This window comes from Achroia grisella, unplaced genomic scaffold (genome assembly GCF_030625045.1).
Source record: "Achroia grisella isolate CSIRO2021 unplaced genomic scaffold, CSIRO_AGI_Agris_v1 utg2716, whole genome shotgun sequence".
In the NCBI taxonomy this organism is placed as follows: Eukaryota; Metazoa; Arthropoda; class Insecta; order Lepidoptera; family Pyralidae; genus Achroia; species Achroia grisella.
The window spans coordinates 67032-171764 of record NW_026712761.1 but is presented as its reverse complement, the minus strand read 5'-3'; the positions used below and the strand labels follow the sequence as shown (position 1 = coordinate 171764).

Sequence of the window (104733 nt, the reverse complement as noted above, 5' to 3'; positions counted from 1 at the left end):
GAGTAACTTAGGCTGCTTTTATTTTATAAAAAGAAAGCTAAATTCCACGCGGACAAAGCCGCGGGTGCAGCTAGTTGTTATTAAAAAAACAAAGTCGAATGCTAATTCAAAATATCTTTATTCATATAGGTCTATTACAGACTCTTATGATATGTCATATCTACCGTCAGTTCGGAATGATTTCGAGATTAGAAGAACTGACCAGAAACTCAGCTCGTATTCTTTTCAAATAAACATTATTTTAATAACTCTAAATCCTGGTGATTTTTATGAAACAATATTGCAATATAAACCATGCTATTATGTAATAAAGTTGCTGACAAATGTTATTAGAAACTGAAACTAAATCTTTAAATGAAACTTACAAATTGTAAATGAAATTTTATATGAAAGAAAAAAATATTTATAAATTGTGAAAATAGATATACTGAGTTAAAATTATGTATCCGATACAAATGTCATGGTCTAGTGGTTTAGTAACTGGTCCGGAAGATCGTGACTTCAATCCTACTCTATTTTACTACATACGGAGGGAAGAAGTGGCGCTCCTAGGATTTTGCTTTATAACCAATCCCTTGACCATTAACTTAGAAAATATAATAAAATTATATTAAAAAGTGCTTAAATTAAGTTTATTTAGATAAATTATTTTCTATTCTAATAACCCACGACAATTTATCCATTACAGACTCTTATATGTGAAATCTCCCGTCAGTTCGAAGTGCTTTAGAACTGACAAGAAACTCAGCTCTTATTCTTTTCAAATGAGCTTGTACATCTCTACAATACTAGATTCAGTTTAACATTTAAATCCAAAACTAAGCAAAGCTTGTACTATGGATACTAAACGACACAGAAATATTTAAAGTTTTTTTATATATACATATAAAACTCTTAGACCGATACAAACAATCATACTCATGAATACAAATGTATGTACCTTGTGAGGAATCGAATCAGCTAGTATCAGTAGTAAGGCTAAACCGCTAGACCACTAAGGCAGTCAATATAATTTGTATATATTTATTTGGAAATGTAAAAAATGTATGTATGTACGTCACTATAAATATATAGTACATAACTTCATTATATTAATGATAATATGTAGAATGTATAGAAATATATAATATAAGGCTGAAATTACATAATGTATTATAAATATTTTAATAATTAAATAAAACTAAATATGATATTTTCACTGTTGTTTATTTTTTTTATAAATTTCACCGCACAGCGCGAATTATATTCATTCTTAATTTAAAAGTCACGGTCTTGTCGGTGGCGGTTTTGCCACTTTTCGCGATCTTTTATCATCCTTTAATTAACTAACTCTGGCAATTCTTAAAGGTATAAAATTCAAGTATTATTGGACAATTTTTCCATAGAAGCAAAGTAGAAAATAGAAAATAACGTCTATGTTCATACAAACTGTTCAGTCACAAGATCCAGTTTAGTATGCAACATATAAAATTTAACAGTGGTATATTTTGTGTACATAATTTATCCTATATTGTGCTTGGGTAGCTAAGTCTCACTCATTTCAGCCAGCCGCATTACAAGTTACATTATGTTTTTCTAATGGATGATAATTTAATGGTACACTCGCCTGTGCTAACGGTAGCGGGGCCTCAGTGGAGGATGATAAGATGGCCATCAGGTCAGATTCGTTAGCACATCGTGACCAATTTACCAGGAATATATCATGATGGTTTCCAGGGCAACCACATCAACCCGACGCGAAATGTTACCATGGGGTCAACAATCCACATACCCCTTCCCCCGCTATTTTAGTTAAAGGGTGAGATACGGCAGTGATATAACAGGTAACGGAGACGTAATATGTTAATCACAGGACGTATAGTTTATCACATGATGACGTGATATCACGATGCTATTCATGTATATGACGATAGGTGACGATTGCCACATACCAATAAATGGCCTAAAGGCATGACTGCCAGTACCGTTAATTTAATAAGCCACTATGTTATCTTACCTTTAGTATTTTTGTATAATTATTACAACATCATCAAGTATTTATATTACTTTATTACATAATAAAATAATACAGTATAACAATTAAAATTAAATAAATTTCATTTATAGGTACATTCTGTGACCCTAAGCTGCTTATAACTACTTTATAAAAATATCTGTGCCCAACGGTCATTATTAAAAAGTAAACAATCATTGTCTGTTTCATACACTGCGCACAGAGCAATGAATACTCATCTGCCACTTCCGTATCAAGGTTCAATTTCAAGGTGTTCAAGGTTCTTTGCTCGTACAAGGGACTTGTACGAGCAAAGAACCTTGAACAATATTTGCAAAAATATACAGTGCTAATAAAAGTACTTTACATGGTTATTGGTCGCGCCGCCAAGACTTTAAAAAATAAAAAACAAACATTTCGGTATTTTCTATGGGAAGGGTCTCAGCCCATACAGCTTTATCTTTTTTTTATTCAGCTTTTATTATCTTCGGTAAAATTCTGATATTATATTTTCATCAATCATATTTCTTTAGACATTATATACATATAAATGTTTATAAATTTCTCTAGCACTGGATCACCATGTTATCCTTAACAAATTTCCTTTCATATTTACTACTAGTTCCCGCCAAAATTCATAATGGCGTCCGTCGAGCATAAACAAAACGTTTTTTTGTGCTCCTAAGGCATAGGGCGTATAGGATTAAGTCCTTAAGATGCGGTATAGACTAGATTTTTGTGCTGAGTCTTTTCATGGGTCTTCATAGCTGTCCGTTGTGCGAATGTGGCTGGGCAGTATGTACATTTGTAGGGACGCTCGCCTGTGTGAGTTCTTCGATGGTTTGTAAGGATCCGATTTGTCTGTAGATATATTATTTTTTAATTATTAGATATAGAAAAATATATAAAATGAAAAGACAAACTAGATATACTTATTTTTCAACTATTACAGTTGTAATCATGAGTATGATTGTATCGGTCTGGGTATTTTCTAGGTTTATTATATATGTATTTACAAAAAAAATCTAAGTACTTATGTCAGTTGTCTAATATGTAATCCCATAATACAAGCACGCGGTTTCACCTGCTTGAAATTTATAGCCTATGCGTATTTATAATATGTACATACATTCCGATGTATAAGACATATTATTGTAAAGTTTCATTAAAATCCGTTCAGTAGTTTTTACTGTTATTAGAAGTTACAAACAATCCATCCATACTCACATACTTTTGCGTTTATAACATTAGTAAGATATTGATTTAATTTCTTGTTAACAAGAAAATTAAAGAGATATATATATAAAGATTCATAAACTCACACTGAAACCCCGTCCACATATGTCGCACATCTTGTTCTTCGGCATCGGTATCTTCTCATGCACGTACTGCCGGTGCGTCCGTGCCGAGTACGCCGAACAGAACGTCTGTTGGACCATCAAGAATACAATATAGTACTAAACACCGTACAATAATCTATACATATAAATAAAATTGGAGTGTCTGTTTGTAATATTGAAGTAACCGTTTTTTACTACATGCATATGAATATAAATACGGTACATACACCAATATAACATTTTTTTAAATTTTTGTCTGTCTGTTTGTTCCGGATAATTTCTGAAATGGCTGGATCCATTTTGACGGGATTTTAATTGGCAGGTAGCTGATGTAACAAGGAGTAACTTAGACTACTTTTATTTTAGAAAGATAAAGTTAAATTCCACGCGGACGAAGTCGCGGGTACAGCTAGTAATCATATAAACTATTTACGCAGCATGTATCATTTTACTACATCGTGACTAGGGCCCTCAAAGGACATTGCAAAGTGAACAAACATATCAAACCTAGGCCTATGCACAACAAAAGTCTGTAGATTTTGCAAAATTGAAGAGTGAAGAAAAAAATGTGTAGTTACATAATTTGTCTAGTACCCATGACTCAGGTCTGCTTAGATTGGGAGTAGATGGCGCTGGTGAATTGTCTATAGTTCTTATTATCACAATTCTACTATTTCTACTAATTTCTAAGTACCCATAACACAGCTCTGATTAGATCGGGAGTAGATGGCGCTGGTGAATTGTCTATAGTTCTTATTATCACAATTCTACTATTTCTAAGTACCCATAACACAGCTCTGATTAGATCGGGAGTAGATGGCGCTGGTGAATAGTCTATAGTTATTATTATCACAATTCTACTATTTCTACTAATTTCTAAGTACCCATAACACAGCTCTGGTTAGATTGGGACTAGATGGCGCTGTGTGGATTGCCCTGTGATTATTTAAGGTCCATGATTATTATTGATAGCCTCGGTGGTCTAGTGGTTTGGCATATCGTTTTCCTATTAGATAGTCGCGGATTCGATTCCTCGCACGGTACAAACATTTGTTGTAGTCTGGGTGTTTTCTATGTACAATATGTATTTATTAATAAAAAAAATGCAGCCATTTATTTATATCAGTTGTTTAGTACCCATAGCACAAGCTCTGCTTAGCTTGGGACTAGATGGTGCTGTGTGAATTGTCATGAGATATTATTATTGTTATTAAAAAAAACACTTACTTTATTACATATATCACATCTGTGCTTCGTGTTGTTCATATGCACCGACCTATAATGGTTGGTCATGCGGATTTTGCGTGCGAATACCTTGCCACACTCCGGACATGGAATCCTGAAGTAAATTAATACATTTTCATCCATTAGTAAGTACCATATATACTTTCATATAGTGAAAAGCTGTTAATTTGAAATTACAATCTTACTCTTCAATTTAATTTCTACCAGCTACCCACCCCGGCTTCGCACGGGTGTACATGTATTATACATAAAAACCTTCCTCTTGAATCACTCTATCTATTAAAAATAACTGCTTCAAACTTTGTTTTACAAATATTTGTATTCATGACCATGATTGTTTGTTTTTTTATGATGATAATGTAATTGTGCACGCACCTGTGCATATACATATATGTTATATGTATGTTTTATTCTTAATGTATATATAAAAGATGACGATGAACTTTATCTCAGTTCTCTGAGAGACGACTTATTAAAAAAGACTCACCTGACAGGTTTGGGCGGTGTATGTTTAGCGGCCGTCGCCAGGTGCCGCCTATACTTGTATACCGTGGGAAACTGTTTGTCACACTCGACGCAGTACGCCAGCTCTGTCCTCGTGTCGCCGCGGATTAGCTCCGGATGGTGCATCCTGTAGTGGTTCTCTAGGACGTGGTAATGAGCGTACGTTCTGCCGCAGGTGTGGCAGGTTGCTGGTAAGTGGTTACGTCTGGAAGAGAGAAAGAAAGAGAGCGAGAATAATTATATTGAACAGAGATTAAGAGCGTAGCGGTTTCTATGTTGATTTTCGCATACCTAATCCTTGTTAATGTAAATATAACTAAAACAATATTTATTTAAAAGAGCAACACACAAGTTTCTTGCTCATTCTTCTTGTGATGAGTCTGAATTCCGAATGAGCGCTAGAATAAAAAAACTTGACTATTCAAAAGTGCTTACATTAAGTTTATAATAAAGATTATTTCATGAAAAATTTAAAGGTAATTAAACTCACTTTATATGTTTCTCCAGAGTTCGTTTCTTCATGAAGCTCTTACCGCAGTGGTCACAAATGATCCGCTCGTGGACTTCCTTGTAATGATTGCTAAACTCCCTCAAAGTACTGAAATAGGTATATTATTTTTCTTTTTAAAAACAAGACAACTTTCTATTGCGGCGCAGTAAATAAATCTATTAAATAAATAAATAACTTTGGACAATTAACACAGGGCCATCTAGTCCTACGATAAGCAGAGCCTGTGTTATGGGCACTAGACAACTGAAAAATCCCATCAAAAATATAAATGTGAAATGAGAGCCAAGTTCAATATTATGATATATGCCTTGGTTGCTGACTTCAACGACAAAAAAAGTGAGATCTAAATGGGTGCCGAATTCAATGGTCTGTCCTGAAATTTATTTATAACAACATAAAAGATTCTGATATATTCCTTCGTATTCACCTAATTACCTATCTGCATGCTAAATTTGAACTTTCTAGGTCATCTGGAACTGGGTTAAAGTTTTGATCTATAGTTGAGTCAGTGATGAAAATGACGAATTTCGCAGATTAATATCTAAATAACAGTTTGTTTATAAAATTTGAAGCACATTCGTATCTTGCAAGTCTAAATATACGAGTCAAATTTATATGAAACAGTTCTTGAGTTATGAGGGGTTTTAAAGTAGCTCCAAATGGTTCGTGTAATATTACACATTGTGCTGCTCGCCAGTTCCGTTACTTGAACTTGGCTTGATATGCTACCGCGTGTGTAGATACTTCCATACTATCTATTATGAATTAAGTCAGTCTCTAATTAATCACGTGTTTACTACGAGATAGCCAAAACAATACAGAGTAGATTACTATACTACACTACGTTCATTACACTACACTATCTATTTTTCATACTCCTAAGTGATAAAGATTGTCCTGTCCACTCCTAACATACATATTTTTATTTTTTTATAATGTGGCATTAAAAAATATATAACTTTAAATTTTCAGCATTTTATCATCAACCCTTATTTATATAAGAAAACACAGTTAGCGAGGTCAGCTAATTATAAAACAGTCGCCGGCACCTGGCATCACAAGTATTACAAACATACACCACCGAGTGCACTTGTCTATTATGTGCGGTTTTTTTTTTTCGGACTACTCTAATGTTGTTTGTCGCAGCTGGCCTTCACAGCTTCACCGGATGATGGCGAGTACAGATGGCACTCCAAACTAAAGAAAAGACTTATGGAGCGGCTGAACGTTCAGTCGACTTCAGTCTGAGGACACCGCTAGGGGTTCGAGCCTCGGCTCAGGCCGTCGTAATTTCGATCCCCGTTTGAATTGGACGGGGCATCGATCAGAGGGGGCCTTGTGTGCTGTTATTGCCGTCCTGTTTATATAGCAAACAACGTTTACAAGGTCAGCTAGTGATAACACTCACCGGCACCTGGCATCACAAGTATTACAAACATACACCATCGAGTGCACTCGTCTGTTGTGTGCGGTTATAGCCGTCGGCCTGCGGGACAGCCAGCCGCATAGTACGCAGCGGTAGTGCACGTTGTGGCGCCTCCAGTGGTGCTCCAGTGACGGCCACGACGTGAACTTTACTTTACACATTGTACACTTGAGGGCCGATTGCTGGAAGGAAACAATTTAATTTACTTTACTTACTAAATAAATAAAATAAAGACTTATTATTATAGACTAGCTGTTCCCGCGACTTCGTACGCGTGGAATTTAATTTTATTTTTCTAAAATAAAAGAGTTTTTCTAAAATAAATGTAGCCTAAGTTACTCCTTATTACAAAAAAAGTCCCGTCAAAATCGGTCCAGCCAGATTTCTGACATTTCAGAGATTAGCCGGAGCAAACAGACAGACAGACAAAAATTGTAAAATTGTTATTTAGGTGTATGTACAGTATTTATATTCGTATGCATATACTAAAAAAGGTTATTTCAATATTACAAACAGACACTACATTTTTATTTATATGTATAGAGTATAGATATGTACAAAAAAAATATACAGAATAACCATTACTTACGTCCCGATGAGAAAATGTAATGTGCCTCTTAAAATCTACCTCTCTCTTGTATGCCTTATTGCAATCTTCACACTTATAAGGCTTCTTCTTGTAACTGCTAGTAATGTTGTCTCTTTCTAATAATTCTTCTATTTCTGTCTCATTCAAGTACACTCTAACCCAGTACTTTTTTGAATCACTTAAATCTATATCACTTTTGATCACACGCGCTTTACTCTCATACCTTTTTATAGAGTGTTTCTTTATACTCTCTTTTTTTATCTGTGGCACTATATTGTCTATGAATTCCGGTGGGTCGTCTTCAGCTTTAAAATCCTGAAAGGAATCATCAACGTCGTCTATCTCTTGTTTAATTAAATTGTCTACTTCTTCTTCTAGGTTGTTCTCCTGTATTGGTTTTGGTTCATCCTCATCTATAATGACATCGTAGAAATCTTTTTGTATTTTTGATAAATTTGATAGACTTGATAGTGATATGTTTCCCTGAAAATAATTTAAAAGCAAAATTATTGTAGTTTTTTTTAAACTTTCATGTTTAAGACATTTTTATGTTGTTAAATCTTAAATACTTTATCTGACTTACTATTATATACACCTAAGTTTGTGAGATGTTTGTTACTCTTTCACACTAAAACTAGTGAACTGATTTTGATGAAACTTTACAGTAACATAACTTACACATTAGAATAACACATAGGCTATAATTTAAAAATATATTATGTAAATTGGGTGAAATATTATATTTCGCCCAATTTATGTGTCTATATTACACGTTGTCTATATTACAGTTACATGACATTTATCATGTAACTGTAATATAGACAAAGTTGCGCGGGACAGCTAGTATACCATAAAACTATAAATAAAATTATTGTAGTAGTATCAATTAATTAATCAGGGGTAAATGATACAAATAAAGAATATAGCACGAGGATGATGGTCTAACAGTTTAGCACACTGCCTAACTTCTAATGGTCGCAGGTTTTATTCCTTACACAATGGCAACATTTGTATTCATCAATAGTGATTTTGAATAATTTCTAGATATATAATGTGTGTATTTATAAAAAGAAAATTATATAGCATGAGAATGATGGTCTAGCAGTTTAGCACATTGCCTATCTTCTGATGGTCATTGGTTCTATTCCTTGCGAATATTTGTCTTATATTTATTCATCAATTTAAGTGATTATATTGGTCCAAATGATTTCTATGTACAAAAAGAAAATAATTTAAGTATTTGTATCAGATGTCTAGTAGCCATAACAACACAAGCTCTACTTAGTTGGGTCTTGATGTCACAATGTGAATTGTCCTGAGTTTATATTATTTTTCTTCTTTTTGTCTATATGTTACTGATTTTGTCTATAATTTATTCTATAGCCTATTAGGTTGATTTTAATTTTTTTCTATTTTTTTAAACTTACCAGTGCAAAAAGTGATTCTTGCAGTATAAACTGTGCATGTTGAATACGATCCTGGAATTTCTGGATCCCTTTCAGAAGCGCTCTGCATTCCCAACATAAATATAATTTTGCATCCTGCAAATGAACAATTCAAACATTGATGATTTGGTTTATAATACTGAAATAGCAAACATGAACAACACTACAGACAGTACATATTCATGTGCTGTTTGTAATATATACATATTTACTGAGCGAAGCCTATTACTAACGAAATGATTGCTTGAATGATGGTGTGCATGGCAACAGTTGATCATGCACCGGACTTTCATTTAAGGACAGATATCATCAAGTACAAAATGTAAATAAACTGTCTTTAAAAAAAAATAAGAAATTCAGTCGTGTTTCTTGCTAGTTCTTCTCAATTCAATCTGTATACTGAACTGAATAAGAATTTAATTATTCAATATTATTAATATACATTCTGAGATAAACAAGAATTTTATATATTTTTCGAAAATTGCAATCACAGAGCAATTTTTATTTTCGAAATAATCAATTTAATCTGTATACTGAACTGGATGGTAGGAAAAATTTACTGCTCATAAGTGGCTCAAATGTTCTACATGAATAAATTATTTTTGATTTTATTTAGGAAAAAAATAAGTAATTTTTTTATTTATTTTGAAAACCAACAGCGATATACAAATAATATGTACTTAAAAATAAGGCCAATTAAAGAAATATTCAGTATTACAACACTAAAGTATTACTGACGACCTTGGTGGTCCAGCGGTCTAGTACACCAATTTACGACTGATGGTCGCTGGTTCGATTCCTCGCACGGCATAAACATTTATATTCATGAGTATGATTGTCTGTATCGGTCTGGGTGTTTTCTATGTATAATATGTATGTATTTACAAAATAAAAACTATGTATATGTATCACTTATCTAGTACCCATAACACAAGCTTTAGCTAGCTTAACTTGGGTCTAGATGGCGCTGTGTGAATTGTCCTGAGATTATTATTATTATTAACATATTATTGTTCTGTTTATCCACAAGTCTAATTTATAATAATGTAATTTAAAGTAATGACAATATACTCACTGAATACTGTTGCTGATCTCCTAACAAGCTGAAGAATAAATCCGCATACTTTTTTATTAAAGCTGTTTGCCTGTCTGTACTGAGGCAGCCGCGACAAATGTCTTTTCTATCTAACTCCACTTTTACTGAATACATTATCACTTCATTTAATTTCCTATACCTTAATTCTGCAAATAGTCAGAAGTTTCTTAATTTTTTTTAGCTAGTCTTTACTTGATGCTAAGGGCAGTATATACAGCTTAAAATATAACTGAGTTTTCACTTTAATTTGTTTATTATTTCGTGTAAATTTCATATCGTAGAATGCAATTGATATTTAAAATTAGGTAGATGTACAATATTATATCTTTATGAGAGTATAATGTTCATAAAATAGAAAAAATATTGTTTGTAGATAAAAGTTATTTGCCGTTTCTCAAATAAGAATTGAATTATTCAATATTACTAATATGAAATTCTAAGATAAACAAGAATTCTATATATTTTTCGAAAATTGCAGTCACAGAGCAATTTTTATTTTCGAAATAATCTGAATTCCTGTAACTTGTCGATTGACAGCTTGACTGATAGATTTGTATTGCTGAACCACAGAATACATTCAATAATTTTGTTATATATAATCTGTGTATTAAACTCAGCTGTTAAAATTGGCGTCGCACTAGCCTCTTGTAAATAAAAAAAAAAGAATTGGCGCCATCTACAAATCCACATGTATTTAGTTCAAGGTACAAATTATAACCATCTGATATATTTATTTTTCAACACACTTGCTCGTAAATTGGATCAAATTTCACCGGTTTTTTATATATAAAAGCTTATAATGCACGTTTGTGCATAACAAATATTTTTATGTTTTTAATCAAATTCGAAGTGACCGCTGCACGGCTCCAGCCAGTAGGCAGCGCGCTGATTTAAAAAAGTAAAACAGCAGAAAAGTAACAGTAAGTAAAGCAAAATTGAATATATCGTGATTTTTTTATTATATTCTCGCAACTTTGTTGAAAATTATAATAATCTAATTTTAGGAAATATTATAAATAAGTACTTATATTGTTTTATTGAATTTAACATATTAAATCAATCACATCACTTGTCATTTTAGTGGGTATATGTGTACAAGGAACATAATACTCTAAAGAGGTGTCTATTTCGACAAATTTTGATGTCAATATCAAAAGAAATAGTTTGGTAGTAAAAATAATAAAAACATTTAAATTTACTGTCTTCCATTTTTATTTTTTCGAACTATTCTAATGGAGCTGGCATCTGGCCTTTACAGCTTCACCGTCTTTTTACATAGATTACATCGGTAAACTCGTGTTTACTGGTCTGTCCGGGTCTGTACCGGTTTCCGTCGCTTGTGCCTGTCGTGCAGCAGCTTGCGGTGCGTGTAGAGAGCGCCCGACTGCGCGAACGTGGCCGCGCACTCCGAGCACGAGAACGGACGCGCGCCCGTGTGCGCGTTCATGTGCTGCTGCAGCCCGGACTTCGTCTGGAAACAGACCATTGTCAACTTTATGACAATGCACTTAGGTGCCCTTTACGACAGAAAAAAATAAATTACCATTTTTGTGAATTGATGTAATGAAAGAGGGGCTAATTTGTTTTTTTATACTACTATCACCATAAATGGTCTAAAATAGTGTAAAAATAACAATATGCAAACAAGCATACGTCCCATCTAATGTGCTGGGACTGGCACTCTACACCTCGTCTGTTTATAGTTTATGCGACTGATAAATGAAATCAAGATAAATGAAAGTAAAAAAAAAATGGTACAGCAACAAGTCATAATCTGTAGGTAACATCGAGTAAGATATATTAGCTGTTAGTATACTAGCTGACCCCCGCAATTTCGTTTGCATTGCATTCTTGACATTTATACACATTATACATTACATTTCGCCCAATTTACAAAATTTCTTGTTAAATTGCCTATGTTTTTTTCCGACCTATAAACTAAACTACTGTAAAGTTTCATCAAAATTGCCTAGTACTTTATGCATGAAAGAGTAACAAACATCCATCCATACTAACAAACTTTCGCATTTATAAAGTTAATAAAATACATTAAGAAACAAAACAATACTTACTTCAAACGCCTTAGAACAGATGGTGCAAATTTTGTTCTTCGGTCTTGATTAGTCATCGCCTGTGCTTCAACCGGACGTAGAACACGCAGTCGCCGACGTATGAACGCCTGCAACGATATACAGTTACTGAAGATGTACCAGATGTAACTTACAAAGTAAGCTACTTGACGACTGAAATAGGTCACAAAGTCAAATAAAACTTTGTACGAATTCAACTGTGTACCTGTCTATTTCAACAGCTCGAACATTTATAAATTTGTAAGCTGTGTACATTAAGAAACACAAAAGAAAATTACACGATAACAGTTATCGTGGAAATTTACCTGCCGAGGTTTTTTCGGGAGACTATAGCGTGGGGCTTTTCAAACGCCATGTGGAAACCATAGTAACAAATTCACCAGATTCTATCACGGTGGTTTCCAGGGGAACCGTGTGGTCAACCTGACAGGGTACACATTATAATAATCCCTTTTCCCCCTATAGGCGTCAGTTTGCGGTACACCTGATGGTAAGTGATTACTAGCGCATATGAGCCGATCGACCTTTTAAGAAGGAATAAGCTCTTTTCTTGAAGGTTTTAATATCGATACATAGAAAAACCGTTTTAGTTAAAAAAAGTTGATAAGTTCATTAAGGCGTTTAGAATACTAAGTTACAATTCAAATTGACCAAACCATTGATTAATTTTAAAATACATATTCAGACATTGACATCCAAAGCAGACCTGGATTGGGACCTCTTAGGCCATCGAATTTAGTTGGTAAGTTTATTATTGAGTTTAAGATGCTTAGAATACTAAAAGATAATTTATACTGAACAAGCAGTTGATTAATTTTAAAATAAATTTTCAGACATTGACATCCAAAGCGGACCTGTATTGGGTTTTAATATCGATACATCGAAAAACCGTTTTAGTTAAAAAAAGTTTATAAGTTCATTAAGATGCTTAGAATACTAAAAGATAATTTATACTGAACAAATTAATCAACTGAATTTTAAAATACATTTTCAGACATTGACATCCAAAGCGGACCTGTATTGGGACCCCTCAGGTCATCTAATTTAGTTGGTAAGTTGAAGGATATTAGTGGTCTTACTTGGTCGCACAGTTGGCATGAGTAGATCATTTCCTTCGTGTGTACCGACTCTATGTGATGTTTGAGTAGAGAAGCAAACTTGCATCTCTTGTCACAGTGGGGACATTTGTGTCTGCAAACAAAACATAAATACAATCTATACATATAAATAAAATTGGAGTGTCTGTTTGTAATATTGAAGTAACTGTTTTTTACTACATGCATATGAATATAAATATTTTTTTTTACAATTTTTGTCTGTCTGCCTGTGTGTTTGTTCCGGTTAGTCTCTGAAATGGCTGGACCGATTTTGACAATAATGTAATAAGGAGTAACTTAGGCTACTTTTATTTTAGAAAAATAAAAGTAGCCTAAGTTACTCCTTATAACTATTTATGGTGGACGACTGAGGCTTTGAAGCCGGCTACCGCAAGGGAAACCCCAAGTAGCGCCCGTGGCTTGTGACACGGGTGTAGGTTTAAAAGGCCCTTTTAGAATGCATTAACACTCACCTTCACTACTTGCAGTTACCCCCCAGGCCCAACTAAGACCGGAATAAACCCATTTCTAATACAATTCACTTTAGTATCCAAAACACAACTGGCACGCTCTGCGCTAGTCGACTGAATGCCGCGGCTCACGCAACGAAAGAGGAGTATTGAACTACCGACCTCCGTATTTATAGACCAAAGTCAGTGTAGTAGGTCGGTCTATAAATACTAGATGGCGCTATTTACAATATTTGTAATAATCTTTACATTGGGTACTTCATTAGTACTAAAAACAAACTACCTTCTTTTAATATATTTTTAAAATATCTGATTTTTTCTACAATAATGATGTGAATTCTAACACTTATAACGCGTTACTTATAAATTATTTAACTTTACTCGCTGAAGGAGCTATTACTTTATATATAGCTATTTACTATACATATTATAAACGAAATATGTATGTACGTCTCATTAAAATTAAACTAAACTAAGAACACTTTAAATAAAAAACGTATGCACAGTAAGAACATGAACTAAAAAAGTAATGAACTAAGAATCGAACCCGCTACCACCGGATGTAAAGCGGTGTGTTAAACCGCTAGACCACCTAGGTTGTCAGTTGTTCTTATTCTTATAAGTAATTGTCGGCCTTACTTGAGGTCTTCGTCGGTGTTATGTTTGAGACTAGTGCGTAGATGCATCCTATATATATATTCAGCCTTAAACTGTACATCACACTCCGCGCAGTATGCGTCTTCTTCTTTCTGAAATAGAAAAAAAAACAATATTTTTTTAATGCTATGTAGTACCAAGTTAAGCAGAGCGTCTTTTATGGGTACTAGACAACTGATATAAATATACAGGTTAATTCTAGAAAACTTAGGGCAATTATGTTATTATTTTTTATTGTGGTTCTAGAAATATTATTTAGGGTTACGGTTCCAAAGTTTAAATGAACAAAAATAATAAAAATTAACCACAACAACCGAAAAATGGTTACATTTTGACCAAATTTCTAGGTTTTTCTTAAATGCCCATAATTTTCAAATTGCATGGGATAAATTTGTTTCTGATTTTTCACGTGATGGTTACAATCAATACTGTTACCCCGTTTCTGCTTGATGTTGAGTTCTGGAACACCCTGTATAATGTAGATATTTATAAAACTTTATAAGAATATTAAATTAACTTCACTTATTAGACGAAATCAGTTGAGAAACTACTCAATGGATGTCTATAGAAAGAACGCCACTCCTTTGAACTGGGGACTTGATTTTGAAATGTGAACGAAGTGGTTAGTTTTCGTTTTTTTTTACTTAAAAATAAACCCTTGACAACACAACCGAAGTTTCATTTTTAAGATCTTTAACTCTAACACTTGCCTGTTCGCGGTGCGCCGTCCGTCTATGGAATCGAATCCCCGATTCGCTTCTGTATTTCTTGTTGCATATATTACATTCGAACACTACCGACGTGTGGATACTGTAATAGAAATAATCATAAAATAATTTAAAAGAGCAACACACAAGTTTCTTGCTCGTTCTTCTTGTGATGAGACAGCTTTCCGAACGAGTGGTAGATAAAAAACAAATTGTTATGACTATTCAAAAGTGCTTAAATTAAGTTTATTTGAATAAATGATTTTCTATTTCTATTTCTAATCCTTATTCGCTTACCTTTCAGGGTAGAGTCAAAAAGCTAAATTATTTTTGACGAGTATTTTTCTCGAAGTTTCCTATGTATTCTAAATTGCAATTAAATACATTTTTTGGTATGTGAATAACAACAAAAAATGTATTTAATTGCATATACATCTATACATATAAATAAAATTGGAGTGTCTGTTTGTAATATTGAAATAACCGTTTTTTACTACATGCATACGAATATAAATACGGTACATACACTAATATAACATTTTTTACAATTTTTGTCTGTCTGTTTGTTCCAGCTAATCTCTGAAATGGCTCGACGTTTTTTGGCTTAGGCTACTTTTATTTTAGAAAAATAAAGTTAAATTCCACGCGGACGAAGTCTCGGGCTTATTACATCAGATAGATGCCAATAAAAGTCCCGTCAAAATCGGTCCAGAGATTAGCCGGAACAAACAGACAGACAGACAAAAAAATTTTAAAATGTTATTTTGGTGTATGTAGGGTATTTATATTAATATGCATGTGGGAAAAACCGATTATTTCAATATTACAAACAGACACTCCAATATTATTTATATGTATATATTATTAGCAATTACGATACTCACAGCATATGTTTCTTCAGGTCTGCGTTGGGTCCTAACACCTTCTTACAAATGGGGCACTTTTTACGAGCCTTGTGACTGTTACGCCGATGTAACTGATACAGTTTCTTCGTTCTGTGAACAGATAGGTATTTGGATGATGATGGCGTGATGGCGTGATGGCGCACCATTCCATCTGTACATGGAACCGAGGATGATAACATGATAATAATAATGTACTCTTCATTTAAGAAATATAATAAGTAGTGGTTTCAGACGAGCTTCCTCCTTCGTACACTAAGGTTGAAGAATGAACTACCTGCCGAGGTTTCTCGAGAGACAACATCATGGGGTTATCACGAAGGGTATAGGTAAGGTTAAGGTTTCTTAAAAGTCAGCAACGCGCACGTGAAACCCCTGGAGTTTCAGGCGTCCATAGGCTACGGTAACCGTTTATCATCAGATTGGCCGTATGCTAGTTTGCCACCAACGTGGTATAAAAAAAAACTTTCATACGTAGATTGTCATCTACGTAGTATAAATAAAAAACCACTATATTTTTGTCACATTTGTATTTAATCCGATAGTCGCGGGTTCGATTTCTTGCAGGGTGCAAACATTTGATTCATGGATATGATTGTAGGTATTGACTGGAACCGCCGCTGGCACACGTGGCATCGTATAGTGCTGTTCATGTATACGGGCGATGTCTCTTTCCATCTGGTGGGTCGTCCACATGGAAAGTGTTAGAGTAACAATAGAACCGAGGTAGTTACGGACTGGAACCGGCGCTGGCACACGTGGCAGGTGTGTCCGTGCTGGCTGTGGTCGTCGCGGTGGTGCCGCACCACCAGCTCCTCGCTGTGGAACTCCAGCTCGCACACGACACACCGGTAGCTCCTGTTATATATAAACTAACTTAGTTGGACCACTACAAAACCCTCAACCACACCATACCGCTCCAAAGCAACGTCCCCAGTCGCCCCTCCAATTGATGGCCAGTCCAATTCAAACGGGGATCGAAATTACGAAGCCTGAGCCGAGGTTCGAAGCAGTGCCCTCAGACTAAAGTCGTATCTGTCAGGCGGTAGTTAGCTTTCAGCCGCTCCATAAGTCCTTCCTTTGGTTTGGAGTGGCATCTGCATTCGCCCCCTATCGTCCGGTGAAGGTGTAAATCCTAGCTATGGTTAACAGCATTCACGAAGTTCGAAAAAAAAAGTAAAAAACAAAATAAAATATTAAATCGAATCTATATACTTATATAACACTACTTCTTAAGTAAGGATAAGTTAATTCAATTGTAAACTGTTCAATTGTAAATTGTAAGTGATCATGTATATTTACTATTTTGTTTTCTGTTAATTAAAAAGTATAATTGACAGCCTCGGTGGTCTAGTGGTTTAGCGCACCGCTTTACTATCCGATGGTCGTGGGTTCGGTTCCTCGCACGGTATAAACATTTGTATTCATGAGTATAATTGTTTGTATCGGTCTGGGTGTTTTCTATGTATAATATGTATTTATTTACAAAAAAAAATATCCAGTATCCATGTATTTACATCTAATACCCATAACACAAGCTCTGCTTAGCTTGGGACTAGATGGCGCTGTGTGAATTGTCCTGAGATATTATTATTAAATTAAATATAGGCATAGGTATAAAAAATATGACAACTATAAGAGACAGAAAAGTTCTATATATGAAGAAATCCTTACTAATACTACTATTAATGTGAAAGTAGGGATGTTTGTTACGCTTTCACGCAAAAACTACTGAACCGATCATCATGAAATTTTGTACTCACGTTCTTGGAGGCATTAGAATAAACATAAGATACTTATTATTAAAAAAAAAGTGTCTTTTTATAGAAAGAAAAAAATAAAATATCAACATTTTGCTACTTCAGCGCCATCTAGCAGCCAGTAATGAAGTTATTTAATAGATTCAATGCAAGCGAAGCCGCGGGTAAAAGCTAGTATTTTTATATTTATAATTTTCTCTTACCTATAATGTGTCGTATAATGTTCCTCTAATTCAGATTGAACGAGAAACCTTTGGGTACAGATGGGGCAAACAAATTTACCGGCAGTCTGAAAAAAAAAAATATTGGAGTGGCAAAAAAAATCACTACTCACTTAATGGTAAATGGTAACAGTCGCTATTGATTATTATTCTCTCTCATGATGCTTTCAATGGTGTCAATTTCTTGGACCGTTATGGTTAACATTGTAGCACACCACTTTACGTCCGATGGTTGCGGATCCGATTCCTCGCACGGTACAATCATTTCTATTCATGAGTATAACTGTTTGCATCAGTCTGCGTATTTTCTATATATATTAAGTATGTATTTACAAAAAAAAAGTATATTTATCAGTTGTCTAGTACTCATAACACTGCTTAGCTTGGGACTAGATGGCGTTGTGTGAATTGTCTTGAAATATTATTATTATTGTAATGCTGGTTGTTAAAATGTTATGTGCTGTGTAAAACTAAGTGTTATCTAAGATTTCATTTATTCAGTATATAGTGACAGTTATTAAGATAATTCTCTTTATTTTCTTCTGTCTCTGTTATTCTTCTGTTTTTCTGTTCACAATATACAGAAACTTCTTTTCAATTTTTCTAACATTCTTTTCTATTGGTGAATAAAGTTATTAAAGAAAATTACATACTTAGTATACCTTTTCATGTTTCTTCATATGGTGATTGAGGCACTTCTTATTGGAATATATTTCAACACACTCCTCACACTTTAATGTGCATTTAATAAATCTGCTGCTCTTTCTTCTACTCTCTCTGTCATTTATCATTTCTTCTTCACCCATAATTCTTACTCTGTATATATTCCGATGTTCATTTTCATTGGAATTATTATTTTCACCTGTAAAATATTTATGTATTTTTAAAACACAGAACGTAAAGTAATTTACAAGCTAAATTTGGAGTAGTTTGGTCATCTGTTGTACAACAAATTAGCTGAAGACTTGCAGAGAAGGTTGTTGACCCTAAATAGGTAAGTGCTGTGTGGTCCGCCTGCAGTTAAGTGGAGTGACGACGTATATAGCATAGGTTGCCGGTAACAACTGGGAGAGAAGGGCTGAAGATCGTCCCTTGAGGGACACCTTTACTTAAGTTGGGGACAACCATAAAAGTCATGTGTGGGTAACAACTGGGAGAGAAGGGCTAAAGTTCGTACGTTGAAGGACACCATTGCTTAAGTTGGGGACAACCATGAAAGTCATGTGTGGGTAACAACTGGGAGAGAAGGCCTAAAGTTCGTACCTTGAAGGACACCATTGCTTAAGTTGGGGACAACCATGAAAGTCATGTGTGGGTAACAACTGGGAGAGAAGGCCTAAAGTTCGTACCTTGAAGGACACCATTGCTTAAGTTGGGGACAACCATGAAAGTCATGTGTGGGTAACAACTGGGAGAGAAGGGCTAAAGTTCGTACCTTGAAGGACACCATTGCTTAAGTTGGGGACAACCATGAAAGTCATGTGCGGGTAACTACTGGGAGAGAAGGGCTAAAGTTCGTGCCTTGAAGAACACCTTTGCTTAAGTTGGGGGCATCCAAGAACGTCATGTGCGGCTAACAACTGAGAGAGAAGGGCTAAAGTTCGTGCCTTGAAGAACACCTTTGCTTAAGTTGGGGACAACCAAGAAAGTCATGTGCGGGTAACAACTGGGAGAGAAGGGCTAAAGTTCGTACCTTGAGGGACACCTTTGTTTAAGTTGGGGAGAACCATGAATGTCATGATAGTAAGTTGTAACATTGTCATGAGACATCCGTGGTACCTATTTGCAGCCATTCCTCATAACTAAATTGTCATGCCTCTATAATTTCACTCATATCTCACCTCAAACCGAAAAAGTTTTGAAAGCAAGCTGTTTGGCGGCTGAAATAGGCAAGACATATCCATAGACAAGACATAGGTGACTTTAACAGCTTCGATAGTCACACCATTTCCATAGATCGCAGGTTCGATTCGATCCTATTGTGCAAATATTTGTATGTTTTTACAAAACAAATCCAAGTATTTATATCAGTTGTTTAATACCCATAACAGAAGCTTTGCTAAGCTTGGGACTGGATAGTGTTGTGTGAATTGTCCAAGGATATTGTTGTACATATTATATATTATACAATCTACCTTTGTAAACCTTACAGCTATAGTTTACCCATACCTTCATTATCTACATATACAACATATATTTCATCATCATCAGGAATATCAATTCCATTGATCTCCACTCCATGAGACGACACCTCTTCTGCTATACATGACTCTGTTCTTTCTTCAATACCAGGTAATGTTAGATTTGACTGATGAAAGGTAGAAATGAAATCTGGAACCGCAGCATCTAGTGGCTTTATTCCAACATTTTCAATGTTTCTTTGCTGCAGCTGTGACAGACTCGGTATAAGAGTCTCACCCTGAAATTTGATTTTTTAATCTATTATAATTGAAACTGCTGATAAACCAATATCCCTGATAATAATAATAAATTTTACTGTGCATAAAACAAACAAATTATAATATTTGTTTGTTTTTATGCAATAAAGAGAACTTAATATAAAAGTATGGTAACAAAAAACAGCCTTATCGCTCAAAGCATTCTCTTACAGACACTCTGGTGCAGAAGTTTTCAGTAAGTCTGTTGCTCTTTTGACTAAATATTGTACAACTTTACATGTTGAAGTTAAACTTGTCATGAATACAATTTACCAAATAGCATGTATTCTTAATACTAAATATGTTGAGTATGAAAATAAAACATTTATAGTGAACAGAGCAGACCACTTCCAACATGTAGAAACTGTTCATCAATGAATCTGTTCAGTAATTCCATGTTGAGATCGGAATCTAAACTGGTGTTCTGGTATGATCTACTGTTCTTCTAAAGTTGGTGTAATCCGCTTATAGATTATCTTTTCAAATAGTTTGGATAGCAGCGGTAGTAGACTAATTGGCCTGTATGATGTTATATAGGTAGGTGGTTTAATCTGGCTTGGCTATCATGTTTACTATAGAGACCTTCCAGAGCATTGGGAAATACTTTAGGCGAAGCAGAGCATTAAATAATATTGTCAGCAGAACTATTGCTTTCCTTGACACTTGTCTTAGGACCTCTACTGTTATGAGGTCATATGATATGAATATATATTGACACTGACAATTTGTACTCATAACCTTTGAGATTGAACTTCGGTAATAATCTTATGGGGTATGTATGACCCTTAAAGATGATGATAAATTCTCCCTAAATGAAATTTAAAAAAATTTAAAACAAGTACAAGGTCATTTGAAAAAAATTAGAACTGAAATTCTTATCAGTTCTTCTCAGATCGTAAATTTGACATATATTAAGAGTCTGTAATAGACCTACCTGAGAAAAAATGCATAGTAAACATATGCCGGGTTGCGGGTGGTACTGGATGAGATGGGCTGAAGATCGTGCCCAGTGGTATGCCTTGGGCCTATATCCAGTAGTGGACTGCAGTGGGCTGATGATAATGATGAGTAAAGATATTTTGATTTGATTTTATTGATAATGTACTAACCATTCTAGTTTTAAACAGACTTTTGATGATTGACTGAGCCTTCAGTACTTTATTTCTAAATGATACAATACTTCTCACATTAGCATTGCACTCCCAGCACACATTACAGGTGTCTGAAAACTGTAAACAGAGAAATTAACAACAATAATAAATAAATAACCCTGGATTGTCCAGAGTTATTTATTTGACTTGAATCCCTATGTATCATTTGAAAAGCCCTTGGGTAGATCCGCCCCTGTATTTTGTTATCTGCTGCTACTACTATAAAAAATATAATTTAAAGAAAATAGCAAATACCTTTATTTTTGAAATATTTGTTATAATTTTTGTGTCCACAGCAGGACGAAGCTTACGATCTGTACTCAAGCATATAACGCATATATTATATTTATTACAAAATGAGTTAATTTCCATCATAATTGTAGCAGCAATGCAAAACTTTGCAAAACAATAACAAACATGAAAATGAAAATAATAACAGAATAAAAATAATGTTAAAGATAAAAATAATAGTCCGTTTACATTGTCATAACTCATAACCAAAGAGCAAGTAATCACTACGCCCATCGCATCTTGTAATGTGGATGTAAGTTGGATCTCTAAATTAATCTGTGGCATTCTGAATAATTATATATTTTTTTATTATCATTTACATATAAATTCGTCGTTTCTCACTAATAAATTAATAATAATTTAGTGTGTATGTGCCTTTAACGTGAATAAAAATTTTATCTATCTATCTAGTTATATAGCTGAAAGAGTTATTAAAGTTGATACTATACAAATCTAAATATCTCTACCTTCTAAGCAAGGGAAACTCTGTTATGGTAGAATAAATTTTATTGTAATACTAAAATTATGGAGGAAATTAACTCATTTTGTAGCAGATATAATATGTGTACTATATGCCTCAGTACGGAGCGCAAGCTTCACCCCGCTATCGACACAACAATTATTACAGATATTATAAAAGTGAAGGTACGTACAAGAAATTTACGACCGTTAAATTTTGGTTATTAAACTGGTTATCAACAATTGGAACGTGTGATCATATTGCCGGCAACTTAACCATGGAAATTATTGTGGTTAAACCAAGTTATTTACGGAACTTTGTCCTTATAGTAACATCCTCTACTGGTGCCTCGCAATTGTACCATTCCATTATCGCCTCTTAAAAATATAACCTAATACTCAGTGCATGTAATAATAATAACCCGGAACACTTCAAACAGCGCCATTTAGTCCCAAGCTAAGCAGAGCTTGTATTATTTGCCACTGTTTTCTGTGTTAAGATGTTCCCAAACCCTGTGGTCATTGTCCCATCTTTAGACCTACCTTACTCTCTTTCTTTTCTCTGTTAATATCTCTGTTTGCAGTTTTCAGACACCCATAATGTATGCTGGGAATGCAATGCAAATGTAAGGAGTATTGTCTCATTTAGAAATAAAGTATTGAAAGCTCAGGCAATCATCAGAGACCTACTTAAGACAAGTATGGTTAGTATTTTTATTATATTTCATAGTTCATTATATATAGTTCATTTTGTTGTTTATATGTGTCAGGTGTGACCGGAAAGTAATGTAGTTTTGTGCATATCAATGCTTGATTGTCATTTATCAGCTCATTGTTGTGTTTAGAGGTGTGCAAAGACATTGTGAGGTTATAGTGAGATTGTTACTTATGGAAAATTGAATATTAATTTATTTTTTTTAATTTCGCAAACACATTGACACATGCAGAAACTACATTATTGAAACTACATTCTGGTCTCCCTAATATGTATGTATAGATATAAATATACAAGGCTACTTTCTAATTTTTAATAAATAATTTTGAGGGTTGGTATGATTTTATTAATACATATTTATCCATCTCTACTATTGTTAAATGTTGAAGTAGGGCTCAGACAACTGCTGCATTGCATATTAGTGCCCCTTTTAATAGTGCAAAAACAAGTACTTACTTTGGTTTTACTGTTCCATCCTTTATACTATTCTATTCTATAACCAAAGAGCAAGTAATCACTACGCCCATCGCATCTTGTAATGTGGCTACGCTAGTAAGTTGTGTCTCTCTCATGTGTGTTCCGTCCTTTATACATAGAATGATATATCACTTTCTTATTTCAGTGTAAGACATCTATACAAAGTCTTTCTCGGCTACAGCAAAACAAAACTGAAAATATCAATATAATGACACCAGAAACTGAAGTAACTAACATTCCAACTCTAGATAGCTCAACACAATCCTATGGGCATACTGAACAAGAAATAAAACCTTCAATAGAAGAAGTAACTCTTAGAATGGAACTAGACATTGATACTCCAGATGATAGAGAAATTAAGGTTTTACATATAAAAAATGAGAGTTATGGTGAAGAAATAGAGTTGAATGATATTAAAAGTGAAAACCTTCATGATGAAGATATTAAGTTAGAGGATGGCACAGTCGAAGATCATTATGGTTACAATGAAGTTAAGACAGGTATTGATACTTTTACTGTTATAAGTTATGTGGAAGCGTGATACAAATTGTGCATAATATAGCGTGTTCAGGTGTAGTGTAGTGAGTTCACGAAATGAAAACGCAGGAGTCGTTATCACAGATGTAATATGTTATTCCTACATTACATGGTATACAAAACTAGGATAGGAGTACATCAGTAAAACAAACACACACACACTCTCAAACTTTCACATTTATAATATTATTGTGATTGCTAGGGGTACGCAAGGTTTGAGATCTTTTTTGAAGTGGTATGCAGCAAAAACTAATTGGGAGCCACTGCTTTAGAATATTCTCCCTCTGAAACGAATTTTAGTGAGAGTTAGTCAGTGCCTAATTTAGACAAAAATTGAGACTGCTTCACTATTCTTTTTATATGGATGATAATAGAATGGCTCACCCAACTTCACTAATGGTTTACACTGACTCTGTACCAGTGAAGGATGATAAGCTGAACTTGAGGTTAGGTCAGTTAAGCCCATGATGGTAAATTCACTATGAATTTATCACAATGGTTTACAGGGTGAAACATATGGAGCTCAATCTGACATGGTACATTGCTAACAATCCTGTTCCTCCAATTCACTATTTATGAGCCCAGATATATTACCTAATTTAGACATACTTCACAGGAAACAATAGCCCAATTTCCGATGAAAATGAAGATCAAAATATATATATAGTAAGATATTTAAATGAAGAAGAAATGATAAATGACAGAGAGAGTAGAAGAAAGAGCAGCAGATTTAGTAAATGCACGTTAAAGTGTGAAGAGTGTGTTGAAATATATTCAAATAAGAAATGTCTCAATCATCATATGAAGAAACATGAAAAGGTATTGAATTTTAAAATTACAGGTTATTTCGTCAATCATTCTGAAGGCAAAATGTAATGCAATGTGGACTCTATTCTCCGCAATTAGCGTCTTATTTGGGTCGTTGTGCGTGTCTACCTTTTTCACTATTATCAAGGTTCGAACCTCTAGCGGTGTTCACAGACTAAAGTCGTATACCTCAGGCAGGAGATCGCCTTCATCTGCTCCATAAGTCCTTAAGCAGGTTTCGAAACTGGTATAATAGTTGTGAAGTTATCTATAGAAATAATCTTTATTCAAATAAATTTAATATAAGCACTTGAATAGTCACATTTTTTTTATTCTACCGCTCAATCGGAATGCAGACTCATCACAAGAAGAATGAGCATGAAAATTGTGTGTTGCTCTTTTAAATAAGTATTGTCTTAATTAGATTTACATTACAAGGATTAGGCATGCGACAATCAACATAGAAACCTTTTTTCTGCCAAATTCAGTATAACGCTGTGTATTGATTGTTTCAGTTCGCCGGTGAATTCCTATGCACCATATGTAACCAAAGATTTCTCCTTCAAGCGGAATTGGAGAACCATCGTTTGATGCATTATAGGTAAGAGTGATTTTTTTTTCGCGCAACTCTTATACTGTTTGCCGTAGTTGGCCTTTAGAGTTTCACCGCACTATAGGGGGCGAATGCATATGGCAATCCAAACTCGCGGAAGGACTTGTGGTTAACGGTAAAATAAGTCTGATAGTTTTAAGATGTATATTAGAAATTAGATAAAGTACATAGATCACTGAAGAAACAAGGTTAACACACATGTATATATAACAGAACGGAAAGATTGATTTTATAACAATGTTTGAATCGCTATATATGTGTAATGTAGGTCACGCGAAACGATTAATCACAGTAGCGGCGCAAGAGACGTATGTGTGGGGTCGGTAGTAATTATAATGTAAATAAAATAGACCCTCAGCAAATGATAAAATTTATATTAAGGAAAATTATATAAATCGATACTAGAAAATATTATTTCAATTATAGTTGTATGTAGCGAGTGACGGATGACGTGAGAATATTTTATAGGTGAAAATATGGAACGTGTCTGTCTTGTCTGTAAGCGGCCAGTTGTCATGAAAAGAGGTAATGATGTGAAATGATTATAATACAAATATATACAGTACACTATAACACTCCCTTGCCGAGACCGTGTCACGGGCGATAGTAGTCCGGGAAGTGAACTGTCCTACCGCTGCGTGTAGTACGTGGTCTCTCAGGTGCGGGTTGTGATCGCTGTTGCGTTGACGTAGAGTGCGGACTGGAGTCGTTGTCGCTGCGTGCCATATAAGCTGGTTTCAACCGATCTATGGTGACGGTAAGCTCCTTGCCTTGAACGTCGATCTTGTACGTCTTAGCTTCTCTTGAGATAACTCTATGCGGCCCCGTATAGAGCTTTCTTGATAGGACCTCTACGTAAAAATACATATTCTGCACTGGAGAGATCTTTTGGAAGGTAAAATGTTGGCTTACTGTGACACGATGCAGGAGTTGGTGTAAGCTTGGCCATATGTCTGCGCAAGCGAGCGACGAAATCCGTGGGATCGGATGTGGTGTTAGCAGCTGGAGTGAAGAACTCGCCGGGCAATCGGAGTGTCTCGCCGTAGACAAGTTCAGCTGTTGAACATTTCAGGTCTTCCTTCCAGGCGATGCGGATACCCAATAAAACCAGTGGCAGTACTTCGGTCCACTGTGGATTATTATGGCACATAATCGCTGCCTTGAGTTGGCGGTGTAGTCGCTCTACTATGCCGTTGCACTGCGGATGATAAGCAGTGGTGGAATTGTGTTGAGCACCGACCAGTTGTGAAATGTGCTGGAAGAGGTTTGACTGAAACTGTTGCCCCCTGTCCGTGGTTATGGAGTGCGGGCAACCAAAGCGGGCAATCCAGCCGGAAATGAAGGCGCTTGCACATGATTCTGCGGTGATGTCCACCAGTGGGTAAGCTTCAGGCCAACGAGTAAACCTGTCGATGGCGGTGAGGCAGTACCTGTAACCAGAAGAATGTGGCAAAGGGCCAATTATGTCGAGATGAACATGAGAAAAGCGTTCGGATGGTATGGGAAATGTAGTGAAAGGTGAGAATGAATGACGTGTGACTTTGCTGCGTTGGCAATCTGTGCATTGTTGAGCCCATAATTTGCAGTCACGTCGTATACCAGGCCATACATATTTCTGTGCAATTAGTTTGGCTGTTGCTGCTGCTCCGGGGTGACTTAAATTGTGCATGTTCTCGAATGCTTGTCGACGGAATGATGGTGTCAAGTATGGTCGAGGATATGCCGTTGAGTGGTCACAGTATACATTCTCATCGGTCTGTCTTAAATCTAGTGCTGATCCTTTTCTGAGAAGATCTTGCAGTTCAGGGTCCTGAGCCTGATCGCGTGCGAGATCATCATAATTTATATCATGCCCGATTTCTTCTATGCGAGAAAGTGCATCGGCTACAACGTTGTCGCTACCAGCAATGTCTGTTGTAAATTGGGATATGAAGTCTAAATATCTGAATTGACGAGGTGAGCATTTATCTCGTTTTGTTTTGAATGCAAAGGTAATGGGTTTGTGATCAGTAAATATGACGAAATTTCGAGCCTCTAGCATGAATCTGAAGTATCTTATTCCTTCATATATGGCTAGAAGTTCACGATCGTAAGGACTGTACTTCTTTTGTGATGATGACAGTTTGCGTGAAAAGAATCCCAATGGAGTCCATACATTGTTCTGTCTTTGTTGAAGAACGGCGCCAATAGCTTCATCAGATGCATCAGTAAATAAGGCTAATTCGGCTTGAACATCTGGATGTGACAAGAGCGTAGCCTGAGAAAGACTGGACTTACATTTGTTGAATGCGGCTTCGTAGTCTTCGGTGACATTGATAGGAGTTGAACCTTTGATATTTCCTGCGAGTTTTGAATTGAGGTCTCCTTGTATTTGTGCTGCATTAGGAATAAATCGTCTGTAGTAATTCAACATTCCTAGGAATCTCCTCAATTCCTTGGCGGTTTTAGGTAGTGGATAACTTTGAATTGCTGTGATCTTCTCTGGAAGTGGGCGAGTACCGTGTACGGAAACGTGGTATCCTAAAAATGTTAGCTCACTAACGCCCCAGACGCACTTTCCTGTATTGATTAGTACGCCGTAAGCTTTAAATCTTTCGAACAAGATTCTAAGGTGTTGAAGATGCTCTTCCTGACTTCTGGAGAAGATAAGTATGTCGTCCAAATATCCGAATACAAATTCGAGCCCCTGTAGCACTTCATCGATAAATCGTTGAAATGTTTGGGCTGCATTTCTTAAGCCGAAAGTCATAAACGGGAATTCGAATAACCCGAAGGGTGTGGTGATGGCGGTCTTTGGAATATCGGCTTCATTTACGGGAATTTGGTTGTAGGCTTTTATTAAGTCAATTTTTGACAGTATTTGCGAACCTGATATGTGGTAACTGAAGTCCTGGAGGTGTCTGATTGGATACCTGTCAGGTATCGTCCGTGCGTTGAGTGCTCTATAATCTCCGCAAGGACGCCAGCCATCATCTTTTTTGGGTGCAAGATGAAGAGGTGATGACCAGGAACTCTCGGATCGCCGTGCAGTTCCATTCTGTAACATATCTTCAAATTCTTTTTTAGCTATGAGCAATCTGTCGGGTGCTAATCGGCGAGGCTGAGATGTAACTGGAGGTCCGGGAGTGGTTCGGATGTGATGTTGCGTGTTATGCTTCGGTTGGGTTAGTGCACCGGCAGGTCGTGTGATTTCAGGATACTGGCGCAGCAAATCGTGAAATGGTGAATCTCCTGTAACTGCTTTAATTGTAATTGTTTCCTGTGATGTATCTTGGCAATGAGGGGTTGAAATGGAGAGAGTGGTGAGTCCGTCTATAAGTCGATGATTGCGGCAGTCGATTAATAAATTGTAGTGACTTAAAAAATCGACTCCTATTATCGGCTTGGTAACGTCGGCCACGATGAATCTCCAATTGAAATCTCTTCTGAGGCCAAAATCAAGGTGCAGTTGGAGATAACCATATGTTGCTATGACTGTATTATTAGCTGCGAACAATTCATACCTGGTTTTAGGTCGTGGTCCTCTGGTCGCTGATTTTGGGAATACGCATAAGTCAGAGCCTGTGTCTACTAGGAACTGGACCTTGGTTTTCCTGTCAGAAGAGGCGGCCGTTGCATACTAGGCAGTCATTTGCCGCCACTACTGGCTGCCTGTGCAGTTTTCCGACTTGTATGTGCAGGGAAATGATTATAATACAAATATATACAGTACACTATATATGGACGACTACTGCGCGTCGGTGAGGCTCCCTCAGATACGCTGCCCCCGCAACCGGCGGCTAGCGGTGACGTCAAGTTTGACCGCGCGCTACTCGGTACTCTACACAACCCTCCTCGGAGACTGAAAGCCCTGCAATAAAGAAATCTGGGAAATGGATTTTTCGGCCATGGCGGGAAATTCTTTGAGTTGGAGGAGGTGGAGAGAGTTGGCCTTGGAGAGTGTTTGAGGAATTGTTAGCGAGGCAAGGTGTTGTTTGTGCCTTATTCTGGGCGTTCTCTACAACCCCGTTCTCTTCTTTTATTACATATGCCGGCTTAACTCTATCTATTGAAACTATAACTGGTCCTCGGGGTGATTCTATAGTTACAGTTTTTGCATTTCGCTTCAAAACCTTTAGTGGTTTACCAGTATACGGCGCTTCCAGTGCTCCTCTTAATGCGTCTTTGCGTAAGAAAATGTGTGTTGCGTCTCGAAGATCTTTGTGTATAAATACTGATTTCTGACAGTGTCTTGAAGCAGGGACAGGTTTTAACTCTGCCATATGCTGTTTAAGTTGTGTTATGAAATCAGAGTAATGTACGGTATTTTGAGACGCTTGTTGAAAGAACTCACCGGGTAAAATTTAATAGGTTCACCATAGACTAATTCTGTTGCTGAACATTTAAGGTCGGCTTTCCAGGCTGCTCTAATTCCTAAGAGGATACTGGGGAGAGCGTCTATCCATCGTTTTTCTTGGTGTGCCATAATGGCTTCTTTTAGAGTTCTATGTAGTCTCTCAATCATTCCATTGGCAGCGGGATGATAAGCTGTAGTATGCTTCAAATGTATTCCGCACAGCTGTGTTAACTCCTTGAAAAGTTGCGAATTAAATTGACGGCCTTGATCTGTAGTTACAGTTTGAGGACAGCCGAATCTGGATATCCAGCTCTCGTAAAATGCTCTCGCCACCGTTACTGCCGTGATGTTAAGATCGATGTGTATTTGAGAGAATCTGGAATCCGTCAATTTAAAATTTCCTAGCGGTGCTGAAGTGTGACGTTGAACTTTGGATATCTGGCATGGCTGGCATAACTGTACCCAAGTTCGACAATCTCTACGTACGGAGGGCCAAAGAAATCTTTCCGTAACCATCTTTGTGGTTGCTTTAGTACCTGGGTGACTCAATCCGTGTATACTGTCAAAAATAGCTTTGCGTAAATTTTCTACAACGAACGGACGAGGTTTGTCTAATGAAATATCACAGTATAATTTAAGGTTGGTACCTGGTATTGGAATCTGTTGTAATTGTAATGAATTGTCTCCTTTAAGAATTTTTTTTATTTCGACGTCTCTGTTTTGGTGTTGAGCTAAAATTTCGTAGTTAGGCGAAGGTGAGATGACTTCTATTCTTGATAATGTATCGGCAGTCAGGTTGTCTTTTCCTGATATGTGTCGAATGTCTGTCGTATATTGTGAAATGAGATCAAGATAGTTAAATTGCCGTGGAGAACATTTTATATCCTTCTGTTGACAGGCGAATGTTATTGGCTTGTGATCAGTAAAAATTACAAAGTGACGTCCCTCAATCATATGTTTGAAATGTTTTACGCTTTTATAAATAGCGAGTAGTTCTCTATCATATGCGCTGTAAGATGTTTGTGGTTTTGTCATTTTTTTAGAGAAAATTGCTAGTGGTTGCCATTGACCATGAACCAGCTGTTGTAGGATAGATCCTAGTGCTGTACTCGAGGCGTTAGTTACTAAGGTAAGTGGTGCATTACTTACAGGATGCGCAAGTAAGGTAGCTGCAGATAACTGAGATTTGCACTTGTTAAACGCTTCATGCTGTTCTGGTGTCCAGGTCAGGATCTTTGTGCCCTTGACTTTAGGACCAGCTAACATGTTGTGTGGCTTGTGATTCAGCGGCATTTGGTAAGAACCTCCTGTAAAAATTCAACATACCAAGAAAACGACGTAAACCCTTCTCTGTTTTTGGCGGTGGGTATTCTTTAATAGCTGTAATTTTGTCATCTAGTGATCGCGTACCTTCGCCCGAAATTGAATAGCCAAGAAATGTTACTTCATCTTGACCAAAACCGCATTTATTTCCATTGATGAGTATACCATGTTGATTCAGCCTTTCAAAAAGTTGTTCTAGGTGTAAACGGTGATCAGCATGGTTTTCGGAATACACTAAAATGTCATCAATGTATGAATAACAAAAATCTAAGCCGCGCAGTACCTCATCCATAAATCTTTGGAATGTTTGTGCCGCATTTCTAAGTCCAAATGACATATATGGGAATTCGAACAATCCAAAAGGTGTTGTAATGGCTGTTTTAGCAATATCCGCTTTATTTATCGAGATTTGGTTGTAAGCTTTCACGAGATCAAGTTTTGAGAAGACCTGACAGCCAGCCAACCTGTGTGCATAATCTTCTATGTGTCGGATTGGGTACCTATCTGGTATGGTGCGTACATTTAGGCTCCGATAATCACCGCATGGCCTCCAGCTATCCTTCTTTGGCGCTAAATGTAACGCTGATGCCCAAGGCGAATCAGACCTACGACCTAGACCTGCTGTACCATCTCGCAGCATTTCCTCAAATTGTCCTTTTGCAATTTTCAGACGGTCAGGCGCTAAACGGCGAGGCCTACAGACAACAGATGGCCCAGGCGTGGTTTTTATAAAATGTATAGTTGAATGTTTTACATCTTTTTGTAATCCAGATGGCTTTGTTAGAGAAGGGTACCTTGCTAAGAGGGCGTGGTACTCATTGCTGCCGGTTATGGATTTGATGCTTCCTTGTTCCCAAGCTTTGACAACACCTGGACATGTTAGTGAAGTAATGCCATCTAGTAATCGCCTGTTTTTGCAATCAACGATTAGGTTATAAAATGACATAAAATCTAAGCCAATAATTGGTCTGTCGACGTCCGCCACGACAAAATTCCATACAAAGTCCCGTCGTAGACCAAAGTTTATGTGAAGCTTAAGTGTGCCGTATGTACGTATACTTGTGCCATTTGCAGCAGTTAAAATGTAATCCGACGGTTTCCGTGGTTCACGCAGAAAATTTTCGCGTGAAGTTTTACGCTGTCAAAGTCATAAAATGATATGTTATACTTACTTTTATTTAATCTGCCGTTCCTGCTTCATACATCGGACCTTCTTCTACATCAAAATATATATATCCTTTATATATATATAAAGGAACAAAAGGTTTAACTGAGAAAGATGGATTCAGGTAGACGGAGAATCCCTAATGCCTTTTGTTCGATTAGACCCTGCCGAACCAGTTTGGAGACCGGGTCAGTAAAATACCTATATCTCCGAAAATAATTCAAATTTTCAAAAATCCTCTCGTACCCATATTTTTAGATAGTTAAACTTTGAAAATATTAAAAAAAAAAATCGATTTTTTTTTAATTCTACACTAGAGGGGTATCCCTGAAGTTGTGATGCAATAATTGTTTTTGTACCTGCGGGAAGACGACTAGTCCATGTAGTGCGTAAAACAGCTACTAGCAACTAGCTCCGTGCAACAGATTATACGCTTATCTTAATTTTTCTGCACTGTAATTCAAAAGTGTAGAATAGATCTGATATTCTATTTATCTAATATTAATGTGTTCTAGGTACGAATTATATATAGATATATTATTAAGATTAAGTAACTGCGACCTTGACCTTTACGACTTGAGCACGAATATCAAGACCTAGGCAACTAGCTCTGTGCAACAGATTACACGCTTATCTTAATTTTTGTGCACTGTAATTCAAAAGTGTAGAATAGATCTGATATTCTATTTATCTAATATTAATGTGTTCTAGGTACGGATTATATATAGATATATTATTAAGATTAAGTAACTGCGACCTTGACCTTTACGACTTGAGCACGAATATCATCTAGGTCTTTATAACGAATGGTAGTGAGCAATAAATTGTAGTCGGTCGGTATATATTAGCCTTAAAATGATTAGCATCAGACGTATTGCCTTCGTATAAATCTAATAGTATATCTGGAATTGGCTTTAATGCTCTATCTGGGTCTATGTATCCCATTATAACAACAATTTTTTAAATTATTTTTAACATTTTCACCTAATAAATGAAGTGCTTGACATTGAACACATTCATAAATCATAGAAACAACTGAATCTACCGATACTTGAATGGTGTTATTTGAAAGTGCTAAATACACATATTTAGTCCTGGGGGGCTGCTATTCTGTACTAAACCTGCTTGAATATTTACGTTTCTTCGGGGGTCTGCCAGCCATTTGATATGTTTTCTTTCTCCTCTTCATTGATTCTTGTTTTTTCTCGTTGTCTGATGAAACATTAGTCACCAGTGACTCTTCATTTCATACTGTACTCGGAGACTTTTTTGCCCCTTCCTCTGCATCATATGTTCGTAGAAAAGACCAAGTTTTTTCAGCCTTTATGTAACCTCAGCACTGTTTGTCTTCTAATCTATTAACGAAAATTTAAACCTTGTTTTGCAACCGTTTTTTCTTTGGTATGGTGCCTATATATTGGATTATGAGGGCACTCGCACAGTTAGCAAAGAATGACGGCGATATTTAGACATATTTATACATCGCTTGGTAGGATACCAAGTCATTCTTCATCAGTACAGTTATTAATAATATTTCTTTATCATTAGCTACATAATTAACACTGTATATTGTTTCTCAGTTGACTTTGCTAAATTTATATAAGTCTTTGGTAGCGACCTGCTTACTACAATAGTAACTTGTCGTGAAGAATTGTATTATGCTCGCCATTGCATTCTTTACATCGCTTCATCGAAAAATATTAAATATCATGTTTACATAAATATTTTTTGCATCTATGAGGTTTAGTCACTGTCGCCTATACCAATATTTCGATTCTGGTAAAAGGTCAATATACTGATTGCAAATTATATCACAGCCGAGAAGGACTTTTAAAAAAATATAATTTTCTTATAAAATATTTATTACTTATTACACCATTGGCAGCTTCGCGATGGAGGTCTGTTCTTACAATTCTTCTCAAATATAATTTTACATTTAATAGGAAAGTGCTGCATTGTCAATGAAACTGCACATAGAAGAATTTTGTAGATAACGGTGCAGCCTAGATCACGAATTTACTGTAAAGGTTGTTACACACTATTATATTAAGATAGGTACATATTATTGGCTACTAATTTTAGTCCTGTATACACGTATAAAACACGTCTAAAGTTGAAGGTCGCATTTCTACTGGGTGACTCGTGTCGTGCGATAGGAGTGCTGGGAAGGACCGTTACAAGGGCTAAAGCTGGCACGTGTAGAAAGTACTTGTATGCTGCTAAAACATTATCTATTTTAGCATTCCTTGTGTTGCAATGATGATTATTATTTATATGCCCATAAATCGAGACTAATTTGATAATGATGGTTTGTTCAGACGATGCTGTGATAGTTTATCAGTTGCGACTACCTTTTCCTTTCTACTTACGGGTTCGATAGTTGTGAAGTTGCTCTCTAGAAATCCCATAAATTCATATAAAGCTGGTTGACACGTGAGATCTTTACGAGCTTCCATGAAGATAGCTTACGTTACCGGATAAATTTTATCAGATAATAAATAATCTACAGGGGTGATAGGGCTGGATGACAGAATGTCTTCTGTGTTAAAATAAATAACTCGCCAAAAATTTGCTGTAGAAAGTATTATATATTTGACACAAAGCATAGACTTAACAAAAATATAAAAGCCAAAAATTTTATATAAAAAAACATGATTCGCAGTTCGTTCTCTGCAATGTTAGCAGTTTGTCTGCTTTTAAGCACATGAAGTAATTGAAATCTTCTTTAAGAATGTCTTTTGTGTTAAAATAAATAACACGCCAAAAATTAAATTTGCTGTATTACTCTATATTTGACATAATTATATTTATAGCTTCCTGATTGATGATTTGATTTATGTGTAGTTTGTGGATCTCTAATGATGCCATACTGGTGTCAGATTTCTGTCCACGGCCTCTGCGTCGCGTTCCGCGGCCTCCAGAGTAGATGCTAACTTAACAGCTCTATTATAACTTAAGTTTTCTTCCGCGAATAATCTCTGCTGTGTAGTATCTTAAAACTTAACTTAAGGTTTAAAGGGTTCTCTTTTAACGCAGTATTAAACTCACAATATCTAGTTAGCTTTTTTAAATAAGGCCACGTAGTCTGCTATTGATCAACTCTCCATTGCCGCCGCTGACGAAACTTGTAACGTTCCACTAGTAACGACGATTTGGGTTGAAGATGAGCTCGTAGTAACTCAACCGTTTCAGCATAAGTTAACTTCGAGGGTTTTCTGGGGCTTGCCAATGCAGACAGCCACTCGTACACCTCCTCACCCATCACCGATATGAGAGTGGCTGATTTAAGTCCATCACTAATATTATGTGCCAAAAAATACATTTCCATCCTTTCACAATATGCTGACCAGTTCCCGCTCTTCACCTCAAATTCTCCCAAATCAAAACCAAATCTTTCCCACGGACATTTTGACTAACTACTTTAATCCTCGTCGCAACGTATCTATAATTAGACTGTAGCTTACCCACTACATTCTTTACTAGCTATACACAACAGTTAGCAGTTTGTCTAGTTTTGAGCTCGTGGAGTAAATGAAGTCATCTTTAAAAAATGCAAAGATAATGATACTATTACAGTCAAATGAAGTTCTTTGTTTTCATTACTAACCACAATATTTACTGATCCTAAAACTTTATGATTCCCCCGATACTAAGTGTAAATTATAATGACACTTCTTTAATTCACTCTTTGTAAAGTATTTGTTGAAATCACTTTTATGAATGCTTTGCATAAACCAGTGTCCACTTGCAAGTTAGCAATGACCATTTTCTAGTTACAATTGCATCCATGCTGCACCTTCACCTTCAGTTAAGTATTACTACAAATGTATGTATTATTTAATTTTTAAATAAATATTTATAAATGTTGTAAAATATTTATTTTTCTTAAGTGCATTTATCGACTTTTCTACCGAAAATGATCTATGTCTTACTATACAATATCTCTCTTAATTATTATTAGGATCACACTTTTGATAATTTAAATTTGTTTCTTTGTGTTTCATGCAGTCATTTATAAAATGAAAATTTATTTGTTATTTTATTACTACTATTATATTCTTCGTTAAGTCATTCTTATGTGCATTTATTTTTAAATAATCATTCACTTTGCACACACCTTTGCACAGATTTACAAAACTACAAGTTTTTATTTCCACAATTTCATGCTTGTTTAAAGTCATTATATTCTTTAAATGCATTAAAAGTTTGCAATATTGAATGGTCTGTGGTGGTGAAAATGTATTTACAAGCATTACTTAATACATAAGAGCAATTTTATATTTCGCTACTACATTCTTCTAATATGTTTTCATTTATATTATATTCATTAAACGCCGATTGTGTAGAAGTTATTGGATCAGCTGCGGTTTCAGCAATCTATTCAGTGTTTCGTACACAAGGCTTAAAAATAATTTAAAATGATTAATTATGCTCTCATTTTCATCAATTTCGCAATGACTTCCACCCATCTGGAATAGATTACTTAAAATGGCTATTTTTAAGCCTATTTTAAATTGTCTACTTGTCGGATTACTATTTGCTCAGATATTTCTTCGAATGCAGCCAAATAAATTTTCAAGAGGATCTTGTTGCAGTCTTCTAGTTGCTAAACTTTTTATACTACTCTGTTTTTGCTGTAATACAAATTCTAATTCAAAATATCTTTATTCATGTAGATCTTTTACAGGCTCTTATGATATGTCTAATCTCTCGCTAGTCAGTTCGGAATGATTTCTAGATGAGAAGAATTGACGAGATTTTCAGCTATTCTTTTCAAATAAATGTACATGTTAACAATAATACATATTTAAATTTGAGAGAATAGAGTGACCGCCAGCTTATGCTATTGCAAAAACAAACGGTCTAATCAGTGTTCGTAACAGAACAGACCAGTCCCCACAAGCAGCACCCGTTCACGAGTATGACGGATGATCCAGCCATCATTGCACTCAACCATATTAGATTGACACATTGACACGGGCCACCACGCCGCCACAAGTTTGAACTTTATAGCGAGCATAACTCTTTCAAGTTACTGCACTCATTCATTTATAGTATTTACTAGGGATATAACGGAGGTAGTTTTATCAGAACCGAAGTCGGAGTCGGAGTTTTTAAATTTGATTTATCGGAATCGGAGTCGGAGGCAGGGTCAGAAGTGGTGGCATGACAAAGAATTTTTATTTACGGACAAATAAAGCATTCATTAATCATTTTTTTTATTATAAAATAAAACACAAGCGATGAAAAAAAATTAGCATATTATTTCCAAATAAACAAGAACACTCATTATATTAAATGAACAAAAGCTTTAAAACAAATTAAATCAAATGAATTGACTCCAAAAGTAGTGTATTATACTTTACGAACAAAAGCTTTGAAGCTTTGTCTCCGTCCAATCTATTTCTTAACGAGTCGTAGATTAGGCCAGCGCCACTAAAAAGTTGTTCGCTCGCTACCGAGCCTGGTGGACACGACTAATATTGGCGGGCAATTGATTGAAGGGGCTAAAATTTTGAATTTCCATTTACTTTCCACCACAATAACGGATCATCACTAATACTTATACGTTTTTCTTTATTGAACTCATTTAGTATACTTTTCATTACAACAAATTGATCAAAAACTAAACATTTTTCAGATGTGATATTATCACTATTATCATCGTCTTCATCACTACTTAACAATATATTCGCCAAAACTGTTTGGACATTTCTAGGCTAGCTTCTGTTGGTAATTCCATTCTTGCCCGTTTTTCTACAGGAACGGCAATATAATCAGCCTCGGTTTTAGATGTATCTGCATCAAATAGTGACATTATTTCTGTTTCAATCTTCTCTTTAACCACTTCATTAAAAAATTTGTTTGATGGAAGGTCACCAAATTTGGAATTTAATTGATCGACGGTACATTTTATTATAGTTTTAAATTTTTCATTTGTGTCTTGTTTACTGTCTTCAGTGTGTAATGTATACTTTAGTGTGTGTATAAGTGGAATTACTGACATACTGGTGTTATTGTCACTCATATTTCAGTTGATTTCTTCAAAAGGTTGAAGTATAGTAACAATTTTTTTAAGCTGCAGCCATTCTTCAGGAGATAACTGAGAGATGTTGTGTTTACATGCGTACAGGCATAGAGAATCCTGTATTTTAATCATTCTTTCCAACATGTAAAATGTGCTATTCCACCTGTAACAAATTAATTAAACTAAATAACGCTTATAATTTACACTAATTTACAGTATAACTTAAAGTATTATTTAAATTAAATGAATGACAAAAACTAAATACAGTCATTATAATCAGCGTGCATATACTACAGCAAGTTTTTATTTTAATAAAATCGATTTAATGGTTTTAATTGAATTTATTGTGTTAGCGTGGATAGATCTTTGATTGAAATGAAATAATCTGGTGGAGGTAAAAATAAATGCACAAATTAATACCACTTACCGTGTACTACACTCAAACATTCTTGGTTGAGTTGTTCCTTTTGTATTTTATACGTTCAGTCAGAGTTATTTGGGAATGATTAAAATGCGTCGAAATTTTTTTGCATTTCGTTATTAAGGCTTTAATTTCTTCATCACAATCTAACAATGTTCGCACACACAGTTGCAACTGACATCAGGTATGTCGCCGAGTTTCATTGCTCGTATCATATTAGATTCAGAGTCGCGTACAAAACAATGAATTTTCTCTTTTATGATACCCCATTCCATCAACATACTCTTAATTTTTTCTAGAACTAGGTCTCCTGTATGTCTTCCGTCAAATGTGTGGCATTTTAAAATAACTTTTAGCCTTTTAAAATCTCTATTTCTGCCATGCGCTGTCAGGCTCAATAAAGACACATTCGAACTTGGTTCGGTCCAAATGTCTGTTGTAAATGAGATCTTTTCAAATTATGTGAGCAAATCCTTTATTTTTTTTTGCTAATGTTTCATATAAATGACCACAAATATTTTCAGTAAAAAAATGTCTTCCCCTTAAGTGATAATTCGGCACAGTGGACTGCATAAGTCGCCGAAATCCTTCCACAAAATTGAAGGGTAGATCTTGCAAAGCAATCATTTCAGAAATCAATTTGTCAATTTCCATAGAATTAGCATTAGAAGTGCGCCATTTTGTAGTCTTCAGCAAAGTTTCTTTTAAAGTTATTTGTTTTTTAGCAGTCGAAGGCTGTACGGTATTTTTTTTTTCGATTTCTAATTTTATTAATTCTTCATATTCAGTGGCATGAACAGACTTCAAATGGCCTTTTAACGACGTTGTCGTACCTCCCTTTCTTGAATACGTCTTCATACACAGTTTACACTTTGCGGAATCTGAATTAACTTCAATGAAGTAGTTCAAAATACAACTTGATTTTGGTTTCATTGTCCAACACAAAAACAGATCACTTTTATTGATAATAAGCCGTAAAAATCAAAACAAATATCTATAGGTAACCTATGAACGTGTCGTGTGCGTAACAAATTAACAACAAGTGAAAAAATAATTGACGATTGAGTGCACGCTATGTTATGCTTCGACCTCCGATTAAAACCTCCGATTTAAAAGTGTCGGAGCCGAAGTCGGAACCGAAGGTGTAATAATAATCGGAAGTTCCGACTTAACGGAACCGGAGTCGAAGCTCCGTAACATCCCTGGTATTTACAGCACAGGTTGCAACAATCACAGTTTTCACCCGATACAATGTTTATTTTTTATTTTAAGGATAACAATGAATCTCCTGATGAAGAGTAGACCAGATATCTGATGTGACAGATACTTTCTCAAAATCTTGTAACATGTTTCTTATGACTCGACACTGTATCGTAAAGCTCACTAAAGTCCGTAAAATACTTTCTACCTTTTAAAACATAATTTGTAACAATATGGTCCATCAATCGGCGGAACTCTAATTCTTCTTAGTGTTGTAATGGTAGATATGATAATGCTAACATTTCAGCAGTCAAATAGTCTATTTTTATTGATTTGTGGTTTATATTATCCCATAGCTTTTTTCATGTATTCTTTAAAAAAAGTTGTTTTTACCGTTTGTAAAGATGTTCCCAGCCGTGATATTTCGTCGATACTCTTCTTACCAGTCGTCTTTAAATAATAATTCATATTCTGGAGGATGTTTTCTTTATAATTGATTTTTTAAGGAAGTTGAGCCTTCACCTTTGCGAGAATACTTTCCATCACAAATTTAACACTTTGCACATTCATCATTATTATCACAAAATAATTCCAATTTACACTACTAAATTTATTTGTAGAGATATTTTATAACTTATGTACTAATACCAAACAAGCGTTATCTCGGCTCACGCTACTCAGAAAAAAGTATTTAGATGAGTCCGTTTTTGTCACTTCGAAAATTCTATAAAGAGACATCATGCCTTCCACCGAACAGCAATCGTGATCAAATCATGATTTGACGAACCATTTTTTCCCAATTTCATCCGCGACAATGTATTTATACTGGCTCCATTTTATAATGAGCGCTTGAATATCCTATTGTAAATTTGGTCCATACTCCATTGAGTCGTTCAAGCTAAGCCTGATACAACCTGAGGATATCTTAGAAAACGCATTGAACACAACTCGAACTTAATAAATATATTGGCAATTACGTCGACTAACAACAACAGGTCGACAATGACCCAAATGACACATCTGGTCTTCAATCTTACATGGGCTATACAGAGACAAAGGCCTTCAAAAAAGGTACAAAAAGAGTCTTCTTACTTCCTACAAAAGGTACGTCGCTTAATTTATTCTGCCATGAACTTTATTTTATTTTAAAAACCCATTTTGTCGAAATGACCTATTTCCATTTGGTACGACTTGTACGGTTGACCACCGACTTATTAATTTCAGTATCATTAGTAATTAGTGTCATAATTCTTTAACCAAGATGGTATGATTCTTCTACCGCTTTGTTTTAAAAAACTGTTGTTGTAATAGCTATCGACAGCTCTCCCTTTTATTCATATATCATGAATTTGTACCAGATATCCTTGGCAGTACTGCATACAGCAACTTGAGGTATCACTTTCCTCGATATTCGCATTACAATAATACTCTGAGCTTTTGCGTCTTTGCTACTCCACTTTACTCCTGCTACTTATTCTGTGGTCGTAATGTGGTGCCAGTAACTACATCAAATAGATCTAATGCCTACAGAATCACTTTCAACCTAATGTTGTCCAACCTTCGGGACCTTCGAGAATATGCCCTGCTGGTATACTGTTGCCACTTATAAATTTTGCCTTTACCGGCCACCGGGTTATTATGTTTAACCTCACTGCCACTTGTTCGCTTCTATCTAACGAACACTAGAGTTTATATTTATAATTAACACTTGTATTTTAATATGCAATGGCTGGGCCAATATCCCATTGATGATGTGGTAGGTTTCCTATGATTTTATGTTGGATTGGATTAGATAAAAAAACAATTGTATGAATGATGCCTTTTACTTGACATGGCAGACACAGAGAAGAGAGCGACATCAAGCAGTACAAAAATGAACTAAAATGTTTGTTGCCAGTTTCTATAACAGCTTTTCGATCCTCTCTTTTTGAAATATCATTAAGCCGAAGATTTGATAAAATAAATGAAAATCTTTTCCAATAATAACTTAGCTAGCTTTAAAAATGTCACGACCTATTTCGACTGTAGCCCACAAAGATTCTACGTATTCATGTCCTGATTTGAACACTCCTATTAACAGCAAAAGACCTATAAAATGTTTCAACTCTGTTCGTCTTTTTCGAATTCTCGGTAATCTTTCCTTTGTATAGTTGTTTATAATTTGTAATTAAAGTGTAATATCGTTATTAACAAGCCATTCATACGCACTTTGGTAATAATATCACTTTTAGATGGGCCAATCAAACCGGGTCTTTACCTTACAATATTAAGTTGACGAGTACGTGAAGGTGCTGATGGATTTTTAGACCATTTGTATTTATTTTTTCCATAGTAGCTGTATTGACTAGGACCTGCAACATTTTCATCTCACTTTCTGTGGAAAAAAGCTTTTACTTCATTACTAAATTGATTAATTTATTCAAGTCCTTATTATTATGCAGTGTTCTTTATTATTGGTATTCAGTAATATTTATTTCTGTTAACAAAATGTTCATACAGTAGTAAGTACAGAAGTCTCTTACAATCATAGACGCAACCATAATCAATATACCGTAAAATGATCCTACTTTGCTCCAATATTTGCTCCAAAAAAGGGAAGTATGAATATTATTTACACTTTTTAATATGAAATATACTGAGATGTATTAATATAAAGAATAATATGCTATCTAACATATTTTTATAGTTAAATCAGCCTAATGAAGTATTTTATAATATATATAGTACTAAGAATAAGGAGCAAAGTTACCCATGGTAGGGGAGCGAGGGGCTTGTTGTAACAATTTTTAAAAATAATGATATATCTTGAGTTGTATTGATTAAATTACCACTAACTAAACTTTGACGGATACTCTAATTATTCTTCTATTAAACCAAATCGAAAAAAAATCAAATCTATAGGTAACTCTTTCACAAATAATTTTTTATTCAAAAAAGGGAATTGTTACAATTTACCCCCTGGTTGGGGTTTGTTGTAACATCTAATAGGGCAAGTAGTAAAAATAAAAATATGATACCTTTAATCATTTAATTATTTCACATCTTGAATAACAATTTACTGAAGCATACATTTTATATAATCAACAAACTAAAGATTTAAGTTTTTAACTCTTTATATTATTTCGTACTTGTGTACTCCTCTAGGTAGGTACTTATATCAATATGGCACTTAAAAATCACAGTAAATTAAATTATAAACATCCAGATTAAGTCTCGTAATTATCTCTTAGTTCTACCTTACATCTTAGAATAATCAGCCTTGCAATGAGTCTCTTTATTAAAGAATTTAGTCTTCGTCTGAATTACAGTTGATACAAACAAAAGAAATAGTATTTCCTGTGACACATCCTACATGTGCCCACATCTTACATACAATACATTCAACCCAATTATCTTTTGAATGACTATATGCTTCCTCGCAAATAAGACAATGCCAATCCTCAGATTCTGAATCTGAACTTAGAATCCTTTTTTTAACTCTTTTTATTTCATCTTTATTTTTTGCTGATTTTTTACCTTTTCCTTTCCCCTTTTGCTTTCCCTTGCCCTTATCATCTTTTTTTTGCTTTTTCTTTATCTTTTCCTCATATTCCATTCTTAAAGCTTCTTTTTCAGGCGTATCTGTCAAAATAACAGACTTCCTTTTGCGTCTACAATTTGTACTTCTTTTTCGTGGTGGCGCCTTTGGTAATGGTCTAATCTTCGGGGAAAATTTATTTAGACCAGAGCAACTTCGATGTGGCGTATAATTTCTGTTGTGCTGATGTCCAATTCAGGAGCAGAATCTAATAGTTCTGGATTTTCAAGATCCAACGATAAATTTTCATTTTCATTTAGAATTATTTCTGATTGTTCAGTAGGATCTGGACGATCAGTAACATAAGAGGGCGCAAAGTCCCTATCTTGAAAAATATCTGCATTCAAAGGCCAAATACCAGAAGCTTTAAATCCGCTGATAATATTTGCAGGGTTCAAGGCAAGTGGTAATGACTCCTTCACTATTCAAATTCAGGTTTCAAACGTTTGCCTTTAAAAATTACCATGGGTGGTAGGGCACTACCAAGTGCATTGACACAACCGGCGATTGTGACGCTTTCAGCGTGTTCTGATGATTGTAAATGGACCCTTTTGGCCCCTTTTTTTGCCAATACAGTCTGCTGATGGTGAATCGTCAGGCGGCAACCTTTCTCATCCATGTTATAGATCTTTTCAGGATGAGTTTTGAGATCCAATTTACCATAAACTTCATTCAGTCTCTTAAAGTGATCGTCTACGATAAATTTATTCAGCTTTTGAGCCCTGGCTGGGTTCATAAACTGAGCCTTTCTGCGTGAGATCTCCGGATGTCTCTCCATAAATTTCTTTAACCAATCTTTACCAGCAACTTTATCTTGTTGATTGAAGGGATGCTTGATGTTATTTAGCTCGCAAAATTTGAAGACTAACCGTCGGAGAATCCTTGGTATCATAGGTACACCTATTTCAGCAAACCTCAAAACTCACAAGATCAGCCTCTTGTTCGTCGTTAAGTAAAGGTTTCCGACCCAAGACTTTTTTTAAACTGCCGGTCTGAAGGTGGTTCCTGATAGTTCTTCTGGGCACTTTGTACCTTTCGGCAGCTTTGTAAGTGCTTAGCCGTCCACACTGTACTCCTCGTACCGCCGCTTCCAGGTTTTCCTCAGACCACAACGCTCGTTTCGGAGACATTGTTGTTATAATGCCCTAAAAACAATAAACCAATAAGAAAACAGTTAAAATAACATTTCTAAATGCGTAAAATAAACTGAAAAACAGTCACTTCATGATGGAGTATAATAAGGCCTATACACGAATTTTGTAGGCCTTAATAACCGCCGGCAAATTTTGCAAAGAAATGTTAAAAATAAAACTATTCAGTTTACATTATACTATTATAACACCAAGCATGAACTAATTAACAATTAAACAATAACATTATGTAGAAAAATGTAGTATTACAAAAAATACTTACGTTTGAATTTCCTGCAATTTTAAACGGAACTTCCGTTGGCCACTATGAATGATGCCGCACTGGTGACAGGGAGCGAGCTAGCGAGTCGTGACACGTTCGGGGCGCCATCTTACATTTTAAGCTACCTACGACTGTGACCTCGAGTGATGGCGGTAATTTTAAATTGTATTTTTGTTATTTAGGCCTTTTTACCCGACAGGCCTTATTGGCCGCACCTACCTTACTTACCCCTGTTACAACAAGCCCCGCGCTCCCCTACTGGGTAACTTTGCTACTGGGTATATTTCACAAACAATCTCTATTGTAGAAGCTTTTTGAGCAATTATACTTTCCCTTTTCAAACTATGCTCCAGCGATATTACGCTTTACCTTTTTTGATAGTATCAATGGTCGAAAAATGGGTATAAATTAAAATAAACCGTGTTTTGAAAGAAACTATATTATATTCTTAAATTTAATTACATCACTTTGTTTCATTGGTTTTTTTATATTCTTATACTATAATAGGCCCTGCTATCTTAGCTAAAAACTTTGGTTACAAAAGCTGGACAAATATCAGTCGAAAATAACTAATGTGATAACAAGAAAAATTTCTCAAAAATTAAAACTTACATCTAAAAATATTTATGAAAACGGAACATTCTTAAACTTGAAATAATATATTCTTAACTAAAAATCCCAAGCGGTCAGTTCAGGAACGGAATATATTTCACGGCGGGTACTAATTTTTTTTGGGACACCAATACATCCCAATATATCCTGCCAATCGTATTGAATTTCATCAATGGGTTTAGGCCACGTCCAGGATTTTAGCGACTTCTTCATTGAAGAGATATATGGCCCTTCTTTAATTATTTTTGTAATTTTACCAGGAAACATTTCCCCCTCATATGTGAAAACTACATATGGGCAATATATATAAACCGCCTTCACAATTGGTTTGAAATTGCAATTTTTATTGAAAGTTTCGGCTGCTGTATCAGTGTTAGTTACAAGATTTTCTAAATCTCCAAGAGAACTAAGATCGAAAGATCGCAAAAACTGACATGTTGACACTTTCTGCGTAAGAGTTTTCGCCACTGGCTCTACGGCGACATGGTTGCTTTGAAGTTGACGGCTGAGTCAACTCTTCATTTTCTTTATTATGTGCTTAATTCTTCAGTTACACTTTTTCCAGGAGTGATGTTTAATTTCCTGCGACGTCCTTTTGTACTTCCATTTGCTGTCCATTCTAACCTCTTAGCTTCAAGACTCCGTAGAAAAGAATCTTGCAAAGCAGTCTTGTCAACAGTCGTAGGCAATCTCTCTAATAAGGGATTAGCATCAAGTGGATAAATTCCGCATTTTCGAAAACCTGAAACGAGGTTTACCTCCCGCGTCGGCTCCAAAATATCGGTGAGTCGGTTTAATAGAACTGGGAAACTGCTTTTTTGGAGTACTTGCTCTCGACTACCTTGTACAATTGCCTTCCACTCGGTCAGGATTTTTCGCCATGCTACCTTCATTGGGTGGAAAAAAGCCACATCCAATGGCTGCGTTAGGTGGCAAACAAACAAATCTAATATTATTTTTGTCACAAGCATTTAGGACGTCTACAAAAATGTGTGATGACAAATTATCTCCGATTATAACTTTCGGACCCTCTTGTTTCTTCAAGATTGGCAAAATTTGTTTAAAAAACCAATCGTTAAATATATTAATGTCAAACCACCCTGATGGGCTATTATTATATCTGGCATCTTTTGGTCCTTGTTCCGTCCATGTACTCCATAGTTGCTTGGATTTATATACGACATACGGCGGTAATAATTCTCCCTTAGCACTACCACAAAACATGACAGAAGTTGAGCTTTTGGAGGTATTACTTATAAGTTCGGGGTATTTTGCGCCTCGCTTCGTTATTACTTTTTTTTTACCAGGGTCATCGGATAAGTTAGTTTCATCAAAATTCCATATCTTGATTCCGCTTTAATCGATGCAGAAGCTTGTATTCTAACGCTTGACTAAACACTCCCCAGTTTACAGTAATTCGATTTTCACTACTAATGTGTACCAGGCCTTCTGATTACACGTTGAATAAAAATAACACGCCTTTTTAATGATTTTTATTGATTACTGTTTTTACGTCACAATCGGACATTCGCAGAAACACCATCTTATTAATCTCTATATAATGCAAAAATCCTACTCTATTTTGACAACTGACAATTACAGATCAATGTGTCAAACTTGACATTGACACGCGGGTGTAAATACATCACAAATACTCCCCCTATAAATTGAGTTTTACAATAGGTTTTCTTTCTCTTTGTGAGCGCCTTAAACCAACAATTTCAGAATTACAATTAGACCCTACTATAGAATTATCATCTTTTGAAACATTGCTACAAATATTATTTCCCTCAGAATCTCCTACTTGAGAAGTTACAATAGTTTCTAAAGATCTATTTAAATTATTATTATTACTACAATCTCTTTTACAAATGTTTTCATCAAATATACTCTTAGGAACTACAACTTCAGAACATACTTCTTTCAAAGTTACATCTTCTGAATTTACTTTTTCAATACTAAAATCTTGATTAGTTTGGGATGGAGAGCTTATTATTTGATCTAAATGTCTTTTCCATATTAAATTCTCATTTACTACTTTACATAAATAAGTTCTCTGTCCCAAGACCTCATCAATAATACATTTTACAAAAACCTTTTTATTTGGGTTTCTATAATCCCTACAATATACCCAATCTCCTTCCTTAAATGTATCCTGTCTACTCCCTCTTTTAATTCTCTCCCCTTTTTCTTCCTTTATGGATAATAAATCTAGTCTAGTTCTATGTTTCCTTTGACACATCAATTGAGAAGGACAAACTCCTGTAACACTATGAATAGAATTTCTATAATGAAATAAGTACCTGTACATTAATGTTTGAAAAGAATGATTACAATTTAAATCATCTTTTAATGCTTTTAACATTCCATATTTAAAACTTTTTACAGAATTCTCAGCAAAACCGTTGGTTGCTGGATGGAATGGTGGTGACGTTTCATGTTTAATACCATTCTTGTATAAAAATTCAGAAAAATCTCTTGATACAAATACACTTGCATTAACAGTAACTAAAATTTTTGGTAAACCGTACCGTGCAAAACATTCTCTAAACTTTTCTATTGTATATTTAGAATCAGTATTTTCCATAATAAATGCCTCTGGCCACTTTGAATATGTATCAACAATTAGTAAAATGTTTCTACCTTTAAATGGACCTAAAAAGTCTGCATGTACTCTCTCATATGGACTATTTGTTTTTGGCCATGAAATAATATTAGATTTTGGTGGTTCTGGACGCATAGACATACATATGTTACAATTTTTTACATAACTTTCAATCATCTGGTCCACTTTTGGCCACCAAAAATATGACCTAGCATTAGATTTCATCCTTACAATACCTTCATGTGTCGAATGTAACTCTTTTAATAACAAATTCTGTAATTTTTTTGGAATTATAACTCTATAACCCCACATGATTACTCCTTTATCAATATATAACTCGTCTTTCCTCTGTAAAAATGGCTTGAAAACATCACTTACATTATTTGAAAAACCATATCTTATCATATTAAATACCGAACTAAGAATAGGATCCCTTCGCGTTTCAGATCTTATTCTATTAACATCAATTACATTTTGATCTTCTACAAAATTAATATAATCATATTCTTTATAATACATGTTATCTGTGACAGGTAATGGTAATCTAGACATACAGTCTGCATTTACATTTTCTGTACCTTTAATGTGATTTAATGTATAATCAAACCCAGACAAAAATAATGACCACCTTTGTAATCTACCTGCTGCCATTTGTGGCAAACTTTTGTGCTCACCAAATAAAGCTTTTAAAGGCTTATGGTCTGACAATAACTCAAACTTAGTTCCTATCAAATACTGATACAACTTACTGACTGCCCTCTATAAAGCTAATGCTTCTTTATGTATCATTGAGTATCCTCTCTCTGCTTTTGTATATACTCTAGATATAAAAGTAATAGGTCTCTCTGAACCATCTGACATAATGTGACTTAATACCGCACCTATACCATTATTTGATGCGTCACATGCTAATCTTAAGGGCTTATTCCTATCATAATGAATTAATATTTTATCAGAAATGATCTCCTTTTTTATTAATTTAAAACTTGCTTGGCACTCTCTTGACCAATTAAATGTTGAACCCTTTTGCAATAGTTCATAAATAGGTTTTAATTTTGTAGATAACATTGGTATAAATTTAGCATAATAATTAACCATGCCTATCCAAGATCTTACTTCTGAAATATTTTGGGGTGGGGGTGCTTTAATTATACTATCTAAATGTGAAATATCTTTTTTTAACCCTTCTCCCGAAATAATATGGCCTAAATACCTTATCTCCTTTTGAAAAAATATACATTTGTTTTTGTTAAGCCTTATGCCTGCATCCTTAAAACGTTTTAAAACCTCTCTTAAATTCTGAAGATGCTCAAGGTCATTGACACCCGTAACCACTACATCATCAATAAAATTGACTACCCCTTTAGCTCCGAGCAAAATTTTTTCAAGTTTTGATTGAAATATAGAACTAGCTGGCTTAGTACCATACGGTAATCTATTTAATTTGTAAATACCTTTTGATGTAACACCAACGACCAAGTTAACAGTTTTCCTGTAGCTTCATCTAATATTAAATGATTAAAAGCATTTCGAAGATCTAATCTACTATAATTCTGACCTCCCTGCAGAGCTGTAAATATTTCTTCAATTCTAGGTATTGGGTGATTTACATCTTTTAAATATTTGTTAACAGTCACTTTATAATTAGCACATAATCTTAATTGACCATTCTCCTTAATAACCGGTACTAAAGATGTTCCTCAATCTGAATTATCCACCTTGGTAATAACTCCTTCGTTCTCTAACTTTGTTAACTCATGCTCTACTTTATCTTTAAAAGAAAAAGGAATGGGTCTAGGCTTCATAAAAATAGGTTCTGTATTCTCTTTTAATTCTAAATGAATCTTTTCACCTTTAATAACACCCAGCTCATTTTTAAAAACATCTGAATATTCCTGCAAAATATTTTCTAAATTTAGTGCATCTATTGAATTCAAATCTGTTAACTCTTTCAAATTTATGTTTAATATATTCATTAAATCCCGACCAAAAAGATTTCTACACCCATTTTCTACCACTAACAAAGAACAATTACATTTTCTTTCATTGACATGCAATGCAACTGAAATTTTACCAACAGGCTTTTTACTATTTCACCACTATATGTTTTCAATACTAATGGAGTTCCTTCTAATTTAACATTACTAAATTTCTCACTATAAATTCTTTTTGGTATACAGGAAACGGCTGCACCTGTATCCAATTCCATGTTTAAAGGGATTGAATTTACATAACACTTTACCATAAATGGAGAAATATGATTAACATCTGTTATTGGTGCCATTATAAACATATCTACTTGTTCTTCCCTAATGTCTATACTATTTGTGGGCTTATTTTTACATACTATAGCTAGATGCCCAATTTTATTACAAATTTTACATTTATAGGTTTTGTACTTACATTTAGCAAATGAATGGTTAGGTTTTCCACAATGTATACATTTTAAAATATCCTGAGCTTTCCTGTCGCTCTTTTGTTTATTATATATTTTGACCTGTGAACAATATTGTTTATTATTGGATTTACTAGAAATTTTATTAACAATTACCAACTCCTTATTTTCTTGATAAGCTGACTCTTTGTTTAAGGCTATATCCAATAATTCCTTGATATTTCTTGTTATTGTCTCCTCACATAATCTGTCTTGTATGGGTCCTGGTCTCAGCCCCGTAACGAATTTATCCTTTACAATATCCTTCAATATTCTTTTCAAAGTTGCATTCCGTTGCAGCTTCCTTTACTCTTGTAAACCATTTTGATGCTGATTCTCCTTCCGCTTGCCGTAAGCTGTAGAATCGTATTCTTTTTCGAAAATGTGACACTCTTGGTTGGAATCTTAACTTTAACGCTTCCTCGATTTCTTTATAACTTTTTTCCTTTGGCAAAGATGGATGCACCATGCTTTTCAAAATTTTATATACATCTTGATGTAACGATATAAGTAATGTAGGTAATTGTTTTACCTTGTCAATGTCGTTTGCCGTGAAGTGTTGCTCCATTCTTTCCAAGAAGCAGTTAATATCATCTCCTTCTTGAAATGATTTGAATAAAATGTTCGACGCCATGCCGATTACTTTTTACCTTATTTAAAATGCGAATTCCTTTAAATATTTTTGATCCTCGTCGCCATTTAATGTGTACCAGGCCTTCTGATTACACGTTGAATAAAAATAACACGCCTTTTTAATGATTTTTATTGATTACTGTTTTTACGCCACAATCGGACATTCGCAGAAACACCATCTTATTAATCTCTAAGAGCCTCAGGGCGAATCCCTTTGGCCTGGCATCAACCCCCAGGAAACTGGGTTAACAGCCTCCTAGGAGGGGTTACTTAAAACTAACTTTGTAATTATAAAGCGTACCTAGCTTCAACAATTTGTAGTATATATTTACAGTAAAACTAACTTAACTGAAGAAGTACTATGGTCCATATTTGGGGACTAAATTAATGTTATTTTTTGTAGTGATCCAACTAAGTTAGTTTGTATCTAACAGGAGCTACCGGTGTGTCGTGTGCGAGGTGGAGTTCCACAGCGAGGAGCTGGTGGTGCGGCACCACCGCGACGACCACAGCCAGCACGGACACGCCTGCCAAGTGTGCCAGCGCCAGTTCCAGTCAGTACTTGTAAAAAACTCGTTAACCAGATTTATGGTTAGCTACTTATAAAATGCGGTTATTGACGGCAACGTGTGCCAGAGCCGGTTCCAGTCAGTACATACCTCTGTTCTATTGTTACTCGAATACTTTCCATCTCGAACTCGCGACCGTGTATGAAATTAAAAGTTTTTCTCAGCATTTAGTAAATTCGTGATCTACATCAGTGGGTCCATCACCAATCCCTGGCGAAAACACGTCGTCGAGTCAGCTTCATGCTCATCCTATGATCCTCCACTAGTGCCCCGCCAACGTATACCGTTAGGACAGACTTGTGCGCCATTTCATATTTTTCTGAATATGAAAGACGGCTTCGTTGGTGTAAGGGTTTTTAACACTATAAAATAAATATATGAGTGTTTCTAACAATTGTCTACTACCCAAAAAAGGCTCTATTTTGCATGGCTTCTTATTATTATTATTCATACAAGGAAAAAACTAAGATAGTCAAACAATCGTGTATATTGTCAACAGAACGAAGAAACTGTATCAGTTACATCGACGGAATAACCACAAGACTCGCAAGACGTGCCCTATCTGTAAGAAGGAATTAGGACCCAATACGGATATGAAGAAACACATGCTGTGAGTTGTTATTATTATCAGTAATCTTAATAATTTGTAAAAAGTCATATGTGTGGGGTACGTCAGTCTTACCTATTCCAGGTATTCCTAGGACATACTATATTACCTATACATTAAACAAGAATATTGGCTTCCTTAACTTGCAATTGCAACGCTGTGAAACGACGCGATGAAGATTATTTGAATCTCTCATAAACTATATCATAACCGAGAAGAACTTTAAAAAAATATATATTTACTAGCTGTACCCGCGACTTCGTCCGCGAAAATAGTGACCTTGACCAAATAATGAAAAAAATATTTAATTACCTAACCCAATAAAAGCCAATGAAAAATTTTCATCGTTTCATCTTCAAAAATGACGACACTTCCATACATAACTCTTTCAAGCCCTTACAACCCTTCTATCGCATTCAAAAGTAGTCTATGTCCTTTCTCAGGGTCTAGACTAACTGTGTAGCAAATTTCATTGAAATCGGTTCAGTAGTTTTAGCGTGTAAGTGAGACTGACAGACAGACAGATAAAGTTATTTTCACAGTTAGAGTATTAGTGGGGTATTTTATAAACTAACCCAAAAAAGCCAATAGAAAAAGTTTCATAGATCTGGCTATCCTAAAATCATTCATCCCCTAATTTATATTACCCCCTTAATGGTAAAAATATTTGAATATCATATTTATTCACATTCAGTTACCAGCCTAAAATATAAGTTTCAAGCTTCCACCTTTAAAAATGATGATTCTTACGTACAACCTTGCACCTACCATTTCAACCACCTTACAACCATTTTTTCGCATCCAAAAGTATCCTATGTACTTTCTCAAGATCTAGACTAATTGTGTACCAAATTTCACATAAATCTGTTCAGTAGTTTTGGCGTGTAAGTGAGACTGGCAGACAGACAGAATAACTTTTACAAATATAATGTTAGTAAGGTATTTAATTAACTAACTCAAAAAGCCAATGAAAAAAGTTTAAAGGATCTGGCTTCAAGAATGACGATATTACCTAATATCTTTCATCCCCTAATTTATTTTACCCCCTTAAGGGTATTTTTGTACAAACTTTGAATGTCATATTTATTTATATTTAATTAGCAGCCTCAAAAATAAGTTTCAATCTTCTAGCTTAAGAAATGACGATTCTTCCATACAATCTTTCATCCCCAATTTCAACCCCTTACAACCCTTTTTTCGCATTAAAAAGTAGCCTTTGTCCTTTCTGTGGGTCTAGACTATCTGTGTACACAATTTCATTTAAATCGGTTCAGTAGTTTTGGCGTGAAAGCGAGACAGACAGACAGACAGAGTTACTTTCACATTTATAATATTAGTAACGATGTTTTAACATTTTAGGATAATTCTTTGAAGGAAAAAAAATGAAAGTTATAAAGAAAGAACTAAATATTTGTTCAATTTTGACCCAATTTCAGTTAGGTGAAGGTTAAATCTTTCTTTCTTTTCTAAATAATTTGATTCCCCGTATTCCAATCATTCATTTAATTAATACATTTTTATAAACTACGTTTTGAGTTTTTCTATCTTTTGCCAAAACATAAAGACATTCCGGTTTTGACACACGTGAGCATGCCACATAGAGTTGCCCATGGGAAAAACACTTCTTTTCTAAATGTACACCTGCAACTTTAAGCGTCTGTCCTTGTAATTTATTAATAGTTATAGCAAATGCTGGTTTAAGGGGAAACTGTACTCTTTTAAAATTAAATGGCAAATCAGTCGGAATTATTGGAATACGGGGAATCAAAATATTTTCTCCTTTTGCCATTCCAGACATGATTGAGGCTTTTACAATATTGTGTCCTAAATGTGTAATTTGAAGCCGCGTACCATTACACAGCCTTGGCGCATCCAGATTACGCATTAAAAGAACTGGAACACCAACTTTCAGCCTCAATTTATGGGAAGGCACTCCTGATAATTCTAAGGAGTTGAGAAACTCTATAGGGTATGATGTGACTTGTTCAGTGTCCCGTCTCCAGTGTTCAGTAACATTGTCTACTGAGAGGTATTCGACAACATCACCCTCCACGTCTGACATAATTTGTTCATTTATTTTATTAACTATTTCATTAGTCGGCGCCAAAATTGCCCTTTCACACAGCCATTCTCGATTGGCCATATTTATTTGAAGATCACGATATACATGATTTTTTAGGTCCTCTGTGCTCTCAACAATTTGACAGAATTCACGGCTCAGTGTAATCATACCGTTGCTGTCAGTTGGCATACAATCTTCTCCAATTTTTAGAAGAGCAGCTGCATATTGACCTGCTTCAGAATCATTGTGAAGTTGTACTCGCATATTTGTAGTGAGATAAAGTTTTTTTACATATGCCCATAATGCAGATGCTTTCAAACAGGCATTTATTTCATCTGCTGGCGTACCCCTAGTAATAACCGGAAGAGTCTGTCTAAAGTCACCAGCTAAAAGTACCACAATCCCTCCCATGATATCTTGGTTACCTTTAATATCCTTCATTGTGCGATCCAGTGCTTCGATTGCTCTTTTGTGGGACATCGTACATTCATCCCAAACCAACAGCTTACACTGATGTAACATTCTTCCGCGTTCACTACTTTTGCTAATATTACATACTGGGATTTCCTCATTAGCTAAGTTCAGTGGTAGTTTTAGAACTGAGTGCGCTGTTCGTCCCCCACTCAGTAGCGTAGCTGCTATTCCAGAGGAAGCTACTGCAACCGCAACACCTTTTTCTTTTCGGATTTGGGCTAATAATAAATTTAAAAGATAGGTTTTGCCAGTACCTCCTTGAGCATCTAAAAAGAACAAACATCCTTGGCTACTGTTAACTTTTTGAATTATAGTGTCAAAAATTGTTTTTTGCTCTGAATTTAAAAGTGGAAGAGCTTCTGCTATTTGTTGCATTAAAGAAACAGAATTATAATCTAGTTCCCTAATTAAATCACTACTAACTTCTTCAATTCTTTGTGGTCTGCTCATTCCAAATTCAGATAATTTTTTTCCAGAAATAGTAGTCACTTGATCTTCAACTTTTGTTAACGCTTCATTGTAAATTAAATCACTGTATGAAGCATTCGGATTCTGTTCTTGCAATCTGTGTAAAATATCATCCGCCATATAATTTTTATACTTTTCCCACAATTCTTGTGGATTTGAAAGTCCACATGCCGCTATTAATATGGCGAAAAGCTCTCTCACCTTGGGCGCAGATTTGCATTGTGCGGCCTCTTCCAGAGTTATATCCCACTGATTATCGTTTTCTAATAAACCTCTTGCTTCACATGCCTCTCGATAAGACGAAAATTCTTGATTAGTGATCTTTTTAAGATCATTGAAAGAGGTTGGCCCACGCACATGGTGTAAAAGCATTCTTAAACAAAAACATTCCATATTACTAACATGGACCGTGTATACTCGTCCTAAAGCATCTCCGGATTTGACACCAGGCCAGTTCTGAACAGGTACTCCTTGTATTCGCCGTTTCCATTCTCTCCTTGTCGTGTTCCAAGTGTAATATCTCGGTACATCAACATAGAGAAGAGTTCGTGCAAATTCATCTTTGGTACAGAGGTCAAAAAAAGCAGTAAGTGTCGTTTTTGGAGGAGTCGATAATCTTTCTCGAAAGTTATTTTCATTAAAGTAGACACGTTCACCATTTTCAAGGTGCACATTGAGGTGTGTGACGGTTGGATGCCTCTCGTGTAATGGAAATCCCAAGAGCCGCCACACAGCTTCGTTGCTACTGACATAGCGACCAGATTGATATGTACGTACTTCATCTATGGCATTAGCGGCTTCTGTGTTTCTGAAATTGAAAATAGCTTGGTCGCTACCTTTATTAATATACTTGCAAATATATTTAATAGCGCGCACTGAACTGCAAGCCTCAACATTTATGTGGGCGTTAAATATTTTGGACAAAATAGGCGAATAAGGAACAACCCAACTATTATCTACAGTCACGTAACTACCATTTCGGAGTTTTACAGATGATGTTCGACCTCCGTCTGCTGGTGATCTTCTCCGATACAGCGGATATCCGTTATCACTGTGGACAGTCTCTTTAATAAGCTTGCGAGGATATTTTTTAGTGCATTTGCCATCCTTCATGCAAGGGCATTGAGAATTTTCAGGGCCGCATGGACCATGAATCATATTTTTAATAATTATTGCATGCAGTGACATGTCATCATTTGGATCCGGAATTTCAGCGCTGATGATTTTATCTATTTGATCAGGCCTCAACTTTTCTTTTAACCACACTAAAATATGCACGTGTGGTAGGCCGCGCTTTTGCCATTCTACTGGATACATAAAACACAATACTTCTTTGAATATTTTTCCTTTGTTAATAAGAGTAATTAACTTTTTAACTTTCAATCTAAAAACTCTCGCAACTATATCGTGTCTATCCACTGCCCTTTGTCCCAGTAGCAACTCATCAACTATTTCAGCCCAACTTGGGTTACATGTGAAAGTGATAAATAAATCAGGGCGACCATATGTACGTACATAAGCAAAGGCGTCTTGAGTGTATTCATGCAAATATCTGGGGCTATTTACAAACGAAGACGGTAAAATAACCATTTTACCTAAATTATTAGGATTAACATTATCATCATTTGCTACAGCATCTTGAAGATGAATGTAGTTCTCCGCTCTTAATTTACTTTGATTTAATGATATATAACGTAATCGTTCGCTTTCAACTTTTACGTACATATCTACATAAAACTGGTTAGCCAGTTGTCTGCATCGTGATACTAAATTGAAATCATTTTCTCGAATCATTATACGATAAGCATAAAAATCCATGCAAGATATTTTTTTGTTGGGTAAGGGCAAGCCAGTCACAGGACTAAGTTGAGGTATTTGAAAGTAATAGCCCTCCTGACCCTTGCTGAATATTAGCGGATATTGCAGAGCGTCGTAAAATTTGTGTGTGTCTGGTACCCTGGTTAATGTATTATTATGGGTGTGTAAAATAATATCACGGGAAGCAAACTGTTCGCCAGATACCACGGCTGCGACTTCATTAATTAATGGTGCATTATACCGTCTTTCATGTTCCCCACTTGGCGTACGGTCAGGGTGCATGACTAACTTGTATTCTTCTCCCGGCATTCTATCTAACGCAGTTTTAAAAGTTTTGATCAAGCTGTTATGATTGTGCAACATTCTTTGAATTTTTATAACGATATCTCTTTCAACACCTTGAATATTTTGACACCTGCAATCAACTTCGCTATTTTCGTCTCCCATAAAGTAAATTTGTAAAAATTTGGCTGATCTGTAGGCAGTAACGAACCAATTCTATGATAGATCTGTCCTTGGATCGTAAATGTTGTGGAAAATCCGGGCATAACAACTTCATTATCTACCCCAAATGACGTCATTTGAAAACAACAATTGTATTTTCTTATTTTGTTCAAAAAACGCTGTGATTCGTTACTGTCGTACATAAGCAATGATTTTAGAGGTTCCTCTGGCTCACCAAGGGATGGAAGTGAAATTTTACCACCAGAACAACACATACTCGGAGTTTCCTCTTTCCATTTTAGTGCATCACAATGTGTGCACTTTTTATCCATTCGCCCTATAACAATTAATTGATGATTAACATAATCAATGAAAGGATCATAACCAAAAGCAGCGTCTGTAAATGCCTCCCACGTACTACGTGTAAATAAACTCCTCCTTTGTGACTGCCGTTCAGCATTGAAAACACGTCTTCGTAGTGATTCTTCATGGGACTCTGCAGCAATCAATGACGCATGCCGCTCTGCATCTAAAAGTTGACGTACTCGAGTTTCTTCTATTGTTTCAGCAGCCCTTTGAGATGCGTGATGTTCGGCATCTAACAGCTGCCGCGCTTGAATTTGTCCTTCAGTCTCAGCAGCTCTTTGAGACGCGTGACGCTGAGCATCTAAAACTCGCCGCGCTTGGTTTTCCTCTTGTATCTCAGCAGCCCTTACAGATGCGTGACGTTCAGCATCTAAAAACCGCCGCGCTAGACATTCCTTCTCAGTCTCAGCAGCTCTTTGAGATGAATGACGTTCAGCGTCTAATATCCGCCGCCCTTGACTTTTGTCCTCAGTCTCGAGAGCTCTATGAGATGCGTGACGCTCACCATCTAAAAACCGACGCGCTACGCATTCCTGCTCACTCTCAGCAGCTCTTTTAGATGCGTGACGGTCAGCATCTAAAAACCGCCGCGCTTGACTCTGCTCTTCTGTCTCAGCAGCTCTTCGAGATGCATGCCGCTGGGCATCTAAAGTTAAACGGCTTTGAGTGTGCTCTACAGACTCTTGGCTTCTAGCAATTTTTTTAGCGCGAGCTCCGCTGGAACTACGCGACACATTAGATTTGTGTTTTCGAGGCATATTATTAGAATAAAAACAATGTAACTGAACAAAAGACTGTTCAAACATACACCTAACTAACACACACGAATCAAAATGTAAACCTCCTGATTAAAAAGGTACTATTAATAAAACAAATTACCAAAAGATTTATAACTACACTTTATATTATTTTTGACGGTAAACCTAAAAAAAAACTTAATTTAATACACTTATATATTTAAGACATAAATAACTCAAAAGATTATGATAACTACGTATTACGAAAATACACACGCAAACTACAAAATTAATGAAACAAATATATTTTACAAAGATACGATTCACAAAAACAAACAAATATCTAGTTACTTTATTAAATTAAAGAAAAAAAAATTGTACTGCGATAAAACGTAATTAAAAAATAAACAAAACAAATAATAATGACAAAGAAATAATAATAAACAAAACAAATTGTAATAATATTGGATAACTTCTAATCTAAAAATAATAACGTTAAGATAACCCATAAATCTAGCCTAGAAATGAAAAACAACATAAGAGAGCAACAGAATAATAATTAATATCAAAGAATAGTATCTGAAAGATGAATATTATAATTTTACAATCGTGCATATTTAAATAATGAAGAAAACGAAATGATATCGAGTTTCAACAACCATACAGCGCCATCTAGTATTCGTTTCGGAACTAAATCACGTAAACTATATTTACATACAGAAAATAAGTCTAAACTATCTGTGTGCCAAATTTAATTTAAATCGTTTCAATAGTTTTGACGTGAGAGCGAGACAGACAGACAGAGTTACTTTCGCCTGTATAATAGTAGTAAGGATTTTTGTCGCAGTACAAAAATATATTTTTGTCGTTTCCGTACAAATAGTAATTTGACAGTATTAATCTACAAACCAACATTTTGTTTCTTACAATCAGTTAAATAATTTAAATAGTTTCATAATATATGACACAATGAAAAGGTCATTCATATATTTTATAAAAAAGGCAGTTAGTTTTTATTTTGGTGAAAAATAAGAAAATTCTGTTTTGATACAACAACCATATATTTATTAATACCTATACTTTATTAATTTTGTGTTAATGCTTTTTAAATAAACACCCACACATTATTTCTGTATAACCTACAAAAATGGGTAAATAATTTAATTTCGGAGAGTGCCACACCACAACATTATTTAAAAAATGTAAATAATAAAATGTGAAGAAATTGTGATTGTTATTAAGTTTTCTTTTAATAAGTTCGTCAGAACAGAGAAACAATATTTGACATTTATTATTATTTGACATAAGACATTGACTTTAATTTTTTGTAATTTATATTGTAAAACGAAAAACGTAAAGAAAAAACACATACACACGATATACGATTTTATCATAAAAAAGTGTCAAAAAACAATATTTTCGCTAAACGTCAACGTCATGTTTCCGGCAAGATCTTTCGTTTTACATTATCTGTGGTTTTGTTCTCTGTGATGGATACCTTATTGGCGCAAACGCACGCGATGTGTTGATTGGTTGTTAGCTAGTGAAATGAAAAGATGGCGAATGGCGCAAACGCACGCGATGTGTTGATTGGTTGTTAGCTAGTGAAATGAAAAGATGACGAATAAGGATTCAACCGCATAAAGATAACCTTGTATTTCCATTTTGAACCCCTTACAACCCTTTTTTCGCATTAAAAAGTAGCCTATGTCCTTCCTCGGCGTCTAAACTATCTGCGTACTAAATTTCATTTAAATCGGTTCAGTAGTTTTGGCGTGAAAGCGAGACAGACAGACAGACAGAGTTACTTTCGCATTTATAATATTAGTAAGGATTGATTATAATATTTTTTTTTATTATATTTGTAGTTCCGCGATGGAAGCCGGTTTTTATAATTATTTTACTGAACATTTAATATAATGATATAAGAAGTATAAATGGGCCGAATATGATCGATTTTCAGAAACTCAACTTTTTTTCCTGTCCACTTCACGTGAAATGCCCCTTTAGTATCTCCTAATATGACGGTTTCTGACATAGACATGCCGTTGAAGCAACGTATATTAAATAAAGGCGTACCATCATCTTAATTACCCTCGTCATCATCCCTACCTTGTACCACATAATTCACTTTTTTATTTGGGCACATTCTTTTTAAATGACCTTTACGATTACATTTTTTACACTTATAACTAGCATATCGATAATTTGACGCCTTATGGTTATTATAACACACTGAACATTTCGTACTGAATCTTTGACCGGACGGCCCAGCAGACGGAGCCCGCTAGTTCCACTTGAAAACTGTCTCCTGTAACTGTCCCCGTCCACATGGAGCATCACCGCGCCGATACGTGCACAGCGTATACTCTCTGCCACATCGACAGTCTTGCTCAAGGTCATATCCTGAATTTGTTGAGCAAACATTTTATCACGTTCATGGCCCGGTAGCCCCCATTACAAATTTGTCCAGCAAGTACTTCTTGTTTCTTCGATGTTTTTAAAATCACAGCTTGCAGCGAGACCTCTTAATCTCGCCGCCCATTATACCGGCGTCTCGTCTATTGGTTGGTGCAGCATAAAATTTGTTGGTGCAGCATAAAATTTGTCTCTTTCTGCCGCCATATTTTGTCGCCAAATCAAATCAATCAAAATATTTATTCGAGTACCGAAATGCAATTAATTCAACTACTGGTATGTATTCAATTGGTTTTCGGCCGTAGGCTACGTTCTCGGTTGAACTTAACTATTAAATAAGTTAAATAAAGCAGTGCGTACTTGTGGTAACTAACGTTGTGCGTTAGGAGAGGCAGTCGACAACATCGACAGGGGCGCGCATTTTTCGCCCAAACATCAGCATGTCTGACGAGTAGTCAGTGCTGTGAGTCACAGCTGAATTCATAACAAATCTCACAGTGATCAAGTGCAAATCCCACGAAGCGTGATCTTGACCTACGAGAATGGCAAGTTGCGGTTCTTACGCTCGACTGGGTTCGCTTCGGGGTGATAATACGGAGTCAACGACTGTTCAATCCTGAAGACATGGCAAACCTGCTGTATGACCCGCTAACAAACTGAACGCCATTGTCGCTGACCATCCTGCGAGGGACCCCAAACCTTAAAAATACCTCATCTATCAAGATTTTGGCATAATCCATGCTCATGGTGCTCTTTAGTGGAAATATCTCTACCCAACGTGAACAGACATCTTACATAACATCATACATAATGGTGAGGTCGTCTCAGGTCGCTATAAATCTATATAGTCTATTTGGATCGACGTTGAAATGTGGTTGGTTGGTTTTAATTGGTACCATATGGATAAGTTGTATACGCTCCTGTTCACATGCCTTTTTAAATATATAAAGACACACAAAAATAATATATCAAATAATAAGACCTAAAATAAAACAATACCCTCAATCTATAATATAAAACTAAGTAATTGAAATTATAATTGCTCGATCGTATTGCCGGTCGCTTGAAATTGATCACTAAAATACGACGATCGTATACCGGTCATCTTATTATTAATTACCTAACGCAATTCTAGATTTATAGAATTTACTTTATATTATTTTATAAAGAGATGTCCTCTCGGACTAATATGGCTCGTTATCGGTTCTTCCATTGGCACGTGGTTTTTTTTGTGTTAATGAGATTTGAACTTAGGTGTTGAAGTTGTGGATAGTAAACATTTTGACTAGGTCGCTTCTCTTTGACTTTCTTTCTGTCTAACTTCTCTATCGTTTGGGTAATAGCAGTAAACGAATTATATTAATTCAAAACAAATTCATTACAGTATCCACACATCGGTTACATTCGAATGTAACATTTGCAACAAAAAATATAGAAGCGAGTCAGGCATTCGGTTACATAGACGGACGGCGCACTGCGAACAGGTAAGTACGAGATCTATAGTTCCTATAGGAGTATTATGTGTGATGGTACGTCCCGCGTGCACTAAGAGTAAACGCTGACGGGACACCAGTGTAGTATAATACTCTTTTATTTAATACAAATGCCTTTTTCGATTTTCTTGAATACGTAGACTGAACCGCATTTATCCTGCATGACAAACAAGAGATAATTAATGTAACAAAATAGAAGTAAAAATGAACCAAGATTAGATCCTTGTGGTACAACTGTTCCGAACTGTTCGTTGGTATGTTACTATTATATAATTGTTTTATGTCATTGTTACTTAAGAATTCATTACTATAAATTAAATTTTGATGCTTCGGTCTAGCATGCTATCCTTTAAAAGTCAAATTAACTATCACTTATTCACCTCTGTTTTTATCTGAAAGTCTGTAATATCTATGACATACGATACATATGACAACCCTGATTTCAACCCCGCTAATAATATTTCCATCCTTTTAAAACTTATAGCTCTTTAATCCAAAAACACAACACAATTCCCTTTGTGACAAAATATCTGTTCGCCGTGAGGTTGAATTTTATTTCAGGCGAGAGATTTTTAAGTGTTCTTTAAAGAAATTCAGATTCACCTCACGTATAATTTGTCACATTATAAAAACCCAAAGGAAAAGCCTTTGGGTTTTTATAATGTCCCCATTGGGCATGATGATACCATTGTCCTTTTTGTAAGAATCCATACCAGTCAGATATACTGTTTGTCCTCCTAATTACCGGCTCTCAGACACACTGCTATTCTCACTCGCCATTCACAGCTAAAGGCCCGTATGACGCCAGCAGTGTGTGCTAGAGACGCCACAATGTTTCTTTTTCTTTCCCACGTATACGACATCAGGTATTGAGTTCACAACAATTTGTACACTTGACAAAGGAGTAATCAATCAGTAATCCATCTAGGATAACCGTCGTATTTTTATTATTCCAGAAAATGGAAGGTGCATACTGCGCAGAGTGTGATGTTCAATTCAAAACTGCGTACATATACCGCACACATCTACGTACTAGTCTCAAACATATCTCAGTTGAAGATCTTAAGTAAGTTATGCCTATTTGTATTATTATTAATAATAAAACTCTTTGACAATTCACACAGCGCCATCATCGTAAATAAAATTTACAATTGAGTTCACAACCAACATTTCTTCGTACCTCACTACTGTATAATGTTCGATTGATAGAAGCAGAATGCCGGTCTCGGTGGTCAATAGGTTCGATTCTTGCAGGATACAAATATTTGCATTCATGGGTAGGAAAACACTAGGCACTACACTGTCTATTATGATAATAGCAATTTTCTATTTAAACACGTTGACTTTCAGACAAAGAGTAGTTTTATTTTTTTTTAATTACAACCAATCATACAAAGATGGCATATTACGTTTTGTTACATCATTTACTTATGCGCTTACATTGCGTTTTGTTACATTAGAAACTTAAATCTAACATCTTCTCTACAATCTTTTAAAAGATCTTGGCCTATATAGAAATGCAGTGAGTTCTATACTAGAACATGTATGTCTATGTATGTCAAAAGTTGCAGTGACAGACTCGTCTGGTACGAGTCTGGTATTAGACTGGGCAGGGAGAGAAATACGAGTGGTGAAGGTGAATATTGACGTACGACGACAAAGGGTCCCCCTAAACCTGTACCCGGGTCACAAGTCTCAGGAACTGCTCTGCTTCCCTCTCTGCTACACGATGGTCCAGGCCGTGAATTCATAGACGCTAAGATGTTCGTTTCTCTTTTATTTTGCAGACACAAATGTGATCAATGTGGCAAGCGATACAAGTCCGCCTCGTGTCTCAAACATCATATAGAGTCAATACACACGAAGGAAATGATCTACACATGTCAACTGTGCGACCAAGTAAGACTAGCATGATATATTTTGCTGCTTTTTATGTACTAATAAATCAAAATCGCCGGAGTAGCGGGATCGTAATCGCGACTCCAGCGACGTATAGTGGGCACCTCACATTGTTTTTGGGGGATTAACCAGGCGCGCGGATGATCACTCCCTACCACAGCCTCTCAACCGTCGTGTCGCCTATAGCATCACGGACAGTACAGTTGTCACGTGATATAATAATTCAAAGGAAAATCGAAATTCCAACGGCCTGAGCCGAACGGTGCTCTCAAACAAAAGGCGTATTAGCGTCAGGCAGGAGTTGGCCTTGAGCCGTTCCATACGTCCTTCCGCGAGTTTGTAGTGCCATCTATATTCGCCCCTTATCGTTCAGTGGAGTTGTAAAGGCAATATTAAAATAGTTCGAAAAAAAAACCAAGGTTACCACTCCTGCGTTATTATTACTGATGATTTAGGTACAGACCGAAATAGCTTTTGTTTAGTGGCAGAAATAGGTGAGACAGAAATTGAGAAAAATTACGCCCCACTTCATGGTAAATGGTAAATCGCATTATCACGTAATGCTTGTAATATCACTCATGCTTTGCAATTCTATAGAATTAAATTATCATGCCTGTTATCCTGTAATTTTTAATTATACCATACAACTGAAACAGCTAACGAAGCCAACTTCTTCGGAAATAGGCGAGACTGAGGTACTACTTTAACAGACGAATTTGTACAAAGACCACGTAAGATGCATGCTGTGTGTGCTACACAGTCTCCAGTAACTTGTATCGTTGCAGGCGTTCAGTACGTCGCGGCGACTGCGTGTTCACGTCCGGTTGAAGCACGAAGGCAAGTGCAGACCGAAGAACAAAATTTGCACCATCTGTTCTAAGGCGTTTGAAGTAAGTATTGTTTTGCGTGATATTGAGGCGTCACTGGTTCTTGATTAGTAGCATCTTATGCTAAATGTAATAGTGATAAAATAAAATTTTATTTGCAACCGTATATTGAGAATAAAACAGTGGTAGCAACAGCCAGACAGGCGTCAGAATTATTATTTTTATTGTTTGTTTATTCATGTTTACCAATTTACTTAAAAAGACTCGCAGTTGTTATTGATTCTTTACCCATTTTGTACATAATATGGTTATATTAATCTGGTAAACCTATAACATTAAGGTTTCTCAATGTCTGTGTGTCATTTTTTTATTTATCTTTAGTGACAGTCTTTCTTTTCTTATGGCATTATAATATTATTATTAGAATGCCATGCCAGTGCCACTAAAGCTTTGAGAGCTATCAAAGTTTTGACATGCATCCTGTAAAACTTTATCTTTTTGCATAAGATTCAAAATAGTTTTCTTGCCTTTTCGGAATAAAGCACTAGTCGAATAACAGCCTCCGAAATCATAGACAAACAAAATATGTGGTTTCATATTAATGTGAATTGCTGTTGAGTGGAGGTGTGTAGGGTTTTTTGAAGTAGAAGCTTTACAAAAATCTAAATTTATGTAATCTGGTGAGAGAGCAATCATTAGTCCAAATAAATCTGTATCATTCCCTGTAACCCTGTAACATTAACTTGGCTGTTAGTTCTTTCTTTCTTTATTATTGCTGATTTACAGTTAGAACATCAACATCTTCACGAGCAATTTGAACATATATATTATTATATTTTAAATGAGCAGTTAAGAAATCTACAATTTTTTTATATATATAATTAAAATTTGATTTCGTCAAAGTATTAAAATATTTCGTCAAATATTTCATTGGACTATAAGACAAATATTTTTCTTTTTTTTTCTTGGTCACTCTATTTCCATTTTCTATCAACTGGCCAAATGGCAACAAATTTGTTGTCAGGTTAGGAATGCACGAAACGTTTTTCACTGTGATGTCGAACTGAGAACCGTTCACTTTTGTAGTGATCATTGTATCCCCGGCGCATATAAATGGTACAGACAAATTATTTATTTATTTGTTACTTTTTGTTGCACCTTAAAAAAATACATAAGAAAACGGAATATGTAAAGTATGTAGATACAAAAGGTAGGTGTTATCGTTTTAGCGATCTCTTACATTTATTTGATTCTCTTCCATTTTATTTGCAACTATTATTACCTTCATTTCATCTGCCTGTCGAACTAGCAATAATATTTCTTGATTGACAATTATATTGATACTTGCATTCGAATCCACATACCATTTTTTACACATTAAAGGGTTTATCGTTAGTAGTGATAGTTTATTATTATTAATAAATAACAATGTACGTCCAAGAAACATTATTTTTAATAATAGTAGAGTTTATAATACCAATATTCTGAATTATATTGGCCATTTAAAAACGCAGCACTGAAAATAACTTCATTTTCTGTTCGTTTGGCATTGGTTTTGTAGTGACCGATCTTTTTGCATTTATAATATTTTAATTGCGTCGTACAAAAATATTTTTTAGTCGTTCACATTTGGCTTGATTACTTCCGATTCAAGTTTGTCTCTAAATTTGCTGATTTGGTCATAACACGCTAAATGCATTGTTATAAAGTTGATAATGATTCATTTAGATTTTAGATCATATGACAGGTAGAGTGTCAGTCTCGATGCATCAGCCTTTCATTTCATTACATCAGTATTCTTCAATTCAAATCTTCAATGGTAAACATGTAAAGTTTTCTAATTATTGTTCTAAAAAGCACCTAGATAACTGCATTGTTATAAGCCTTTTTTAGAAACAGCAAATCTCTGTTTCAGCGGTTCTGCTGCGGTGCTTTAAAATAATTATCTCCATTGTTAGAAGGCTCTCTACTAATTTTTTGGCACTAGAACAAGCATCCATACATTGCAATATATACTGAAACTTGTCTTCATTATCTATATTCTAGTCCTTATATAGCTAAAAAAATCTTTTTATTTTATATTTTGGTTCCACTGAAAAAATCCATTTGTTATACATCTTTATGTTGAACTTTTGCTTTGTTGAAATATAATGTTCCGTAGAAACTGGTAAACGTAATAGTCAACGACGTTCAAAATGTCATGTTATATTTCTTACCGTTCCATTTGAAATGAAAGTTGAAATAACTTTATAGCTATCTTTATAAGTTAACATAAACTCATTTTCTGGTCTGCGCGACTTACTTAAGTGCATACCATCTATTTTTATATTCTTCCGTGGTATCTATGTCCACTTCAAATTCTGCTTCGTTTCTGTCGTCGTTATATAACCACAACGAACAGATTTTACTATTTCATTAAGCGTAGCATGTTTTTCACAGAGACTGTCATATTTCCGCTTCTTTACTCTTACGCTTTACTCAATAATTGTCGTTCTCTTATCGCTCTTTAATAAATCACCAAATTATTTATTCACGGTCGCCACTTCGTGAAGGATTGGAAGAAGATCGCGAAACAAACTATATTATATTAGAAAATTATTTATTTTTATGTTACAAGGAATAATATGGTACGAGAGGAAAACAATATAGGTACAACAAGAAGAAATTCATTTTAAAATACATGTCAAAAATATAAAAAAGTAAATCTTTCTAATAACTCTTAAAGAGTTCCGTAACAATAAAGTTGATTATATGTATTTAGATCATATGTCAGGTAGATTGCCAGTCCCTACACATTAGCCCCTCTTTCATTACTTACATCAATTCACAAAAATTGGTAATTTATTTTTTTCTGTTGTAAAGGGCACCTAAGTGCATTGTCATAAAGTTGACAATGGTCTGTTTCCAGACGAAGTCCGGGCTGCAGCAGCACATGAACGCGCACACGGGCGCGCGTCCGTTCTCGTGCTCGGAGTGCGCGGCCACGTTCGCGCAATCGGGCGCTCTCTACACGCACCGCAAGCTGCTGCACGACAGGCACAAGCGACGGAAACCGGTGCAGACCCGGACAGACCACTAAACACGAGTTTACCGATAATCTATGTAAGAAGACGGTGAAGCTGTAAAGGCCAGATGCGGCTAACTCCATTAGAATAGTTTGAAAAAAATAAAAACGGTTGTTCAAACCGGATAAAACCGGTTCAGATATTGAGTTATAAAATAATATTAAACCACCGGAAAATCATTAACAAATATATTTATCTAATGAATTGACACAGTTTGTTTTCTTATGTAATTTATAACTTCAATTGGGATTAGGAGAAAACCAATAACTTAACTTGCATAAAAATATGTCATTAATATTTTTATTGGTAATGATAAATAAGGTGACGGCCCACTTTATGGTAAGTGGTAACGGTCATCTATACATCTATACATATAAATAAAATTGGAGTGTCTGTTTGTAATATTGAAATAACAGTTTTTTACTACAGGCATTTGAATATAAATACTGTACATATACCAAAATAACATTTTTTTCAATTTTTCTGTCTGTCTGTCTGTCTGTTCCGGCTAATCTCTGAAATGGCTAGACTGATTTTAACGGGACTTTTTTGGCAGGTAGCTGATGTAATAAGGAATAACTTAGGCTACTTTTATTTTGGAAAAATAAAGTTAAATTCTACGCGGACGAAGTGGCGGGAACAGTTAGTCTATATATAAGAGCAGCATCTATGTGATAGTCGTGATACGTACTTATCATTCCAAAGGACTAATATGTCATGCGTTACAGGATAATTTTGTAATATCAACGCCAAACTGCATACTACAACTGAAAAAGCTTACAGAGCAAGCTGTTTGGTGGTTAAAAAAAATGGGACTGAGGTAGGTACATACGCAGACAAATATTTATATTTATATCTTATGATGCTCATTACACACAATGTGGTGGATATTATGTATGTATGGATATATATATTTGTATGTCGGTTCTATATACATGTGCAGAAAGCGATTGCATCTACTCGATAACTATATAGAATAAATCGATGCAAAAAAAAAGTTAAATCGTATATATTCGTATGACAAAATTAACAACTCAAAATCATGTACATTATTTTTAAAGTAAAAAAGTAGCTTTTAAGTGGCCAGCAATACACTATGAAGTCCACAACACACAGATACCGTTAATTAAACTTAATAATAATAAAGTTAATAATATCGTTAATTAATTATTAATTAAACTCAATTAGGTAGTCAGAGATAATGCCAAATGTGTATGTTTTGATTATCGCAATTCGGTCGGTATGTTTTTGTATACATCATAAGCTTACTGCCATCGCGGACTATTTTTTGGTTTGATAACGGAATTTCCTTTATCGGAGTTAACCAGAAATATAGTACACAAGTTTTTTCTGATGTCCGTCAGATTATACCTATATATAGGACGACCTCTTGGGCGTTTTTTAGGGTATACCACTAGGCTATGATATCCTATATATAATAGATATAAATAAAATTACAATTCCTTCTTGATTATATATTTCAATATATAGCTAGGATGTTTGTATATATTTAACATTTACGTTTTTCTTTTAATAAAACTACTTGTGACAAATATACGCCATAATCTGTCTTTACACGTACGCTCTTTCACGCAGGAACGAATGTGCATGTAAATGTAGACAAAAAGAAAGAGAGACGGCGCACGCAAACAGTGAGCTCATTTCCGCGTGCAAAAATCGTGTGTGCGGCTTTATAATAATTAATTAATATTGTAAAATGGAGGACATTTGACTATAGAGCAAAGATATAATTATAGAGTTATTGATAATATATAATACTTGAACATGTCTTTGAAAAATAAAATATGTGGAATAAAACTAAAATTTTAAAAGTGAAATGAAACGTACACGTATCGCGCGCGAGTGATAACAAAAATAAAAGTCTTTATTATGTATAAATTTATTTATTTATTTATATATATTATATCTATTATAGTAAGTATTTAAGTACGTATATATTATTGTTATGTAAGCATATTGGTATTGACACATTTACCTAAGTTAGGTAAATACCAATAGTACACCTTTCAACCGCTTTCTGTTTTTACCAAATGGTTAGCTGGTTGAGAATACCAGAATACATTAAGCTCATCAATTGTACATTTATTTTAAATAGTGCAATAAAGAATGAATACATAAAATACAATCACTAAATACTAAGCGCGCTGGCTTTACCGCGCTAAATTGCACAATTGAAAGAATGTCGGGACACATGAAAGGCAGAGCCATACAGGAATTTTTTTTATATTTATAGTGATAAATATTTTAAAAAAGATCCTGTATGGCTAACACATTCAGCCGTAATGCTAGGTTCCTTCTGCCCTCGTGAGTGTGTCGGTGTGGACGCGTCCATGCGCGTGTAAGGCCGCTCGATGTGCGAACTGGACGCCGCATTGTGCGCACGAAAACGGACGCTCCCCCGTGTGAGTGCGTATATGATTTGTTAATATCTTATTTGTCTGAAAAAAAAAACATATTTTTATTTAGGACAATTCACACAGAGCTATATAATCCCAAGCTAAACCTTCGTTACGGTTACTAGACAACTGATAGAAATATGTAGGTAGGTACATTTTTAACATTTTCAACGCCATTGTAAAAATGACAAAAACCCTTTTAACTGTATGAAAAAAAAATCCTTTTATGACATCAGTAAACATTAAAACGTATTTATTTTTTAATTTGGGACAGAAATTTTCCAGGAAAATAAAGAAAATTCATTTCGGTCACCAGTGACCACCGTGGCGCTGTGGGACAAAAACACATTTTCTATTCGCATGAGCCGCGAAGTCATAAGAGAGTATTGTTGTACCGCTGGTCATTCTAGTCGTACTACTAGAAAAAATCACGCGCCGACGCTCAAATACTTATTAAACACTAAAGTGAGGTCATTTTTATGAGGTCACCGGTTACAAGGCGTTTAACATGTTATATATATTATAATATCATCACTGGACAATTCACACAGCGCCATATAATATCAAGCTAACCAGAATATGTATTAAAGAAATAAATGTTAATTTTTTAAAAATAATAATAATATATCAGTAATTCATGGTCTAGTCTCTAATCAGAGTTTGTGTTATGGTTACTAGTCTAGTATAAATATATAGATATTTTTTTTAAATACATAATATATATAGAAAACACCGCACAGATGAAACAATCATACTAATGGATACAAATGTTTGAGGAATCTAACCGGCGACGATTGGATGTTCGGCGGAGTGTTAAACTTCTAGATAAATCTAGCTGGTGAACATTTATTTATTAAAACTTAAATACACAAATAAAGGTTGTGTATCTGCAGATTGCTTACCACCTTGGGGCTTGGCATATATATAACTCAAAGGTGACTGACATAGTGATCTATCAACGCACAGCCCAAACCACTGGACGGATTGGGCTGAAATTTGGCATGCAGGTAGATGTTATGACGTAGACATCCGCTAAGAAAGGTTTTTGATTAATTCTACCCCCAAGGGGATAAAATAAGGAATGAAAGTTTGTATGAAACTTTGTCAATTTTAAACCGATCGGGCTGAGACTTTGCATGCATAAAGCTACTATGACGTAGGCATCCCCTAAGAAAGGATTTTGATAAATTCCACCCCAAGGGGATAAATTAACGCGAGCGAAGCGGCGGGCAAAAGCTAGTAGTAATATATAATAGTTTTCTTGCTGATGAATCTTTACATACTATAAAAAGTCGCCGCCGCTGTCTATTCCCTATTATTCATATTATATCTTTTAAATCACAACGGATTTTAATGCAGTTTTCAGCAATAGATTATGATTCAAGAGAAATGTTTAATACATGCGTGTTATAATATAGAACAAGCGTGAAATTCAAATATTTGTACAGCAGCTGTGTGAAGCATCGACGATAAATTTAATTATAATTATGATATTGTATTTGCTGATTCACGGTCTGGTCTCTAGAATATGACTTACTCACCGTAAACCCTTTGCCGCATATGTAACAGATCTTATTGCGTGGCGGCAGTATGCCGTCATGGATGCGACGCTTATGCTTCACCAGGTCTGCATTGCGTATGAAATTCTGTTGAATAGTATAGTGATATTATACCTATATACCATACTAATATTATAATAAATAAACAGCCCTGGATAATTATCACAGCGCCATCTAGTCCTACGATATGCAGAGCTTGTGTTAGAGTTAGAGACAACTGATAGAAATACTTTTTTTTTTGTAAATACATAGAAAACACCTAGATCGATACAAACAATCATACTTATGAATATAAATATATGTGCCGTGCGAGGAATCGAACCCGCGGCCATCGGAAGTAAGGCGATGTGCTAAACCACCGAGGTAAGGATGAAAGTTTATGTCACATATTTAATCATTTTTAGTATTTTCATATGCTAAAAATGATTAAATATGTGACATATTATATTTTAAAATGTAACGTTACGAAATTTTGAATTCTTCTCACTCCCAGCTTACACTATTACAGCATACAATAAGAATAGGAAGCTGTTTCGTAAGATGAAGAAGAAAGAAGAAATAACATTAATTGATAACCATTAATGATATAAATATACATACACACATTTAACATACATATTACAAATATATATGTATGTATATATATATACATATGCACACACATACACACGTAAAACAATTACAAATTACAAAAAACATCTATAATATTAATGTGCAAGGTTGGCAACACGCCAGACACCCAGCATTTGCCGTGACAGCTAACTAGGTAACGGTTACCATCAGGTGGGGTGTCACTTTAGAATAGATAATCATTTATTTAAACAAACTTAAATTAAAGCACTTTTGAATAGTCATCACATTTTTTTTATCTACTGCTCATTCGGAAAGCTGTCTCATCACAAGAACGAGCAAGAAACTTCCGTGTTGTTCTTTTAAATAATTTTATTGTTATTTTACATGTTTAAGTTGAAATGTTTAAACTAACTACAAACTAATTCAGTTAAATACTCATATAGAGAAAATATTAAATATACAACCAACTGGTTGAGTAATTAAATAAGAATAAATCAGTCGTAGTGATTAGATCTTGTTTATCATTTCCTTGGAATATTAACATGAACAATACTAACCTTGTCACATTGCTCGCAATGGTATTTATAATACTTTAAGTGCACCAAATTATAGTGATCTCTCATGTAGATATTCTTTGTAAACACCTTCTCGCAGTCCGGACACGGCACTCTGTAACAAAATAAGCATATCATAAGAAAATCGAATACAAAAGTATAGTTATACCAGTATTTTTTGCATTAGCATTAATAATAATAACTCAGGACAATTCCCACAGCGACTACAAATTCAATTCAAATTCAAAATATCTTTATTCATGTAGCTCTATTACGATATGTCAAATCTCTCAGTATGATATCGAGATCAGAAGAACTACAAGAAACTCAGCTCGTATTTTTTTCAAATAATATTGGAACATGATAATAAATATAGTTTTTAAAATTCAAATTTGAGAATAGAGTGACCACTACTTAAATTATTTTATGTTTTTTTAATTACAACAAAACAAAAATAATTGTACAATGAGGATACATTATCCATCAGAAAATATAATAAGGGAAATTTACACAGAAAAGGAAAGAGGTTTTTATAAAGATTATTTGATTCCTGAGGTGAATATTTTGTACATTTATTATCAACAAAATCTCAAACTACGTCAGTTCGGGAATATTGTAACGTTTCTTGTGTTGTGTAATTAGTGTTTAGTTATAGTTTGTTTAGTTGTAAGATAAATATTGTTCAATCATATAGCATGTAAAATAACTTTATATCATTTAAAATTAAGACTCATTATTATTTTTGTTTAATGTTCGAATATAGAATTTTCTTTTTAGAGGGGCAGGATGTACCACCGTACCATAATAATAATATACTTATAAATTATCACTTACGTTATATTTTCACTATACATATATTACTATACAATAAATCAGTGTACAACATCAGATACGGGACGTATCTTTTATTTATCATCCCCGTAGATTATCAATTATAACTATCAATTATCATTATCAATATCAATCATCATTATCAACAAGTGTAGGAACAACCCCTACATTCTGTCTATATCTCTAGATGTCGGCGAAGCGTTTCTGGCAATCAACCCAGTACTTTATTATAACGAATAGTGTTGATAATATTAGTGTTAGGTTGTCTTATCGATTACGGTTTAGTATCAAATTTCACATAATCGTAAAAAATGATTAAATTAACACAAATCTATTCTGCAAACGATATTATTTATTTGACTATACATACCATCCAGCGCAAAAGAACCCAACCACAACAATTAGACTCACCTCACCTTCTTGACTGGCTTGTGTTTAGCGCTGTTTGCCAAATGCCATCTGTATCTGTAGATGTCGGCGAAGCGTTTGTCGCACTCGACGCAGTAAGCGGCGGCTGGTGGACTCTCCATATGATGCGTTTTGTTGTGAAGCCAGAGGCCGTTGTATCTAGCAAAGCGCTTATTGCACGGCTTGCACTCAAATGGGCTGTGTTGTTTTCTGTAGATTATCACAGATATAAAAATTAAATTTAAAATTAAAAAATCATTTATTCATGTAGGACATTTTAGGCGCTTATGATATTAATTTTTTTTTAATAATAATAATAATTTTGTTTTAGACAATATGATACATTTTGTTAGTAACAGCTTAATGACATAACTTATCCTATGTTAGTAATAAAATATAATTTTTTTTTTTACATTATACTTTTTCCCTACCGTCCAGTTCAGTATATAGATCCAATGAAGAACTGGCAAGAAACTCAATTAAATTACATTTTTAAACCATGTATTATACATATAAACCTTCCTCTTGAATCACTCTATCTATTGCTAAAAACTGCATTAAAATCCGTTGCGTAGTTTAAAAGATATAGGGAAATAGACAGCGGAAGCAACTTGATTTTATACTATGTAAGGTTTATTATATATTTCATATAAGATCACCAGGATATAATCAAACTTACGTTATTTCATTAGTCCCAAGTTAATTAGAGCTTGCGTTATGGGTACTAGACATACTTAGACACATTTATTTTTTTAAATAATAATAATAATCTCAGGACATTCACACAGCGCCATCCAAACCCAAGTTAAGGTAGATAAAGCTTGTATTATAGGTACTAAATAACTGATACATATACATAGTATTTTTTTCGTAAATACATCCATATTATACATAGAAAACACCCAGACTGATACAAACAATTATACTCTGGAATACAAATATTTGGCCCGTGCGAGGAAACGAACCCATCCCAGTAATAATCCACCCATAACCAGTGTGCTACCGCTAGACCTCTGAGGCCGTCCATATATATATATCAAAACATACCTGATGTGGTCTTTAATGCAGTACCGCATCTTAAAACTAATGCCACAGTAATTGCAAATGAATTTCTCATGCCAGTCCTTGAAGTGTTTGAAGAACTCACGACGGCTTCTGGAATAATAATAATAAGACTATAACACTACTTATGCATAGTCTCTCTTTGGGTTAGTGATAATACTACGGATATCACGTTATCATGCCACCCGTGATACCACTCAACTGTCTCTTATCCTGTAACTTCACTGACACATTCCTTTACAACGCTGCGCAAGTACTAAGCGTCCGAAAGTTGTACATTATAAGAGCTATCATCCATAACCATAATCTAACTAAAAATTGCCAAATAACCCCAGAACTACCACCTAGCGTTTCTGTAACCTTCCTAAACCTGTTACTAAAACTAGTTTTGCAAGGCGCTTCCCTCCATGTATGATTTCATATATTTACAGTAATAAAATTTACTAATCAAAGCGAGCTGGTTGGCAGATAGTAGATTTCTAGACTAACTCCGCAAAGTATATATGACATCTAGAACATTCCCAACCTTTTTTGTACCATGCCCCATCTCAACCTTTTTCTTATTGATGATAATGAAATGATCCACCCGCCTGCGCTAACGGAGCACCAGTGAAGAATAATAAGATGAACATGAGGTCAGGTCAGTTAGCACATCAAATAAAATAAATGATTTTCTATTCTAATTAATTAATAGGTAATGCTTACCCAAATTTAAGTCCACATTTCAAGCACTCAAACGCTTTCTTATGTCCTTTCATGTGGGAGTTTATATGCTTGCTGTCATAACACGTGATTTTACATAATAAACATATATATTTGTAGTAATGTTTTCGTATATGTGCGGATAGACGTCTCTTGTCCTGTTTGCTAGTATTACATACGTCGCAAATGTACGGCCGCCCCTGGAAAAGATAAAAATAATAATAAATATCCCTTGATAATTCAGAGTGGGGGAGTGGCAAGGGGATTGTTAGTAATGTGGACTGATAACCAGAGTTCGGAGCAGGTAGATCTATTTTATATCATTTATATATCATTACATAGTTAAAACAAAGTCGCTGTCGCTGTCTGTCCATCCCTATGTATGCTTAAATCTTTAAAACTACGCAACGGATTTTGAAGCTCTTTTTTTAAATAATGTGGTTCAAGACGAAGGTAATATATATACACCCATGCAAAGCCAGGGTAGGTAGCTAGTGATAAAATAATATGGATATTTGCAGTGCAGAAAGAGACAAAAATAGGTGCGTCACTCTAGTCACACCTGTGACACTACCTGTACGTGTGAGCGAGAGCGCATTATGCAGGGATATCACGACAAAGCGGAAACGTCGCGGGTTGATCCTTATTAACACTAATGTCTGAGGTCAATGATACTAAATAGCTCTACTTACTTCGAACAGTACTGATAACCCCATTGCTAGCAATGTCCCATGTCAGGTTGACTTCCACACGGTTGTCCCTGGAAATTGGACTACACGATGTGCTAACTGACCTGACCTCATGTTCATCTTATCATCCTCCACTGGTGCCCTGCCAGCGTAAACCGCTAGCGCAGGCGGGTACATCACTTACCATCAAGCGGGCCAACAGCCTTTCCATTTGAATTACATTAAAAAACTACTATTCTAGGTTGTATAAGGTAACTAACCTTATCATGTCTAACATTATGACTTTTAAGTTGACTTTCTTTATTAAATCCCATCATACAAGTCTCACATTTAAATCTGTTCATTTTATAACTCCCTCTAACTCTTTCACTCTCTATATGCTCTCTCAAGTCCTCTGGACTTATTTGTACTTTTATAAAAGCTTTATCACTTTCGATAATTTTAAATTTAGGTTTTTTATTCTGTAGCGCACGCTTCTTAGCCCATTTATTATTAGATTTAGATTTTTTATCTGTGACATTTTTTTCTAGTTCATCTTCTGTGCATTTCAGTTCAGTTTTAAACTCTTTTAATGTTGTATTTGATTCCAAGCCAGTGTCATTCAATTCTGTTTTTAAATCACCTTTTTTAAAGTCTATTTCATTTAAATCTTCATTATCGATGCCATCAAAAGAATTAATTTCATTATTTTCATTTGTTTCTATGTATGATTGTATGTTTGTTTGGTTCACATATATTGTGTGTGGATGGGAGTCATTTATTATTACCGTTGTCAGGTTGGAGAGGGATGCATAGATAATATTCTGTAATAAAAATAATAATAGTCATAATATTTCTGTCGACACTTGAGACCCTTCCATTAGTTTACGTCTCGACTATATAGATTTACGATAGATAAGATACATAGATAGACTCCGCGTCGACACGTTATTAATAAGCCATGTAACATAACTACTAATAAACTTAATAATATACAATAAATCGCACAATCATTTTACCGGTATACTCACTACCTACATTAGTGATGTTACGGATCTCCGGAACCGTAACCGAAACTATCGGATATCCGATATGAAAACATATCCGTAACCGTAACCGAATCCTAAACAAAAGTGTCGGATAATATCGGATAGGAGTGGAGCCTAATTGAGACACATTATGTAACCATATCATTAGCTATTTGTATTTTACTTTTGATATTCCTTAAAAAATTAATATCCATAATCGAAATTATCCAAAACTAACGGATAATCCGAAATAATTTCATATCCGCATCCGTATCCGGTATAATAATCGTTCCTATATCCGTATCCGAAATTTCATATCCATAACATCCCTGACCTACTACAATAACTAATACAATATGTAGCGCCACCTCATCACAACATATATAACGCTATAGTGATGAGGATAACCACCGCGCTACAATATTATATAAAAAACTTGATGTTCATAAGCTGCTACAATGTCCTACATGAATATATTATTTTTCAATTTGAATGTATGAGAGGTCGGAAGGCCATATAAATAAATAATGAAAATAACAATTTTCAGACAATTCACACAGCGCCATGTAGTCCCAAGCTAAGTTGAGCTTGTGGTACTAGACAACTGATAGAAATAAATAGGTAACTTTTTTGTATGAAATGCATACATAATATACATAGGAAACAAACAAATATATGGTATAAATATGTATTATATGTAAGAAAAATCTATAACAAATGTTTAAAAAAACCTATTCTAAATTTCTAGGCTCATTATGTCAATACTTATAAAAACTTCTCATGTCACAATGTTAGTTACCATATTCCATCGAAACGTCTTGACCGATTTTTATGACATTTTATATGCATATTCAGTAGGTCCGAGAATCTATTTTTTACTATAGGCTACTATCTATTTTTTGCCCTAAGTTATAAATATAGTCCACCCCTAATATTAATTTAATTTATAATGTGGCATTAAAAATACATACAACCCTAAATTTTCACTCTTCTTTCACCAATCACTTTACCTATTTTATAATAGCGATTTTAATTTATATGGCAAACAATGTGTGCCAGGTCAGCTAGTTATTAATATAACTCTATCAAATAGTCTTTGGAACACTTAGTCTATCTACTATCTCTAGAAATAAAATTGGAGTGTCTGTTTGTAATATTGAAATAACAGTTTTTTACTACATACATTTCATATGTATGTATAAATACGGTACAAACACCAAAATAACATTTTTCACAATTTTTGTTGTCTGTCTGGCTAATCTCTGAAATAACTGGACCGATTTTAAAATATTTATTTGCATTTGTTTATAAATAAACTGTACCTGACCCATCTGCAGCAATTCATTGGCTCTGCGTACATGATGCTGGAATTTTATGACTTTAGATAACAGCCTTTCACACTCCCAACACACTTGTAGTTGGTTTGTATTCACTGCAGACTGGAAATAATGTTATTAATATTATAAATGTGAAAGTTTGTGAGTACAGTTGTAGGTTTGTTACTCTTTTACTCAAAAACTATTGAACGGATTTTGATGAAACTTTACAGTATAGGTTAGTTCAAGTTCATCTTATCATCCTCCACTGGTGCCTGCCAGTGTAAACCGTTAGCGCAGGCAGCGCACTATTCCAATATCATCCATAAAAAAAAATAGTTTTTGCTAGGTACCGCTTCAAAAAAGACATTATTGTAGCAATCACACTAATATTACAAGTGTGAAAGTTTGTGAGTGTGTGTGTATGTTTGTTTTACTGATAGCCGCACGTACCCCTTGATGCAGCTTCACATACCCTGAGAGTATGCATACCACTAATTGGGAAACACCGTAGTATATAGACAAGGAGTACCAAAGAGTATTTGATAGTTATATTAATAACTAGCTGACCTGGCACACATTGTTATGCCATATAAATTAAAATTGCTTTATAAAATAGGGGTTGGTGATAGAAGGTTGAAAATTTAGTGTTCTATGTAATTTTTAATGCCATATTATAAAAGATAAAAAAGTTTGTCCAATAAATAAAAAAAAGGTTAGGGGTGTACATCCCTTATCACTCAGAGTATGAAAATATATTGTTGCTGGTAAATAGATGAAAATTTAGGGTTATCTGTATTTTTAATGCCACATTAGAAATTTTGCGCTGTGTGTAACTTGGTTATAATACTACAGTTTATATGCTAAGTGGGAGTCACTTTCATTGTTACCTGTATGTTTTAACTTTAAGTTTTACAGTATTAGTAGCAGACCCGGCTACATTTTGCTAAGGCAATAAAATATTATTGTGATTATAAATTGGGATGTAAGCGATCCTATCTTTCAAGTTGGATCAAATTGCACATGACTTCAGTGTGTTGTGTTTGTGTTTCACACAATGTGAAAATCAAATTTGCAATCGGTTCAGTACGAGTCCATCGCGGCCAAAAAAAATTACAATAATTTTTATATATAAAGATAAACTAGGAATAAGTACTGATGTATTGCTAAATAAATATTATATTATTATTATCCCACAGTAGAGATCTGCTCCAAAATATATAAATACTAGCAAACCCGGCCACGCGTTGTGGCTACGGTTTTTGAATAAAATAATATTGCGACTACAAATTGAGATGTAAGTTATCCTATCTTTTAAGTTGGATCAAATTGCACACAACGTGCAAATATAATTTGCAATCGGTTCAGTAGTCCATCGCGGACAAACAACGTGACATGTAATTTTTATATATACATGAATATAATAAAATATTGAAGTATTAAAACTTACTTCATATTCAGGAAACAATTGCATATAAATATGGAAATATTTCTCCAGCGGTACGAGTCTCCGACCGACGCTGAGACAAGTTCGACATAGCAATTCTTCATCAATAAGATATTCACGTTTTATTTCTAATTCATCCATATTTTACAATCAAATTAAATAAATAACATCAGGTTAAGTTATGTGCACTATTATTTATGTTCTGTCAACTTGACAGCAAAAAAGCCTAACTTGACAGTGTCAAGTCAGGCTTTTTTTTCTCTTTTATTAATATATTTTATGGCTCTGGATAGAAGTATTTTTAGCTCAAATTAACAAGTACACTAACTCAAAGTTTTATAATACAAATTAGAAAAATTAAAGTCAATATCCAACATATGTCTATTAGAACTATTTTGGCCGACACTTGCATCCGCATTCGCCTTTCTCCTCCGTCTCCGTCTCTCCTCCTTCCGCCTCCGCATTTCTCTATATATCATCAAGAATATGAATCATGATTAAAGAGTTAACATTATGAAATGCACCCTGGATATCTAAGAAAACACACACAGTAAAGGGTGCAAAATTTTTTTGACTCAACTGTACAATCTATATCTACAACCGATTTGAGAGTTGAATATTTTGTTTGATAGTTTTTGTTAGTCTACTCCTAAAATTTCAACGTGTTTTAGAGATAATAATTTTTGAAATTAATAGGCTATTTGACTGATACTGAATTGTTTCAAATGATTCGTTAGTATATGTTGAGGTAAAAAAGAACAGACTCAACCTTGTGTCAATGTGTTTTATCTATGAAAAAAATAGATGAAAGCTTTTATTGTTGTGTTTTTTAAATCTATAAAACACTATTTTGAAAAAGGCGGGAAACGTTGAATTTGGCGGTCGTGGTTTTTCTTTAATTTAATATTTTATTACAAAATAGTGATCAATTGGGTATAGGGTTCATGATTTCTCGAGCTTTTCAATTTCTCGGGTCTCGAGAATTCTCGAGGTCAATTTCTCGGGTCTTCTCGGGTTGTCGAGAAATTTACATTTACGTACGTTTTCTCATATTATTTGGTTCCAATAACGTCAATGAAATTCAGTGGTTTTCCTCTCAAATAAAAGTATCAAATTAAACTTTTATTGAGTATATTTAAAATAATTAATATTATGAATATTTTTTTTTAATAGAGAAATATTATTAGGTCCATATGAAATTGGCGTTTTGTCGTACTGGCCACTTTGATCTCAAATATCTCCTATTTGGTTAGGAATGCCATTTCCAAATTTATACAGCTATTCACTTTGGGTCACTCACAGCATACAAAAAGAAAAACTTAAAATATCGCGTTAATTACGAGTACGAGTTCCGCTGTGGCACCAGTGCTACACGGTGCTAAACGGTTCGAAGTATTAATGATGTGTATGGCAGTGGTCTCGCAAAAGAAAACACGTGCATTTTTAGTTCCAACGTTTTCGTTCTGGAAATTTCGACCTGCAAAGCAATCTCTGTGGGCGGCCGGAATCCAAGATTGATAATGAAGAATTGAAGACTATTGTGGAAGCGGATCCATCGCAAACCCGTCCGAGTTAGCAGCAGGCTGCGGTGTTAGGGGCCGTTCAAGTATTACGAAAGCACTATAGGGGGGCGGGGGGTCTTTTCTTTGCTTATTTTGGATGACATGGGGGTGGGGGAGTCTGTATGATGATTACGTCATCGGTCGTAATTTACTTTTTTACACGAATGGCAACCCTCACATTGTCTTTGCTAAAAAAAACAATACATTAATTGAGAGATGTTTACGTAAGCATGGGTGGAGGGGGTAAGAGCTTTGCTTACTTTTGCTGACAACGGGGGATGGGGGGTAAATAATTGTGATAAATCTGCTTACGTAATACTTGAACAGCCCCTTAGTGACAAAACTGTTTTAATCCTTTAGCAAATTGGGAAGGTGAAAAAGCTTGAAAAGTGGGTCCCTCATGAATTCAATGGAGTAAATCGACAAACGCGCGTAGCCTGCTGCGTTACATTAATCAACCGGCATAATAATGAAGGGATTTTAAATCAAATCATCTCCTGTGGTGGAAAGTGGATCTTGTACGATAATCGGAAACGCTCATTGCAATGGCTAAACCCTGGCGAACCAACCAAATCCTGCCCCAAGCGAAATATGGCTAAAAAAATGTTACTTGTGAACGTTTGGTGGACTATTTCCGGTGTTGTTCACTTCAGCTTTCTTAAATCTGGCCAGACGATTACGGCAAATGTGTATTGTCAGCAATTGAGAAACCATGATGGAAAAGCTAGCTGCTAAACAACCGAGGCTGGTCAATCGCCAAGAGCGCTTGACCACATACTGCACAACAGACAGTTACCAAATTAGAAGAGGTTCAATTGGAAAAATTACCATTTTTTCGAAATTTGGATAACTTCTTCCAAGGGAAAAAATTTAACTCCGATGGGGCAGTCCAAAGTGCAAAAACAAAAGGCAAAAGTGCATAAATAGGAATGGTAGATACTTTGATTAAATAAATATATTATATTTTGAAAATAAATACTTCAGGTTATTCCCTTACAAAACGCCAATTTAAATTTTTTAGGACCTAATTATTCAGACTTATATTTATAATGACAGCACCATTTTTGGCTGCTTATTTAGAAAAAAAAACAACGTAAACAAAAATAGTTTCTACAAAATAAAAAAATAACACGAAAGAAAACAAAAACGTTAATATCTTAAATTATTGAAAAAACAAAGGGCAATTTAATTTCTATATAGGTACATGATTTCTCGAGTTCTCGAGCTTGATTTCCCGGGAACAAAACCCATGAATTTCCCGGGAATTCTCGAACCGAGAATTCCCGGGAATGAACCCTAGTGTTAATCCATCGTTCAAACTTAATGTCGGTAAGTTTGTGTAGATTTTCTCTGTACAATAGCCACTCATTTAACAGGTGTGTAGGTAATTCATCATCCCAGTTTATACCAGAAAGCCATAATTTTTGAATAAATATTTTTGCTCTGATAACCACTGGAGCTAACCATCCAAGTGGATCAAAAATACGAGAGATGTCAGATATAACATTTCTTTTGGTTACTGGTATCTTTAGTTGAGGTAACTGTACAACATATTCGAATTCATCACTACTTCGATTCCAAGTAAGGCCAAGAATTTTCATTATACTATCTACATTTAACTGTATATTTCCTTTCAAAGCTATATTTTCGTCAGTTAAATGCTTGTTTGAATCTAAACAAGTATCAGCTTCTAATTCCCAAAATCTCTTTAATAACTCATCTTCATTTACATGAGAAATGTGCATACTTATTGGATTTTTTGTCATTGATGAACCTATATTTACAGAGCCAGAAATTATCCAGCCAAGCGAAGTTCGCTGAGCCATAGGTACACCTGGAGGTCCTTTAATTACACCATCTAACAAAATCTGACTGTAAACATCAGCTCCAAGAAGAATGTCGATTTTGTTTGGTTTCCGAAATGATGGATCTGCTAGTTCTATGTTTGAGAACTCCGACCATAAATCTACAATAATTTGCTTTTCAGGAAGGAATGAAGTTACTTTACTCAAAACAAAAGCCTGTACTTTAAATGTAAAGTTGGAATCAAGAAGTGACTGTAGTGTAACCATAGACTTAGAGGTGATTTTGATCACTCCCTAATCCTGAAACCATAGACTTAGAGAACCTGTCTCGTTGACCTCTAAGTTGAGTTTGAGGTCGAAAAACACAGTTTGCTGTGACACTAGTGGCTTCATCTTGAGACGATGATGATGTGGACGCGTGTGCTACGACGTCTTGTTCAACCGATTGATTAGCAATACCTGTAGTGTCGGTTGAATTATGATTGGTAATATTTTTTGGATAACACACAACACCCCTATATGAAAAAAACTTGAGAAAGAATTTCAACAGGGATGTTTACAGTACCGGATTTATCTTCCGCAAAGCGAGTAGCTAAGAAACAGAATTGGAACACTCAATTACCAAAACATGATTCTGAAGCGTATGACGATAATAATCCTCACGAGGAGGAGGAGAGTACGGAGGAGACCACAGAGACGAATCGGGATATGCCTGATATATGGGATCAGCAGATCAGAAAGGAATCCCTCCGGAGGGGCAGCTCGAAGGAGAATACTGATATGGATTCCAACTACCCACACGATTCGGATGACGAGAACAGCATGGATTATTCAGATGAGGGGGCTGTCGCGGCACATCAGGAGAGTGGAGTAATATCCAAAGTAGTAACACAGATGCTAGACAACTCGGGGAAATTTGATCTGAAGCACATTAATGACAGAAAGATAGAGGTGGATTTATCGTTCTTGGAGTCTAATTCTGCAGTTTACAGAGTCAGAGATATATTAGAAGAAGCGATAAAAAAAATACACCTCAATTCCAGGAGTAGTATCTGTGGAGAAAGGCAGGACTCAGAAATCATATGTATTCAATGTAACAAATGAATATTTATCTCCTGCATCAGACTCTTCAAGCCCCGTCGTTACAGATAGGAAATCTCCCCCTGGGAGAAGAGATGTCAGTATGCCTAGTAGTACAATCAATGAAAATCCTCTAATCAAAAGTTTATCATCTGGGATTAAGTTGATTCCCAAATTTTTAGGACTTCCAATGAAAGTGATCAAGCTTGGAGATTTGGATCTGACACTTGAGAGGTTAAATAATCTTCAGAAGAGACATATAGGCTCAACTCCTAATCAGCTTTTAGATCTGGCACTCAAGTCGTCAGGACATTTAACAAAGCTTAAAAATTTATACAGATTTCCTGACTTATAGTCTTATGTAATAAGATATAACACCATCTCTGTGAAAAAAAAAAAAAAAAAATTACCAATCATAATTCAACCGACACTACAGGTATTGCTAATCAATCGGTTGAACAAGACGTCGTAGCACACGCGTCCACATCATCATCGTCTCAAGATGAAGCCACTAGTGTCACAGCCTGTTTTTCGACCTCAAACTGTCAAGTATTACTTGCAACAGCATTAGTAAGCGCACAGTCGAAATCAGGTAATGGTATCACACTTCGGTGTTTAATAGATCCAGACTAGACTTTGGGTCACTCACAGCATACAAAAAGAAAAACTTAAAATATCGCGTTAATTACGAGTACGAGTTCCGCTGTGGCACCAGTGCTACACGGTGCTAAACGGTTCGAAGTATTAATGATGTGTATGGCAGTGGTCTCGCAAAAGAAAACACGTGCATTTTTAGTTCCAACGTTTTCGTTCTGGAAATTTCGACCTGCAAAGCAATCTCTGTGGGCGGCCGGAATCCAAGATTGATAATGAAGAATTGAAGACTATTGTGGAAGCGGATCCATCGCAAACCCGTCCGAGTTAGCAGCAGGCTGCGGTGTTAGGGGCCGTTCAAGTATTACGAAAGCACTATAGGGGGGCGGGGGTCTTTTCTTTGCTTATTTTGGATGACATGGGGGTGGGGGAGTCTGTATGATGATTACGTCATCGGTCGTAATTTACTTTTTTACACGAATGGCAACCCTCACATTGTCTTTGCTAAAAAAAACAATACATTAATTGAGAGATGTTTACGTAAGCATGGGTGGAGGGGGTAAGAGCTTTGCTTACTTTTGCTGACAACGGGGGATGGGGGTAAATAATTGTGATAAATCTGCTTACGTAATACTTGAACAGCCCCTTAGTGACAAAACTGTTTTAATCCTTTAGCAAATTGGGAAGGTGAAAAAGCTTGAAAAGTGGGTCCCTCATGAATTCAATGGAGTAAATCGACAAACGCGCGTAGCCTGCTGCGTTACATTAATCAACCGGCATAATAATGAAGGGATTTTAAATCAAATCATCTCCTGTGGTGGAAAGTGGATCTTGTACGATAATCGGAAACGCTCATTGCAATGGCTAAACCCTGGCGAACCAACCAAATCCTGCCCCAAGCGAAATATGGCTAAAAAAATGTTACTTGTGAACGTTTGGTGGACTATTTCCGGTGTTGTTCACTTCAGCTTTCTTAAATCTGGCCAGACGATTACGGCAAATGTGTATTGTCAGCAATTGAGAAACCATGATGGAAAAGCTAGCTGCTAAACAACCGAGGCTGGTCAATCGCCAAGAGCGCTTGACCACATACTGCACAACAGACAGTTACCAAATTAGAAGAGGTTCAATTGGAAAAATTACCATTTTTTCGAAATTTGGATAACTTCTTCCAAGGGAAAAAATTTAACTCCGATGGGGCAGTCCAAAGTGCAAAAACAAAAGGCAAAAGTGCATAAATAGGAATGGTAGATACTTTGATTAAATAAATATATTATATTTTGAAAATAAATACTTCAGGTTATTCCCTTACAAAACGCCAATTTAAATTTTTTAGGACCTAATTATTCAGACTTATATTTATAATGACAGCACCATTTTTGGCTGCTTATTTAGAAAAAAACAACGTAAACAAAAATAGTTTCTACAAAATAAAAAAATAACACGAAAGAAAACAAAGGGCAATTTAATTTCTATATAGGTACATGATTTCTCGAGTTCTCGAGCTTGATTTCCCGGGAACAAAACCCATGAATTTCCCGGGAATTCTCGAACCGAGAATTCCCGGGAATGAACCCTAGTGTTAATCCATCGTTCAAACTTAATGTCGGTAAGTTTGTGTAGATTTTCTCTGTACAATAGCCACTCATTTAACAGGTGTGTAGGTAATTCATCATCCCAGTTTATACCAGAAAGCCATAATTTTTGAATAAATATTTTTGCTCTGATAACCACTGGAGCTAACCATCCAAGTGGATCAAAAATACGAGAGATGTCAGATATAACATTTCTTTTGGTTACTGGTATCTTTAGTTGAGGTAACTGTACAACATATTCGAATTCATCACTACTTCGATTCCAAGTAAGGCCAAGAATTTTCATTATACTATCTACATTTAACTGTATATTTCCTTTCAAAGCTATATTTTCGTCAGTTAAATGCTTGTTTGAATCTAAACAAGTATCAGCTTCTAATTCCCAAAATCTCTTTAATAACTCATCTTCATTTACATGAGAAATGTGCATACTTATTGGATTTTTTGTCATTGATGAACCTATATTTACAGAGCCAGAAATTATCCAGCCAAGCGAAGTTCGCTGAGCCATAGGTACACCTGGAGGTCCTTTAATTACACCATCTAACAAAATCTGACTGTAAACATCAGCTCCAAGAAGAATGTCGATTTTGTTTGGTTTCCGAAATGATGGATCTGCTAGTTCTATGTTTGAGAACTCCGACCATAAATCTACAATAATTTGCTTTTCAGGAAGGAATGAAGTTACTTTACTCAAAACAAAAGCCTGTACTTTAAATGTAAAGTTGGAATCAAGAAGTGACTGTAGTGTAACCGAAACCATAGACTTAGAGGTCTCGTTGACCTCTAAGTTGAGTTTGAGGTCGAAAAACAGGCTGTGACACTAGTGGCTTCATCTTGAGACGATGATGATGTGGACGCGTGTGCTACGACGTCTTGTTCAACCGATTGATTAGCAATACCTGTAGTGTCGGTTGAATTATGATTGGTAATATTTTTTGGATAACACACAACACCCCTATATGAAAAAAACTTGAGAAAGAATTTCAACAGGGATGTTTACAGTACCGGATTTATCTTCCGCAAAGCGAGTAGCTAAGAAACAGAATTGGAACACTCAATTACCAAAACATGATTCTGAAGCGTATGACGATAATAATCCTCACGAGGAGGAGGAGAGTACGGAGGAGACCACAGAGACGAATCGGGATATGCCTGATATATGGGATCAGCAGATCAGAAAGGAATCCCTCCGGAGGGGCAGCTCGAAGGAGAATACTGATATGGATTCCAACTACCCACACGATTCGGATGACGAGAACAGCATGGATTATTCAGATGAGGGGGCTGTCGCGGCACATCAGGAGAGTGGAGTAATATCCAAAGTAGTAACACAGATGCTAGACAACTCGGGGAAATTTGATCTGAAGCACATTAATGACAGAAAGATAGAGGTGGATTTATCGTTCTTGGAGTCTAATTCTGCAGTTTACAGAGTCAGAGATATATTAGAAGAAGCGATAAAAAAAATACACCTCAATTCCAGGAGTAGTATCTGTGGAGAAAGGCAGGACTCAGAAATCATATGTATTCAATGTAACAAATGAATATTTATCTCCTGCATCAGACTCTTCAAGCCCCGTCGTTACAGATAGGAAATCTCCCCCTGGGAGAAGAGATGTCAGTATGCCTAGTAGTACAATCAATGAAAATCCTCTAATCAAAAGTTTATCATCTGGGATTAAGTTGATTCCCAAATTTTTAGGACTTCCAATGAAAGTGATCAAGCTTGGAGATTTGGATCTGACACTTGAGAGGTTAAATAATCTTCAGAAGAGACATATAGGCTCAACTCCTAATCAGCTTTTAGATCTGGCACTCAAGTCGTCAGGACATTTAACAAAGCTTAAAAATTTATACAGATTTCCTGACTTATAGTCTTATGTAATAAGATATAACACCATCTCTGTGAAAAAAAAAAAAAAATTACCAATCATAATTCAACCGACACTACAGGTATTGCTAATCAATCGGTTGAACAAGACGTCGTAGCACACGCGTCCACATCATCATCGTCTCAAGATGAAGCCACTAGTGTCACAGCCTGTTTTTCGACCTCAAACTGTCAAGTATTACTTGCAACAGCATTAGTAAGCGCACAGTCGAAATCAGGTAATGGTATCACACTTCGGTGTTTAATAGATCCAGACTAGACTTTGGGTCACTCACAGCATACAAAAAGAAAAACTTAAAATATCGCGTTAATTACGAGTACGAGTTCCGCTGTGGCACCAGTGCTACACGGTGCTAAACGGTTCGAAGTATTAATGATGTGTATGGCAGTGGTCTCGCAAAAGAAAACACGTGCATTTTTAGTTCCAACGTTTTCGTTCTGGAAATTTCGACCTGCAAAGCAATCTCTGTGGGCGGCCGGAATCCAAGATTGATAATGAAGAATTGAAGACTATTGTGGAAGCGGATCCATCGCAAACCCGTCCGAGTTAGCAGCAGGCTGCGGTGTTAGGGGCCGTTCAAGTATTACGAAAGCACTATAGGGGGGCGGGGGGTCTTTTCTTTGCTTATTTTGGATGACATGGGGGTGGGGGAGTCTGTATGATGATTACGTCATCGGTCGTAATTTACTTTTTTACACGAATGGCAACCCTCACATTGTCTTTGCTAAAAAAACAATACATTAATTGAGAGATGTTTACGTAAGCATGGGTGGAGGGGGTAAGAGCTTTGCTTACTTTTGCTGACAACGGGGGATGGGGGGTAAATAATTGTGATAAATCTGCTTACGTAATACTTGAACAGCCCCTTAGTGACAAAACTGTTTTAATCCTTTAGCAAATTGGGAAGGTGAAAAAGCTTGAAAAGTGGGTCCCTCATGAATTCAATGGAGTAAATCGACAAACGCGCGTAGCCTGCTGCGTTACATTAATCAACCGGCATAATAATGAAGGGATTTTAAATCAAATCATCTCCTGTGGTGGAAAGTGGATCTTGTACGATAATCGGAAACGCTCATTGCAATGGCTAAACCCTGGCGAACCAACCAAATCCTGCCCCAAGCGAAAATATGGCTAAAAAAATGTTACTTGTGAACGTTTGGTGGACTATTTCCGGTGTTGTTCACTTCAGCTTTCTTAAATCTGGCCAGACGATTACGGCAAATGTGTATTGTCAGCAATTGAGAAACCATGATGGAAAAGCTAGCTGCTAAACAACCGAGGCTGGTCAATCGCCAAGAGCGCTTGACCACATACTGCACAACAGACAGTTACCAAATTAGAAGAGGTTCAATTGGAAAAATTACCATTTTTTCGAAATTTGGATAACTTCTTCCAAGGGAAAAAATTTAACTCCGATGGGGCAGTCCAAAGTGCAAAAACAAAAGGCAAAAGTGCATAAATAGGAATGGTAGATACTTTGATTAAATAAATATATTATATTTTGAAAATAAATACTTCAGGTTATTCCCTTACAAAACGCCAATTTAAATTTTTTAGGACCTAATTATTCAGACTTATATTTATAATGACAGCACCATTTTTGGCTGCTTATTTAGAAAAAAAAAACAACGTAAACAAAAATAGTTTCTACAAAATAAAAAAATAACACGAAAGAAAACAAAAACGTTAATATCTTAAATTATTGCGCCGCCTCGCAAGAAAACAAAGGGCAATTTAATTTCTATATAGGTACATGATTTCTCGAGTTCTCGAGCTTGATTTCCCGGGAACAAAACCCATGAATTTGAACCATGAACCCTAGTGTTAATCCATCGTTCAAACTTAATGTCGGTAAGTTTGTGTAGATTTTCTCTGTACAATAGCCACTCATTTAACAGGTGTGTAGGTAATTCATCATCCCAGTTTATACCAGAAAGCCATAATTTTTGAATAAATATTTTTGCTCTGATAACCACTGGAGCTAACCATCCAAGTGGATCAAAAATACGAGAGATGTCAGATATAACATTTCTTTTGGTTACTGGTATCTTTAGTTGAGGTAACTGTACAACATATTCGAATTCATCACTACTTCGATTCCAAGTAAGGCCAAGAATTTTCATTATACTATCTACATTTAACTGTATATTTCCTTTCAAAGCTATATTTTCGTCAGTTAAATGCTTGTTTGAATCTAAACAAGTATCAGCTTCTAATTCCCAAAATCTCTTTAATAACTCATCTTCATTTACATGAGAAATGTGCATACTTATTGGATTTTTTGTCATTGATGAACCTATATTTACAGAGCCAGAAATTATCCAGCCAAGCGAAGTTCGCTGAGCCATAGGTACACCTGGAGGTCCTTTAATTACACCATCTAACAAAATCTGACTGTAAACATCAGCTCCAAGAAGAATGTCGATTTTGTTTGGTTTCCGAAATGATGGATCTGCTAGTTCTATGTTTGAGAACTCCGACCATAAATCTACAATAATTTGCTTTTCAGGAAGGAATGAAGTTACTTTACTCAAAACAAAAGCCTGTACTTTAAATGTAAAGTTGGAATCAAGAAGTGACTGTAGTGTAACCGAAACCATAGACTTAGAGGTCTCGTTGACCTCTAAGTTGAGTTTGAGGTCGAAAAACAGGCTGTGACACTAGTGGCTTCATCTTGAGACGATGATGATGTGGACGCGTGTGCTACGACGTCTTGTTCAACCGATTGATTAGCAATACCTGTAGTGTCGGTTGAATTATGATTGGTAATATTTTTGGATAACACACAACACCCCTATATGAAAAAAACTTGAGAAAGAATTTCAACAGGGATGTTTACAGTACCGGATTTATCTTCCGCAAAGCGAGTAGCTAAGAAACAGAATTGGAACACTCAATTACCAAAACATGATTCTGAAGCGTATGACGATAATAATCCTCACGAGGAGGAGGAGAGTACGGAGGAGACCACAGAGACGAATCGGGATATGCCTGATATATGGGATCAGCAGATCAGAAAGGAATCCCTCCGGAGGGGCAGCTCGAAGGAGAATACTGATATGGATTCCGACTACCCACACGATTCGGATGACGAGAACAGCATGGATTATTCAGATGAGGGGGCTGTCGCGGCACATCAGGAGAGTGGAGTAATATCCAAAGTAGTAACACAGATGCTAGACAACTCGGGGAAATTTGATCTGAAGCACATTAATGACAGAAAGATAGAGGTGGATTTATCGTTCTTGGAGTCTAATTCTGCAGTTTACAGAGTCAGAGATATATTAGAAGAAGCGATAAAAAAAATACACCTCAATTCCAGGAGTAGTATCTGTGGAGAAAGGCAGGACTCAGAAATCATATGTATTCAATGTAACAAATGAATATTTATCTCCTGCATCAGACTCTTCAAGCCCCGTCGTTACAGATAGGAAATCTCCCCCTGGGAGAAGAGATGTCAGTATGCCTAGTAGTACAATCAATGAAAATCCTCTAATCAAAAGTTTATCATCTGGGATTAAGTTGATTCCCAAATTTTTAGGACTTCCAATGAAAGTGATCAAGCTTGGAGATTTGGATCTGACACTTGAGAGGTTAAATAATCTTCAGAAGAGACATATAGGCTCAACTCCTAATCAGCTTTTAGATCTGGCACTCAAGTCGTCAGGACATTTAACAAAGCTTAAAAATTTATACAGATTTCCTGACTTATAGTCTTATGTAATAAGATATAACACCATCTCTGTGAAAAAAAAAAAAAAATTACCAATCATAATTCAACCGACACTACAGGTATTGCTAATCAATCGGTTGAACAAGACGTCGTAGCACACGCGTCCACATCATCATCGTCTCAAGATGAAGCCACTAGTGTCACAGCCTGTTTTTCGACCTCAAACTGTCAAGTATTACTTGCAACAGCATTAGTAAGCGCACAGTCGAAATCAGGTAATGGTATCACACTTCGGTGTTTAATAGATCCAGACTAGACTTTGGGTCACTCACAGCATACAAAAAGAAAAACTTAAAATATCGCGTTAATTACGAGTACGAGTTCCGCTGTGGCACCAGTGCTACACGGTGCTAAACGGTTCGAAGTATTAATGATGTGTATGGCAGTGGTCTCGCAAAAGAAAACACGTGCATTTTTAGTTCCAACGTTTTCGTTCTGGAAATTTCGACCTGCAAAGCAATCTCTGTGGGCGGCCGGAATCCAAGATTGATAATGAAGAATTGAAGACTATTGTGGAAGCGGATCCATCGCAAACCCGTCCGAGTTAGCAGCAGGCTGCGGTGTTAGGGGCCGTTCAAGTATTACGAAAGCACTATAGGGGGGCGGGGGGTCTTTTCTTTGCTTATTTTGGATGACATGGGGGTGGGGGAGTCTGTATGATGATTACGTCATCGGTCGTAATTTACTTTTTTACACGAATGGCAACCCTCACATTGTCTTTGCTAAAAAAAACAATACATTAATTGAGAGATGTTTACGTAAGCATGGGTGGAGGGGGTAAGAGCTTTGCTTACTTTTGCTGACAACGGGGGATGGGGGGTGAATAATTGTGATAAATCTGCTTACGTAATACTTGAACAGCCCCTTAGTGACAAAACTGTTTTAATCCTTTAGCAAATTGGGAAGGTGAAAAAGCTTGAAAAGTGGGTCCCTCATGAATTCAATGGAGTAAATCGACAAACGCGCGTAGCCTGCTGCGTTACATTAATCAACCGGCATAATAATGAAGGGATTTTAAATCAAATCATCTCCTGTGGTGGAAAGTGGATCTTGTACGATAATCGGAAACGCTCATTGCAATGGCTAAACCCTGGCGAACCAACCAAATCCTGCCCCAAGCGAAATATGGCTAAAAAAATGTTACTTGTGAACGTTTGGTGGACTATTTCCGGTGTTGTTCACTTCAGCTTTCTTAAATCTGGCCAGACGATTACGGCAAATGTGTATTGTCAGCAATTGAGAAACCATGATGGAAAAGCTAGCTGCTAAACAACCGAGGCTGGTCAATCGCCAAGAGCGCTTGACCACATACTGCACAACAGACAGTTACCAAATTAGAAGAGGTTCAATTGGAAAAATTACCATTTTTTCGAAATTTGGATAACTTCTTCCAAGGGAAAAAATTTAACTCCGATGGGGCAGTCCAAAGTGCAAAAACAAAAGGCAAAAGTGCATAAATAGGAATGGTAGATACTTTGATTAAATAAATATATTATATTTTGAAAATAAATACTTCAGGTTATTCCCTTACAAAACGCCAATTTAAATTTTTTAGGACCTAATTATTCAGACTTATATTTATAATGACAGCACCATTTTTGGCTGCTTATTTAGAAAAAAACAACGTAAACAAAAATAGTTTCTACAAAATAAAAAAATAACACGAAAGAAAACAAAGGGCAATTTAATTTCTATATAGGTACATGATTTCTCGAGAAAACAAAGCTTGATTTCTATATAGGAACAAAACCCATGAATTTCCCGGGAATTCTCGAATTTGAATTCCAATGAACCCTAGTGTTAATCCATCGTTCAAACTTAATGTCGGTAAGTTTGTGTAGATTTTCTCTGTACAATAGCCACTCATTTAACAGGTGTGTAGGTAATTCATCATCCCAGTTTATACCAGAAAGCCATAATTTTTGAATAAATATTTTTGCTCTGATAACCACTGGAGCTAACCATCCAAGTGGATCAAAAATACGAGAGATGTCAGATATAACATTTCTTTTGGTTACTGGTATCTTTAGTTGAGGTAACTGTACAACATATTCGAATTCATCACTACTTCGATTCCAAGTAAGGCCAAGAATTTTCATTATACTATCTACATTTAACTGTATATTTCCTTTCAAAGCTATATTTTCGTCAGTTAAATGCTTGTTTGAATCTAAACAAGTATCAGCTTCTAATTCCCAAAATCTCTTTAATAACTCATCTTCATTTACATGAGAAATGTGCATACTTATTGGATTTTTTGTCATTGATGAACCTATATTTACAGAGCCAGAAATTATCCAGCCAAGCGAAGTTCGCTGAGCCATAGGTACACCTGGAGGTCCTTTAATTACACCATCTAACAAAATCTGACTGTAAACATCAGCTCCAAGAAGAATGTCGATTTTGTTTGGTTTCCGAAATGATGGATCTGCTAGTTCTATGTTTGAGAACTCCGACCATAAATCTACAATAATTTGCTTTTCAGGAAGGAATGAAGTTACTTTACTCAAAACAAAAGCCTGTACTTTAAATGTAAAGTTGGAATCAAGAAGTGACTGTAGTGTAACCGAAACCATAGACTTAGAGGTCTCGTTGACCTCTAAGTTGAGTTTGAGGTCGAAAAACAGGCTGTGACACTAGTGGCTTCATCTTGAGACGATGATGATGTGGACGCGTGTGCTACGACGTCTTGTTCAACCGATTGATTAGCAATACCTGTAGTGTCGGTTGAATTATGATTGGTAATATTTTTTGGATAACACACAACACCCCTATATGAAAAAAACTTGAGAAAGAATTTCAACAGGGATGTTTACAGTACCGGATTTATCTTCCGCAAAGCGAGTAGCTAAGAAACAGAATTGGAACACTCAATTACCAAAACATGATTCTGAAGCGTATGACGATAATAATCCTCACGAGGAGGAGGAGAGTACGGAGGAGACCACAGAGACGAATCGGGATATGCCTGATATATGGGATCAGCAGATCAGAAAGGAATCCCTCCGGAGGGGCAGCTCGAAGGAGAATACTGATATGGATTCCAACTACCCACACGATTCGGATGACGAGAACAGCATGGATTATTCAGATGAGGGGGCTGTCGCGGCACATCAGGAGAGTGGAGTAATATCCAAAGTAGTAACACAGATGCTAGACAACTCGGGGAAATTTGATCTGAAGCACATTAATGACAGAAAGATAGAGGTGGATTTATCGTTCTTGGAGTCTAATTCTGCAGTTTACAGAGTCAGAGATATATTAGAAGAAGCGATAAAAAAAATACACCTCAATTCCAGCAGTAGTATCTGTGGAGAAAGGCAGGACTCAGAAATCATATGTATTCAATGTAACAAATGAATATTTATCTCCTGCATCAGACTCTTCAAGCCCCGTCGTTACAGATAGGAAATCTCCCCCTGGGAGAAGAGATGTCAGTATGCCTAGTAGTACAATCAATGAAAATCCTCTAATCAAAAGTTTATCATCTGGGATTAAGTTGATTCCCAAATTTTTAGGACTTCCAATGAAAGTGATCAAGCTTGGAGATTTGGATCTGACACTTGAGAGGTTAAATAATCTTCAGAAGAGACATATAGGCTCAACTCCTAATCAGCTTTTAGATCTGGCACTCAAGTCGTCAGGACATTTAACAAAGCTTAAAAATTTATACAGATTTCCTGACTTATAGTCTTATGTAATAAGATATAACACCATCTCTGTGAAAAAAAAAAAAAAAATTACCAATCATAATTCAACCGACACTACAGGTATTGCTAATCAATCGGTTGAACAAGACGTCGTAGCACACGCGTCCACATCATCATCGTCTCAAGATGAAGCCACTAGTGTCACAGCCTGTTTTTCGACCTCAAACTGTCAAGTATTACTTGCAACAGCATTAGTAAGCGCACAGTCGAAATCAGGTAATGGTATCACACTTCGGTGTTTAATAGATCCAGACTAGACTTTGGGTCACTCACAGCATACAAAAAGAAAAACTTAAAATATCGCGTTAATTACGAGTACGAGTTCCGCTGTGGCACCAGTGCTACACGGTGCTAAACGGTTCGAAGTATTAATGATGTGTATGGCAGTGGTCTCGCAAAAGAAAACACGTGCATTTTTAGTTCCAACGTTTTCGTTCTGGAAATTTCGACCTGCAAAGCAATCTCTGTGGGCGGCCGGAATCCAAGATTGATAATGAAGAATTGAATACTATTGTGGAAGCGGATCCATCGCAAACCCGTCCGAGTTAGCAGCAGGCTGCGGTGTTAGGGGCCGTTCAAGTATTACGAAAGCACTATAGGGGGGCGGGGGGTCTTTTCGTTGCTTATTTTGGATGACATGGGGGTGGGGGAGTCTGTATGATGATTACGTCATCGGTCGTAATTTACTTTTTTACACGAATGGCAACCCTCACATTGTCTTTGCTAAAAAAAACAATACATTAATTGAGAGATGTTTACGTAAGCATGGGTGGAGGGGGTAAGAGCTTTGCTTACTTTTGCTGACAACGGGGGATGGGGGGTAAATAATTGTGATAAATCTGCTTACGTAATACTTGAACAGCCCCTTAGTGACAAAACTGTTTTAATCCTTTAGCAAATTGGGAAGGTGAAAAAGCTTGAAAAGTGGGTCCCTCATGAATTCAATGGAGTAAATCGACAAACGCGCGTAGCCTGCTGCGTTACATTAATCAACCGGCATAATAATGAAGGGATTTTAAATCAAATCATCTCCTGTGGTGGAAAGTGGATCTTGTACGATAATCGGAAACGCTCATTGCAATGGCTAAACCCTGGCGAACCAACCAAATCCTGCCCCAAGCGAAATATGGCTAAAAAAATGTTACTTGTGAACGTTTGGTGGACTATTTCCGGTGTTGTTCACTTCAGCTTTCTTAAATCTGGCCAGACGATTACGGCAAATGTGTATTGTCAGCAATTGAGAAACCATGATGGAAAAGCTAGCTGCTAAACAACCGAGGCTGGTCAATCGCCAAGAGCGCTTGACCACATACTGCACAACAGACAGTTACCAAATTAGAAGAGGTTCAATTGGAAAAATTACCATTTTTTCGAAATTTGGATAACTTCTTCCAAGGGAAAAAATTTAACTCCGATGGGGCAGTCCAAAGTGCAAAAACAAAAGGCAAAAGTGCATAAATAGGAATGGTAGATACTTTGATTAAATAAATATATTATATTTTGAAAATAAATACTTCAGGTTATTCCCTTACAAAACGCCAATTTAAATTTTTTAGGACCTAATTATTCAGACTTATATTTATAATGACAGCACCATTTTTGGCTGCTTATTTAGAAAAAAACAACGTAAACAAAAATAGTTTCTACAAAATAAAAAAATAACACGAAAGAAAACAAAAACGTTAATATCTTAAATTATTGCGCCGCCTCGCAAGAAAACAAAGGGCAATTTAATTTCTATATAGGTACATGATTTCTCGAGTTCTCGAGCTTGATTTCCCGGGAACAAAACCCATGAATTTCCCGGGAATTCTCGAACCGAGAATTCCCGGGAATGAACCCCAATTGGGTATAATTTGTATATAGTTTTTACTTATTTTTGTAAAATATTTATATTTCGCCATAATATTGGGCAGTACAGCAAACCCAATATATATATAATAATAGATATTGAATTGTTAGGTTCGTAGATAGGGCATCAATAAAAGAGGAAAGTAAAATATTATATCACAATTATATTTCTCGATGAAGTCTAAATTTACAGTCTTTATTTTCTATTGTTGTAACGATGACAAGGAATGTACAATTTTCAAATTTATATTTTCTTTATACAAACTAAAGAGTTATTAACATCCTCCACACCAGAAGATAATTAATTAATCAAATATGTATTCTAACTGTAGAACTACAACAGTTTAAAAACAATTCATAAAATTCACAATAATTATAAGTACTAGTATATGTGGCTGAGTATACGTATATGTCAATAATGTGTGTATGCAAATTTAAAATATTTGAACAATAATAAAAAAAAACATATTTAAACATTTACAACAAATACCTACTTGGAATCTTTATGTGTCGACCCGTACGAGTAGTCTGCCCAACCTGTGTGGAAATGGGAACAACATTATTTACCGACCTCGATACCTCTATATTACTATCACCATTCTCCGACCTTGGACGAGACAATACTACCGAAGGATCACTAACTTCTAATTGATATAGTTTTTGGAATGGTCGTATTTTCAACCCCGTTGAAGTTTTTAGTTGAGCCGTTCTACAAACCTGATCTCGACCTGTGAAAATATTTGTCACCACACCTAATGGCCATTTAATCCTTTTTTCATCAGTCTCGATCAATACAACGTCACCTATTTTCAAGTCATTTGTCTTTTCTTTACCTTTCTGAACCAATGTCGTCAAATATTCAGTTTTAAACCTTTGTCGGAAATCTTCTCTTAATTTCTCTCAATCTTTTATTTAAACTATTTCTGTCTAATTCGTCTAAATCTGTGACATCAGATTGTAGTATGGGTTGTAAAATGTGTATGGGTTTTAATGGTTCTAACGAATTACTTTTCTCATCTTCGATATAAGTTAAAGGCCGTCCATTTAACGTCGCTTCACAATCACAAAGTATAGTTTGAAGCTCTTCATATGTCACAGATGACTTGCCTAATACTCTTTTCAATAAATCCTTCAAAATTCGAATTAACCGTTCCCAAAATCCACCCCACCACGCAGCAGTAGGTGCATTAAGTTTCCATTTTATACCCTGTATAACAAAATCTTGTTCAACTTTTGTCCAGTCTATTTCTGATAGTAAATTTTTTGTTCCGACAAAATTTGTACCATTGTCACTCATCATAATGCTGACTCTTCCTCGTCGAGCTATGAACCGACGAAAGGTCATCATAAATGCTTCAGTCGAGAGTGATCTGGTTGCTTCTAAATGTACAGCTCTGTAGACTGCACATGTATACAATACGATCCAGCACTTTTGTCCATCGCGTAAAATCAGTGGTCCAGCTAAATCTACACCAGTAATTTCAAAAGGAGCAGAACAACGTGTACGCTCTACAGGTAATGGAGCAGTCGATACCTGTACATGTTTGGCTCTGTAGCGTTTACATACACAGCAACGTGAAATTATTGCCTTTACTAATTGTCTAGCACCTATAATCCAGTACTTACTGCGTAAATCAGCTAACACGGTATTTAATCCAGCGTGTTGCAACAGAGCGTGTCTTTGTTCCACCAGTCTATGTATTAAAATATTCCTCGCTGGTAGTATAACTGGATACTTCGTGCTTTCTGGAAAGTCGGTAAGTAAAAGCTTTGTTTTTGTTCTTATTAAATTATTCTTGTCATAAAAATTACTTATTCCCTTAATTTTACTTTTAATAAATTCTTTACTTTCTACTTGAATAAGCTTGAAGATTCTTCTTTCGCTTTCCTCATATTCTATATAACTTAAATCTCCCTTTAACTTTGTTTCATTTCGAGTGTTGTATAAAAATCTAAGTATCCATGCCATCATCCTTATATTTTTCTTATACTTAGAAAAGTAAGAAAACCATTTATTTGTTACTATTTCTTCTGAACATATGTTAGTACTACAAATTGTTGATTTTTTCAGCTCGCGGTTTACTTCTTCATTATCTACGGAAACAGGTAAGTTTATCCATTTATTATTTTCCGATTTCAGCCATTGCGGACCTTCCAGCCAACCAGAAGTCAATAGAATTGCAGCATCACATCCTCGTGATGGTAAGTCAGCCCAGTTAGAATTTCCTGGAATATGAAACCAATTATTAACATCAGTATTCTTCCGTATTTCTCTAACTCTGTTACCTACAAACGTATTCCATTGTAGTTCCTTTTTAATCCAGCACAATGCTACATTTGAATCAGTCCAGCAATATTCCTCACATTCTAATTTCAAATCTCTACGTGACTCTGCCAATAATCTTGATCCAATTAATGCAGCTAACAGTTCTAAACGTGGAATAGATGGTTTTTTAGGAGGTGCAATTCTTGATTTCGCTGAAATCAATCGTATTGTTATTTTGCCTTTATAGTCAGACCTTAAGAATATGCATGCAGCGTATGCATTACTGCTGGCGTCACAAAACATATGTAATTGTAATATACATTCAGAAAATGGACCTTCTGTAAGTCGCCTAGGAATCTTACAATGTTTAAGTTGGCATAAACTTGTACACCATAATTCAAATTTTTCATTTAAATCACTAGGCAGAGGACTGTCCCATTCCAAATTACGACACCATGTCTCCTGAAGGATAAGTCGAGGTATTAATGTAACAGCTGATGTAAAACCAATAGGATCATAAATTTTTTGAGCTATAGATAATAGACTTCGTTTAGTAACAACAATTTTATTTAAGTCACAAAATGATGACATATTACAACTAAATGTATCGCTTGATGTATGCCAATGGAGTCCTAAAACCGAAATAACCTTGTCTGTATTTTTATGTGACGTAGGAGATATAACCCATTGTCTAAGATCAAACTTGGCTTGATTCATAATGACTTTAGCCTCCTTTTCGAATCTCCATACATCTTCTTCACTATCCAAACTAGTGACTACATTATCTACATAAAAACACTCAGATAATATATCTGCTGTATCTCGATTGTAATTACTGACGTTATTGAGATGATGTTGTATTGTAGCCGATAATAAAAATGGGCTACATGTTAAACCAAAAACTACTCTACGATGTCTAAAAGTGATTAATTTATTATCCTTATCCCACCATAAAAATCTTAACATATCTCTATCTAAAGGTGTAATCGATATTTGTAAAAAAGCCTTAGCTATATCTGCTGTAATTCCTATTCCTCCTTTCCTAAATCCATTCAGTAGCTTAGGTATTTTATCCAGCATATTGATGCCAGTATCAAGACATATATTCAGCGACTTACCATATTTGTCTTTAGCCGACGCGTCAAATACCGGTCGAATTTTAGTCGTGAGACTTTCTTCTTTAATGATTGGTCTATGAGGTAAATAATGTGATGAACCTTTGTGTTCATCTGGGTTCGTAACTTTCTCTATAATGCCCAGGTTAAGCCATTCATCAAACACTTTATCATAGCTCTCATAGATGTCAGACGATTGTAATTTTTTCGTTACTGACTGTAGACGTCGATAAGCTAAATCGTAGTTATTTAATAATTCATTATGACCTACCTTCCACGGCAAAAATACTTCATAACGACCCTCGTCGTTAACCGACACATTCTCCTCAAAGTTTGCCAGTACCTCTAATTTTGCCTTTTGTTTTGTCTTCGTTTCTATTGGGTCACGAATACCTAATGTTTCAAGACACCAAAAGTTACTAACTGCATCTGAGGAACAAAACATAGCTACTTGAGTTGACATCATGTTTATTGTAGACGACATATGAGCTTTACCTTGTAATGTCCACCCAAGTTTAGTGTGTATTGCCACTAACGAATCATATAATCTCACCAGATGACCTGTAAGAATCAGACCTGAAAAATCAGCACCAATAAGTAATCCTATATCATCAGAAGTTTGATTGGTGTCTGTTAGTGTTATGTTGTGTCTAGTAAGTAAGTCTTGAATATCATATTTATTATATTTAGGAATGTTACGACATATACAAGATTGTCCTAATGCAGATAATTTAAAATTAAAGGATTTATCTACACTACTAATATTTATATCATAGACATTGAAATTTTTTGAAGATATTTGTACATCACCAAATAGAGTTTGATTTAAAACTTCGTTACCAATACTAGGGATGTTGAGACGTTTAACAATATCTTCTCTGATGTAAGAACGTTGTGCACCATTGTCAAACAGAACACGTACCATTTCATGTTGTTTCCCGTTGCTAACAATCACTGTCACTGTCTGTAGCAATGTCGTCCCTTGACCGTGTCTCGGTACCGCCGACAAATTAGCTGCGGTACTCATTACTGTACTATCATTGGGCTCCTCTTTCTTTCCATTGCATAAAACAACAGCATGACGTCGCCCACACACAATACATTTAATAAATGTTTTGCATACCTTTGCGTGATGTCCTTTTTTAAGACAAATTGTACACATCTTTTGTTTTTTAAGATACTCACGTCGATCATCAATAGACATCCGTTGTAGTTTGTAACACTCTAATGTTTCGTGGTTTCCTTTCTCACACCATATACATGAAGGTTTTGATATAGAAACTGGTTTTGACTTCGTCAAGAGACAGCGGGCTGTAGGCTCCATCATAAGGTGTTCTTTCACTCTTCCTCCTTTCTCTTCAATCGACTTAGCCATACTAACTCTTTGTTGTGTCTCTACTTCTCTCTTCAAAAAATCTAACAATCCAGTTAATTCAGTTGTAACATCTGTTGTACCTTTTGCTCTTTCCCATAACTGTAAAATTTCCTGTGGTAAAGCACTTTCAATCATGGGAAGCAGAAAGGCAGCAAATTTGTCTTTAGTAACTCCCAAAGTATCTAACGCTCGTAATTGTGTGGGTGCGTGGATTTACCATTGCCAATAATTCTCTGACGTAAACTTGTATCAGTAATTCTTCCCTGGCAAATCTGGACTTCAACTGTTCCAAACATTCCTTATAGGACGATGGAATGAATCCCTCCACTAATCGTCTTACCTCAGTATTGGGGGTCATGGATTGTAATAAATACTGGTACTTATCAGTGGGGTCGATATTGGGATCTCTATCAATTTTAGAGAACTGACCCCAATAATTCAGCCAGTTCTTCAAATTACCGTCAAAATGTACAAATTCCAGCTTGGGGAGTAAAATACTTTTCTTACTTACGTTTCCTTCCCTCGAAGCTAACATATTTTTGTACAAAGTATCTCATCATCACTGCTTCTTAATAAACTCCTTATTTCTTTATCTAATGTAGTTAATTGAGCTTGCAGTTCATCTAGTTTTTTGTACTGTATTTTAATGTCGACAGAAAATTCCGGGCTATCGAATTTAGTTTCAAAGGAACTTACAGATCTTGTGAATATTGTTCTTATGACTTTTCTCTCACGTTTCATCGCCGCAATCTCGTTTACTGATTCGGTCGCCATAATATTGGGCAGTACAGTAAACCCAATATATATATAATAATAGATATTGAATTGTTAGGTTCGTAGATAGGGCATCAATAAAAGAGGAAAGTAAAAACTACGGACCCCGGGGGTACAGCCCCTGAGGTCGCTCTGCATGTTACAATAAGTGCAAATGAATATGAGTCTGGATACAGATTGCTCTTCCGGATGGATAGAGAATACAAAGTCGAAAAGGAAACGTGTCTCAGCTAATCGCGTCTGCAAACATTGTAATAAAAACGCAGAAAATGTAAGGG

At 35.5% G+C, this 104733-nt stretch overlaps 6 protein-coding genes across 8 annotated transcripts; 1 reads left to right on the top strand and 5 right to left on the bottom strand.

Annotated features, from left to right (window-relative positions):
- Nucleotides 1-2370: 2370 nt before the first annotated feature.
- On the bottom strand, nt 2371-10621 carry LOC131842992 (zinc finger protein 883-like). The gene is made up of 9 exons (XM_059191586.1): nt 10129-10621; nt 9036-9149; nt 7609-8091; nt 7002-7201; nt 5573-5680; nt 5066-5287; nt 4561-4672; nt 3316-3420; nt 2371-2854 (listed from the first exon to the last, which is right to left on the bottom strand). The coding sequence occupies exons 1-9, from the start codon at nt 10261-10263 to the stop codon at nt 2705-2707; spliced, it is 1629 nt and encodes a 542-aa protein (XP_059047569.1). The 5' UTR covers nt 10264-10621; the 3' UTR covers nt 2371-2704.
- A 2678-nt stretch (nt 10622-13299) lies between these two features.
- LOC131842988 (uncharacterized) lies at nt 13300-17024 on the bottom strand. Of its 2 annotated transcripts, XR_009357508.1 has the most exons (4): nt 16807-17024; nt 16055-16165; nt 14446-14555; nt 13300-13430 (listed from the first exon to the last, which is right to left on the bottom strand). XR_009357508.1 is itself a non-coding variant. In XM_059191583.1 (3 exons), exons 1-3 carry the CDS (start codon nt 16252-16254, stop codon nt 13369-13371), a joined length of 372 nt encoding a protein of 123 aa, XP_059047566.1. In that variant the 5' UTR covers nt 16255-16361; the 3' UTR covers nt 13300-13368. The 2 variants fall into 2 exon arrangements, 1 of the variants encoding a protein (XP_059047566.1); XM_059191583.1 differs by lacking the exon at nt 16807-17024 and having other exon boundaries at nt 16055-16361.
- Nucleotides 17025-18031: 1007 nt separating this feature from the next.
- LOC131843018 (uncharacterized) lies at nt 18032-22218 on the bottom strand. The gene is made up of 5 exons (XM_059191610.1): nt 21898-22218; nt 21601-21720; nt 20223-20472; nt 18716-18915; nt 18032-18121 (listed from the first exon to the last, which is right to left on the bottom strand). The coding sequence occupies exons 1-5, from the start codon at nt 22216-22218 to the stop codon at nt 18032-18034; spliced, it is 981 nt and encodes a 326-aa protein (XP_059047593.1).
- A 36-nt stretch (nt 22219-22254) lies between these two features.
- LOC131842985 (zinc finger protein 37-like) lies at nt 22255-68738 on the top strand. Of its 2 annotated transcripts, XM_059191579.1 has the most exons (12): nt 22255-22578; nt 22977-23096; nt 23730-24084; nt 24738-24940; nt 25444-25529; nt 51723-51842; nt 52357-52467; nt 62636-62735; nt 63701-63810; nt 64532-64643; nt 65429-65533; nt 68379-68738. In XM_059191579.1, the coding sequence occupies exons 1-12, from the start codon at nt 22459-22461 to the stop codon at nt 68547-68549; spliced, it is 1713 nt and encodes a 570-aa protein (XP_059047562.1). In that variant the 5' UTR covers nt 22255-22458; the 3' UTR covers nt 68550-68738. The 2 variants fall into 2 exon arrangements, with proteins under 2 accessions (XP_059047562.1, XP_059047563.1); XM_059191580.1 differs by lacking the exon at nt 51723-51842.
- A 1730-nt stretch (nt 68739-70468) lies between these two features.
- Nucleotides 70469-81582, bottom strand: LOC131842991 (gastrula zinc finger protein XlCGF26.1-like). Its single transcript, XM_059191585.1, has 9 exons — nt 81104-81582; nt 79660-79776; nt 77591-78133; nt 76645-76841; nt 75925-76032; nt 74881-75087; nt 73642-73753; nt 72494-72598; nt 70469-70994 (listed from the first exon to the last, which is right to left on the bottom strand). Exons 1-9 carry the CDS (start codon nt 81239-81241, stop codon nt 70842-70844), a joined length of 1680 nt encoding a protein of 559 aa, XP_059047568.1. The 5' UTR covers nt 81242-81582; the 3' UTR covers nt 70469-70841.
- Nucleotides 81583-99790: 18208 nt separating this feature from the next.
- Nucleotides 99791-103816, bottom strand: LOC131843017 (uncharacterized). Its single transcript, XM_059191609.1, has 2 exons — nt 101009-103816; nt 99791-100459 (listed from the first exon to the last, which is right to left on the bottom strand). The coding sequence occupies exons 1-2, from the start codon at nt 103814-103816 to the stop codon at nt 99791-99793; spliced, it is 3477 nt and encodes a 1158-aa protein (XP_059047592.1).
- Nucleotides 103817-104733: the final 917 nt, after the last annotated feature.

Bases quoted from the DNA above. Each gene is read 5' to 3' on its own strand.
- LOC131843017 (XM_059191609.1), bottom strand. From the start codon at position 103,816: ATGATTGAAAGTGCTTTACCACAGGAAATTTTACAGTTATGGGAAAGA. The intron at 100,460-101,008 runs GTAAACCGCGAG...AAACATGTACAG, and splicing joins TTTCCGTAGATAATGAAGAA to GTATCGACTGCTCCATTACC.
- LOC131842988 (XM_059191583.1), bottom strand. From the start codon at position 16,254: ATGTTATCATCCTCGGTTCCATGTACAGATGGAATGGTGCGCCATCAC. The intron at 14,556-16,054 runs GTGAGTATCGTA...TTTCTATTTCAG, and splicing joins GACCTGAAGAAACATATGCT to AAAGAAGAAGACGCATACTG. The intron at 13,431-14,445 runs GTAAGGCCGACA...TTTTGTTTGCAG, and splicing joins AACACCGACGAAGACCTCAA to ACACAAATGTCCCCACTGTG.
- LOC131843018 (XM_059191610.1), bottom strand. From the start codon at position 22,218: ATGCCACAGATTAATTTAGAGATCCAACTTACATCCACATTACAAGAT. The intron at 21,721-21,897 runs GTATTTGCTATT...CTCTGTTTACAG, and splicing joins CAAATATTTCAAAAATAAAG to TTTTCAGACACCTGTAATGT. The intron at 18,916-20,222 runs GTATGGGTAAAC...AATATTTTACAG, and splicing joins TGTATATGTAGATAATGAAG to GTGAAAATAATAATTCCAAT.
- LOC131842991 (XM_059191585.1), bottom strand. From the start codon at position 81,241: ATGGATGAATTAGAAATAAAACGTGAATATCTTATTGATGAAGAATTG. The intron at 76,842-77,590 runs GTTAGTTACCTT...TATCTTTTCCAG, and splicing joins ATAATGTTAGACATGATAAG to GGGCGGCCGTACATTTGCGA. The intron at 72,599-73,641 runs GTTAGTATTGTT...ACTATTCAACAG, and splicing joins ATTGCGAGCAATGTGACAAG to AATTTCATACGCAATGCAGA.
- LOC131842992 (XM_059191586.1), bottom strand. From the start codon at position 10,263: ATGTATTCAGTAAAAGTGGAGTTAGATAGAAAAGACATTTGTCGCGGC. The intron at 9,150-10,128 runs GTGAGTATATTG...GTTCATTTGCAG, and splicing joins GAGATCAGCAACAGTATTCA to GATGCAAAATTATATTTATG. The intron at 7,202-7,608 runs GTAAGTAATGGT...GTTTCCTTCCAG, and splicing joins TTACATTTTCTCATCGGGAC to CAATCGGCCCTCAAGTGTAC.
- LOC131842985 (XM_059191579.1), top strand. From the start codon at position 22,459: ATGGAGGAAATTAACTCATTTTGTAGCAGATATAATATGTGTACTATA. The intron at 52,468-62,635 runs GTGAGTTGTTAT...AATTCATTACAG, and splicing joins GATATGAAGAAACACATGCT to TATCCACACATCGGTTACAT. The intron at 65,534-68,378 runs GTAAGTATTGTT...GTCTGTTTCCAG, and splicing joins TCTGTTCTAAGGCGTTTGAA to ACGAAGTCCGGGCTGCAGCA.